Raw genomic sequence first — 125,357 nt, 5'->3', positions numbered from 1 at the left:
CTGAGGTACCGGGCGGCGGCCCGCGCGCCTCCCCCTTCCCGGCGGAGAAAATTGCCTATTGCCTGAAAATATTGTTGTTATTATTTATTATTTTGGTCCGGTGCTTTATCAGGCCAGCTGTCCCGCCAGTTAATGGCTTTTCTCCCTGTGAGCTGCAGCCGCCGAGTCAGCAGGCTTCAGAGGTCTTGGCTGCAGCGTTTGCAGTCCGTAGCCTTCCAGACAGCTTCGCCGTGCGGTGTTTTTCCTTTTCCCCCCCACTTAACTAAGTCTGAGGGAGGCTCAGCACCCCGCGAGTCGCGGCCGCCCGAGGGACAAAAGCGCTTTTGTCGTGCGGAACCGGCCTTTGTTTGTCGTGCAGACGAGCTGCGCGCTGCGCTGCGCTGCGCTGCTGGGGCGAACGTCCCCGAGCTTCCTCGCCAGTGTCCCTTTGGGTCAGGCCTGCCTAACCCCCCCCCGACCGCCCGCGTTATTAGGCAAGCCGGCGTGTGTCTCGGGGGGGAATGAATTGCTCTGGGATGTGAAAAGCAGTAGGCGTTAAGGGGAAAAGAATGGTCAAATAAGAAAAGTGGAAATTCCTAAGATTGCTTTTGCAACCGTGCTGAAGGGGAATGCTTAGCTTTGGCTTTAGAGCTGGCATCCTCCCCCCGCCCCCCCCCCCCGCACAAAATAATGCTTGTGTGTTTTTATAGCTATAGATATCGCATCTTATCAAAAAACAAAGGAATAAAAGAACCAAGAATAAAATGTATATCGGTCACATATAATCTGGTGACACGTGGAGTTTTCTTAAACTCACTGAGCTTCTCTTGACTAGAAACTATTGAATAATCAAATCGGGCTTATTTTTTTTATTTTAGATGTCTCTTTTCTTTGTAGGGTTCTGTAATTTTTGATTGCCAAGACCCGTTACAATTGAGAAACATTTCTGCTAGAAAACCAGATCTGGACCTATAACTTTTTTTTTTTTTAATCTTTCTGCTTTTGCATGGATTTACACTTGCAATGTATATATATAACGTGTCCACAGGCATTTGTAGTGTAGCAGCAATTGCAAGCCTTCAAGGGAGCGTAGGAGCTTCTCTTCCTTGATAAAACTGTGTGTCTTGTTTCGGCACACTGAGAACACTTTGTAATTTTTCCTGCGTGAGTGGGCTGCTGAGTCCTGTATTCCTAGATTTTCTTGTAATATGGTGCCCCACGGTCTGAGGAGGCTTGTAGGCCCTGTTGACCAAATCCAGTTCTCTGCTGCTGTGGTTAACTATGTTATGGGATACTGCTCAAAAAGACGAGAGCAAATCTGCAGGTGATTTCTTGTCTTCCAGAACAGCTTCCCGGTGGAAGAAGTGAAGCTGGTTGCTCTGGCGTCTCCCTGATTTCTTACGCCACTTGGTGCCCATTCGTGCCTTGGTGGCCCTTTGTTCTTGAGCAAATTATTAAAAGCAGCTCTCTCTGTCCTACTTTTTTTTTTAAGCAAGATGAACTCTTTCAGGCTCCTTTGGTTGGGTTGTTTATGTCCTTGTTTGCGCTAACAGCATTTACCTGCACTGCTTTTGTCTTTCTAGACGATGGGTGAGCAGGACCGGGTGCGTTGGTCCACCTCGGGCACGTTGTTCTACCTCAGCAGCTCCGTGTTCAAAGGCGCCTGCCCGTGCTAACTGGGATTTCTGTGATTTTCTAAAAGTTACAACATCTAAAATTAGCTCAGGAAGAATAAACTCAGTTAGACGTGTCATGGTTGTAGCTTTTGCAAGGCTTTGAAGTGCTGCTTATTTTAGCCCCTGCCTTGCGAGGGCTTTGAGGAGGAGCACGAGAGAATTGTGCCTGCAGGTAGCCACTGCGAAGACAGCGCTTTTGAACCTGGCGAGATTAGTAAAATGAAGGTGACTCTTCCAAATGAAGCCAGAATCGTAGACGAGAGAGATGTCCGTTTTTATTAATAGCTACCACTTACCTCGTGTGGTCTTCTGTGAAAGCTTTTGTCTGGAGTGGGTTGCACTAAGGCTACTCTTAGGTTCTGCTGGCAGCTTGCTTCAAGTCCTATGAATCACACAGTGCACTACAAACATTAACATTAACAATAAATGGCAAAATATGCTGCAGTGAAAGTTGTTCTGAGAGACTAGGACAAGTTGTTTATTGACTTAGAGTGGAAGTGACAGACAAATATTAAACTTCCTGCAATTAAACTTTGCTTCCCTCCCCCTCTCCACTTCAGTTAACTGATTTTTTTTTTTCCCCCAGAGCTGGAATTTGATAATTCTAATGATTTTTCTTTGCCCTCTATCCCCTGAGGGGCTGCAGTGAAGATTGGTAACGTTTTTTCTGAAAACTGGCCAGAGGGCAAGTACGAATTTTGCGTCGCCTGTACGTGAGTGTCATTGGAAACCGATGAATTGGAAGAGAGAGAGGCAAGAAATAAAATACGAGGGACCTCTTCAGGTATAGGAGAGGGGAGGAAGAGCATGAGGATGAGGAACCTCCCCCCCTTGGTGATGGGAAGGGGGGTGATTGATTCCCATAGCTGGTCAACAGGAAAAAAAATGAATTAGGCATAGTTAAATTGGATATGTGATGTGGGAAAACATGTGGGGCTAACCTTATTTGGAAGGGTAGTTGTATCTGCTTATAGTTTAAAGATATTTGTGTATGACCCTCTAAATAGGATACTAATTTCCGAGAGCAGGGCTTTTCTCAAAGGACATTGAAACATCAAGAACACTTCCATAAACTTCAGATGGCTCACCACAGCAACTTGATACGAAAAACGTCTGACCGTAAAGGTTGACGCAAAAATTTAACACAAATAAGGAAAAAAGAAAATCTTCTTATAGAGGAAAAGCAAGGGACAGTTGATAATTTGTTAGGCAGTAGGTTAATTTGCAAAAAATCAACTCTGTCTCTGATTTCACAAGATCGTGTGCATTTAGAGGGCTGTTGAAATTCTGTTCGGCTGATCTAGGTTGTTCAGTGTCCCAGTTTGGTTTCAAAACCACCTTCTTTATCTTGCATTAGTTCACAGTAGAATCTAGGAGGCAAGAAATAAGTATGTGGTTGCTTTTTCCCTTGGCTGTTAAATACTTAACTTTAGAAGGATAAGGAGTCTTAATTTTACTCTGAGATACAATCCGCTGTGTTGTTGAGCAGGTAGATACAAAAATTTTAACCGGAATAACAACTTTGCTTAAATTGCAGTATTTGATTTTAATGTGGTTCTTGTCACTTGGCCATTTGCATTACTTGATTGCTATTTTGTGCGTGCTCTTTCTGATGGGGTGGAGGAGATGCAACATGCATTTCCTTTGGGTATTGCTGTGTATAAACTTGTGTTCTTCTGTGCATATATTACAAATGTCTATATGTTAAAAAAAAAAAAAAAAAAGGACTGAGTAAGGAAGTGAAGCATCTTTATCAAATGATGGCATATGACCCTCTACGTTCGACTGTGCTGTTCTGAACATGCAAAATTCCTGTTGGTGGCACATCCTCATCTTGGGATTGTCGGAAACCCTCCGGGTTTGTATACTAGAAGCAGAATTAAAAAAATTGGTTTGGTTTCTGGAGATAGATTGTGGTGAGGGAGTCCTGGAGGTTGGCCAGGCTGTCCAAGGATGAGGGATCACGGGAGAGCTGCCTTGTCCACCTTGGCGTGGGGACTTGGGGTTATCTAACTCCCCTTGCGTTGCAGACAGTATATAAAGTAAGGGAGGGTTAAGTGCTGTATAAAGGGAAAATTGAGCAGAACTCTTAATCTCATATAACTCTTAATCTCTGTAATTCCAAGCTGTAAATTGGCAGCTCTTCTAGCTCCTCTTCTGCTTGCTTCTTGATGGACGTGCTGGTTGCGAAGGGATGTGGACCACAGACACTAAGGAGACTCTGCAGTTCTTGTCTGTGTGAAGCGGGATGAGGTTTCGGCACTGATCATCAGAAAAAGGGACGGGGATAGCTAAGTTTGCAGGAATAAGTGGCCTGAATACTTCTGTGCCATTGGGAAAAGACTAAACTCCATAGTATTTTTTTTTTGTAGGAATATTTTTTTATCTAACATATTTCTTTTTCTTTTTTTTTCTTTTATCAGTTCACATCCTCAGAGCAAAATTGCTTACATTTCTTCAAAGGATGCTGGAAATCTTGAGACACTGACTTTTTAAACACTGTCATTTAAATGAATGCTTCCTCCCCCCTGTTTGCAGTGAGTGTTTGCAGTGTTTTGTTAAGAAAGCTTCAGTTCAGAAAGATTTTTTTTTGTTCACTTTTTAGTATTTGAAAGTCCTCAAAACTGTCCATTTTGTTTTAGACTTGACCTTTTTTTTTTTTTTATCGGCTAATGAGTGAAATTAAGCCTTGATAATTACACAGCAGCTGTAAGGAAGAAAACAAAAACCTTTATTTGCTCTGCTGAGTCTTACCGGTATTGTTCAGAAGGCTACAGTGAGGTACAGAAGAACTCAAGTAATTGCTCTGTGTGCTTTTGTTTGCAGTCCTGTCGTTACGCTGTTAACATCTGCCATCCGGGCCAGCGTAAAACGCCCTCGATTTTTCCTTAGCTCTGAACGTGTAGGTGTGCTTGTGCACCAAGTGCCCCTGCGTAACTGGTATTAGACAGCAGCCACTGTTGACCGTCTGAAATAAGAAAATACCAAAAATTTTTTGCTGCCTTGAATTTTAGTTTGTGAACTGGAATTTTAGATTGTGAACGAGGACAAAAGTGCTTTCAGACTAGTGCAGCACTAAAGTGTTGTATGCGTAAATACTGCGTAATAGTGTGTGGGGGGCTATGGTATTACGTAAAAGTGGAGTGTTTAAGATCGTGGGAACTGGCAGTATTCCTCCTTGGGTGTGCAGAATATCTTCTCTCTTAATGCTATAAAATGTCTTTAAAGAGGAAAAACGCTCTTTCAGCCAACCTGGCACCTAGTCAGAATGGCAACTGCAATTGGATTGGGATTGGTAAATAATTCCTGTGGTTTCTAATATACGTTTGCAGGCTAAAGAGCTGTGCACGGAGCCATCGCAGTAACAGGTTAGGCTTGCCCGATCTGCTGTATGCAAAGGGAGTTTTGCTAGTTTTTGTACTTTATTTGCAGGAGTTTGCATAAAAATATACATTAGATGCCAGGCTTCGACACTTGACTGCTTGGCAGTGGGAGGAAACGTCCCTCTTGCACGTTGTCATTGTGGTGCTGATCTGCTTTGCTGTCGGCAACAGGACAGGGCGCTGGCATCGCCCGTGGAGCAGCTCTTAAGAGGGTTACAGGTTTCTGAGCAGCGGCTCTCGGTTTTGCAAAATGCAATTTTGTTCCCGCGTAGCAGCTCAGCTTTGCCGTTACGTTACCAAAAGGCAAACGCGCCCTGGGAAGCCTAAATTTACCTGGCTCACCCAGGGGAAAAAAAAATTTTTTTTTTTTTGCAGTGAATTTTTTAAAAATACGTCTGTCCTTGCTAATCTGCTCTTTCTTTTCTGGTGGCATTTCTATGCGAGATAGCTGTGCAAGATCTGTGCGAGTAACTTGTTGGGGTGGGACGTTGTGTGGACCCAACCTCTGGGAACATCGGGAGGCGGCAGTGCTTCGTGCACCGGTTTAGTTATGATTTCCAGCGTAACGCTGAGGCTTCGTCTTTTGGAGCCGATTGACTCCTTTTCCGTCGAGGAATTGAGGAAATCGATGTGAACATGGGTTGCGTACGTAATCGTATATATATAATTAATCCCCTTAGAAATGTGGGGTGGGGGAAGCTGCTGCTATCTTTGGGCCACCTTAATATCTTCTTTCTTTCTAGGCAGTTCCTTGTAGCTGCGATAGATTCAAACAAGGTATCCGCAGTCTTGTACTGCTAAAAATGTTAGAAAGCCTTGTCATTTGAAAGGAATGCCTTCAAGGTTTTCAGATTATAGATATAAATCCTCTAACTTGGTAAGGTGGCGTTGGTGATTAAAATCTCTGCCTTTGATTTAATTGTGTTTCCGTACGTATATCTGCGTATCAGATGATCGTGGCTGATTGCCTAGAACATTTGTGCTTTATTCCTTTTTCTACCCAAGAAATGAGCTCTATTTCAAGAACGATGCTTGTGTTGATAATAGTGAAGGAGAAATACTAAATAGCGCGGTCCTTCTCATACTGTTTTATATATTAAGCTGCCACCTTTGTTTCACTCAAAACCAAGAAAAGGTTGAACAGCGGTGAAGTCTTGTCTCAAAAATTGGCCCTTAAAAATTGGCTAAAAATTGTGTTGCTTAAAAAATGATTGAAAAATCGTGTACACCTTGCAGTTTCCTTTCAATACAAGCACTGAACCGAGGTACATAGAGGCATAATACATCAGCATCCTTTTTTTTTTTTTTTTTTGGTGCTGTTTTTGTATGTCTTAAACATGGATGCAAACACATAGGTTTCTTGTCTTCTGTCTGGGTATAGCTTAATGTGTCCAGAGTTGCACTGCTGCCACTGACTTGCCTTTCTAAAACTCGACACAGCGTAAAAATTGCGGTTAGGTCCACTGAAACCCCCCTGCAAGAGCGTAAATCCCGGTGCATGGTCTGCTTGAGCAGTCGCTTCCGCTGAGAGCGCGCGGCTTGTCATCTCCTGCTGCACTAAAGCCTGGGCTTATGGTCGTGCTGAATTCTTGTTTTTTCTCTTCCAGTGTGTATGACCAATTGCCCCACGCTGATCGTCATGGTGGGGCTCCCAGCGAGAGGGAAAACCTACATCTCGAAGAAGCTGACGCGCTACCTGAACTGGATCGGCGTGCCTACAAAAGGTGAGGGGTTTGCTCCGTTTACTCCAGACAGACGGGTGTTAGGCGTTCCCTAGCCCGAATTCCCGGGAATTCTGTCGCCCAGTTCACCTGCGTAGGGTCTTTCCGCTTTGGTGATTTTTTTCTTAAGCGATGGGGCACGCTCTGTTCCGCTTAGAGGTTTATTAATCAAATTCTGGTGACTCTTCATTTACCTCCTTATTCTGCCAGACACCTGAATAAACTGTTTGCCCTTATTTCTGACACTTTGGTTCTTCGGTTGCCTTTATTTTTTCCCTTTTTACAAGGGGACGAGCGGTCGGCGCGGCTCGGTTAAAGTTCTGCCTGCGCCACCGTCGTCTCGCTGCGACCTTTGCACAACACACAACTTCTCTGGGCGACTCTGCGTTTAACTGCGTTTTTAGTGTCCAGTGCAGTAGCAGCAGCTGTGTAGTTATGACTAGTTAATCATTTAAATAACATTAAACATGTTAGATCATGCTAAAGGGTTGACTTTTGGCTGAATATTCAAAGATGTGTTTTCTAGCAGCTGTAAGAAGTCAAAGTGAAAAGAGTTCTGGCCTCTATTTAAATTGCCTTTGAACTCTAGGGTATAGCTTTGGGAATTAGTATTTTTTTAAGCTCCAAGAAACATGTTTAACATGTTTTGCTTAGGTGAGACATTATAGAGGGTACTCGATACTGTTTCAGTATGAAAATTTGCAGGATACTGATTATCACTTCTAACAGGTTTTGACTCTTTTCACACCGGATCACCCTTCTGATGAGCAATAGGAGGTACTTAGGGACTTTAGTTTAATCCAGTAGACTGACATGGAATAACTATCAAAATAGTTGAGCCTGTATCCAGTCCAATTAGAACGTGTGTGCTATAACTAGGTATGGATGTTAGATGTATACGTTATGCATAGATGTCATTTTGTTGAGGGTGTTACTGCTTGAACTTTGAAAACGCAGAAATCCAGCACTGGACAAAACCCAAGATATTTTCCACATCTGAATCATGCTTGATTGAATATATCCTGAATACAGTAAAATAAGCAGGGGTTTATGCTTGAATTATAGGAGAAATTCCACAGGCTACTCTAAAAGGCATGTCAAAAAATATATGTGTCTGTGCTTAATAAAAAGTAGTTAGAACACTTCTGTCTAATTTTTACACATCAAGTTGGTATAAGAGCTTCTGTTAGAGCTTGCTGGTTATTATTCGTCTTTGTTAGAAAGGGTGACTGGGGATTTTCTTGGAAAACCATTTTTCCTGTGTTTGATGCAAACAGTTTGTTGCAGTGATGCAATTTTGTTGAAGCTAAAGTCAGTTTAAAATACCTTGACTGATTGAATAGATGACACGTTGCCTAATGCTTCCACTTACTTGGGATTGAATGAGTGATATGTGATAAGTATTCATTATTTCCAACATCTGTTACCCTTTGGCTATTAATGTCTTAAAATTAGTGTGTGCTTAATATGGTAAGTGTTTTTATTCTCTGGGACAGATGGTTAAAATTATTAGGTTACGTAAAACAGAGAAAAAATAAATGCCATCTTTTAATGTATCATACATTAAGCACATTGGAGAGTTCAAGAACATGGAGGTAAGGCCCAGGCTGGATGTTATTTCAAATATTTAAACCATCAGGTTTGTATCTGCTTTTGTTCCTTCCAAAATTCCCTGTCATTTAGAGTTGGAAATGGTTAAAAAGACAAGAGGCTTCTGTCTGGGCCTTTTGGAGGAAAGGAGGTCAATTAGATGCCTGAACAGAATTGTATTTGAATGTGGTGTGTAGACACGAAGCTTTGTGAAGCTTTTTGGAATAGTTTTGCCCATTTGGTAGTGGTGAAGCCAGTTAGCGTTATGCGACTTCTCCCCCGAGGTAGATGCTAATCCTAAGGGAGAGCGACTGTCCCACTAGACAGCGCTTCTTCCTTTGCTCTGCATAACGCTGCCGTGCTCGCAGGGACTTCTTTTTTATGACCTCTTGGGTTGCTTTCAAAAGAGGCGCTGCCTGCCATCGCTGGTGCTCTGAACCTCTTCTCCCTTCTGTTTTTTAATATAAGCTGGCCACATTTTCGGGTAGGTGGTGTGGCCTGCGCTTGTTAAACCTGCCCCAGTATAAACTGGGTTATCCTATAATCGAGGCCATGCAGCTGACCACAAAGAGTTACATCAGCGGTACTGAATTGAAACAAAACCCAGCTTTTTGGGGGGTTAAAATACCATTCCTTTCCTTATCTTCCTTCCCCAGCCCAGCACCAATCAATGTATTTTTTGTCAGGAAAATGTGTGCTCGAGCCCTTTGGTCATATGTTTCTTTTAGTCCTCATTACACCGCAGTAATTACATCCATTATTTCTTTTCCTCTTTTACAAATGAGGTCTGGCAAGTGGTGATGCCTTGGCAGCTTGCAAAACAGAATACTTCAATTTCATCTAATATGCTGTAAAGTTCAGCAGGGAAAGCCTATAGGTCACAAAAGGAGTTAAATATTAATTGCACTTTGGAGACCTCCTTTCAGAGCTGTTGACTGCAGTTAATTAGGGTACAGTGTCATTGCCTGCTGCGTGGCAAAACAGAGCTGCCTTGCCCTAATCCCGGGTCTGATATCGTGGCAGATCGGCTGGTGCAAACCTTTGCCCAGCTATAGAATGGTTTTTCCTTGACCGCTGTTAACAGGTCATAGTAAGATTATGTTCAATGCTTATACTGTTTTTTTCTTTCTTTTTTTTTTTTCCAACTTAAGCATTTTCTTAAATAAAGGGAACAGAGGGTTGCAAAGCAATATATTCTGATTCGGAAGGAATAGAAATATTTGAGCAGGGTTCTTAAAAAAGATTTTTTAAAAAAGATGTTTGCACAAGATGAATTTTAAGCGTTGTTTAGCAAAAGCTAGATTGGCTAGTCCTATCTGAAACCCTTCCTCGCCTGAATGAGAGTTTAAAGCCTTGGGAGGTGCTGTCATAACATTATTTCACTCTACATATACACAGAGGGAAAAACTAGATTATTAGAAGCCCTTTGCCGACACTACTGAAATACATTGCCAACCACCCCCGCGAAGCCAGAAAAGCGTTTCCTATTTTGTTCAGGCAAACCGGCGGGCAGAGGCGTAGCCATATGGGCAAATAACTCCACCGGAACTGCCTGCGTCCCCAATGTCCTTATGCCATTTCCACGATTTATTGCTGAGTTATCTTCGTATTAAAAAAGACAAGAAGGTGCATGCTATGGTGGCTTGGTACATGCTAAATTCTTTTATCCTTGAAGGTGGTTTCAAAAGCTGTTGTAACATTTATCCCTTTTAGGCGGGCACTTTGCGAGACTGTTGGCCCCCACTAATACTGATTTCTCCTTGGCAGAATTCAATGTTGGTCAGTATCGTCGAGATTTGGTGAAAAAGTATAAATCCTTTGAATTCTTCCTGCCTGACAATGAAGAAGGCTTGAAAATCAGGAAGTAAGTTTTGGACGTGCGCGGCTGCGCAAGGCTAACTGTGGTAACGCGGTGCCCTGCGCACTTTGCTCTTAGACGCTGCTTTAAGTTTGCTTTCTGCGTGCTCATGCAAACCCTTAAGAGACTGCGGTAGGAAATGACAAGGGAAAGAAATTTTGGAGGAGGTGGAAAAGTGATTGGTCCAGACTGCTTCAAATTGGGGGTATTTTGTTGTTAATTGCTTCACTTCAAGCACCAAAAACATGGAGAAGGTAAAAACTTGATTACTTTTGACCTTTTGGTAGGCTGTGGCTGCCGTTTTTCCCTCTTGCAGGTATTGCAGGAGATTTTCCCTCGAAACGGAAGTGAGGGGTTGTATTTTTCCTTCCTTTTTGGGAAGGTGCCAGCTAGCAGACTTGACCTTTCTCCTGTCTCGTTCCTCAAACGCCATTTCAGAGCTTTTGTGGGGGTCATAAAAAAGAGAAAACCCATATAACCGCGTTTCTTCCAGTTTCTCATGCTGGAGTTCCTCACCTGAAGCACTTTGACCCTATTTCTCATCGTGCCCTTTTGCTTAGAGGTAGGGGAAAAACTTTAATGCACCCCTGTGACACCTGCTAGACTAAAGGCTGGCGAATATGATGTGAAATGGGCTGTGTGAGCTGATCTGCCCCGTTAGCGAGGAGGAAAGAAGGGTTATATTTGTTCAGCACAGCCCCGAGTGATCAGTCTCGGTCCCTGACGTCTATTAACCATGCTAATGTGGAAATACTGCCAGGATTGGAAAGCCTGCATTTTTCTCGGAAGACAAAGCTGCGCACGCAGAATGTGTTTTATGAAGGGAGCGCGATGCATTTCAGCCTGCAAGTCAAAGCAGGAGAGTAATGCACAGAAGGGCCATTGAACCGGGCAGCTCTTCCTGTTGGTGCTCCCGAAAGCCCGCAGTTAATTTGAAATAAGTGGGCTTTTGTCCTGTCGACAAGTAAATCGGGCGCCACAGACAGTGTTATTGTCTATTACGGACTGGGAATTACAGTGCCCTTAAGATATTAGTGACGCTGGGGAAATAGGAAAGTTGCAGCCAAATTTATTTTTGGCCAGATGTAACCAAAGCGGAAAGGGCATGTGAGGTTTCTCCTGTGTTCCCCCCCGCCCATCTCCAGCACTGACCGTGTTGGGCTGGTGGTTGCAATGGGATGCTTCGTTACCTCTAACGAACCCATTTTGTTACTCTCTAACTTTGTTTTACTCTCGGCTTCAACACGTTTTTTGACATAAGGAATTTTGGCGCGATAGTTGACAGGAGAACGAGCAGAGTACTGAGAAACGCTTGCCAAGTCTGTAGGTTCAACAAGCATTAACTTCAGACTACAGGAGAAAACACCGAAGCTGATTTTTTTTGGAAATTAAGACTCGACCCCCCGTGAATAGGTGACTGTGAAAGAGTACATTGGAGGGATGAGTCTGTAACGCTGCTATGGATCAGCTAAAGCCCATCCTGGCCAGCAAAGGTGACGGCTATGTGGTGGTGGCACATAGTTGATGGGGATTTTTTAGGCAGATGGCCATGACCATGTTCCCTTAGTAGCTTCCTTCGCCTCTGTTGGCTTTCTCCTGTTTAATGGGGCACTGATCAGCAATATGCGTTTTTGAGAGCAAGCATCTCGCTAATGCTCGCAGGGCGCGTTAATCGCGGTAGGTAAATGCATTAATAAAATGACTTCAGCTAGCGTTTGAGTTTTGTTCTCTTTTGTTTCTAAGACAGTGTGCCTTAACAGCGCTGAATGATGTCCGACAGTACCTCAGTGAAGAAAATGGGCATGTGGCCGTAAGTTTCTTTTTGAAGACAAATTCGTGACATGTTTCTCTACAAAACAGTGCATCTGTGCCGGATAATGCACAATCTTAATCATTCCGATATATCTTAAGTATATCAGATTTTTTTATTTTTTTCTGTTATACCTCCACACTAGATCTGCCTGGTTGCTGCAGTGGAGGGAGCATTTAACTTCATGGTGATGATGATATATAGTGAATCATCTTTGGAGTTTGGGGGGTTAACTGGGGAGAGGACGACACAAAGGAAAATGGGAAAATGTCCCCTTCCAGCGCACATCATATGACGTATACATCTGTTGCTTTGGTTGCACTTGTATTGCTATTTGGTGGTCCAATGTCCCATCCTAAATACCGCCTGACAGTAGAGTTATTGACTCTACCGAAATCTTGGAAGAGAGAAGGAGAAACTTGGAGTAAATTGCTGCATATCTGAGTATTCAATGACAGGATGCAAAACATCGGCTGTCCAACTAATGAAATTTTACGTTGCGTGTTGACATTATTAATATTTTATGCGTAACGTTTTTGAAGCTGTACTGACATGCAACTTTTATGCAGTGTTTTAATGAACTCATCGGGAAAACCATTAGCCCTAATTGTGAGTTCTACTAAGGGGTTTGAGGCAAGCTTTTGCACTTTGGTAAAATGCTGGTAGGTACTATTCTTAACCCTAAGCTCTTAGAAAAATGGCTCCATGTTTCCTTGTAATTCAGAGGTACGATTTGCAGATTTTCCAGGTCTTCTGTCTGGAAAGTAAATGCTATTTTTGCTGAAGGTTTCAGCGCAAGCTGGTTATTGTCCATGTCGCATAAATCGCTGTGAGGGCTGCTCTTTATTTGGTTGTTTGCTTCTCCCTTTCTCTGAGCACGCTCATGTTGCTGTTAAGGTATTTCTATTTAAGTTAAAAATTAAAAAAAAAAAAAGAAATTGTCTCCTGTATGCTGTGCATGTGCCATATTCTTCCTGCAAATGTGAATTTACAAGGGAACAGATAGGCACCTGCTGACCGCTCTGAGACAGCTCCTCCTGGGCTCTGCTTTTACGCCTCGGAGGTGCTGAATCAAGGCCCCTTTCAAGAGTCACAACCTTTACACCTAACGCTATGTGACTGCAAATTCAAGGGCATCTTTCTATTTATCAGGGTAAGAGGCTGCCATAGAAACATAACCTAACGTCACTTTGGGAGCTTCTCTGATCAGGGTGAGATATCTCAGCAGAGCCTGGCCTTGAACCAGATAGTAAACTTATTTTCATGCTTGTTTAGATATTTTTCTGGCGATAGCAGTCTCCTGACGTAGTAAAGGGCAGTGGGGTAGAGGAAAGCAGAAGGGTTTCCTTCACATTGAGGGACTTTGAAGCCTTATTTTTGTTGTTGCTAACACGGTGCTTCTCACAGGGGTTTTTAATGATGCTTTTTGAATTCCCTCCTCTCTCTTTCTCCTAGGTCTTTGATGCCACAAACACGACTCGAGAACGTAGAGAAACTATTTACAAATTTGGCGAAGAAAATGGATATAAGGTGAGTCGAAAGCAAAGGTTTTCTGAGCTAATACTTGGAAAAGCAGCACAGTGATAGTTTTGCCCCTTAGCCCTGTCTGTTTTTGGAGGGACGCGCTAGCACGGGCCACATCCTTGTGTCTATACGATGCATCCATAGATAGTTTTGTGCTTTAGAGCGTTGTTTATATGATGAACAGAGTCACTGCACCTTCCTTTCTCTTGTGTTTAAAGTCTATACAGTTTGGAGTTGATCTCTTTTCTGCCGTGGCTTCACTTGGATCATCCTGAACCTATAATTCTAAGTGTGATGTTAGCAATAACTATTTAAAGTGCGGTTCTCGGTGCAGTTTGGGTCTTCCCTGCCGAAGCACATAGGGAAATTTATGTTAGCTCTGTACGCACCAAAGATTTTATGTGGCTTTCTGCCTCGTGTCCCGGATTGTTTTGCATTTAGCAAAAAATAGTAGTCTTCCCTTTGCTCTACTCTTGCTTCTATACACCTTTGAGGGAGCAAAACACAAACCTCTTCTGCTCCATTAGTTGAAGGAGTCCTACGTTATTTATTCCAGAAACATTAGTTACTGTTTGCATGGCTGAATTTGCGTTCTCCCCGTTTATTTCTCTCTTTTCTCCGTCCTAAGTATTTCTCGCCTCAAAACTGTCCCGCTTTTAAGCATCATTGGGGAAAATAGTGTAGAGCATAACGCTTTGGAGAATGGCGAGCCATGGACTTCTGATGGGAGCATGTGGAGGGAAAGGAGGCTTTCTGAGTACGCAGAGGGAAGTTTAAGGCATGGCCCTGCTCAAAAGGGGTTAACAGAAAAACAGACGTGTGGTTGTGTGTGTTAGTCCCCAGAGGCGTTTTCATGCATCTTCTTCCTTCCTTCCTTCTGTCCGCATGACTTCCTGTTTGGATTGAAGACTTTTTTTGTTGAGTCAGTGTGCGTAGATCCAGAGGTCATAGCCGCAAACATTGTGGTGAGTACTGGAAAGTTTGCTTTAACTGCTTTTAGTCTGGAGGCTTTTAAGTCAGGAGCTTAAAGTAGGTCAGTGTTTTTAAAGCTACGTTAGAAGAACTTCCGATAGGAAAAATCATTAGCTCCCATTAATGGAGCATTTTTCCTTTTCATGTATTTTCGCATCCGTGTATATGCTAATGCAAAAGTTCAGTTCTGTGAAGAATAGGTGTTTTTGCTCTATGTGTATTTTTATTAACTTTCAGAAAATAAGTTTGTGTGTTCTGTTTTTTTTTTATCACAACTCCTGTTTYTTTWAACTTCTCTTAAAAAAAAAAAAAAAAAAGAAAAGAAACTCATGTACTCCCCTGGGTTTATTTTAAATAGCAAGTGAAACTGGGTAGTCCGGACTATGTTGATTGTAGTAATGATGAAGCAACGGAAGATTTCATGAAGAGAATAGAGTGCTACAAGAACTCATACGAGACTCTAGATGAAACTCTTGACAAGTAAGTGGTGGAATAGTACTGCGGTCACAACTACATTATCTTAAGATGTTTCATTAGGGGATGGAGCATCCCTTTGGGTACTAGTGTTTTCAAATCATGCTTTTTTGATGGTTTGAGCTTTCTTATCTCTGGCAAATTAGAGTAGATTATGGAGGTATAGCCTGGAAACTTGGTTGTCTGAGGAAAATTGGCTAATAAGTCTACTCTGGGACAATACTCTTTCCTGTTTTCCAACTTGGAGGATGGTGTGGTTCTTCTGGAATAGAGCCTGCGCTTAGAAATGATTCCAGACTAGCTGTGGTGACTGCTTGTTATTTTTTTATTAGTGTGTAGAGCAGACCTGAGTGATTTGGAAACATAACTTCAATTTGTTAATGTGGCTGAGATGAATTTTGAACACACCAGCCTTACAAAATGTCATTTCCAAATTTATTTATTTGCCCGGGCAAATAATCCTGCAAGCTCAGGGCTGTGAGAAATGTTCATAGTTAGATTATTTGCCCTTCTCCCAAAGCATTCAACTGTTTTTCATCCACATTCAACACCTGAAAGTAAGGTAGAGATGAATCGTGTTGTTCTTGGTACAGCCTGGGTCTTGCAGAATGAGAACTTGAGCTGCGCTCATGCCAGGGATGTCCCTCTCCTGGCTCGTTGCAGGACCGGGGCTATAGAGAAGGCCGAGGTGCGTTTTAATGTAATTGAGTGTAAGTGATGTGAAGCTGGTTCAGTCAGATCAGCTCATGCATGTGCTCTCTCTGATGGACCAAACGGTTGTGCCTGTGTGAATCAGTAATGATTAACTCCGGAGAATGGCATCAGAGATAAAGTGGTGATGCTTGTTTCTTAACACCTTCGTGTGTTCTTATTATAAATTTTCTTATTTTCTTATGGTGTGACATCCGAAATGCATCTCTAGACACCAGCCGCGCTTTATTTTAGGCTTATTAGTTTTGACTTTTTTCCCGCTTTAAACTGGATGCTACTCAAAAATTAATAACTCGGATAGGAAAGGATAAGGATGAATAAGTGAAATTATAATCTGTGTGGTGCTGGGAGAAGGTAGTGGTGGGTGAATTATAGTACTGTTGATATATAGTTGTTAGTAGAGTGGTTGAAAAAATGTCTTGCTTCAGGGTAGCCCTTCTGATGCTGCAGTTTTACTGGAAGGATTCACTGAGACGGGTAAATAGTGACGGCGCCTTTTGGCCCTGGCGCACGATCAGACACACACGTGCTGTGGGAAGTGTGTTTGTAACCCGGAGAACAACATCTTGGTTTTATGATGAGTGAGAGGGTGGGAGGATCCTGGGAGACGCTAATAAAAAACACGTGGAATCTTACGTATGTTTTTGTTTGCTCGCGAAAGGGACCTTTCTTACATTAAAATTATGGATGTTGGAAGGAGCTACCTTGTGAACAGAGTCATGGATCACATCCAGAGCCGGATTGTCTACTACCTCATGAATATCCACGTGACTCCTCGGTCAATCTACCTCTGTCGGCACGGGGAAAGCGAGCTCAACCTGAAAGGGAGAATAGGAGGAGATCCTGGGCTGTCCGTCAGGGGCAAAGAAGTACGTGCCTCCTCTGCCGCTGGGACTTTGGATTTTGCCTGCATCTGTGCATATATACGCGTGTTGTGTTGTGCAGTTGCACTTTCTCCCCCTACCCTCTTTTCATCTTAACGCAGAAAGGGTTTCTTAGTTATGTTTGTGGGCTGGATGCAGCTGGATGGGCACACTTTGGGTGTCGCAGTTTGGTGGGTGCTCTTTTATCTGCATTTCATTCTATTCCTCGAAACTTGTGTTTATCCTAGAGCACAAAGCAGTTGCAAAAGAGGCGTTATTTTTTACTGTCCAGTTTTTAATCCTGATGTGTGTTGGATAATCGGGAGGGTTCACAAGTTAAAGGTGAAAGGAGAATTCCTGGAGATAACGTTAGGACCTGCAGTAGGTTCGTGTCTTTCTTGTACTCCTTCCTTCCCCTCTTCCCCTTGGCTTAACAGAAAGTGTTGCATTTCTAGCAAAAGCCTTGACGGAGCCTTTTTGAAAAGCTGTAATGAGTTTTTAGGGAGGCCCAGAGCCTGCGGCTTCCAAACTGAGCGCAGGAGGTTGGCTCTGAGCCCTCATTCAGTGCCTCGTGTTTTTTCTTTCAGTTTGCCAAAAGCTTGGCACAGTTTATTAATGAGCAAAATATCAAAGACCTGAAGGTTTGGACCAGTCAGATGAAAAGGACAATCCAGACGGCTGAAGCCTTGGGAGTGCCTTACGAGCAGTGGAAGGTTTTGAACGAGATAGATGCAGTAAGTTCTTCTTTTCTGAATGTCTAATAAGCGGCTTTGTTTGCTAGGGGAGAAGGAAGTACTTTGTTTTGCAATAGCAAGGCTTTCGTGGGATGGAAGGTCATTAAAGCGGCAGTTCTAGAGGCTGGAAAGTTTGTGATTAATTCCTCTTAACAAGGCTATATATTTTCTGAAAGTTGCCTTAATTGATTTAGATTTGGATTGTCTTTTCCCATTAAAACACTTCCCAGGCAAAGTCGTGATGCTGAGTAATTTTTGGTAGATGGGGATTAGAAAGCAAAAAGCATCGCTGGCATCTGACATTTTCCAGCTGCACGCGTAAGGTCTGTAAGCAGTTGCAATAGATAAAAATGTAACCTTGCTCATATAGTGATGTCACTTGTGCATATATGTAAGCTCACTCATATGGTGATTTAATGCTCCATTCTAGCCAAGTCTGGGTCCAGCTGAATGCCCGGTTCATTTTGTGCGAAGATTTTGGTTTTGGGCATCAAAGAGCAATAAAATACATTTGATAAAGGACATTTATGTTTGATTTTATTATAAGAGTGATATCTGCTTTTTGTGCTGTTGGAAATGTGTGCTTTTTAATTATTTTTATTACCTGTAGGGAGTATGTGAAGAAATGACATATGAAGAAATACAGGAAAATTATCCGCTCGAGTTTGCACTGAGAGACCAAGACAAATACAGATACAGATACCCTAAGGGAGAGGTATGCTGTTTTTTCCTCTCTTAAGGTGAAGGACTTCTGTATCTTCTTAAGTACATGCATGCTAGCTGTCAGAAAGAAAAAATCCACTTCTGACTAAATAAAAAGGTCATTCCTTTCTCCAAATGAAAGCACATAGGAACTTGCAAGTATTGAGCCCAGACCATTTAGCTTTGAGGCAGGGCTTGAAAAATAACAGTAAGTGTAAAAAAACAAATAAAAAAACCAAACAAAAAATCCACAATTGAGAGATTTGATTTTGTCAGCATCATTTTTATGCTGGTCCCTCAGCAGGAAAAATGATGGCAAGGCTTCAACTTACTGCACGTGCAAACATACCGGCCTTACGGGGAAGAGAGAAGCTTTCAGCGGGTCCTTCCCTGGCCATAACTACGTGTCCGAGGTGTGAGGACACTTAATGTGCATCAGGGCAAGGGGTGCGTAGTCGCTGCGGTGCAGCCTCCCTTGTGCCCTGCGCTTGCAGACTTTGCATGCGTGGGACGCCCCTCTGAAGCTGACGTATGGAAAAACAGAGTCCTTAAATCAACCTGCGCGTTGGCAGCAGCCCTGACTTAAATTCTGGGGATTGCTGTGGGAATTCTTGAGCGCGGTGACTAATTTAATGCGGCTTTTCCACGAAGGAGGCACGCTCTTGCATAGCCTGCAGGAGCTAGACTGTGTTTTTAAGTTACGGAAAACTAATTACTACAGTATTTGTCTGCGTATTAACAAAACATTTGGAAGATGACTAATATGAAATGAATACCCACCATATATAGATTTGCTTTTCCCCTTTTCATGTGCTGTGTGTTTCTCTCCCTGCCAGTCCTATGAAGATCTTGTCCAGAGGCTGGAGCCAGTCATTATGGAGCTTGAAAGGCAGGAGAACGTGCTTGTCATATGTCACCAAGCTGTCATGCGCTGTTTGCTTGCCTATTTTCTTGACAAGCCTGCAGGTAAATCTTCTCCCATGTGCTAGAAAGAGTCTATTTTTCCCTGCTGAGACATCTTCAAAATTTACCAACCGAGGTGCCAAACACCAAATTCTGACCATTTGCTTTATCATCAGAGTGCATTTGTGCGAGGGAAGTAAGCAAAGAGACTTTCTCATGTTTGACCCACTCATGTTACTTGATAAGTGCTTTTTTTGAGCTACTTATTTGAAATGCCACAGTGTTGCTTTTTCTCCTCTGTTTTAATTGCATGCTAGGAAAGAAAATAGATACACTGCCAGTTAAGGAACTTTTAAAGGGTTGGCCTGTAACGCTTCAGAAAAGATAAAATGTTCTTGCAATCTGTACTTCATACGTAATTTCTTGTTCAAATTTTCAGAACAACTGCCTTACCTCAAGTGCCCGCTGCATACTGTCTTAAAGCTAACCCCGGTGGCTTATGGTAAGTAGTATTTCAAACAACTTTAAATACACCATTAGTAGATACTATTGTCCATGTCACCAGTAAAGTTTGAAGTATTTTAATTAAAGCACATTTAAAATTTATCTTGCTGTGAACCCCAGTGGGACTATTAGGTTTGACTTCATGTGTCTGCCTGTACAGCTTTGCTGAAATTGGTGAATCCTTTGGGTTTGATCTGCTTTGCATTATGCCAGAAACTGCGCATGTGTTAGTGGAGGCCTGGGGCTGCCAGAGAAGCTTCGAGAGATGACAGGCAAAGTTAAATTAGGTAGCTTCAACATCTTATCAAGGGTGTTCCTCTGCTACCCTTAAATAACTTGGATTTGTTTTCCTCAAGGATTTGTCCGTGGACCTTCACACTAGCAGGAGGGCTTATCTCGCCTTGTTGCTGTTGGCATGCGTTGGTCAGCAGTTGTTATCTGTGCTGAGCTCAGGGGATTCGGAAGTTTGGGAGAAGGTACCAGTTTTAGGCCGATGGCTAGTTAAGTTTTGTGTCTGCTGCTGATGATTTTCTTAAAATGATGGCTCGAGCGTGTGCTCCGATATCTAATCATGCTTCAGAAAATAATTTATAGACGGGAAGAAATGTCTGCTTGACTTAGCAGGAGACAGAGTGCCAAAAATGGTAGTGGGGTTTTGAGCGAGTCATGGAAAAAGCAAAGCTGTGCTTGATTATTGGCTTTGAAAAACAGCAGTCGTGAGCCATAGTTTGTGTTTTGTTGTGCTGCAGATAAGACAAGCAAAACAGCTCTTCGGTTGTGCAATCTGCCTGAAGAAATAGTTGTGAGCTGAACTGCGGGGGTGGCCCGCAGTGACTGAGAACCGCCCGCGCCCTGGGGGTGCCTGGCGCTCCTGGGCTCGCACACCACCCTTGGGCTGTGTTATAGAGAAGTTTGGGGGTTATTTTCTTTTAGGGGAAGAGCCAGGTGACTTTGCATATAAATTGCAAGGGCGCTTGAATGTTTTCAGTGTTACACTGTCACGCCAAATGAGGAAGGAGAAGTGGCCATGTGAAATGCTACCCTTGCCCTTTGGACTTCAGTGAAGGAAATGCTGTGGTTTCCATTTTAAAGTGTTGGGTGCCTATGTCTGATTAGGAAGGACGCTTCAGTCCACCTGCTTTTTGGAACATGACTGTCTGGAGGGGGGGAAAAAAAGGGCTTTGTAAAACTTCCTAGATGCTAATAGTTCCATAAAACCATCTCAGACTGGTCGGTGAGTTGGATCCAGCGAGAGAGGACGCGTGATCAGACATGGTACCTTGAGTCCCTGCTGGCTAATCCGTGCTGGGACCCCCCTCCCGTGGGGCTTGCTCTCCCCGGCGCTTGGCCTGCAGCAGGAGCCCCTCTGTCGTGGGCCGCGGGGGAATGAGACCTTTACCCAGCCATCCCGCATGGTGTAACGTGGTTATAGGGATGCCCAGGGGCGGGCGGGCGGCCTGGGAACGCCCGAGAAGGAGAGACGGTGTCTTGCTGTCGGTAGGAACTTGCACCTCCATGGTTAAATTGAGTTATGAATATGCCCAGTGGTGATTAACAATGGAGTAACTGATGTGCCTTTATTTTATATTTAAAATATATTTATTTATATTTTATATTTAAAGCTTAGCATAGGATAACTTTTTTCAGGAGCTGGACTCGGTCAATAGTAAGGACTGAGAAGTCTCTGCGGAAGCAGGTCTGGTGTGCAAGCAGTCCTTAGCAATGGCCAGTATCGGGGATCAGAGCTTGCTTTTGCTTCTTCTCAGGGATCTCAATGTGTCTATGGACAGAAAGATTATGAGGGTGTTCTTCTAGTGGTAGACGTGTACTTTTTCCCCTTAAAATCTGTTTTTTTGTGGAATCCTTCCCTGAGTGGTGGCCCTCCTGCAGTGTTTGCTCACCACAGCAAATGGGGTTCCTCAGAAGAGACTTCTCCAAGGAAGCAGGTAGTTGTCTTATTAATTTATATTAGGTTTCTTTTTTGAAAGTACAGTGGCTTCTAAGGAAAGGCTAAAATTTTCCCAGTATGTAGTAGTTCTATGAAATGTGTAGTTATCCTAGGAAGGCAGTGAACAGAAAAATCTGAAAACCTCGTCTGTCATTTGTGGCAGGACATGGACTCTGTTAGGTGTGGTATGTCAGAGGAATTTGGCTATTTGTGAATGTTGTGTAGTTTATAAAAAATTACGTTAATGATGTAAAAAGCGTCTTAAGGTCTGATTGTGTTTGGCAATTTAAAGTTGTTGAAAACAGTATGGCCACAGATTATATTGGGTAATTACAATTCTCTAGGTGGGTCAGCTTATCCTAACTAAATCATGTTTGTCTCTTCTGACTGGATGATTTTTCTTTTTTTTTTCTTTTTGGAGTTTTCTGTCTTTGGGCTAAGAGGAACGTCCCTTTTCAGAAGTCAGCCTCGAAGTCCCGTTTAGCTGGTGGAGTTAATACTCTTGTTTTCTGTGCATAGAGGACCGGGGTTGCTAGCAACTCCTGATCATTCTCAAGTTTTAAAAAATGAGAGCAGTATTTAAATTGTGTATTACAATGAAATTATAACGAGACTAGGATGTTTAAAAACAAAACTACAAGTAGGAACTTTCTCATGGAATGTTGTTTGTGTATGTTTAAAAAATGCATATTTGTGTTTCATTTTTCAAAACAATATTAAAGCTAAGGTGGGAATATGAGAGGGGTTATCAGATCGGGCACAATATTTGTTCTCGTGGAGTTGATTCACTTTCAGGCTAAAGCTCTTCAGAATTTAGGAAATCCTGGTATAAATCACAAGAGAAAAGGGATTAACCTTCACCAGTTTAAAATTAGATTGCATCTTTACAGTGACTTTGTTTTTAAAGCAGACTGATTCTAAAAATGTGTTTTCTCTCCGCAGGATGTAAAGTGGAATCAATATTCCTCAACGTGGAAGCTGTAAACACGCATAGAGATAAACCTGAGGTAAGACTATCTTCCACCTCGGAGAACTCGGTGTGATGTACCATCTGAGCTGATTCCTGTTGTCCTCGTGTTTAGAAATGATTTTTATAACTCTGCTGAACGTACTTGATTTTACATATCCAGCTTTGCTGCCAGCTTGTTGAGAAAGCAAATCTTTTTTTATTGAGCAAATAGGCCTTACCTATATGCTAGGGGGAGTTGTTTTGTATCTTCCAAAAAGATGCAGTGTATGTGTGTATATGTGTGTGTGTATATATATGTATATCTACATACATACCTATATACATATACACACACACAAATAGAGTATGAGGATACATTATCAATCTGGAAACTGTACAATTCTTCCAGTCTCTGTGAGCCAGCGTCAGTAAATAGAGTGCAGTCAGAAATACGTTGTTAATGCCACACTTACTTTGGGGAGCATAAATAATGAAAGCATCGGCTTTTTCATCACTGCGATGGTTGCTGCTTGCTTAGAAAAGCAGCGCTGAGGAAGGCTGGGTCTCGGCATGCAGCAAAGCAACTGGGAAAAGGGAACTGAGCCTGTCTGTAAAATAGAAGCAGCGATGGGGTGTCAGGCTGCGGTGAAGCATTGCAAAAAGGTGAGCATTGCAAAAGTTATGCAAAACGGGCAGTGACTGAAATGTCTGGCTCCCTTGCGGCTCCCCACGCTCGTGCTGCTAGGTACGGCACTGACCCCTTGCTGCGGTTGCCCCGGGGAGTTAAAAATGAGCAGTGTCCCCTGGTGAATTAAAAGCCAATTTGGTAGCGGGAGGAAAAAGGGCTCTTTGTGGTGCCTGGCAGAACAATAGCTTAGGGTGAAAAGGAGTATAAAGATAAAGGAGTTTGTATCTGTGTATGCAATTAGGCACATGCCATAAAATACCTTACTTATGTGAGGGTATGCATTTGTGGCGGTTGTGTGTAAACCATGCCAGAGGGATCTGCAAAGAAGTTTTATTTCAATGGCTTGGGTGTTCTGAGTTCTGAAAATACTGACTTTTGGTCGTTTGTAGTCAAGACCTTTTCCATCAAATAGCTGGGCTGTTTTATTTCCGCTCCATCCCCTTCTCCCCTGCACCTTTGTGCTTTCCCACTCCTGTGTCTTAGCGTGGTCTGCTAGGTTTAGGAAGCCCACTGTGTTTTCATGGTGCCTGAAAGGTGTTGGATGAGTGTGGTGAAAATAAATTCAGATGTCTGAAAGCAGGTGTTGTGATATCCATGATGAAGTGTTAAGTGATTTAGATGGATTGAGCATTTTTTAGTTTGCCTGGTAAAACACCACAGCTGAATTTACACCTTGCTAAGATTTTGGGGGAGTTGCTGTTGGAAATAGCAGTCAGCTAACTGAAGATGTGAATTTTGAGGATTAAGCTCTACCTCAATCTCCAAACGTGTCTTGCAAAACTTAGATGCTGATGGTGGCATTGGTGCGGGGAAGTTGTGTTTCAGGTGTACATAAGGGATCACGCAGACGGTTGCACTGCCGTGGACACACAGCTGTTTATTTAGAAGAGAAATAGATTGATTTCTATGAATTAAAAAAAAAGAGCAGAGACTCTTTCATCAAAAACCCCCAAATGACCTTCCCGCTCTCCCCAAGAAACCCAAAGCAGGAAAATATGGGCCATGTCACCTTATTAAGTAAAGCTGGATGAAGGACTGCGTTGATTCTCTGCCGCTCAGCGCACTATAAATATTTCAAAAGCTTTCATTTACAAAACCTATGAAAATGTTAATTACTACCATCAAATCAAATTTTCAAATACTCTCTTGAAGCCAAAGCATTTAATTAAATATAGCTTTGCAGGTAGTAACACTGTTAAGCAGAGAAGCTATTTGATTAGGACCTGCCCAGTGTGCTGCTCTGTGCCCACACAAGTCATTTGTGGTCCCTGGCAGATCAAGTATTTCAGAGCAGTGCAGTCCTTGTCTGCTTTAGCTGAAAATACATATTTTCACGTTGCAGAAATGCAGGCGAAGTACTAGATTATTAGTTTATAGTACGTGTAAACTTCATTATATAACGATGATTTGTCTGAAACAGATTTAACACGAGCGCTTGTCAGCATTGTAGTGGTTTAAGTTCTTGTCCTTTTCCATTGAAGGAGTCTAGTCTTTTTATGGAAAATAATTCAGTGGAATTGCTTTAGCTGTTGCTTGGGTCCTCTCTTTGGGCCAGAAAAGAAGCAGTGGGGTAAAATGTCTACTTTGCACCTCCGTCTTGGTCAGTGAATGACAAATAGGGAGGTGTCAAGAAAACCAACCCCAAGCCCCCTTTTTCCTTTCAGAGGGAAGGGGGAGAGGTTATGGAAAGCTGAGGTTGCTTCCCCCAGGGTGTGACAAACAGACTCACGAAGCTCGAAGAGTGGATTACGAGAATTGGCAGTATTTTGGCCTAAATCAGGCCAAATCTTAGATCAAGATCTTAAATAGGAGTTGTCATGGTTTGTATTCTTGGTAGTAGACCCATTTAGCAGTCGCTTGAGATTTAAATGAGGTGATACCATGGTAGGCCTGATGATGGGCCATGGTGTGAGGCCATGGTAGGCCTGATTCCCAAGACTTGTTCGGTGCAGCTGCAGTCCAAACTCTGCTTCCCAGCCTGAGTATTTGGCTGTGCTCTACTTTTGGCTTTGTTTGGAGCAATTTGCTGCCTTGAACGTGATCATTTTTTTCCTACACCCTCTGCAAAATCAGGCGAGACCTAGTCAGTGTGATCAGTTGTGCGCTGGTAAGGTGTCTGGGAAGAGATTTTTTTATTTTCTCAAGTGTAGGATTTGTACTTTCATATTACCTGTAATACAAACAAATGGAAAATCTTCCCTTGGAGAATAAGTGTATGACATAGTTCAGGAAAGCAATGAAAGTTCTTGGAACTCAAGTGCTTATTTTGAATAGAAGTATATGTACTTAAGTACGTGTTTAAGTGGATTCCTGCTTGGGCCTCTAAAAGACTTCCTCCTAAATATGAATGAACTGACTTTTTGGTAAGATTATCAGCATGGGATCAGTGATTACTGTAAATATGTTTTCCTGCTGTCTAGTCCAGGGACACCAAGCAGCTCTCAGTCTGCTGCACTGTCTGGGGAGGGGGGGGAAATCTCTGCTTTTAACTGAATGCAGCTGTGTACTTGTGAAGGAAGCTGGGATTTTTGTTGCTCTTACTGCTGCATGATAAATATTCTCCTCTGTATTTTTATTATTACACAGAATGTAGACATTTCCAGACCTCCTGAGGACGCTCTTGTAACAGTCCCTGCTCATCAGTGAATCCTGTGTCCTGATCAACTCTCGAACTGAGGGTGCTGTTTTCATCCTACTACTTCAAAATAAATTGAAAAACTAATCATTCCAATCACTTTGAAATAAAAATAAATAAATAAAAGGAAAAAAAATGAACAACTCAACCCCCAAACTGAATATTTGTATAGCGCATGGCTTGAAAAAAAAAAAATCAAAGCACAATAAAGCTGTATTGCGTTGGTTAATGTATGTGGGTGAGTTGCTGAACGTTAATTGGCTCTCACTGGAATGCTGTTTTTCTCGATTGCTGTAACCTAATGATCGTGCAGCATTGATTTGAAGACTACTGGAACAGCCAGCAGTCATTTGCTGTTAGCTGAAGTGTGTTTATTCATGAAAGCCACAAAGTCGAACATCCTGTGTAAGACGAGAAAAAGTTTGCAGTGTGTTTTCTGGATGCCGGTATTACCTATTTCAGTGCCCCTGGGAGTGATTGGACTGCTCTGTAGCATAAAATAACAATTCATAGTTACGGTAAAGTTTTAGTCCTGCTGAGCCATAGCACTAGTCCTCTAGATGTGCTAATTAACGTTGTGCTGTTTGGAAGAGGGTGGCGAATTCCCATGTAGCTCCAGAACAGTTTTTCAAGGTATAGGAATGTGTGTAAATATTTTTAATGTCAAACTCATCTTAACAGCTGTTTTGCATTAAGTAGGCTTTAGCGTTTGCCAATCAGCTTGCTGGTCCTGGAGAAGAAGATGAGTTCCCCTGGCTTGAGCTAGACCGTTTGCTGCCCGGGGAGCCTGGACTTCCCTGAAATGTGGTCCCTTTGGTGGCTGGCAGCAGCCAGGCCTGGTTTATCTGCTAAACCCAGAGCTTGGAGCTGAGACGCATTTTCTTTCCCAAGGGTCTGCCTCATGCTCTGTGGTCCGGCGTGCAGCCGGGGCGCTGCGCTCAAGTGCCACTTCTCGTAAGGACGTGGGTGACTGCCGAGTGTTTGCAGCTCTGCTTCATATGTTTGGCACCCAGATTTTTTCCTAGGCTACAGTAAGAGGTGATGAACATCTCAGAAAATGGGAGCAGAGTTATGCCGATTGTTTTGTGGGTTGACTTGCCTTGAAAGGGATTGAAATAGGAGGCTTTGCCCTCCCTGCAGTAGGTGCATCCTCTCAAAAGAGCTGCTGGGATGCGAATCCTGAAGTTTATTCCAACAAAATCTTTTACGTGATGGAGAGACCACAGTCCATGTGAGGTGCGGTGTTGTGCCCCGGTGCCCTCCTTTGTGGCATTGTGGGTGGGCAAAATGAGACAGTCCAGAAGCATCTCTGCAGCTGAGGCAGCCTCATTTGTGTAGCATCGAATCCGGGAAAGGTAGTAAATGGCCGATTCCTTGAACTGCTTTCCGAGGGGCTTCTTTTCATCTTAAAAGTAAGCAAGAATGGCATGTCGTGTAAAGCTTTTATCTGTTAGGGAAGTTTCTCAGATGGCCCACTTTTCCAAAATCAGGGTTTTGGAAAAAAACATTTGCCCTTCTAAAATTACACTGCAGTCTGCAGAGGTTTATAGCATTCAGGAATGCTATATAATAATGTAATGCCTAAATATCATAATGCCTAAATATCTTAATACCTAAATATCTAAACAACCTGCTGGCCAGAGAGACTCCCACTATATACCACTCGACATCTAATTAAAGCGTTGTCCTAGGCTTGGAATAGGAGAACCTGAATTATTTTCCTCTCTCTTTCGTGAACTCGGTGTGACTTGTATGTCACTTTTTTGAGTTGTAGTTGCCCCAACTTCTTCCAATGTGCTGTAGGGGGAAAAAACACCATAGAGGAACTTGCTTGCACAGTTAATTAGCGAGTCCAGTTGCTTCTCTCTACCCGGCAGTGGGGCAACATCCCTGCGAGGTGTGCAGGGACGTTGGCCCCAGGCGGGTGCTGAGAGCCGTATTGGGATGACTTTGAATGCTTTCATCTACGTGGTTCCTGACTAAGGAAATACTGTGCAATTTGAAACTAAATTTCCAATGGAGCTAAAATCTTTCAAAGACTTCTGTTGTGGGAAAACCTCGCCAGCCGCTGCCCGCCTGCTTTCCTGGGGCTGTGCCCGCCGTTGGCGCTGAAGCTGCTTGTTGTCCTTGCCGCACGCAGCGCTCGCTGTGCAGGTGTTTATAGCGGAGCGGATGCTTAAAGGCGGTTTTGCACTTTAAGCGGGCTCCTATTATGGCAGCGGAGCAGATTGCTTAATAGTCCTTTCTAGGCTGTTTTCTTAGCGGAGAAAAGGCCTGGTGCTGGGTGGGAAGCGGCGGCGACAGTTCCCCACGAAGCTGGCTGATAAGAGCACTTTACGTCGGGCTGCTTACGCCTCTGTTCTGCGTTGTTCTTTAGGTACAGCTGCCCCTTACAAACTTTATCGCTTAGAGCTTTCTTCGTGGCTCCTTGCATTTTAGAGCCTCCTTTCCTGGAGGAGCCTTTATCCTAAAGCTCCCAGTTTTGTTGCTGAGATTGCACAGAGTTAATAAAAGTGAGAGTAAAATGCCAGATTTTGGCGTGTTACGAAACGCACGGCACTTTGTGGTGGTAGGAGGCCGCGTTCGGTAGAAAATAACGCACAAAGCGGAGATGAGTATAACGAAGACAGGAAGATGGCCGGGTCGCCGCGGGACGAGGCCGAAACCTTTGCGGTGAGCAGCTGGGGTGGTGCGGCAGCGCGGGAGCGTGCGCTGCCACCGGCCGAGGCTGAGTGCGGCAGCGTGCCCCGGCCAGGGCGCAGCGAGCAGCAGCGAGGCTGTACCTAAGCTGCCTCCTGTGTCTTACCTGGTCAAATCGAGTGTTTAGTCCATTTACGAATATTTTGGGGTTTTTCTGGTCTAAGAAAACCTGGCTTTTTGAATTTAAAATGACACGTGCCTGCTGGCTCTGGTTAACTCGATGCTCCAAAGAATTTGTGTGCCTTGGTTGTGTGTGCTGCGGAGAGCCCAAAAGCATGGGTAGAAATACTGTTCCAAAAAAATACTTTTTTTGTTTATTTTTATTCCCACTCCTGTCTTTTCCGAGCTCTCCAGAACATGCTGGTGTTGATGCATCGCAGTAGTAATTTTGGGGTTTTCCTGGAGTGGTAATTTTGGGCAGGTGTGTTGAGTATGGGCTGGCTGAGCAGCTGCAGGGAGACCTTTTGCTTCCAAAGATTCCTCCACGTTGGAAAGCCTTTACCATTAAAAGGGCTGTTAGTCCCTTTCTAAGCCTCGCTCCATCTGCTCTTGCAGTTAGGTATCTTGAATGCACGTCTAAGATGACCCAGGAGCCCTAGGCAGAGTTTAGTTTTTTCGGTGTGACGGTTCAGTATGCTTCTGTTCTGCCTCCTTTTCCCCAACTCGGATTGAAGGACTTCTTGCTCTCAGCTTTCTTGATTGCATATTTTTCCTCCTGAGTCTGTCTCAGCTGCCAGGATGCTGCTTTCATCTGATACAGCTTAAGGCAACGAAAGGTGTCTTCTGCCTTGTCTTGACCCCATCATTTCTATTTATATCTCTCTAGTTCTTGCTGCTTGTGGATTCATTTCTGGTACCTCTGGCTTCCTGGGGTACCTCATGCTCCGTTTCATTGCTTTTGAATCAACAGCAGATGCTCCGCTTAAAAGATTTCTGCCAATATTCTTGGATTGCCTGTGGAGACACTCACGTGGTCACAGTCCCAAGGAATTACTGCATGTGTTAACTGTGCTCCAAGTGTTGCGTCAGATGTTAAGAAAAATATAGACAAATGAAAGAAATGCCAGCATGGTTGTGTTTTTGTTTTTTCCCCTGTGGTGGTCATGCGGAGTTTGACTTGTTTTGCCAGGTTCTTGGACAGATGGCGACACCGTTTCTGTGTCCTGGGTTGCAAAAGGGGTGCTGCCTGTAGAAGCTCCTTTCTGAAATAGGACTTACTCAATCTTTTTTTTTCTTTTTTTTTTTTTCTTCAAAGTGAGAGGTTAGAGCGGGGTGGGAGGTGTGCTGGGGGGTGAGGAGAATCGCAGAACTTGGCCAACTCGGCCCCACGGCAGTCGTGTAGGTGTCCTAAAAATCTTTGTGTTTTCAGGGTGGGAAATAGGCTGATTTGCCCAAGAGCTTAAAAGCTGATTTGAAGGAAAAGAATTGATGTTAACGTAGGAGAATTGGTGAGGACGAAAAAGGTGTAGGCACGTTTCAACCCCAGATCAAATCTAGTAGTGCTTCTTATCTCCTGTATTGAGAAGAAACGGCTGAAAATCCTAGAAATATGGGGATATTGGGAAGGGGAGCGACTTGCTTTTCAAGCTGATGCATTTTGACGATGGAGTGGTGTACGCGGTCTGATTCGGCCTCCCTGTGTGCTAGTGAGTCTCCTTTTCCTTGAGTTGGATGTGCACCGAAGAGACTTGCCTTGAAAGTAAAAGCTACGAAATGCGGTTGCAAAACCACTGAAACTGGTTATCTGATGCCAATGAGATGTCTGCCGACGGGCCCACGCATCCTGAAATGAATTTAGACTTTGCATTACCAGATCTTTAGGAAGCCCTTCCAATGAGTTAACTGCTTGCAAACAAGACCAGAATTAACTTTCCAGTTGCTGTTAAATAGTTTTCTTCCTGGGGTTTGCTCTAAACAAAGGAGAAACGGGTTTCCAAATTTGGTCAGTTATTTTTGTTGTCTGGTTTATGACTTTTGCCATGTGTTTTTTTTTTCCTCTTATGCTGTAAGTGTGTCTGAACCACTAGAAGAGATAGTGCTTAAAAAAAAACAACCCTTAAAGCATAGCAATGTCACCTGCGTATAGTGTGCAGGGGCACCGAATGTCCTACCAAACCCAGTGAGATACGTGTCTCTTGCGATGCTTTTTTTTGGCAGCTCAGGCACCGTGGGGAACGTAGTGGCTGGGATGAAGGTTGAGCATGGCTTCTGAATTATGTTTCTAAGCTGGGACCTTTCGTTTTGTTCCTCAAGACATTTTGAGGCAATAAGTGTTAAAACCTGCTCATCTTTTGCCCGCATCGTAGTTGCGTGTTAAGCAGGACGCCCGCGAGACCCTCGCTTTAAGACCTTTTTGTCTTTCTTTGGCAGAATGTCGGCGTGGATCGGTCCAGAGAAGAAGCGTTGCGGACGGTACCCAACCACCTATAGCTCCAGCTCCCGGCGGCGACAACCCTTCCCCATCCCAAGAGTGTTAGGGAATAGCTCAGGTCCGCGGGGACGGAGAAGGCAGCACCGACCGTCAACCAAGCTGGAAGCAAGGCGCCTCCCCTACACTTTAAGACATTTTGAATGTGGCTCTGCTTCTTTGGAGAAAACCCGTCGTCCTGGATAACTCCCAGGGCCGAAAGGTGTCGGTGAGGACTAAGAATATTTCTGGGGAGCAGAGTATAGTTGGTTTTAAATTTTCATACATAAATTTGTGCAGTTTCAGTGCTTTTTAGTGTTCATCTGTGGATACTGCAAGGCAGTTAATTACCTGTGTCGATTTTACTGTCAGGTTTTAACTAGACTTCACTTTCTTTTTTAAGTGTTTTTCTAAGAGTCCTTTTGTTTTTACTGTGAATGATTGCCTAGAATTAGATGGAGGGCTTTTTTCGATGGCATATTTAATATATGTGAAATTCTGCATTTTGGGCATTGGAGGCTCCATGTTGTAAAACTACTTCAGATTGGAAAGCTTCTCGGCTGTGTTATCTTCTGCGCTTTGAGCTGAGCCTGGGTTTGCCAACTGAAACCTAAACTTTTTGGAAATGGGGAGATTTTCCCTGCGTTGTGACAATGCAACTGTTAGAACTCGATTTCCCTTCCAAAAGCTTCTGCTATTTTAGCAAGGTTTTAACGTTTTCCGGAGGCCGACTGCATTTCGGACTGCAGCGGAGAGACAGTATTAAATAACCCGTTTGGGGGGACATGGGTGTAAGTATAGACAGCAGACTTGTATAATAAATCTAAAGAGAGAGAAAAGCCCTTTCTGCTGCCGCTACGGTGCAGGACGAGCAGCTTCTCTGAGACTTGGAGGGAAATGCCGCAGCCCAGCAAAGGCTCAAGATACTGCCTGTATCTCGTTCAGTGCTGTGATTTTTAGGCAATTTTTGGAATGAATTTCAACACAAACTATACGTTTTTCTTTACAGCCACATTCAGTGCATAGGTAAGGAAAGAGTCAAGAAAGGTTTAGTGGAGTTTAACCCTTCTAACAACTCACGCAAGAAAAAAACGGAGTAAATTCTGATTTTTTTTTTTTTTTTTAAATGGCACACCTAACTTTTTAATTTGTTTTTGAGCAACTCCAGTGCTAAAAATGGCATTTGTTGTGTCTGTCGAGGCCAACACCGGGTAGCTGTACCATGTCGATGTATCGTGTGCATTACTAGACAACTGCAGCAAGCTGCAACACGGTCGCTGGCTCTTAGTCCGGGAAATGAGGAGAACGACCGTGGGAATGTGCTTTTTTTCCTTTAAATGACTTTTCATTTAATGGAACTGTTACCATGTATGCCGATGATTTATTTGCTCGTGTCCTGTGTGATATGCCGGGCCCCGCTAACGTTGCTTTGCGGGCAAGGGCTAAATGTGTTTTGTTTGTGCAGGGTTTATAAAATAACATGCTGCTGTTGTGATTTGTCGTCATAAGCTGATTTCAGCAATATATTCCGCTCCGGAAGCAAGCCATATAACTAGACTCCATTTCAGAAGAGGAAAGTATTGGATGCTAAATGACCAGAAGCACTCGCTTCAAGCTGTACTGTCTTTTTGTACGTGATCCATGCGTTCAGTAATGTGCATTTAAGGTCTTTATTAATTTAGCTGTGTTTGTAGTTGCTGTCTGAGGAGAGGGACCACGCAGCGCGCGGCTCGGAGCACTTTATTGATGCGTTGCAGCCGAGGCTGCGCCGGGGGCAAAGCTGTGCAAATAGTTTTCCCCCTCGGCTTTCCCATGTTTCGTATGGGAGAGCGCGGCTACGCCGCAGCCAGCCCCCGTGCGACCCTGCGCCATCCCGCCCTGACGAGGAGCTCACAGCTTTTAAACGGAGGAAATCAGAGTTCAGCCTCAGTTAGAGAAAGCAAACCCCAGAAGGCGGTATTTTCCTGCTGAGCTTAGCCAAGCAGGTGGCTCCGCGCCTCCTGAGCATGCGGACCCGGCTGGAGAAAGGTGGCGGCAGGAAAGGTTTCCCGTGGGGGCAGCGGAGCCCACGCGCCCCGTTTCCTCCCAGGAGAGCGTGGAGTGTCCTCGTCCTCGAATGTGGCTGGCCAGGGTAGCTTGCGCTGCGTCCCCCCTCCCTTCCCCTTCTTCGTTTTACCTCTCCAACCCTTCAGAGGTGCTGTAAAATTCTTTAAGGCTAAATGTTTTATGTATAGTAGGGATTTTTATAGGCGGCTTTGGAATATACTGTGATGAGTGTTTTATGAAGCGGGCGTTCAGTAAAAAGAATTGTATACAGGTGTAAATAAACTGTATGTTGATACTTGAAGAGAAAAAAAAAAGTATGAAGTTGTCTGTTCTACTTTAGGAGCTTAACTAAATCGTTGGCTGCATCTGATCCTTGCTCGCCGGCGAGAGCAAACAGCAGCGGACAAAGAATGTAAATTGTGAGCGAGTGGTCGGGTCTCCCCGGGGCAGTTACCTTTCTGGAAACACACTGTAAAAACTGCCTGGTACCTTCATGGTCCGAAAGGCGTATCCATCCTCCCGCGCTGTCCCTGGCCACCCGTACAGAGTGACCTGGCATTGACAGGGGAGGCGAAAGCCCGTTCCTGCCCTTGTATGTTTTACCCCTTTTTATTTTACTCTATTTTGACTGTTAATGCACTTGCTCGGTCAGATGCAGCCTTCTGATGGGATTAAACTCTCTTTTCGTACCTAGTTGGCCTTCATCTTAATCTTCTAGACAAATGTAATCCTGTGACCTTTGATCCAAGTAATAAAGATCGAGTGCTGGAATGTGCGCGGGTCCGTGCCTCTTTCCTTGTCCGTTTGCAGCAGCCAAAGTGCTGATGAGATAGTCCTGCAGGTCAGCAGCCTGCCACGGCTTTCAAAGCTGCAAGAACCATAGCCTGTTGAGAAGAGGTGGTACAGAAACGAGCACAAGAATTAAGTTAAAATTACTCCATGGGTTGCTATACGCTGCCAGGCACAACCATGAACCTCCCTAGCGTTTAAGCAGCAGAAACTCGGTAACGGAAGGAAAAGCTCGGCGGGTCTTTCAGATTCGCACGAGTCAAGATTTGCACAAAAGGGCGGAGAAAGGTAAGATTTATGAATTTTCATTTAAGCTATCCATTGGTGTTTTGAGGTGTTTAAGAGCTGATTTGCGCTTGTAAAGCCACCGCATTGCAATGCAGCCTTCCAAATGCTGCTGCTTTTTGGAGAGCGCTGAACACCACCAGAGAACGCTGCTGCCCTGGACCTGTTTGCCCGTGCTGATTAGGGAGAGCGCGCTGAAGCTGATGCTGCAGGTGTCCTGCTTGTCTTGCCGGTCTGAAGGGTAAGAGCAAAATTAATTAATACTTGGCGATTCGAGAGCCATGAGTCTAAATTTTAATATTGATCTTGTTCATTAGCTTATACTTGTGGATAGCATTCACGGGGGATAGTGTATATCTTTTATGACCTATTCAGAGTGATTTTTGGGGGTTTTTTTGGTCTTGTTTCAAATATGTGGTAGTGTGTCCTTATTTTTTTTTTAGCTCTACTATGTAGTTATGTGTTGGTGTGAGGCTTTTTTGTTTAAGGAAAGTTTTAAGGCTTTGGACATTAAGCTTTAAGCTCTGGACATTAAAAAGGGTTATCATCATCTCTGGAATGCCTTCATCCCAGTGTGCTTTGAGGACTTGGCGGTGATGCTGCTGGAGCTGCTCGGTCTGTTGCCTGTCCAGCAGGTGGCCCTCGGCACAGCGATCCGGCAGGCCGAGTCCCCAGAGCCGCAGGACGCGCGGGGCTGTGCTTTCTGGGGGCTGGTGACCTGAGCGAGCTATCCAAAATTGCCGCCTACGGTCTCACGGTCCAGTCTGCTGTCTGGTTGTATGATAGCCAAGTCTCCCTGGAGTTAGCTGGATTGTAACAATAAGGTAGAGCTGTTCATTAGAGGAAAAACAGAGAAATCACTCTGGGTTGTTTTTTTTTTTTTTGAGTCTACAGCAAGTTTTATTGAGAAAGAAGGGAGATCGATAGCTTTCTCCTGCTTTTACAGCAGAATTAAGGCTGAAGCTACCCACAAGCTTGGACGGGCTGGTTTGTGTAACTGCCGGACAAACTGATACGCAGCAGATGACTTTGCCTGCCTGCTCAGTGGGTGACAAACTGAAGCCTTTGCAATGGGGTTAGCGGGTGCGGAAAGCTTCTGAGCGAAGTCGGAGGGACTGTAGCATGGTGTCTTCCCTCAGGCTCTATTTTGCTAGCTAGGTGCAAGCAGAAGAGTTTCTGACCGAGCTCTGCAGTAATTGCATCTTAGTTTGTTCCTTCTCATTTGTGTGCAGAAATAGTTAAAAAATCAAAATTCAGAAGTGGCTGTAGCAAAGCAGATTTTGTTTTAAACCCTTTTTACAGCAAGTATTAAACAATCGAGCAAATAAAGGTGGGGAAGGAAGGCTCTGTGCTTGGCAGTTCAACACGGTGCGCCCTTTGCAGCAGGCGACACAAGTGGTCCTAATGCTCTACACGACAACTGAATTGAGTTGTTTTTCCTTCTGGTAAGGCACTGTGATCATATGGTTTATTTCTATTAAAAGGAAGTAGAATTTAGCAGTGGAAGCTTGTTTTCCCCAGCAGTATGCTGCTGCTGCTGGATACTTAGGCCAAAATGTCTTATGCCTATACTTCCTCGGAATAAATATTTGGACTAATCAGTGCAGCCAGGCACCTGGGAGAAGGGGAGAATTGTCACAGCAGATCTGGCACTTGCGAACACCTTCCCGCGGTGCTGCACAAGTCAGATTTGACTGCAGCTAGTGTAGCATGCGAATTAAAAAAAAAAAAAGCTTTTTGTAGGAAGGAAAAAGTTTGCTTCTTATTTTTTCCTTAATTTTCCATTTGTAATGCTGTAACTTGAGGTTTTATTAATTATAATAGCTAATGGTGTATCCCCAAGGGTAGTCCTGCCTCTGTTTGTTTAGCACTGGATGCTTTGGTGAGAGGGACTTTGCATTTAGAAAAAAGTAGTAAGAGTGGTGCTGAGCTAACTCTTTCCAACAGCAGCTAGTGTCTTAGGACTGTTTATTCTGTGGATCCTTTTGCCTAATTCTTCATATTATTATTCTTTTTTTAAATCATGAGGGCTTACGAATTATTATGTTTTACTCCCATTTAAAGATAAGATAACTGGAGTTTAATTGAATGTTTCTAGGAAAAAATATCATAAAGCCAAGAATGAAAGTTTAATGTAACTTTCTTTTAATTGAAGACAAATAAAAGAACCAAGGGCTCAAACACTTTTTAAAAAGACATCATCTGTTCCCTGATGTCTTCTCTCGAGCAAAATATACAGCATATTTATATAACATAACTACATTCAAGTAACCAAACAGAATTTACATTTTCCCAAATAGAGAAAATAATGCACATGATTCACATACCTTAAACCCAACCATGCATAAAAGAACACTGCCAATAAATCAGCAGTTACACATAAGTAATCACACTACTGTGTATTATTCTGAAATATTGACAACATCGCTGGACTGTGTAACACTTAACACTTGAAGTTCTCTGTTTTTAAACTTAACCCCGCTTTAAAGTCCGACTTGAGCAGAGACTATTTGTCTAGGATCTGGTCAAATTTGGGGTTAATGAAAGAGAATCCATCAAATGCAGACTGATCCATGGACTCAATCAGGTTTTTGTCACTGTAAGATAATCTTGGCTTCTCATTCAGAAATTCTCTATCAAAGTTGTTGTAGTCGCTTGCTGACTTCTGTGTTAAACAAAGAAGAGGGAAGATAGTTTGAGGCAGTGGCAGCAAACTTTTTTTTCCCTCCCCCCTTCCAAAACTAACTAACTGCTAAATACAATACCTTAGCAAATGGTATCTTGAACTATTTAAAAAAAAAAAATAGCTCCTCTATCTCTATGCCTGTTGCAACAACAGTATAAAATTACAGCTTGGCAATTATTTATTGTTAGCTGAAAACAAATAGCATTGACTAGCTTTGGAAAAGAACCACCTGGATTTGTGATAAAGTTTCATTGAATTACCCAAAGATTCTGTGGGGACAAAAGCAAATCATTTACATTTAAGCTGAAGACTTCTTGGTATTAACCAGTATTTTTTTAAACTCTGGAAAGCATTTTAAGTTCTGTGCTTGTTCAGAAAAAAACTCAGATGCATTATGACAGCTGCTTGGTGTCTGGATAAAACGTAACATTTGTGACTGTTACATGAGAATTCGCATTACTAAAGATGACCAAGTTTTCCATTCCAAACCTCCAAAGCTTACGCTTGCAGGGTCCTCACGTTTCCCGAGTGCGTGGGAACATACTACGTGAACCTCCTATTCTTGACTGGAGCAACTCTCCTGCGTCGAGTACGTGAGCACGTTTTAAAGAGACTGTGTTACCTCCAGATCACTTTATCTGTACCAGCATGGGACGGAGGAAAACCGTTTTGGATTTTTAACTAATTGAAGATGAGGTGAAGCAGCAGCTGCCCATGTTGACGCAGAATATCACAGTAGTGTCTGCTCTGTTCTTTATATGCTTTTCAGGTAACATTAGCCGCATGTGCTACAAAGAGTTCTTGTATGTTCAGTAGTAGTTTACAGAATGCATCTTTTTGCCCTGGTGGAGACTCTAGGCCAAGTTTGAAAAAGCACAGATTTAATGCTTATACAGAGAAAATACCAGCTGAGTAGCTCAAAGGTATTGGTCCTTCTCCAGCATGGCAATACAGGAGAAAAAAAATCCAGGAAACTATCAACAGTGCTAACTTCTTAAGGCATACAAAATGTTGCATTTCTCCAATGATTTAAATATTTAAGAAGGACAGATATCAACTGTTATTTGATATCAACTAAATTGATTTGCCTGAAGATGATATTAGTGAAGAGGTTCCTTGGGGTTGTATAGGGAGACAGTCTAAATACTACAGTAGGAAGATTTTTGGGGCAGTCAAAGGTGTGTCATTTCATAACTGGACTCTCCAAGAGCAGTGGGGTTTGGGATAGACATGTGTTTGGTTTATAAAAGTGAGAAAGAACTGCAACAGGATAGTTTAGGTAAGTAACAGTTAGAAAAACACACACACACACACACCCCCAACCACTCCAAGACTGACATCTGCAATACTGCTGCAGGAACAAAGAATAAAGCACGTACCACTTTTGGCCTGAAAGGAGGGTCTACCTCCCTTTTCTCTAGTGCTGCCCAATTGATGGTTTTGAAGAACGAATGGTCTCTGATGTTCCCGGTGACCCCTAGTCGTCTTGTTGGATCCCTTTCAAATAGCTGCAAAACAAGATACTCAGTAAAGCTTTTACGTTTACTCAAACAGTAGGTGGCACTAGAAGAAATAACGGGTATACTGCTAAACAGAACAAAAAAAGTTGCTCGCAGTAGCCCAACCATTAGCATTATAGTTCATTTGGCTTTCCACTTTTAAGAATTTGCTTCCTGATAAACAGCATCTTTTACAAGTCTAGCTATTTTTGCCAGACTCCGTCCCTAGGACAAACACAGTACCGCGATCCCATGAGTGATCACCAGTCCTACCTTTTCTAATATGTCTTTTGATTCCTTAGTAATCCAGCGTGGGTAATGAGGTGTGTCCACTCGGATTGACTCAAACAACTCATCTTCATCGTCCCCATGGAAAGGAGATTGTCCAATAAGCATCTCATACAGCAAGACCCCAAATGACCACCAGTCCACGGAGAACGTGTACCTCAAGCCTTGCAGGATCTTTTTCCGCAGAAGGAAAGGAGCAGAGCGAGAAAGGCAGGTAATCAGTAAAAGGCAGCTTCCCCATGATGGATGTATTTCAGGCTTTTCAAAAACCTGATAATATTGTATGTCATACACGCCAGAAAAAAAGTTATTTTAGGAGGAAATAACTAACTAGGATTTTTAGGGAAAAGAAGAAAAATAATCCACCTGTCCGGCATGGTTGTTGACACTGATGTACATCCGTAGTTTTATTCTTGGCTACTGTTTGTGCAGATGTGGACAACTCAAACTCTTTGCTCTCACTGACAGATTTTATCCGCTAATTTTAAACACCCTGTACTTGGAAATCATCTTTCTCTAGTTTCTTTACAAGATGATAAAGCAAGGAAAGGGAAGGGGGGAAGAAGTAGTGATGAAAGCAAGTTAGTAGCAAACAGACTTTGATGCCATTTAGAACCTAACTGACTTATTTGGACTATTTTGCAAGTCATATATTTTTTAAAACAACTCTGAGCACAAGGACTTTAATTTAATGAGATGCTCCGTACAAGCTGCTTTTTCTTTGTATTTTGGCTGCTGGCAGCAACACATGCCTCTTCTTTATCTGAAGTACTAATATATTCATTTTGAGGGAGCCCCTCGTGTACACTCAGTGTAAAGGCAGAAGGGAAGATTAATTTTTGAAACACAAACTTTTATCATTTCAAAAACACGTTTTTGAAGCTTGCCATAAATACTGCAGACAGAGCTTATTTACAAATATTAAGTACCTTCTACAGAGAACACAGAGATTTAATGTTTTTACATGCTAATTATCTTCTTTAAATTTATGAAGTATTAGCCTACAAAGGAAGATTAACAACAGCTGCTGCTCTAACATCATTGTATTAAATCTGCCCTGAACAGCATGTGGCAGTGTCATACTGACCTCAGGAGCAATGTAGTCTGGGGTGCCGCAGAAAGTGCTTGCCTTGTTCTCGCCGACGACATTTTCTTTGCACATTCCAAAATCAGCTATTTTGATGTGGCCTTCTTTATCGAGCATCACGTTGTCCAGTTTTAGGTCTCTACAAAAAGTGCGAAAAAAAAGAACCAAACTTGCTTTAAGAACAAGTGAATACTTTTTATTTTCAGATGCATGCAGCTTCTTATTAAAATTAAAATGAACCTACCTGCACCATACGAAGAGGCTTTTCAAGAAAATAATCGTCAATCAGCACAACAGAGACAAAATTATTACTTTGTATTTTGTGTAAGGGTAAGGACAAGGAAAGAATTATGTCTCTCTTGTCTGAGTAACTAAAGAGGCTGATGTATAGTGGGTGACTTTATAACTGGCACCATTTGCTTTCAAATCTAACAGGGCGCCCGGCGCCGCTGTTGCTGCTGGAACGAGGCACGGGTTAATGTGTGCTACGCTGCCTAATGTAAAGCAAAGGCAGCATTGCTGGCGTCCAAGGGCGTTTGGCACGAGAGTGAATGCTCCAAGCCTGCCCAGCTTTAGTGCTTGCTCCTAGTTACGGCACTGGGGAGCTCCGGGCTTGCAGTCGCAGTGAAGGGGTCTGTGAAGTGCCCTATTCATGCCTTTTTCAGAATAATACGCCTCCCTCAAGTACAAGCTTTTTAATGGCATTTTCCAAAAGCTGCATTCCCTCGCTTTCACAGCAATGCATTTTTTTTGGTCCATCTGGCTGCAGAAGCACATACCAAGGAGAGCAGGCTGAAGGGAAACTCAACAGCCCTGCTGCTTACCAAGAAAAACTTGAATAGGGCAGGCAATTTTACATGAGAACAGTACAGTCTTTTCTCCTCGGTAACTTAAGCTTCCAGTATCAGCCAGGCAGATTGCCAAGTAGGTGAGGTGCTGCTCAGACCAAGATTCCCCAGGCTAAGGCAGCACACCATTAATCCTTCCTCTCTGTTTGGACATCAGCTGCTGTTTGCCTGAGCAAACAATAAACTTCTGAGAGGGGCAAATGCATTGCAACTTGTTCAAATGACAGCTAGAACAAGTTCTAAAATACATCTCCATTATGCTAATACCTGCAAAGACATTGCTCTGTTTCTTTTATGCAGTGATGTTTGTTTGTATGAATCCAAGGGATTCATTTACGTGCAAAGTCTACCTGCAACCACACCAGTCAGTTTGTGTGATTACACCAGCAAACTTTCATTATTCTGGTTGCCAAGGGGAAAAAAAAAGATAAAATGGGTCTCAAGCATGTTAATGCCCTTGGAATAACACCAAATCTCTTAACAAAAAGCTGTTACTAGTTGCATTAATCAGTAGTTCTGAGATAGATACACCCGGTGTTATGACAGTTCATAGGTCCCACACTGGAACTAATAGGTACTCACCTGTAAATAATGCCTTTGCTGTGAAGAAACTGTAACCCACATAAAATTTCAGCTCCGTAAAACCTGAAAAGACCAACACATCCTTTAAATTGGCTTGCTCAGTTAAGACACAGTCAGTGCAGCTGGCCAGAAGAGCTGCCATAAGTTTGTCTTTATGGAGTGAGACGTATTGTACATGTCTTTCAATACTAGGAAAGATAAATGCCATATTTAATAGTACACCTGTATTTGTACAGCTTGTCGCACTGGATGTTACAGTCTGCAAGTTAATCTCTTTACTGCACATCTGTGGTATCTAATGCCAAACATTCAAGGGGTCAGCAGCTGCCTTAATGTTTCATTCCACTTCCATTTGAGACAGCGTCCCTTTTCTACTCTTTAGTAGTCTATGTACGTGTTTGCAGAGAGCTATATGCATGTGCCTTTTTGAAAGCCAGCTATCAGGAGCTCAGCACTCATGGGATTGCTGTAGGAGGGGACGGGGCATTAATGGCTGAACTAGAAACAGGCCTCAATTATCTTCTTCTGCACCTGCCCAGTTGTAGAAGGCAGCCTAAAAGTAGCCTTGCTTCAGGGCAGTCTCCTCAAAACGGAGGTGATAATCCAGAGCATACGAGGGAAGACACTAAAGGAATGCTTTCCCCTCCACCTGAAATGCATTAAAAGATTTTTTTTTGTTTTGTTTTTTTTAAACAAATACAAAACTATTATTTCCATTTCTGTATAGCAGATAGACCTGAATGTTGACCCAAAACTTCAAAAATGTGTGCTGAGGATGCAAGAAGATGTTGAATGGAGGTGAGGCAGAGGGGCTTTATCCAGATTTTTGCTGGGGACAGTGGGAATGGAGCTAGTCCTGACCTGTAACACCGGCTACTGCCCAGTCACTATTTATTTCAGACTCCTTGATCCAATCCAATCCCCTATTCCTTAGTACGGCACACAGTAACACAAGTCTAGTCTATTCCTAGTCTGTTTATACAACCATCACTGATGCTCAGGAGTGGATCCAGTATCCTACACTGTTACCTTTAAGATCTTGCCTATTCAATTATTTTAACTAAAACCTTCATGCTTCTGAGTGAGGGAGGTAGAAAATACTGTCATAAAACTAGCAAAATATGATAGATATAATAATAATAATACACTCTAAGTCTTCAGCTCCAGTGATTGCTAAAGTCATAGGTAACTGCAGCAAAATTACACCTGCTAAAAATCAAGTACTTTTTCCTACTGAATAGACACCTTTTTCTTTGGCCTTCCCAGCCCTTTATTAGTATCTTGCAGGAATTGCAGGTTCCAGCATTTCTGCACTATCCTATCAAATTAACAACAAGAGTAAATAATATAGGGATTTTTTTTTCCATGCTGTTTTCTTAGGAATTTAATTATTTCATCAATAATGAAATATTCAGCAATAATCAATAATGAAATATCCTAAGAGGCACTGAAGTGGTACCTTGTGCTTTTCATTGCTGGTCATGTTGTGGTTTACCAGGCATCCCTAGGTACTTAAACTGCTAAATATATTAAGGTATACTGCTAAGTAAATTAAGAAAACCTAACCCCATACATCATTAAATGAGCTTCTTTCATTGTATCAAACCCCTGCCTAGGAATACCCTTAGAATCATCAGCCACTGAAACTTGAGCAGAAGATTGCAGGTAAGGGGTGTAGAATTAGTAGCAGTAAAACCACAAAGATGATGTTTGTTCAGGCAGATAGGGACGGAAGGGTTTTGGACTTACGTTGCTCTGTAGAGATCAAAACGCCCCTTGTCCTGTATGTGGAACATCAGGTCTCCCCCATTCAGGAACTCCATAACAAAGAACAGATGATCCTGTTTGCAAATCAGCAGAATGAAAAAATTACTGATGTTATTGCAGCCACAGCGTGGAATATATGAAGCAGTGATGTGGCTATTGGGGACCAAGCAGTCACTTTCCTCCTATGCAGAGATATTTCTCCACTACGTACACATCTAAGATTGTATGAAATTGCTATAGATTTGCGTATCCTGGTCTTGTATTGTAAGGCTAAATATCTCATCTTGTATTCTGTGGACTTCTAGACTTAATATAAATACACATTTAAGTAAACTTACTGACTCCTACCTGTGACAATCTTTACCCTCACCAAGAATAAATCTAAGGTCAAGGATTTAAATTCAGTTGCCTCTTACTCTAGATTGCATAGATGTTGTTTGGGTCTTGTTCTGTTCTTATCAACCTATATTGGGGCAGCACTCATATTTACTTTCCACAAGGCCTGTGAACTATTTCAGAGTGCAAGAAAAGAAAATTTACTTTTTTGATCACTAACTTATTTTCACTTGACTGCTGGTAACAGCATCCATTGAAGGGTTAAATCTGTTGTGGTGGTGTCATTTTTTAATTTATTTTTCCCCTTACCTTTGTCTGAAACGTGCAGTAAAGGTGCGTGAGAAATGGATTTTCCCATGCAAGTGCTAGGACCCGCTTTTCCACCATGGTACATTCCACATCATCATCGATTAGCACCACATCCTTTTTCAGTGCTTTGATAGCAAAGAATTCATTCTTCCCTTTCAGCTCAGCAAGCAGAACCTGCCAAATAAATACAAACAATGAGATTAGAGCACGCGTATGAAAGACCAACTTTGTCGCTGATGGCAGCAGCAGGAGGAAGTCAAAGGTGACTATAGCAGATGCCACGGCAACAAAAAAATGATTTAAGCAGGAAAGGCAGGTGAGATTTGAGAAGGTGAGGGTGCTGGGTGTAGAGATGAGGGGACAGAGAGGATGTGAGAACCACATAACGCAGGCAGGGCAGAGTCCAGGGCAATTTTTCTGTCCGTGTCTTGTGAGTTTGGCAAGCATGGCTATAGTCTGTTCTCTTAAAGGTTATCTGCCCAACCGGCTGCAACTGAGAGACCTTTCTGGTTAATGAAAATAGCCCGTAACATTGCAAAGATCCAGCAAGGCAGCTGCCTTAAGACTGCAAGTTTGCTACATACCTTCCCAAAACTTCCTTTCCCTAGTACTTTATGGAAGACAAAGCTGTCTATGTTGAATTTTCTCCTGCTTGCAATCCGCGACGCTGTCTTGGCTGTGCTTCCCTCCCAGAGCTTGTCGTACTCTCTGTTATCTGCTAATTGAAACAGGGAGTTTAAAGTTCAATATATGCAAAAATGTTGCATGACAGATCCTCTGTTAGGAGTTCAGTACTGACATGCTGTTTCAGGGCACCTGCTGCTGGGATCCTGGCAGATCTAAACAAGAGAGGCAAATCAGGTATTTTATAACAAAGTTTCTATTATTCAAGTGTACTTGATACTGTTGAATTTGAATCTGTGATTCTTTCTGATGCTGGCTTTAAGCAATACTTACGACAGGAATTATAAAATCAAAAGCCCTAACTTTTCCCAGTGACTAAGATACAGAGCGTAGTTTGGAGAAAAGAATATTTCACTAGGCCTGCTTTTAAACAAATTATTTATCTTCTGTTAAGCAGAGCAGGCTAGTCCCTCAGCCTAAGCAGGGAGGCCATGAAAGATCTGATTTATGCCTGCTGCTGGCCCATGATTCCAGCTGAGAAGCGTGAATATGCTCGTTAATCCCAATTATATCCTAAAATTATTAACTTTTTCTTTTGATCCCAGCTGCCTAGGATCTGCTGGATCAACAACACAACCCTCTGATGGCGGCTGTGCTGCCTGGTAGCTGCACCCTTAGTATTCAGACAAACTACCTTTGTAAAACTACCTTATTGCCCTGTTCTGGCAAGCCAGATAAGGTGTGATAATTATATCAAAAGTAATTTTCTTACTGGACATGTAAATAGAACTAGCTCAATATATGGATGAATAACTGTATCACTCCAAAAAGACCAGTTATCTCTTTCTGAGCATAGAGATTTCTATCTGGTATAAAGTGACTTTTACAGTTGTTTTTTATTGCATAAATTATCATAGGCTAGCAGTTATTAAAATAAGGCTTATACAATGCTACAATTCTTTAGCCACAATAAAAAAGTGCAGAACCTTATATTGAACGTAAATAATCAGGATTCCAGGTGGTACTGAAACTATCTTGGCTATTAGTAGTATTTTATAGTAGTATTTTGGCTAGTTAAATTCTAACATTGATAGTATTTGCCATTGCACAGGGGTTTCTAATATTTGGTGAACAAATCAAGGTAGTTAATAATGTGCGTGGCAGATTTCAGTTCCAGGAGGGAAAGAGGCATGTTGTACTCAGATTAGCAAGGTTTTTCTCCAGCTCCACCATGGAGAGCTGTGCCGCAATGAGTAAAGCAAGCATTTGCAGAAAGGTGGATATGCTCATGGAATAAAGAACCGTAGGCATTTGTCAAAAGTTATGTAAGCATTGTGTGTGGCCAGGAGACTGTGAAAAAGAAATATATACTTATATTTTTAAACAGCCCTTATTGTTTAAAAAAATGCCTAACACAAGGCAAGAATGAATAACTGCTTAAGTTGTCAGTTTGTGTAGTCTGGTAGGTAAACAGCTAAAAGAAAATAATGCAGCTTTTCTCACCTGTTGTATCTCCTGGACCTCTAGGTTTCTTGTCAAAATCTTGATAAATACCAACACTTTCTACAGATCCAGAATCAGATCTTCGAGTAGATTTCTGAGGAGGAGGAAAGCACTTGAAATTATATTTGCACTGTTAGTTTAGAAATATTCATTTTAACAACACTAGTTGTTAAATACAACATGATGGCAGTATAAATTTTTCTTTTTAATTATCAACTCAGATCACATATCTTCTTTTGTCCAGAAGTTTGGTTCACAGACTATTTAAGCCACACTCTACAGCTTCAGATCACCCAATGTACTTTCTACCCTTTGGGAAAGTACATTATTAAATTTTATAAACAGTCTATGTAGTGTTATTCATTGAAAATTATTAAAGGTACAATGGTTTGAACCCATAATGAGAAGAATTTACACTGTGGGAAAACTTCCCTCTCGGGCATGTGTTTATTTCTTGGCCCGGGAGATGGGAACCACAGTCATACTAGACACACTGAAGTCACACATTCTTGGTCTTCAGCACATGCAAACAACTTTTATTTATGGAAGATCCCCGGTATCAAGTTTCAGTAATGAAAAGATTGAAAACAGTGAGGGCTGTCGCAGCAGTTCTTTCACTACACAGAAAAACTCAAAGTATCTGGTGAATGTTTAGGAAAGCTAAGCTTAGAGGAAATACTATCAGCTTGCATGATACATTTTCCTGTTGTTTTATTTCAGAGCTTGCGTCTGAGTCTTTATTTGCAAGTCAGAAGTCCGCAGCAGCCTGTGCGCAAGGGACCAGTCACGCTGCAGCAGGAGACAAATAATGTAAACCATGGGGCCAGTGTGAATTCCAGTGGGGGTTCCTATGTGCATATCTCAGGTTAATAAAAATTGAAAATATCATCTGGTATGTTTCTCCCTATTTTTTTTTTTTAATTTTGGTGTTCAAGGTGAATTCAAAGTTGAAGCATGGAAAAACTGACTCTACCTTTATGCTACCACTGTTTAAACACTATTCAAGAAAAGGGGAGAGAATAACCTTGGCTTCATAAAGGAACTAAGTTGTATTTCAGGACAACGTGTCTGTTCCTTTTAAGAATTCTGTTAGATGGGATTTTTCCACCCCAATTTGAACTTTAGCCTATCAACATTTTTGTTAATCCTTTTATGAGTCAAATTAAGAAGAGAAAGCCATCTGCATTTCCTCAGTTTCAAACTTCCAGTCCCAATAAAAGTGATATGGAAAAGATTAAGCAAAAAACCAAACATGCTCCGAGAGCAACTATTTACATGGCAAACAGCAGGACAGCATACCTGGCTAACTTGATTTAAAGCTTCAGCTAGCAGCTTCTGGTTTATTCCACACAAGTTTGCCACCTTCTTTTGGCATTTATGATGCACGTTCATTCCACATTCTTAAAAAAAACCCAAAAACAACAACAAAAAAAAACATTTAAGGACAGTTATACAAATGTCATGAAAACATTGTCCAGCATTACACCAAAACCCACCTATCTTTCTGTGTAGTTCAGAAACCTTGTTATAGACCTAGATAGGACATGAATACATTATTAAAACTGCAATTTTAATCTTTAATTTAATGAAGGCTACAAATCTGTTCAAAATGGAACAAACTTCAGGCAGCTTTAGTTTCTCCTCAAAAATCCATTATGATAAAGATCAGCTTACCTTTGCGTAGGAGAATTATAAAAAAATAGGCATTTACAGCAACACTTTGACTACACTTTCAGATACTGCCTTGAGTCAGACTTGCTGAATTTCAGCTCTTGCCGTGCAAAGGGGTCGGACTGGTTACACAGTGCGAGGGGGGCGCGCAGCACCCCAGCCCATTCCCTGACTGCGTGAGAAGCTAGCGCAAAAGCTTTTTAAACAAGGTGTGGATGAGCTGAGTGCCGTATTGCAGACATATATAAATACATGATTCATAGCGGTAGCTGATGTCTCGCGGGGGGCAGCGCGACGAGGTCCCGGCCAGCCTCCGGCCCTACCTTCGCATTTGAGCCCCTGCTTGACGAGGCCCCAGAGCAGACTGCCGCAGTGGTCGCAGAAGGTCGGGCTCATGTAATTGTAAACCTTGAAGCGATGGGGCATGTCGATGTTGAAGCGCTCCTTCTGAAACTGAGAGCAGTGACAGCGTTGAGCCACCTTAGCCTGAGCAGGACCAGCTTCTTATAGAAAATAGCCGGGATATTATAAACCTACAGTTTATGTTTCCTCCCCCCGCGACTACTCCAGTCTTAACATCCTGCATATAAGGCAGCGATACACCTCCAAGCCTAACTAGACACCTAGCGAACACCACAAAGCACTTGTCCACATCTCTTTACACCTCACCATTTAAATGTCTCTTAGCAGTGACCGTGATGCTACTTGCATAAAGTGCTTGGCTTTTAAAAAAATATTTGAGCCTTTTTTTTTTTGTGAGATTTAGGGGTCCTGATAATAGTGAGCTCACACTTTCAAGTGGCAGTGCTGTGATGAAAGATAGGAGAATGCCTACAGAATATGCCCAGAACCACAAGAAAATACGTCAATTTATCCTCCCATACACCATTAGAAATATCAATACACCATGCCACAAAACACACCCAAACAGGAGGGAAAAAAAAAAAATCAGCATTTTTGGATTTTTGAAGCCAGCCAAAATCCTTCTTGCTCCATACATAGGTCCCTCATCTAGAGGGGAAAGAAACAACCCATCATTACTATCCAACTCCTTGCAAGGGGTTTTCTTTTTTTTTTTTTTTTGCTTGAAAATTTCTTTCAGCACCCATTGTATATAATCTTCAAGAGAAGACAGTAACTTGGTTGTGCAGCCAAGTACCTCCCAAACGCACTTGGCTGTTTCTGCGCAAGGTGTTGTCAGCTCAGGAGTGTTCAATTACATATTTATGCTCTCTGTATTATAACCATATTGTTTCACCTCTTACCATTGTGTCCCTGCTGTTGGCTGCAGTACCGGTACACCTCCCAATGATTTTATCAATACATTTCTTATGAATAGCAGCATTGCATTCTTCAAGACATGCACAAGAAAAAAAGGATTCCTTCAGATGATAAATACATGGCATGAGGTGTTTGCATTTCAAAGAGAACAACGTGAAATTCCTTTCCATCATACTAGACACACCAAAACCATTCCCCCCCCCCGTTAAGATGATCGTCTTTTTAAAACAACTTCCTCCCATTTCTTATTATCATTATTTGTATTTCTAGACTAAATCTGCCTCCATTAGGCAACGCCGCTAGTACTTGATAACAGGAAGATAATATTTTGTTTTTGAGTTTTACCCTTTGATATCCACCCTACTGTATTGGGTAATGTACAGAGATCAATCCTAAGTCAAAAGTGCTGATCAGTTCAGCTGTAAACCCCAACAATATTTGCAATCCTTTTTAGAACAGCTTTCACAACTGTTCAATGTTTTGTTAACAAAACCTGCTGTGATAAAAGAGTGCAACTTCTCAGCTGCATTATGTGCTTACAAGAAGAAACATTAAGTCTAAATTTTGATACTAAAATTCAGATAAAATGGAGTTGATCGTAACTAGAGTGCCTTGGGTCGTCATGCAAAACTTGTGTTTAACATTCACTTATAAAAAATATATATATATATATATATATGTGTATGTATATGTATATATAAATAAAATGGTGACCATGCACTTTGCCATACATATTTACAGAGGTTTTTTTCCAACAGTAACTATTAGAACTATAGATTAGTGCAGAAAGTAGTACAAGAAAAAGGTAAAAATCAACTTACGCCTACATTTGTAGCCTTGCTTGTTGAGTCCCCTGGGGGGAAAGAAAAAAAGACAAAGAAAGAACTCATGAAAGCATACGTTTGTTGGACTGAAAAAATTTTTTTGAAGTTGTTTTTACCATGTCAGCCAATCAAGCCTTTATCTGTTGGAATATTTATTCTAATTAATAAACTGGACTAAGTTCTGCTATACAGAATTGTCTGTCTGAGGAAGGCAAGGTTCAAAGAAAAGGTAGCATGTTTTGTTAGACCAACAGATTATGAAGACAAAACAGAAAAGAGGTGGTTTCAATCACATGGGAAGTCCTTCTTCTGATATGACTTACTATGAAAATGGTCTAAAGGGATACAGCTTCTTGCCCTCGATGGGTCTTTACTCTGATCATCCTATCAGCCACTTCACATCTCAAAGTCTGAGCGTTATTTTCTCAGGTCCACACAAAGGAAAGCAGTAATCAATCACACTCTTCCGTGAAAGCGCCGTTGTTGATTACATGCCAGACCTCGCTTTTGGCTCTAATTTTTGCCAATTATTTCAATGGCAAAAATGTTCAAGTTTTTTAATGTGAAAGAAATGACTATAGCTCTTGGGCAAGACAATACTACTAGTAAATATATTTTTTCATCTCGCACCACAGATGAAATTATATGTTACATTTTGTCTCAAAGTACCCGAAGCAAATTTTACAATTATTTAGCCTTTGGGTGTGGGGGGAGCTTAGCATTTCCTTCTTACCATACAAAATCCTTGCAGACAGAGCAAAACGTAGGTTGTCCAAAGAAGGTAGCAATGAATTCATGATTTTTGATGTAGTGGATTTTGGCTTGCTTGATAGCTCCTCTCCTGTTCATAGTTACTGTCCCCTCTTCTTCCCTCATTGACTGTTTGCAATCTGGGGGGATGGTGGGGAGAAAAGAAGACACACTTTTAACACTGAAGTTATTAGCAAGATTAACATTTGCTTTCCAAAAATGCTCAGTCTGTCTTTGTTTCAAACTTGTATTTTTATTTATTTTATGTCTGTATACCGCAGACTTTCAGTCCAATAAGGGTGGAGGATAGGCATGCGCGAGTTCTAGAGCCTCCCTGCGACCGTGTTTGCAAGCACTTCACACCACTGCTTATTCCTAGGAAGTCTTCAGCAGATGAGCTGAGAGGAAGGAGCAGGAAATGGAAGTACTATCCTGCTAGAGAAACGACAACCGCAGCTGTTTCTTGACGAATTATATACTCCTATATGTTATATGATTTATGTATAAGAGAAATAATGTTCTACTGGAAGCATGAAGGTCTTCAGCAGCAGCAGCCTTTCCATGCTGCAGCTGCATGTGCTCTCCTGAACCAGAGCTACAGAATTTCAGTAAAACGAACATGAAGTGATGCAGGACCCTCTGAACCATCACTGGACCATGCCAGTGTTTCCTTTTGACAGAAAGGTGATAAAGACCAATCTTCCAGTCTCCAGGGTCATAAAATAGTGAGGACGAATGAGATTTCCAATTAGGCATTCCCATTAGGCTCTCTTATAACAACTCCTGATGTCTGTCAACGTGTCCCAGCCCTAATCCCCTCTCCCCTTCCAGTCCCCAGGGCATCCCCTTGAATTTTCATGTAGTATTAACCAAGAAAACAACAACATTCTTGGGATCTGCATCCCATTGGCACATACAGCTCTTTCATTACAGGGTGTAACTATTTCCACTCATTTTCCAAGGAAGCATTCGAGTGGCTCTTACAGAAATGAGCCTCCTGCATTGCGGTCTTTCAGCCGCAACTCACACTCTATGGTCTTACTTTTAAATTTTGAAAGTGATAGGAGGAGGTTGTAATGGAGATACACTCTTTAAGGTGCAAGTGTCAAAAGAGACAGGGATGACTGGCAATTTAACCCTAGGACGTGTTTCTTCTGGACAGAGAGCAGCTGTTGAAGTACACGCTTTCAATGTCATCGGGGCTTTGCTTTTTATGCAGATAGGAACAGATCTGTTTTCTTCACCAAGTCACCTTAACTGCAGTGCTCGAGCTTGCTGCAAGATCATCCAGGACCTCTGTTTTTCTTGCTGCTAGCTGTGCTTCTCTTTTAGTAGCTGGCTGCCAGCACAGCTGTGCTAACAGACTGCCCAACTTGGGAAGCAAAGGCCAAAGTCAGCTGAGAGGTTAAGGAAAGATTAGGCAATTTACTGTAAAGAAAGGTCCAAAAGGTCCCTGGGTCCTACCACAAGATAGCAATGCAACTTCTCTGAGAAGCTGGCCATTGGTTCAGAAAAAAATGATGTTTCATCCCATTTTTCCCCCGAAAAAGAGTTCACAAAACACACTATGAAATCTGGACACCACGTACATCACTAAGCTGCCTCTTCCCACCCGGAAGGGGCTTCATTTCTTCTGCTCAAGCAGCTGACTGGGCTCACCGCACACAACCTCCCACCGACAGCTACGTTTCGGCTTGTAGATGCCTGCAGACAACACCGTCCTTTTGTTCAGTACTGCCGCACAAATGTTCAGCCCTCACCCCCTGCTCCTCCAATAGATCCAGGGAACCCGGCACTGCATTGCGCGGGAAGGAAAACAACGTTGGTGGGAGCTGGTGCTATTTTGCACGGGCTGCTGGGTGCACAGGGTGTCTGCAGAAGTGTGATTTAATCAGTAACAGCAAAGTAGAGAAAGATTTGTCATTTTTTTCACATGTATTCTCAAGGAATTCCCTGCAGAGGAGCAGTTTAAGGGACAAAAACCCTCCCTAAAGTTTGTGGGAAACCACGTGGCTAAGTGTGAGATGAGCAGGATTCACCGGGTGAGCAGGATATGGCTTCTCCTCACCCTGTAGCAATCTAATACTGCTGATATTGCATGCAAAATTCCCAGAGAAAACTTCTAACCAGTATCAGGGAAACTGTGGTGCATCTTCCCTATTTGGAAAACAGACATTGAACTTGTCTGGCATCTATTTTTAGAGGGTAGTTAAACAGGGCTGTATCATTTGCAATTTGTACAAGAAAAAAAAAATTCATTTCCCTTAAACATATTTTAACCATGAGGAATCCTTGAGCCCAGCAGAACTTCCAAATCAGCTGGGAGAACACACTGTCTTCACCACAAACCACCTTATTCAATACCTTTGCTCAAAGCAACCAATATGCCAAAGCACAGTTGAAAATGTTTTCTCCTGCATGCTCAGGAAGAGCAGAGAGCTCTGGGTGGCAGCTACGGGTCAAGCACATTAAGCGAGTTTGCATGGACACTACGGTTCTCCAGATGGGCTGTATCCATGTGTTGCACATGGGACTTAATTTCGGTGCCAGCCCTTCGGAATATTTCCATCCTTACAACCAATAACATCTCGTGCAACCAATAGTCTGGACAACGTTTGCTGAGCTACCCAAAACAGTATTGCTACAATTGTGCTGCACTCTAATAAACCCCAAGGTGACATGTCTAATTGTCTCCATTTATCCTCCCTAAGTTCAAGGACAAGAGAAAACAACCTCCAAAATAACACTATTAGAGTTAAAAAAAAAAAAAAAAAAGGAAAAATATTTACCGTCTTCAGAGTTCATCTTTCATTTTAAGTCACTCATTTTGTGGCGTTGTTTATAAGCTGAGGAGAGGAAAGATAAACCGGGACTTTGCTTCAAATGGGGATAGGCAAAGCCTTCCCTGAGCTAAATGGCTGATCAAATTGGAAGAGACTTGTCTCAAACTTTGCAATATATTATAAAGTTTACTAACGTTCCTGTTCAGCATAACTGTAAACCTTCTGTTGCCTTGCAATTGGCTTTGTTTGAAAGTGAATTGTGCCCTCCGGGTCAAGAAAATATTAATCTAAGAGCACCATCGTTAAAAGGAAAAGTTATATTTCTCACAAAGGAGACTCTGCTGGTACAAACTGCTTAAGAAGAAAACTGCTTTTTAATTTGGTCCTGGAGAGGGTCACTGTACAGGCATTTATGTATGCATAGGTCACCTGTATATAAAACATTCACAAAACACAACAGTTGCCCAAAAGTCTACATTTCTGTGACTTAATTTTGCTACGCCAAATCATTTGGGTTTTTGGAATCAGCACAACGTTTCATTTACAGGCAGAGTACGAGTAGGTGACGTCTCTCAGTCCAAAAAAAAAAAAAAAAACAAACCAGAAAAATCCCCCAAACTCCTCCCTTCTCAATCTTGTTGATTTTACGCTGCTGACACTGAAGTTGCAATAGCAATTTGAAATGCACGAGCCGATTCCATCTCCTCTCGAAGCTGGCACGCAACAGCAAATTCCCTCTCCTGGCGCCGAGCAGTTGTAACTACAGGCTTCAATATGGGTGGTCAAAAGCGGTGGTTGCAAACACTTAGTAGCATCTTTATTAAAGACATTCACATGTGTTGTAGTTTATGTAGATACATGGATAAAGTAACCCCACCGAGACTGAAGGACCCCTTCCTTCCGGGGTGGGCTGGCAGCTCTACGCAGACACCCGATCCCCTTCTTCGTGTGCATGTGCACGTCAATGCATGCATGTGCATGGTCAGGGGCAAACGGGACAAGCCCATTTTTTCCAAGTGCAAAAAGTCACAGGGAAACTAACCTTTAAAAATACATCATGAGGTCTGTGATGTTTCCCGCAAACAGATTCCACCTAGTTTGCTCTGCTCGACGCAGCTCCTGTTAGCTCCCTGCCCAACCAAATACACAGCCAGCTTTGCGTTTAGGAGGGTACCGTGCCTGTGAACGCTCGCTTGTCTTACCACAAACAGAAAAAGCCAAACCCACACACCTAAATGCGAAGATGGTTTCCATTAAATGTGTGCAATCACACTGCTAGATGCAGACTAATGCAGGTGTGCAAGGTACTGCTGAATTAATATTAAATCTGTCAAATTTTTAGAAAGAGAATTTTCTCTGCTAAATGATTAAATCACACCAGCTTCCCCATTTACAACTATAAGGCCCAGTTCTGGCTTTTCAGCCCTCATTATATTTTACTGATAATGTGAAAACCCTCCCCCAGCATGCCTCATCCACAGAGAAACTTGCTTCAAATCTTAATTTAGACCCGTGCAATATGCAGACTGTGTGAGCAGAGCATCTGCAAATCTGTTATTTACCCCATTATTTTTCGCAGATGCCTCTGAAAAGTCTCAGCTCTCGTGCTTGCTCCACACTCATCTCTACAAGCACAGAGAAAACCACCACATTTATAACGTATACGCACCCCTCTGTTCCATATTCCTCTCCCAGGAGCCAGCTACTTTATCAAAGTTCACATGCAAATTATTTGCCTTCTGATGCATCTAACAGTGTTTTAAGGAAAGAATTCACTAACCCTTTCTCCAGAGAGCTGAAGACAGCAAAATGGCAATTCGGAATTCAAAAACGAGGCAAAAAGCGTATTTCAAAAGCCTCCAAAGTGGCTAGCGCAGAGCAAGACACTCAGCAGTCCAGAGAGCTGTCTCTGCGATGCCGCGTTTTCTTACTCGATAAGGTCATTAACTTCACTTGGATAAACAAGATCAAGCAAAGCATTAAGCGTATTGCAACTCAAAGCTATTAAAATTAAAGCTGCTTTACAGAAGCATCACCTATTTTCAACACTAAAATAAGAGGATATGCAGCAGAAAGAATATTATATTATAAAATGAAAATGGGGGTCAACACACTATTCCCTTGCTTTATTTCCAATTTCTCATGCCAGAAGAAAAACTTACAGATTTCCAGCCCAAACTTATTTTCAGCTTGTACGATGGAAGGCAGAAAAGTTGCTAGACAGCTCTAAGTCAGGGCTCTGCAGTCCTATTTTATACAGTCTGGAAGGAAAACACCTCTAAGACTGGCAAGACTTTTCCTACCTACCTCCAAATTAACTGACCAGGCCTCAGTCTGCAAAAAGGACATACAAATGAAACGGCTCAGTGTAGCCCATCGTGGAGCACATTTTAATACCAGTTTACTCCAAGAAAATTATTTGCTAGCAGTAAATCTGACAGTGGAGCAATAACATGCTTACTTCTCAATACAGCTGCCTATGGGTTGAAGTAAAAAGAAAAAAAAAAACCCAATTTTCCCTAAAGATGGAAGGATGTTTGCTGCTTAGAAGGAGGGGTTGGGAATCAAAGGATTTAGTCTGCAAAGCAAGCCAAAGAAAGAACTGGGCCCCTTTGCAAAGAGCTTGGAGATTTTCAAACGAAAGGTACCGTCTGTAAATCAAAGATATTGGCAGTAGCGATACCTTCAAATAATCTGGGGAACAACTGAAATACTAGTTTCAGAAAAAAGCTTTTTTGCATCTATTTTAGAAACACAGCTAACGTACAGTTCTTTATGGAAAAGCACGTCAGAGAGAGAACAAAATAATGTGTGTATAGGGAGGAATCTGAACTGTCTCTAAGCTTTCAACTGCTAACTAAAGGCTTTAGCGATGTAAAGAATGGAAGTTAATACAAACATTCTTGTAATGCAATAACAAACTTCTCTGCTCTAGCACTGATAAATGGTAATTTAACAAGGGGAAACATTTACAGTAGTGATCGTGAGCCAAGATCATTGTAACATTTGCCCATTTAGCAATACTCAGTGACATAAGGAAAATTGTAATTTTTAGGAAGGTTAACATGTTAAAAAATAATAATTGCACTAAGTGTTCGATGTGAACATTGCAAGGATCAGATTAAGTCTTTCCTTCACAAAACATGCAAGCATAAATATGTCTCAAAAAGGAGACTCCACTGCCTCTGCGGGTTGGTTACCAAAAAGGTCCATAAAATAGAAGGACCCTCCACCTTGCAATAATTTTCTATTTACCTAACAAGAACATTAACACGTGAATCTTAGCTTGCCAATGAACACCTGGCTGTATGATTTAACGATCCATTCAGTGTTTAGACTTCATCCACTATCATCTGCAATCCTTAACTATGGCCTAATAATAAAGATGATGATAAAAAAACCTGCAAGAACATTATGCCTATTTTTAATTTATTTTGATAAGTAACTAAGTACAATTATCTTTGTATTTATTGCACGCAAGTGTATTACGTTCATAATAACAGCTAATAACTATTTACAGAAGGTTTTCACTTATGCCATCTCTACTGTTTTTCATGTCTATGCAGAGGGAAGGACACATGCTTCAGCCTTATTAAATGAGCAATAGAAAATAATGAAGTTAATTTTGTGCATTTTGGCTGAGAAACATTTAAGCCTCTGGATAGCTGGATTTCCGCATATTTTTAAATAGATATATTCTCATAATACTACTGCCACATAAAGCTGCTTTGCACACAAAAGCCATGAAGACCACGGAGATTAAGGTTTTCTAACATGAAGGTTCACAACAGTTTGAACCCAAACCAGAATATTACTGATGTATAAACAGAGCGCTTTTGAGCTTCAGAGAAATGCTCTTATTTAGGGGCTCTTCAAAATCATGCTTTTTTGTTTGTTTGTTTTAAAGAGTTACCTTTTCATAAAAGAGACCAAAGTAATGAGTGTTTTTGCTGTTGCGTTGCCACCACAAGGATAAAATGTCAACTCTGAAATGTCACCTACTGCACATCACATTATTTTTAGTAGCTTTTCCAATAACTGCTATGAAGATGGCACATATGGTACAAAAAATGTTCACAATTAACTTGTTTCATGAGAGCAGAAGTGTGTTCCCTGTATATGTCAGAAAAAAAAATTCTTTTCAACTTACATGCTTATTCCTTCCCCTGATTATTTAAAAACACATGGTATGAAATGACGGAAGACTGATAGGTTAAAATGACAGAAAATCCACTTAATACCCAAGAAATACAAGTTTCAAGACTTTTGGGAGAGGAAAGTTTTAAGCACTAACAGAGCAAGTCATAGGGTTTATATCACTGTCTTTAGGAAAGAATTGCACAGATAAACACATCCCCATCAAAATATTTATTCTTGTTACTGTACCTAAAGCTTCCACACTCATAATTAACTGCATCCATCTTACCTCTTAGTTTCTTTTTCAAAAAGCATGCGCAGATTTCTAATGTATACAGGATGTTCACTTTATAAATTGAAAGGGCAGGACACTGGCTTGATTTGCATTTGCATTGATTTGCACTTAATCATTCACTCATTGCTACAATCAGCCTCAGGGATTAGCAAAAATCCCAGGAAACCCAGAGCCCATCCCCCAGTCCACAAAACAGTTTCCCATGTAAGCTAGAACAACAAGATATATAACTTTGCGTCTTAAAAGGAACAGATTATATTTTTCTATCACATCAAAACATGAGAACAGAGAGATTAAAGACCCTAAAGTGGCTAAATGCAACAGCAATATAGGCATAAAAGCATTTAAAAATGCAGCACCCATGACTGTCTCAAAAAACCAAACCAAACCAACCCAACCTCACCCAAAAGAAAACAAAACATCAAAACCCCCCACAATCCTACAAAACAAATCAATGAAACCAGAAAACTCTACTCAGTGCATTAAGTGATTTTTTTTAAGCTACATCTTGTGTTCTACAAATGAAACTGGGAAAAAAGTTACATTTGTACATAACTGACTGAAAAAAAATGAAGAGTTGACATTACCTGCATCTTCTAAAAAATACTGCACAGCCATCAGCACCTTCCCCTGAGGTTGCAGGTCAAGCTACGAAAGAAAGATATCAACAGTGAAGTCTGCGGCCGACTGAAGTTCTCAGGCATTTAAACAGCTCTTTCTAGGGAAACAAATATATTATTYAAGCACTGTTGGACTGCGACTTTGTTCCATGGCACTGCCGCGGCTAAACCAGGTGCTTTCCTTCCTTCGCCTGCTTTGCCGGTGTGCTGCGTTGCTTTGATGCCTACCCGAAAGCTCAGCGCAGTCATAGCTCACATCATCTTTGTGTGCCTTCTTCTGCAAGCCAGTTTGGTGGCTTCTGTTTTCATTTCTAATAATTTCAGTTTGCACAGGAACCCAGTTTTAAAACGTCTGTACAGTGCTTTAAATGTTTACTGCAAGCGCAAGCCATAGAGATATCAAATACTGTTGTCTGTCATCAGAACAATAATGGTATGAACAAATTTGATGGTGCTTGTCTCCCCAAACCGTGACAGACGGGTTTTGTGGCAAACCCCAGAGGCCAGAGTAATTGCAAAGCTCCCCGCTGCAAAGGGGAATGCCTCTGAGCTGAGAGAGGGAGGGAGCCAGCTCCCGGGCTTGCAGAGTAACCACAAATCCTTAAATTGCCGCCTTCATAAAAAGTAGGAAGATATTACGCATGAGAGAGTCTGATTCAGTCTTCACTTCAGAAGAGAGCAAAATATCAATGGATTAATATCACATAAGTAAAAATAACTTATAGATAGATAGATAGATAAAGAATATAAAATATATATATAAATAAACCCAATTAGAAACACCCATTAAGGTACCCCACCAATCCCACTACTCTAGCGGGCTAGGGGCTAAGCTTTTATCTCTAAGGCATTCTGTCTGACAACCATCAAAACTTTTGCTTTCCACAGCTTACAGACAGCTAAGTCTTCTGCTAGAGCTACTACTGGTTGGCAGCGTCTGCATGCACAAAAATAACCATATAGGCAGAACCTGAATACTAGTAGGTGCTCTGCTAGCATTAGCACCTACCAAGACATCCACACTTCTCTCTCCAGCTGTATTTACGAGTCTTTATTTTAATTCTCCGACCTGCTTACCTTGAGTTGAGAAAGACCAGACTAAGCCTTAGAGGTTTCTCTTTTTCTGCAAACAGAAGAAAGAGATATCCCTGCACACGAGAGGCATTTCAGACCAGTACAGGGGAACAACTGATTACCGGCTGTCCCCCTTCCAACCGGAAAACGCTCTGCTGTGCGATAGAGATTTTGTTGATTTTCCTTTGCACTAACCATACTCTGAATACAGAGATGGGCAGTTCCTGTATTACCAAATACATGTATTTTCTGTACAGCTGCCTACAGTACAGCTTCAAGGGCAACTGGATAATTGGCAAGACTACTTACAGCTTTACCCAGAGCACCTATCCACCAAGCCAGAGAGCTCTCACCCAACTTACAGGAAATCCCAATATTCCTCTCTGCATTTTATTTCTCCATTTGCAGAAATGTTGAATATTTAGGACACTTAGAGTCACTTCCAAATTTTATATAAAGTGCCTTATCACATTCTCAACCCCCTTTTTGTCCAACCAAGATGCGGTCAACTTTATTCAAGTGAGAAAAAGGAAGAAATCATATTTATTTAAACCTATTCAGCTGGGTTTGAAAGTAGAGAAAGAAGCTAGAGAACAGGATTTTATAAAGATGATATCATTGAAATCTCAATTCATTGGAAATTCATTACAACTCATCAATTGAATGAAAGCAACAATATGCTCAATATTTCAGATTTCTGGACTCCAGGTTTTGATCTACTCTGCCTCCTTCTCTGTCTCTTTCCCCTCTCTCTAGACATACAAAATCAAAAAAAAAAAATTTGTTTCTAATCTTTTTTATTTGAGTTTATTTCAGTTCTAATTGAAAGTCATTCACATATAACTATTTCAAAGTTGTACTTTGGGTTTATGTAGTTTGACAACTAACAACAAGTGCTGGCAGTCAGAGGAAATGCCTATTTCTTAATTTAAAACCACATTAAACTCTAACTTCTCCTCTGTTATACTTCTGAGCTTGACTCACAGATGTGTACCCAGTATGACACAGGTGCAAATGACAGATACCATCTGGGGAGATGTCATTCCCCTTGACTTCACACACAAAAAATTGTCTGTGTCATGGGACACAAGGGCAAGAAAAGATACTGGGAAAACAGAAACGGGGATCAAAGGATCCCCATTATTGCAGCATCAAGCCCAGTAATTTTTTTTTTTGTAAATATAAATAAACAAAATAAAAATCCTAAAGAGAAACGCCCTGGAATCAGCTTCTTTTTTCTTCATCCCTGAATTAATTACAATGATCGGATCCTATTTAAACATCTGCTAATTGTTATAACGACTGTTAAGCTTTTGAAGTAGGCCCTTAGTGTGATATACCATTACTTCACACACTAAAGCCACAGCTTTTATTGTCAGTTCCTTGAACTTTGACAGTAAATCACATGCTTCAATAAAATTGCTAAAAATAATTGTTTTACAAGTCCTGCCACACATTAAAAGGAATTGAACACTCACTTTAAAAAAGCATAATGTGTCTGTCCAGCTTGGAAGAAACCAGGTCAGTGAATTTAAGGAATGAATCTTCTCCCTTACCCAGAATTCTGCTTTGCCGTTGCCTTTCTTGCACCGCTCTGCCAGGACGGATACACCTACAGTCACTTCAGATAGTGGCTCTTCTGCTGCTTTCATGAGAACGATCTGAATCACCCGCCCTTCGTAAATGTGGGCATCAAAAGTTGATTTCCATTCTGGGTACATGGTGGGTTTCTTCTGAACCAGCGTCTTCCCTCTCTCTGAAAGCCACACGCAAAAGAGAAACTGTAAAATCAAATTATGCAGAACTAGCAGTTGAATCTGCCACAATAAAACAAAAAAGACAATCCTCGTTGTAAAATCAGAAGCAGAAAAGAACTTGCTACTTTTTGTGCTGTGGTTGGTAATAATGGTAAGGGTCAAGCCAAGTTTAAACACTGAGTTCAACCATTCTGGACTTGGAGGGCAAAGCTCACCCTGACGTCCAGCCCACGCGAAGGCAGGGAAAGCGTTAACAGGCAGCCCAAGAGCTGCAGGGACAAATCCCATTTTGGAGCTCAGAAGCTCGTTCAGTGAGTTGCATCTTGACAGGGAGTATTTGCACGGCTGCTTTTTGGCATCAATCTCCACGACACATTGTCTGATCAGAGTGAATACCTACTGCTAGAAGATAAATTAAGCTATGTCTTATGCTGACCTAGTTTAAATTGAAACTGGTGGCTGAGAGATGAAAAGCTCCACATTTCATTAATCCAACTCTAAGTTATCACGACATCTCACTTCTATTCATAAGGCAGCCACTCTCATTAGCACTGTACTTTCTCTGCCACAATCATTACTTTTTAAAGGATATTACAAGGTCTTATTTTTCCTCTCTAGCACACGCAGACCTTTCATAGTCAAAGAATAAGGAAAGGACCTCAAAAAAAAAAAAACCCAAAAACTTGTTGAACAGCCATTCTTTGGCAAGTGTTTTTCTAACTTTTACTCAGCCTCCCATAATAGTGTCTCGACAAATTCCTTCGAGTCTTTCCGTGCTTTCCTATTCTTATTAAACATTTTTTTTCCCCTAATACACAACTTTAGTCTCTCTTCTTACCTGTTAAGCTAATTTCTTCTTTTCTTTACCTTAGGAATAGGAAACAGCTGATCGTTGTGCTCTTTATAACAAGCTTCAGTGTATTTCTAGACCTGGGTTTCTTCTTAGCACATCCAAAATGACACTGCCTCCTCATCAACCACATCCAATTTTTCACTGCGTTTCTAGTATATGATGCCCCCTCTGCAGTGTTTCTCTGGGATGTTGCTTCCTAGCCAATTATTACCCATTTGCACTCAGGTAACTGAAAATCTTTTGGTACATTATGCACAGTTTCTACTGCTTATCAAGATCATTTGCTGCAGTAAAAGTGCTAAGTGCTTCCCCAGCTTTGAATGATCCATTTTCCCCCCTAAGCATGTAATCTGCTCCTGAGCTATCAAGGCAGTAGCAAAGCTGATTAAAGAGCTGTTCCCTGCCCCAAGAAGCTACACAGAGTGACCCATCTCTTAAAATCAGCAGGAGAATTTGTGTTGACTCCAATGAAGGAAGAATTAGATGCTGATTATCTAAGTATCTTCCTGGAAGTGGAATGCAAAGCTTGCGTTCAGTCGGTAATAACTTGTTTGATGCACTCCGCTCATCGTGCTGAGCTGTCCAAACAGTAAAGAATAGCGTCCTTGTACTACTTTATTAAGGAATGCCTGCCAACAACAACATCACAAATTACACAGCTTGGATGAGCGGGCACAAGTCTGCTTGCCAAAAAGTGTTCTGAAAGGCTCACAAGCAGCCACCTGAGGACCTCCTCCATTTCACAGCAAACTTTAGTGTTTCTTCTCTGCTCTGTCAAAAGCTTTTAACCTGAATTTGGAGAAGCTGGCAGGCAGAAAAACTTAAATTCCTATCTGTCCAAATCTACTCCCAGAACTTTGTACTCGGTATTCATAACTGTGGAAAACTTTGGATATATTACAGTGAAAATATACGCGGAAAGCTCAAACAAAAGACAATTCAGAGATTATTATGACTGACAATAAGTGAGGGGGGAAATTAAATCCAGGCTGTCTGCACAGCAAGGCTTTTTTGCTAGCCTATTTTTTGGATTGCTAAAACCAGACCCCTTCATCAGTGAGGCACACTTTAGGAGGCATCTTTTGGAAAACGAGAAATCGCAGCTATATGTAGAACCTTTGACAGTGATTCAAGGTTTGCAGCAGCAGCAGCAGCAGCAGCTCACAGAGGAGTTGATAATACTCTTTGTAAGGTTTTTAGAGTGGGAGAAAACTATTCCCACACATTCACAGGACTCTCCCTATTCCCATGTCCCAATACTAACTATTTTGATTTGTTACTATAAGCATTTTTCCCCTATGTAGGGCTGAAGGAAGTCATCTGCATTACTGGCAACAATTTGCAGCCTGGCTGTGCTGCTTCAGTAACTAAAATCGTACTCATCAAGACCCATCGCAGATCACACTATCTGTCTGCAAGTTAACACACAAGCGTCAGCAAAGAACAGCCTTTAAGAAGAATACTGTTCTTATCCCTCCTGGATTCAGGCCTCCATTGTCTGCTAATCCTATTGCCTTCAAAACGCTTTGCATGTTTGCAAATTGGCTTAATCCCTAATCATTAGGCAAATGATTTTCTTCCTCCTATACAATAAGCTTTTTCTCAGTCATGATTCAACATGCAAATCCAACAAAAGTTATTCGAGATCCTGTCAAGCTGATAACGGGAGTGAGTTTCTTTTCCTAGGTGCCCCAATCAATCACTGCTCTGAGATCGACAGCACAGCACTCTTCTCCCCCATTTTTCCGTACTTCAAATACACATGCAAGCAGGAAGGGGAAAAGCTGGGATAATTCTACTGTCAACAGGAGACGAAAGCTGGAAAAAAATGAAGTGGATGTATTCAGACCACTTCCACCTCTCCACACACATTCTGGCAGCTACGACACTTCAAAACCCATTTCTTCAGTGGTTCTCCCAAGAGACTAGGAAATTGCTTCTCTGGAACTTAACACAATTGCTTGATGGCCACATTTTCTGGAAGGGTCCTGTGCCTCATGCTTCGAGTCTCAGTGCAGCCTTTACCTCAAAGAAAAGGGGAAAGCGCAGGCATGCTGTGAGCAAGACAAAAATTCACCTCATTCCTGCATTCGTTGGTGTTTTGTGAAGCCCTGGAGACGGAACGCAGGATTAGACAGTCCTGGTCTAATCCAGTACAGCAATTCCTAGGCTCATCCTTCTCAGCTACAGTGATGTTTTCTAGCTGAACATCAGAGACTGTATTAAATGTTTCAAGTAGTTTCTGTGAAGCAGCGTTCTTTGAAGACTGAGAGGCCTCCAGAACAGCCACGTGGCAACAAGACCCAGAGTGCAAGCCATTCCAAGCAAATAACTCTACCAAAATGCTCCAGCTACAACAAAAATCTACATTTCTCATTAATAATTATCTCCTAAGCCAAAAAAGGTCATTTATTATCCTGTGTTTGAGAACTGAGCCTGCTCAAGTATTCTCAAACCTGCCGCAGAGGGCACCCCACCACAGCGTTCCCCACAAGGTCTTCTGCAAATGCCCTCTGTCCCCTGCACAGCTGGAGAGAACAGCGCTTGACAACTTGCAAACCTCTGTCATGCAAAACTCACTCCTCACCATAACGACCCATGCAAAAGGCACATTTCAACTGCTTCCCCAAGTATTTTGGGAATAGTTGGGTATGGGTGGTGAAGTAGAAGGTTAAAAAACTTAAGACTTCATCCTACCAACCAGTGAGCACCCTAGCCGCAGGACAGGAATGCATGAATAAAGAAGCCTCATTTCAAGGTGGGATTACAGATAAAAATCATTATTTCTCCCATTCTAAAAGAAAAGCTTATGTGGAGGTGTTTGTCATGGCAGAAACAGCAGGACTCATCACCATTCACAGACTAAGAGTGATTGCAGCATTTCTCAACAGCTTAGTCACGTCCAGCAAAGCCTCACCATTTGTAACCTCACCTGTGGTCAATGACTCCTTCATCTTGATAGCGCAGAAAGGCTGTAGCTGTTCCCCTTGGTTCTGCACGGGTCCCAGTTCAAAGGAGTTGAAGGATATCCGTAAGAAGGGGGCCATTGCTTACAGCAGTGCTGATGCACACCTGAGTGGAAAGAGGTGAAACACAAATCCTACAATAAAAAGCCTGGTCTTAGACACGTAAGAAAACAATACACAGTTCTCAGTCATCATTGCCCACACAATCCACCGTCTTAAGTTTGCAAGTCTTGCACGTAATTTTGAGACCGTGAGCTTGAAGTAAAAATGGCATGTACTGCAACCAAGAACATTACATGTACAATCAAGGACTGAGTCCAAGACACCCCTTTAACTGTGTCCTGTTAACTGTAAGTAGTGGTTGTGCATTCAACTTAAACATCAGTCAATTTTTAATCAAGACACCATTCATTAAAAAATACCACAAATACCTAAACCTTCTTACTAAACAAGCAGTTCACGAATTATGAGACAGATCACAACTCAAGTGGACAGACTACATACATCTTTTAACACACTGATGATCCTTTGATTTCTTAAATGTATTTTTTTTAAACAACAAAAAATTATTAGTCACTTGTACAACCAAATAGAATGGGTATAATTAGGTATCATTTGATACGTCAGATCTTAGAACTATATAACAACAGGGCTTTTATTTTTGAGGCAAAACTTAATTTTTCAAAGGGTAAGAGAAAACAGCCACTTGTTAGCAAGGGAATGCAGCTGCAATCTGTCAGAGAATGAGGGATGCAGGGAAGAATGGATTAGGAGAAAACAAGTTAGCAAGGTCATAGGAAGAGATGACAGAAAAAGAATTAAAACCAGGCTAGCTGGCCTTTTTACTGTAAATTGTTAAGAAACCTCAGTTGAGCAGCCCTGCGCATCTGTGCATTTTTGGTTATATAGTGCCATTAACACTGAAAGCAATCAGCATTCCTCTTAGATCTCTCAAGGTTCAGCACCGTTATTTAGATAAAAGATTGTGAAATCCGAGTTTTTGCCAGAAGACGGAGTATAGCTTCCGACACCATTATTTGCACACCATACACACTCTCCCTCTGCGGAGACCATTCTTAATAAATGGAAAAGTGTTATGATTCCCTAAAATTGAATGAGTTGGTTTTTATTAACTGATTGTTTCCCTCCTTTCTTTTCTCTAGAGCAAGACAAAGTTAAAAAGCAGGTTTAGGATTATTTGGCACCATTGTTTATCCCACTGAACAGCTGAAAATCTCTCCTATAATTCAAATTTCCGCAGTCTGCCATGCAGACAAAAAACAAGGTCACAACCTTTCGTACTAATCTGTTAGTTAATGGAGCCTGGAGCTCCATTTCATGGGTTTAGGGACTGTGATGACCTCGCAAGGAAAGAAAAACACACAATTTTTACAAAAATTAACAAATACCATCTGATATCTCAACGCCCTACTTTGACAAATGCAACATAAACAGAACGCTCATCAAGAGCTTTAATGAGGAACATATTTTAACCGCTCAAGAGACCTCGTGCTCACGACACTCAAAAGGGACTAGCTAGATAATTTGCCAACACTGGATCGCGTAGAGTTACCGCTCAATACGGATGTAAAGAAAGCCAGATTTCATAAACTTTCACCTCTAGGGAAATAGGTTGAAGACCCAGTTAGGTCATAGGTAGAAACAAGCTGGGAAGACCAACATCTAGCTCCCACTGGAAAGCTCATTTGACAGCATCACAGGATAACTCAGGTTGGGAGGGACAGCCCAGCTAGCAAGCACAATTTCCAGTAAATCTGGGACTACCCTAACAAAAAATTGGAAAGCACTGACAAGGCTAAACTCATGTTTGCACCAATTTCACCCAGACTGTCTGATACAAGCCTGCACTAGTCCTGAGACAGAATACAAGGCTTGTTATTTGACGTTTACTTTTTTATCTCCAAACAGAGATAAAATAAAAATAGGTACAAAAAGTATGCATTTTGAATAATCCCATGGTGTTCCTTATTTCCAATGGCCGAGTACAAAAGCTGCTTTGAAGGCCTCATTTCCAACTCTGTGTCTCAAAACACTGCTCTCTGGTTTTGAGTAGGGTTCTTTGTTTTAGTTTTCTTAGTACTGTGCTTCGCTGCAATCTCAAACTCGCACACAGAAATGCAGGGCTAAACACAAGCAATTAGGGGGGGTTCAGAAAAAAACAGCAAAATCCCAGAATTTCTGACTATGGTCAAAGGAGCTCAGTCAGTTCAAGGTCACCGTCAAAACTAGAAGATACCTTTTTGCTTTTCCATGTAACAAAAATCTCCACACCTTACTTTCACAGAACAAACTACCCCCTTCCTGCCAACTTTTTCTACCCTTATACATGATGCTTTTTTCCAGAAAGGTTGAGATTTTAAGTGGCTGGGTGCAAACTCTCACTACAGTCGCTAGACTTTATTGGGATGCAAGGAGGTGAGAAAGGCGGGTTTGGATTCGCTCCGCAGGTATGCTTTCCAAGCCTTGGCTCTGCTAGGATATGACAGCGAGATAGCTGACATGGATTGGCTATACTGCTGCAAGCAGCAAAAACCTACCCCACTAAAACTGGTTTTGGCAGCGGAAACTGCAGACGCAGAGATTCACTTGAATTCAACAGAGTTTCTCAAAATCCCTGCTGGATGCAGTCACCCAAAGTTGTGTCACATCCAAAATGCAAAAGCATCCAATGCAATATGTTTTTACAATGCAATACATTTTTTTTTTTTAACATTTACTCTTTGCATTTTAGACAGCAGAAATCCCTCTCGTCTCCTTGACTTTACTTCAGAAGTGACAGAACAAGGGCTGACTCTAATTTTAGGAGCTTCACGTGTAAAGAACTGAAACTGCTATAAAACACCAGCTACGAAATGAAGCACAGTTTACAATCTACTCACACGATCTGCATCACTGCTATGAAATATTAAAGCCAAACTGCTTTCCCTAAAGGGTTTGAGTTTATCCAGACCAAACGGTGGAAAAATTGAGATGCAAACTCCAAAAATACTGCAAATCTAAGTTACAAGTTCAGTATCTCAAACAGGTTTAAAGTCATGCACAATCTGAGAAAAACAGCTAGGGGAAAACCCTTTTAGCACCATTACTCTGTAGGAAGCACACAGTGATGGCCACGTACTGCAGACACTCTTGGATGCCGTCCATCCTAACATTCGTTTCATCACAAACCCCTAACTTGCCCTATTGCAAGCGAAAGCTAAATTTGACAGTATCTGGAAAACATTCTGAAAAATCCACAATAGCTTCCATTAAGTTTTAAATCTGGGAGCTTTTGTCTGTATTTAATACAAGGAGAAAATCAACCGTGTTGCCACTGACTATAATAATCGTGGAGAGGGAAGGAAAAACCTGAAAAAGCATCATGCAATCAATGTCAACATCTACTCAGTGAACGTGTTTTCAGTTTTTACACGGATTTTTTTGCAGCGCATACTTTTATGAAAATCCTCAAAATAACTTCAAATATCAAATATTCCAAGCAGAACGTTCAAAGGATTTGCCAGCACAAAATTCACTTGAGACTAAAAAAAAAAAAATCACAAGGGACAAAGGGTAAATCCTGCAGTTTCGCACAGCAGAGATCCGTGGCTCACATAGTGATGGAAGAAGCCACTCGTTCAGGCTCCTCTGTTAACTATAACTCTGCTTCGTTATAGACAGCGAGAGCCTCCGATCTCCTTGTCGCCATCTGAAAAGCGACCAAGCACCTGTGTTTTACAGACGGGTGTAAAGCTGCACACGCAAAAAGGGTCACCTCCTCTCCGTGCTGTCCCACAGCAACCCTCGCGACTGCATGAAACGATTGCTTTCTGCCAACGAAATGGACTGCTGTTCCCTCAGCTCCTCGCCGAGGCTGAGCTATGGTCCTGATCCTGGTGGGCAGCATGACGCAGAGCCCACCTATTGGGGTTTTTCCCCTGAAAACCTTCAGCAATAACTTCTTTTTATTAAAGATGCAAATATAGGAGTTGTTTCCAGCTTGCAGATATCTTTTTTATACAAGGGTTTCCTGTCCTCCATTCTGGTGATGGACAAGGGGGTTCGAGAAAGGCAGCAATCTGTCCTCCACCTTCCCATGCTCCCACGGCACTTTGGCAGACGCCAACAAGGACCTCCCTCCACTTCGTGCTCTTCCTACAAAAACGCTCACGCAACTCATGGTGATAACACATGAAAGCCTACAAGTTGCTGGCCCTGGCCTCTATTTGATATTCTGCAGGAAGGAGCCAATCTAAAAGCGAAAAAGGGACTTAATATATTTGCTGTGCTCGATGCCAAGAAAACCTGCTGCAGCGTTCTTTATCAGCCGGACTTCCCTAGGCACTACTGGCTATCGCACTCTTGCTGTCCCACTAAAGGCTGGAAAAGGTGTTTACAACCAGTACTGAATCACTGTACAACACGATGCCAAAAATTCAGAGCGATCACAAAAAGCATTAGCTGCACATGCTGCTATGAAGGTTTAAAAAGCCATGGAGGAACTGAAAAGGTTTCTCCAAGAGAGAAGACTAAGCTCACATGATGTATGTAGGTCCCTGCAGGAAAAGAAGAATTTCTTTCTACAGACCCCCCAAAATATTCTCTTCTGCTCCTGTACCAGCATCACCTTCTCCTTGATCTAGGTTCAGCCATTTGTCATCAACAGTCTAATTTCACCAACAAAGATGAAGTGACATGATCAACATGAGGCGAAGGTGCCAATAAAATTCACGCGGCCACATCCCTACGTTTTCCCAGCTTTGAACCCCACCACAAGTCCAAGGAAACTACCAGAGCTCACAGAGGGCTCTGTGGACACACGTAGAAACTGTGAGGTCCAACTCCAAGAGGTCTGGCCCTATTGACTGACTTGCACTGAGCAACAGGACCATAGCTATAAATTTAATGAAATCTCTGTATGTGCTGGAAAAGACTGAAGAGCTAAAGGCTGGGCCTATAAAATACATGGACCAAAATATTCAACGTTTTCAACAGTGCTGTAGAAGTTTGCCCACAGGGATTTTCCTATTTTAATTGCTGCTGTTCCTGCTTAGATTAGGATCATTTTTTTATTATTATTATTAAAGCATAATCACATTTTTTGCCTTTCATTTTGACCTCATATAGAGCACTTCTCCCCCCAAACTGCTTTTGACAGCAAGTTTTGGTTTTGCATTTCTTCACATCTGCCAACGCATCAGGCCACAACATGTTTCAGCGTGAAGTGACTGGTATAGGAGAAAGCCTCAAGGAATTCTGCATTTTCTGTAAATACTTCGAATTACTCCTCAGTTCGCAAAATTGCTTCCAGTTTTCCAAACCGGAAACCTTCATAACAGGTTTTGCATTGGGGGCGTGGGGGATACGGAGGGAAATCAGGATGAGAAGTATGTTTGAATTTAAAGTATCATACTGCTACATATTCTTCCTAGTTAATGGGACACTTGCACAATTACATCACTGGAAAAATAGACTTTCACACAACTTCAGCAGCACATGTTACTACCTTCTTGAATTTAATGTATCTTTTTCAGATTTCTCTTCATTACCTCTTTTGCCTACTTTCCTAAACCCTTCTCCCTGTTCCCAGCCTGTTAACCACAGATTGCTTCTGCTTGAATAAAACCTATTAAGTATTGAAATCATAACTAAATTTTGTACTAATTATGCATAATAGGCTACCCCTCAATTACAGCACTGAAATGTAGTACTCTCATAGCATGCAAGATTCTTTAACAGAAGTGTTACCCAAATTGCAAAAAGACTCTGAAAGTCAAATTACACTTTTATGAGAAACTTGCTCCATCTAGATAAGATGTCGTCCTGCAACTTCCCTTTGCTTTGAAACATATTTCACTCCATAGGCAACTGAGAACCTGGGCTTCATAACTCACATCTTACAAAGCGCATGAATCCCAGTTTATAATCCTAAAAGCAGCCTAAGGCCATGAAACGAACACTCTTGCCCTCTCCTTTACACGGGTAGTATATATTCATTTCCACTTAAATTATACTCCTAATATACAACCAACCTCCAAAAAGAAAGAAAATACAGCTCTGTTATTTTAGCTATAAGAAAGCAGGCCAGTATTTATCAAGTAATAGAACACAGTGTGTAGTTTTTTGTCTTTTGTTTTTTTTTTAAGAAAGCTTGTTTTCTCCAATTACACTGAAAAACACACCTCTCGGCATGCATCTGCTGGAGATGCTGCTTCTATTAGCTTGTTGCTCAGCAGGAAACAAATAACAAATAAACAAAACAAAAAATCCCCTGACCTTAAGCTGCAAATATTAATTTGTCACCAAAGCACAGTTAAAAGTGTGTAAAATTAAGTAGTAGTGAAGCAGGGAAGACTCCAAGAGTGATAATTAGAAACATTAAGTTTCGCAGCATTTGTTTTGATTAAAAAAAAAAACCTTATGGAGAAGATTTTACCAACAAAATAAAAATTAATTTTAAAATCGGAACTGCTGGATTATACCTATGAAAGCAAAATACATCCATTAGGAAGTATTTTTAAAATGCAATTTCATTCACAAAATCAAACATGGAAAGAACGTCTTTAAAACTGCACCTCAGGACATGAATTTTCTGCCTATCACCTACAATTTCTGCAGTAGTATTTCAAAAAGAGTGCATCTTCATTAAAAAAATAATAATAATTACATAAGTGAGAAAAGACAAGAAATATAACGCCACATTTTATTCAGTGTTAACTTAATTGCCAAATGTATATGATACTTGATAATTTAAAAAATGAGAATTCTCTACACTAAATTGTAGTGTAAAGGATATATCTTAAGTTTTTGCTTTTTATTGTTTTTAAACAGTGCGTGTAGAACAGTTCACAAGGTCCTTTAAACCTAGCTGGAAAAGCAGCATAGTTACCGTTTCCTTCTTCCCAGCCAGTATTTTCGTTCAGATACTTCTGCTCTTGGTGGTTGAGGACAAGACCAGAAACAGAAAGGATGACGTGATACCTCTCGTTATTTATGTTGCAATAGCACAGAGAAAATCCATCGACATGTAAGTCATGAAAGAAGAGACGATTCTTCCTTTTACCCTGCACTCCTACCTATTTCTTGGTTGGCCGGAAGCAATTTGGAGAGTTTCCATGCCTGTTTTGTATGTCCAACAGGTCCCCCAAGCTGCCTGGATTTATGGCTGCCTTATAAATTGTTGATGCTTCCCCACCATTCTCATGGCCAGGAAAATTACTGATGATTTTCCTGTGATTATTATGAGAAACTGCTCAAAATATGAGCATCAGAAACCTTGTTCTAAACAGACAGGCCAATATTTTAAATTTTGGGAGACCCAACTGCTGGAAAGCTTCAGCAAAAGGCAGTTAGCAAGCAAGTAAAAAAAAGATCTTGAGCAGACTTTTTTTTTTTTTTTAAGATATGCAGCCCAATTTATTTGGGCATATGATTAAACCCGTAACAACGGTTGTCTTTTCTTAAAGTGCTTGCTTTATATATGTCGAACAAGACAAATCTGGACCGTATATTAAAAGACCAGCAAGCTGAGGAAATTTTGGAATCTTTGAAATAGCAGGATGGGCTGTTGCGTAACATATGCTCCAAGAGTTTAAAACAAAAAAAATTTAAAAAAGCATTTACGCTGAATGCCCTTTTTTTAGGAAATGGAAAGGGAACATTTGGAATGCTCAAGCTGGCTTTTTGGATATTTCACAACTATTACTTGAGGAGTGGTGCAGGATGGAATATATATATAAAATATGTATATGTATATACATATATTAAAATATATATATAAAAATATAATTCCTGAGGTCTCTTTTCTCTTTGAATGCACAGGACTAAACAGCAGATGAAAAGCGCTGTAGGCTATTTTTCACCTTTACCAAAAATCACATCTGAAACAAAAGGGCAAGAGAACTCTCTCCATTAAAACAAGCAAGAGAAGAAAAGCCGCCTGCAATCCAATGACTCGGCTCATGATTTTCGACAGCGCAAGCCGATACCAGCTAAGCAGCAACTGCAACAACACGGAAAGGTTAATACAACATTAACGAAGCTCTAGGCAAGGGAACAATTCATTAGGAATAAATCACATTCTGAAATACGAGGATCTCCAGACACATTTGGGAGGTGAACCATGCTCTCTCTAGGCATGCACGACTTAAGACTAACTAGGAACTTTCTTTTTTTGATGAGGAAAGTGGAGCAAGTTGAGGGTTTTTTGGCAGCTACACAACAGAGCCGCCTCCACGTGAGAGGGGAATCGTACCAGAGGAAAGGGATGAAGCGACACCTCTTCTTCCCTGCCTTAATACACTCCGGATCCAAGCTGTCCTCCAGTTCGGGCTGCGTCCCTCAGCAGTCCTGGACACCTGCAGGTGTTTTAAGCTCCGACAAGCTCTTGCCTCGCGCTTCCTCTCCGGGGTTCAAGGAATACGTCAGTATTTAGTCAGCACAACCAAACTGCAAAACTACGTCAAGCTTATCATGGGAACGCTGGTTTTCCAAAGAAAGTGTAGTTCTGCAAGAGAGTTTATCGACTTTTTTGAAACAGCCAGGAAACTCTGGGAAAGCTGAGCAGAATCCATTCTTCTGTACAGTATTCCTAAGTATCACCATAACAGAAAAACAACCTCTTTCACGTTCAGCTTTTAGGACCAGCGCTGCTGTCCTCCCAAGCACAGTAATTACACAAAAAGCTATTAGCTCACTGTCTATACGAGTAATCAGGTATCTTCACACCACGTGGCCTCCAGGCTCGCGCTCCAGTGGTTTCTGAAGAACTCATTTTGCTCCTGTCCCACCTCTGTAAAAAGCCTCGGAACCAGGCTATTCAAAAAGAAAAAGATAGCACTGGCGAGTAATGCAGGTATTATGATTAAAAACATTATACAGAGCTTTTAAGCCCATTCTCTTCAGTAGGTTATTCAAAATACCGTAATAAGCATAAATAAGTAGGTCTGCTGTGTATTCTCCTATTCTGCTCTTCTTTGTAGTAAGTGAGATAACATGGGGCTATTCATTGATTCGAGATGTCTCAATTTTAGTAACCCCTCAGTTCTTGCACTGCAAATCGTCCCTTGCCAGCTGCCCACCTTCCCCTGCCCGGCGGTGGCCATGCACGCAGTGGGCCGAGCAGCAAACGCTCCTGTGAATTTGCAAAAATAGGCCTCCTCCCGGCAGGCCGGTGGGCTCTCAGAGGCGGCTCTGTCCTAAGACAGCGCATTAAACTGGGGTCACTTCTCAGACCAGCAAAGCAAGAGCCAGGCGGGAAAGCAGCAGCGCGGATGAAGGCAGGGATCCATATCCAGGCATTCGCCGTTAGCATCTTTTAACGGAGGGGTTACGACCAAGCCCATCCTCCAGCTCCATCCACGCTCGCACCGCGCGTTTTGCTCTAGGATTCAGTAAAACGTTCTAGATGTTTTTTTCTGATAGATAAGTGCACGCACAGAGCTTCAGATTTTCTTCGTGGACCATAAATTTGCTAGAGATTGCAATATATCTCCCAGGCAGAATAACACAAAATGCCTACAACTGCAGCTAAACTTTTACAACCCAATATACCTCACCCCTTTCTCTCCAAAACACTGTACTTTTTTTACTTTTCATCGAGACGAAAAGCTCCGTCTTTCTTCTTCACACTGAAAAAAGCCAAATACCATAGAGACAGCACATTAATTACCTCTAAAAAAATCTGGAAATTTGTCTTATTTCAAACATACCAGGTTAACATTTCTATATGAGCAATGAAGAAGCAAAAATGGAGAGAGAGAAACTGGGCTTTCAAAGGATTTTTTTTTTTTAAAAAAAAAAGCCTTCTAAAATGTTCCAATTACAGAACAATTTTACTTTGCACTTCCAAAAAAAAATAAAAAAATCAGTAGATTGTGCAGTGTAAGTGCCTCTTGCAGAGTATATGCCAGAAATGCAGACTACTGCCAACACTATGATCTAACCCTCCAAGTATCTGGAAAGCCACAACGTTTATTAGCTGCAAGAACTGTATCATCATTCATACATGCTGGAAATCTCCTACTCAGATAACCCCAGCAGATGAAATCCATATTCACTGCTTGGATGCATGATTTTAATCAAGGCTTTCAAGGCAAAAGGACGCAGGATTTGGGAACCAAAAATTGCGTTTGCTAGTTGGGTACTGAGTTGTAGGAACAGATGCAGCTCTCCCTCCTCATTGCATTTGGCATTACTAGGGTTTTTTTGTTTTGTTTTTTTGAGACGCTGTGTTTTCCCGGAGGGCCACAAACATATTTAGGCTGTTTCCACTGGACAGCAAGACAGGCCAGTTCTGCCTTGCTGAGCTCTGTGCTCCTTCCCCTTGATCCTTTTGGGTACTTAAAGGCTGCCCAGGGTAGGAATCCTCCTTTTACCACCCTTTTCTATGCCTGGAACGCAAAGGCCAAAAAAACCCCACCTCAGAAATAGAAGTAATAGAAATAAAGAAATAAATGAAGACTTTCTCAATGGTTTAATAACTGAAAATAAACAGAGAAGCTATGGAAGGACACCAGGCATTGCTGACTGTGAAAGCATGTCTCACCTTGGTAATAAAAAGGTGAAATAAGTGCAACTAAATGACAGCGATGGATGTATATGATGGTGCTAAATAATGAATGGCTACAGGGACTGAAAAGGAAAATCGGAAAGAAGTGAACGTAACTGAAATTTATATCTAATTAAAAGCATTTGTCCCTGCTTTAATTTCCAAGCTCAGGCTGAGATTTCCAAAGCCAGCCAGGAAAACAGAGCAACAAACGCTTTTTACTCCCTGCCCGCTCCCAAATCCTTTTCTAGGGGAAATGAACATTTAAATCTCTGCAGTAGCCCTGTAACTCCCAGCCAAAATACATACACAAAATTTAGAAGAAATGGACACAGCTCATTAGCAGCAAGTTGAATTAAAGCGTAAAGGGAAGTTAACAGAGATTTGATTTATTTAAAGGAAGCACTGAGCTCACAGTGCAATTTGTAAGATAAACTCAGGGTGAGATGTATTATTTAATACCACTTTTAATTCTTTGCTCTTTAATCCACTGGAGAAGAAGTTAAGAGTAACCCTTTATTCTTGACCTTTTCTTGAATTCTGTGGTTTAAACATACAAACCCCCCCACACTGTGATGGCAGGGATGCTGCCTTTATTTAAGTACTCTGATATGTGTCTGCTAATAGCCACATTAAATGATCTCCCACTAAATAAATAAAAAGCATCATTTTAATACCCTTACTGGGAAGAAAACCCTTAAGTACTGACATATCTGAGGCCAAATGCAATAAATAAAGAAGAATAAGCTAAAGAAAAAATCGTGGCGCTTCAGATGAGCCAGAACCTTGGCTGTAGAGATAACCGTTGCAATACATGCTCAACTATTTTGAGTTTTGAGAGAGTAAGAAATCTTGAGGCCTGGGTGCTGTCAAGAATTCCCTCTGGCCACTTTCTGGAAATGTTGCTCCTACTACTAGAAAGCCAAAGACCCAAACATTTGGAGAGTGGGCGCAGAGCAAATTATCAGATGCTACGGTCTTTCGTAACTTCTTCCAGCTTGTGCTCCAGGGCTTACTCTATTTAAAACTGGGGAACCATTTAAAAATGAGATGTTTGGTTTGTGTACGGAAAACACTTTATATTGGTACACATATGCACATACATATTCATATGTACATACACACACAGAGAAATATTAAACACCGTGTACCCAAGAACTTCACTTGACAGTACTGCAAGTCAGGATCCGTTTTGTTACTTTATTGGGTCCCTGCACTAAGGTACTGAAAAAGAAAACATAAACTTCAGTATTTGTATAAAACTTATTTGCAGAACAGAAAGACGTATGCAACTCACTTGCAAGAGCACCTGTAGATTATCCAGAAAAGTAACTGAACACAAACTCTTTGACTGCAGTTCTGCTCCCATGTCCCAGTCAGCCCTTGGGAGCAACAGAGTATTTAATGGCTTTGCTACAGACAAGCTTCTCCAGCTCATTTGTCCTATCATTTCATCCTTCAATGAACGGATAAATGAATTAAAAGCTTGGTTACTTTCCAAGAAACTTCCAAGTATTTCCATCTTTTCTGCTGTAAATGTGATAAAAGCATTCCTTTCTGATAATTGCAACAGGCATCTTTTATATTTCTTATTAAATCACAAACTGATATCAGATACTGTCTGCTGCATCATGCCACGGCTAGGAATAGTACCATTAAAATGTGTCATTTTTGTTAGATATTTAAGTTAAAAAGGATGAGGGATGGTCACTACTGACACAGAAAAAACTCGAGAGGAAAACCAACCAGCTGCCAACCAAGGCACAGCTAAGGCAATGGGCTGTATCCTGCCATCTGGCTGAGCACTAGAGCCCTGGAGGGTGCAAGGGAAAGTGATGTTTCTGCGTTTTCTGTGCTTTGCATTTTCAGAACTTGAATAATAAGGTGTCTAGTGTCAGCACCCCGATCCCAGTGCACATTGCGCTCTGCCTTCTCAACTGATTTCACCGATTATGCAAGGATTTTTCACCTCTTTGCTTGTGCTATTCACAGTTAAAACACTGAAGGCTTAAACCCATTTGTTCTCTTACATCTCAGGTCAGACTCATCCAGTTGAGCAAAAAAGCTCTTCTTCCTTCCGTTGATATCGGTTTTGCTTAAATACCCTTACAAGCATCCCTTTACCCTCCTCATCGCACATACAGTGCTCTTCCCAAACTTTGCAGTGCTATCGTACTCTTAAAAGGACAGGAAGGGTAATGGGAGGAAAGCAAGTGAGGGTCTGTGAAGCACACAGGAATCAAATTGGTCTTAATGTTTCCAAATGAAATGTTCCCACCCAAACTGTATCCCAGTTATTCCACAACCATGTAAAGAAGATCCTTTCCTTAACTCTGTGCAGGGGAAGACTGTGACCCCAGGCAGCAGAGCAGGACACTGCTTCTGCACGGTGTAATTTGAGTAGACCTGGGCTCGGTGGTCTGCCCAGTTCTGCTGCCTCCTGGTCTTCCCTCCATTTGGGCATTTAGCTCTGTCCCTACTGCCTTGATTCCTGCTCTCCTTGGAGGTTCTCCCGCCATTCACAAGCGGCCACATCATCAGCACAACTTACCCCAAAAGACTCCTCTCTGCCATGTGGTTTGCAGCGTGCAGTGGTCCCCAGGCCGCAGGATGCTGGCTTTCCCCCACGGCTCTGGAGGTTTGCTTGCACTAGGCCACTTCAAGTACATAAATACCGTTCTAATAGTGCTCTTCCATGTTAGCAATTACTCTCGTGCCCACAGACATGCTGGGGAACCAGGCCTGGGAGGCGATTCGCACAGCTCAAAGCGGGTAGCTAGCTGCCTGCAAGCTGCCGCTTAGGCAAAGCTGGTTCGCGTCGGGAATAATTTGAGAATCTCCTGTACTGAGTAAACAAAAGGGAACTAAACTTTGCTCCAGTGAAACCAAACTCTGTGGGAAAGGGCAACGGAAAGCTGCGATTGCCAGCTTTCCATGCACAACCCCACTCAGTGTCTGTGGGAACATGCTAAAAAATAAACATTTACTCTGACCTGCAACATGGCTAGGTTGACAAGTGTATGTGCTGGTGATGTAAAAAGCTTTAATGAAAAAAAGCACTTTTGCAAAGGTGATATTTATGCTCGCGTAACATCTCCTTGTCCAAGATACACTTTTCTAATCAGAGCATTAGTAGTTAAGAGTTTTCTTAGCTGTTCTAAAATTAAATTCCACTCTAAAAATAAAGCTATGAAACGTATTTCTGACAGAAAACACCAGAACTATAAAAAACGGAGCTTAAAATTCATCTGATGAGATGTGACAGGGGAAGAAGAACCTCATGTGATTCTCTTGTTGCTATAGCTGCCCTGAGCTCATCTAAGACGCGTACCGAAAATACTGCCTATTGGTAAAATACGCAAGTGTGTATCACGTGCACCAAGGTCAGAAATGCTGAGGCAGAAGGCTCACTTCATAATTATCTGCCCACACTAATGCTTTGTCCTACTGAAGGTCTAGAGTTTTTTCAGTTTTAAAAAGTTGGAATAAAACATAAGAACATTAAGACGTTCCTGATATTCAACATATATTCCTTGAGATTATATTGAATTTTTGAACATGTTCAACTACCAAACATATGCAAACATGTTTAATAGCTCCCTGGACCAAAGGGAAAACCGAACATCTGCATCTATTGTATAAGTGAAATGGAGAAAAAGGCTTTAACTATTACTGATGGAAATACTGTACTTCATACACGCTTGTATTTGCTCAGTAGTTTTATGCAACTATTCCCCTAATTTTTTTTTAGTATTTTGGTTTATAGTGGGGTGGAAAAAAATTGCAAACAATGACTGCATCTGTCCTGCCCTTCATTCTAGGGCAAAAGAATACACAGAAAAGAAAGCAAATATTTTTCAAGAAAGAAATAGGTCAAAATAATGACTATAGATTCTTTCCTGTCATTGCAAATAGTCTTAATGCATTTTTCCAGCAATTGCATTCCTTTAAAATGGAGCAAAGATAGACAGAAAATGCCTAACTAGCACAAGCAAATTGAAAGAAATTGAAAACGGCTCCTTAAAAAAAAAAAAAATCCAGCCATATTCTCAAAGGTCCCACTAACACAATGTGTTAGTCATATATGTATACTGACCTTTCTCAAAACGCATGACAGATTAACTAAAAGGATCAGTGCCAAATAGATAAACATAATTAGACCTCTATACATTAGGTCATTAGGGATTGCAAGAGTTTAAATCCTTAGTTATTCCAGACTTTGTTAAAATTTCCCAAGGTCTTTACCTCTGAAGGACTCAAATACCACAAGTATACAGTACAGTTCTGTAGCAATGATGCACAGTTTAGGTACTGCCCAAGAAATGGATCCTCTGCCCAACTTAAAAGCAGATTTGAGAGGTTCCAGAGTTTTATTGCGAGTCTTATGAACAAAGAAGGGGAATAAAAGCATTTTAAGCATCTTGTACTGTTGCAGGATACAAATGCAGCTCAGGAGAGCCAAACACCCAGTTCTAGGGTAGAAATGTTTCTGCAGTCACTGTTTACACCTTCCAACACCGTGTTGAAAACTTAGGACAAGCGAGTACAATAAAGCTCTTGCCTACAGAAGAGCAAATACTGTTTTAGGTTTGTTTTTCTTCTTAACAAATATTTCAGGGCTCTTGGCAAAATACACCTTCTACGTGCTATGCAGCAATCAGCTCCGCTCTCCCTACAACCCCAGGGAAGCGTTCCCCTTCCCAATACACTAACATGGAAAAAGAGGCCAGACCAGGGAAGCAGGTGCTTTTTCATTTTCTTTAAATCTGCTTCCAGGGACAGGAATCATCATCTATGACTATGAAGATATTCCTGGAAAGCAGTGAGATTCTCCAAGTACAGTGCAGAAGCAAGGCAGAAGACAGAGTTACATTTCTTCTCCCTTTAGGTCCTCAAAGAAGCCAAACAAGAATGACACAAGGAAATAGTCACAAAGTCAACGCAATACTTTTAGAGAGACACCAGAAGGGCCAGTTGCAGGTTCCTAACTCCTTGCCACAGCGAGTTACTGGATCCACATTCAGCAACTTTCATCCCGTTTCCTATGGATGAGTTACTGGATCCACATTCAGAAACCTTCATCCCGTTTCCTACGGAAAGGGGAATCAACAATCTTTCAGCAACTTTGGGAAGCTCCATTACGCAGGCAGGTTAGTTAGTCTGCTCCCACGATCAGAGAGGCGGGAGGAGTAAGAGCATTCCCCCCGGGGATTAGTCATTTTTGGGGAAACTCCCGCCTTCCTTCCTTACTCGTGAGCCAGGGACCGAGAGTGCTGACTAAGCACGGGTTACAATTGTAGGGACAGGTAATCACTAACTAGATGTACTTATTAAAAGAAAAAAAAAGCAAAAAAGCTTCCGGATGCACAAGCCCTTTTTCAGATCTGAAACAAAATCAGCAAACTTTGAGCTAAGAACGAGTTGAAAACAACTGGTCTGAATTCCCAAGCAGCATCTCAAGCAGTTTGGAGAATGTCTACTCACCTTTGAGCTACATACTTATAAAATTATAAACAAGAATAATAGACTTGTTTTGCAAAAGCTGTTCCTTTCAAGGGCCCTGGAACAAGTTTGTTCCAACTGACCTGAAAACCAGAAGGGACTTTGTGATTATGGCAAAAATAAAATTTTTTCTACCAAGTAAAGAGCTCTTAGGCTATTTAGAGCCAATTCCATACCTTAAGGATTATTTAAAACTCTATAGCAGCCAACATAAATACCAAGAATTACTGTAATATTATTTTTAAGATGGTATCATACTGAATGCACATGCTGTGCCCTCTTCAATACCTTTCATAGATTTTAATAGCAAGTCCATGAAAAGCACTTTGTAGTACTATTGCTGGGAACTACTGAGGCTCTATATGTTTCCTAAGAAAGATCATGAAAAATGTCCTACGAAGCCTAGAGCAATTGAAATGAGCTGTATGCGGGCTTGGTGGGTGGCTGGATGTTGGAACCAAAAGGAAGATTTTTCTGAATATCTAAAAAGCACATAAACGTAACCGCATGTTATTTTTGGATGCCAAGAATACATGCCAGGCTTGATGTAGGTGTTAATAGCACCTTAATTGACAAGTCCCTAATTTATACCATGCACAATGTTACATAAAACCTATTTCCTCTATAAAGCTGCTATCACTCAAAACCCCCAGCTTCCTCTACCAGTACCTTCACAATAAATAATCCTAAGTAAAAATAGCTAAATCTAATAACTGATGGAGTATGGAAGTACCAAGTGGAAAAAGAACTTTAGAAAATTATTTTCCTGCCATCACGCTTCATACAGCCCCTATCATTTCTTGGTTTAACCACCCCATTTGGCAAAACAGAGAAAAATATTCCCACCCAAGCAAGCCAGTGGAGTACATGGGAACATGCAGTTTATTAGGAAAACATAACAGAGAACAGAGAAGAACAACATCATGAGTGGATTCATACGATACTGAAAATATTCACCTGATAATTCCTAGTTCCAAGACCTAGGCCACTAAGTCTGGAAAAGAAAAAATCCTTGTGCTACAACTCAGCATTCAAACACTCAACAATTTAAGGGAATAAATATCACATGTGTAAGTGATTTGACCGTAAGATATCACTAACTTCATTTCTCCTGCTTCTCGGAGGTGGTGACATCCCTTTCAGGATGCAGTCCAAGGACCACCATTAGCAGCCTCCCTGCAGCTCCTAAAGACATATATGCCCTCTTAGGAGGAGGTGTATGCCAAAACATATGTCTGATCTGTTATACCACCAGTAGAATAAGAGAAGATCAGGACAGCTACTGCGATCCCATATACCTTGTAATCAGGCCAACTCCACAGTGCTCTGATGCAGGCTCTGTAGGCACCAAAACCATGTCGATGCTAACACCCCTAGCAGCCTGCTGCCCCAGGCAACTACCAACAGTGCAGCCTTCAAGCCTGGCAGCTACAGAAATAGAGGAAGTATGTTGTCTGTTTTGTTCTTCATCTTTGTCCAAAGGCACGAGTGCAGAAGTTCATCTTTACCCATCATCGCTTATCTTCCTGGCTGCAAAGGGCTGTTCATCGGATTCCACCCGTCCCAGCCATGCAGTCCAGGGTCTTCTCTCCAGCTCCAAAACCTCCATCCGTTGCTTCTAGAAGCTCTTCTAGGTAGCAAAGAATCAAACCAACAGATCCCTTTTGCTGTGGACCAAAGACTTCTAGAAAGACTTGACACGTCTGGAGTTTGAAGCTGATTTAACACGCTTCAGCTGACCTTAGCTTTATGCTGAATGCATTTTATATGTAACCCATAAGGACTAGATTTTTTAAAATAAACGATTCAAAGATTCACAGCATTCCCATGGAAAAGCGTGCCATTTGCTAAGGCAAGAGCAGGATTATATTGGGGGGGGGAGCATTTTGATGTCTCACAATGCTGGGCCCATGAAAAACATATTTCTGGAAGAAAAGTTGTTAGAATCAAACTCAGTAACATTCAGGGTTTTTGTGGAGAACATCAGAAACATCATGGACAGAGCTAAAAATCATTCCAGTTACTTTTGTTGTCTCTTGGTCATGCAAGAACTCAGCATGGACAAGCTAATTACAGCAGCAGCTCCTTCAGCTGTGCATTTCCTTCCATAAATCCTCTGTTTCAAGAATTGCCATTTTTTTCTGCACCTTTTTTGAGGCATGGCAGCAAGGGGATATGCTTTTTTTTTTTTTCCTTCAGAAGAAGCAACAACAAAAAAAGTAGCAAACCAGGTATGACCTGATTTTTGAATCTTCCCCTTGGTGCTGATCATTACTTGGGCTACGATATTTCATTACATGAATCTCTGGCTCATTTCCAAATGATAGTTCCTCTTTTGGCAGGAAACGGAGGGACGGCACTTTCTGAGAAAACACTGAGCAACTTTTCTGGTAGCTGACACTTGATCCTGCCCATTTCACAAGTCTTACTTTAATATCATGTAATATTTCAGTGTGGCACCAAATAGATAGAAATCTATGAGAATACATAGAATTTAACCTATGCAAGCATATAGTTCTTGCAGACTGCTTCTCTCCCTTTAAAAATACATTTCTGAATGATGAGACAGTAAAAAGATATTACAGTGCAGAAGTTGTTAATAGAGCATTCACATGTTCTGAACACTTTATATATATAATTACAGATTAGGTTAAAACATCTCCTGCCCAACTAATTAATTCAAAATAGTAATAATAGCCTATGACTGCTCAAATATTATAGGTATGACTGCTAGGGAACTCCATCAAAGTTGCTTAGCGCCTCTGATTAGTAGATTAGTAGACTTGTTTTCAGTTATTTACAACTACGTCTAATTTTAATCACCACGTTGAAGTTTCGGACTGGTGTTTTGCCTCAAGGGGACAGGGCTGTTTTTAAAGTTTCAGCCAAAACATCTCAGCTGTTTCTGAGGACAGGACTAAGAAATCATCTGGGATGTGCTCTGAAGAGGCAGGTATAGGTAAAAACAAAACAGCAGACTAGGTATCAAAAAAGAGATGAGAATCTTACTTTTCCTATAACAGTTGCCTGCCTTTAAATGAGGATAATTCCATCTCTTCCTGGCATTGTGAAACTTCTTTACAAAACTCTGAGTCACAATAATCACAAGTGCGATAGAGAAGACAAGGAAATAACTCATTCCATCTTCAGAGCAGTTTCAACGGAGAAAAATAAAACTAAGGCAGAATTCCTACAAAATTAAAGGACAACAACAACAACAACAAATGCCCAGCTAGCACCAGCCTTTATGCACTAAGGAAGGAAGCTAACTCATAATAAGAGACTGCACCATTGAAATATTCAGAGGCTGGCCCAGTTGTAGTTTACATATTAATCTTCCTTTGGGCATTTCCCAGCACTTTATGAACTCTTTTTTCTAGGGAGCAGTGGGAGAGGTAACCAATACACATCCAGTGTCTGGAATCAGCCACAGGTTTGGCCCAGGGGGGCTTTCCTACCTGCCACAAAATAAAAGGCCCTGTTTCTATCAAAGGACAGAAGGACACAGTTTCTATCGTATCGTATGCCTTGATCCCAGGGACTTCGTCAGGCAATTATTTTCCTTTATACGTGGAAAGCTGGAGGCTTGCCGCTTCAGATAGCTGCATAATAACTGGAATTGTCTGTGTGCCAAGAGTACTCACCCATCATACCTGTCCTTCCTACCTGGCAAGGATTTTGTTCCGTCTTCTCCAAGTCTTGGCTATAACTACATTTAGGCAACACAGAAACAGTCACACCATCATCAGATTATCTTTGCTTTTTCCTTGAATACACAAGGTAGTAAGTGGTAAACGCACTAACCCAACGAGTCACAAGGTTTGTCCTTCTCAGGAAGCCCAGCCCGACAGTTTACCCTTCCTAAACCAGACCCTGTTTCTGGTGCAGCCCAACTACAAGACTTCAACTCTATTAATGTAATTCCAGTGACAACACAATACAAAGTTTGAAGACTCACTGTTTACTTCTCTTTTTCTGTTTTTTCCTTCGGTAGCATCTTCCCAGACATATAAGTTTTGGTTTTGATCGCCTACAACTTTTAAGACACAGGCTGCAATGAATTTAAGTCGCAGGGAACCCTTTAGGTGCAAGGAACTCACAACTCGGTGAAACCAAGAAGAATCCACATAAATGAGGCCCATAGCTTCAAAACTTTTCCTGCTTTTCCAGGTAAACTGGGCACAGCTGAGGGTGGTGAGCGTCCCGCATTCTAATGGGAACGGCAATCAAGCTGGACTGCATGATCCTCGTCCCTTGAGCACTCATGCTGAAGTCAACACCAATTATTTCAAACAGTACATATGTTTCTTGCCAAAGTGACACGAGCTTCATGCAACTGCTGTAACTTTATTGTACCAAATATCTCAAACTAAAAGAATAATCGGAATAAGAACAACAGAAAGCAAGTAGGAGGGTAAACAAAATAGGAACCTTTACGTTTTGTATGTAACAGCATCAGAAATCTTTTGATCAGCCACAGAAAGAGCCACCTCTGAGGCAGAATGCAAAATTATTAAAACTCTGCCTTGGATCAGGACATTAGGAACATATTAGAGGGGCCAGCCAAAATGTAAGCCAGGGCGCAATAAAGACAACGGTGTCATATTTTTGCTGTTTTATATCAATCCGATCTGCAGGATACAAGATTGAATGGTACCCAAGAATCTGCACAAGGGTTCCCAAGTGCTTTTCCTAACTGAAAATCGCAAAGCAAACCTCACTGGTATAAACCAAATACAACATGCAGCACTGCTGGCCTGGGAAATATATCCTCAGGCACTTACTATAAGGATATGCATTATTTAAGAAACTGATATTCTAATGGCATCTTTACACTTGTAACCATGAACAGAGAACTGAAACATTAAATATGTATCTTTCCATTCATTGCAAAACTGCTGATTTTTCTTCATGGTGTCTCTGTGCCCCATAAATCTTGGGTTCCCCAGTGCGAAAGGAATTCCTGCTGAGCATGCCCTAGGCCTCAGCTCAGAAGGGTTGCAGAGAGGAGTTAGGAGGCAGCAACAGATATTAGATATCCTCGCAAAAGGAAGTAAAGTATGTTATGGCTATGCTTGCACTACTCTAACAGAGACCTTTTTCTATTTGATTCCATAAAAAGTTATGTTATCCCCCGAGGATGGTCAGGGATTTGAATGTTTCCACAGGCACTGGAAAAAATACCCTTATAACAACAACAACAAAAAGTTCAAAGTGCAGGGTAAAGTTTCAGCTATCAAACTCTGGAGTCATAACAAAGGCTTTATCATCTAAAAAAGATTAAATGGTTGCTATTGTAGAGCGCTTCTGTGAGCGAGAGATAAACGAGAGCATGTTAAAGGTCCAGCACACATCAGCTGAATAAAACCCAATCTGTTATGTTTTCCAGGATGGCATTCTGCTCCGTGAGCTTTATTAGAAAAGGCATGTTGAGTCTGGCCAGTTTTTCCTTCAGCAGGAAAACCTCAGCCCTGTATATCAATGGCAAGAAGAGACAAGGACCCTTTCAAGCACAGAAAAGTCCAGCTATGAAGGACTGAGAGAGAACCAAAGCTTAAGTTGGGGTGTTATAGGAATACGCCTCTTTATTGGTGCATCCTTACACTTTGCACAGTCATAATATCAGTTCTTTTCATTTATTTCCATAAATAAATTTCAGCTGTGACCAATGCAAAGTAAGGAACCTTACACATTTGCAGAACTGTTCAATTGTAATACAGTTGTTCAGAATTTTATTCCATATATCCATATCTCTGTTGACTTTACAAAGCATGCTGAAAAGGAAAAAACTCAGTATATCGGCAGCTTCAGCATGCTGGCTCACCATGATACCTCCTGTGCTATTAGCTATTGAACACACATCACTTGGGCAGGTTAATATAAAACTTCGGCAATTAAGTTGCTCTTTTGAAGGGATTCATGCAAACAAACCAATTATTGTGACACATTCTGGAAATATCCAATTCCAAACTGCAGAGGGACTTTACAATAGCACACCACAGAGTCTGTTCAGAATAAAAAAAGTAAATAAAAACAAAGCAAAACAAAAATCCCAAACAGATAACACCCCCACCTCCCAGATCTCCATGCTTTCAAGCTTCCAGAGAGATTTAATTTGGGGCAAAAGATAACATTTTGCCACATCAGGTTTATTTTCCAGAGTTATATCAGCCATTCCTGAATAAATTAGATACTAAAATTAAAGATAAATCTTTAAAGACTGCAAACTTGGATTTTCTCCAGTTAGGACACCTGTGCAACCAGCAGTTCCTATATAGCAAATTAAAGATACAGCAAGATGACATACTTAATGACTGATCTCAGAAATTCCTTAAATTGCAGTGTACTGCTTCCTGCTAGTATTTCCATTGGAATTGGTTCTTTGTTTTAGTAATGGCCTCTCTGTGGAAATGTTAAGTTTCTTAGGAACACAGTGTGTGCAGGAAAGAAATAAAGCACGCGCACAGTGTGTGCCTGTATCATACACCCAGGCTGAATTACCATCAGTCTCAAGCGGGGGGGGGGGGAAGCCAAAGTAACTCAGTAAAGTTTCTTAAAATCATTTTTTGACTGTTTGCTATTTAGGTGTCCTATGTGTCACAGAAACCAAGGATCAAAAAGAGGGAGAACTTTGATCAAAAAAAAAGAGCTTTGTTTTCCTGGGCAACAGGAAAACAAAGCTGTTTTGGGTTTCTTGATTTAAGGTTTCAGTGCAAATCTTTGTATGGAAAGTCATTTAAAGACAGAAGTATTGAACTAAAGTTCTGGAGCTGGCTCTTCAGCAAAGCACAGGAATAAAAGCCATAGTATAAGAAAACAGCACGCAGGAATAAAAAAAGGAAATGAAAGAAGGGTTTGAAACAATTCTGTGAAATAGTATCTTTAAGATTGATGTGCACATATGTTACCTGAAAATCAGATCTGAAGAAGTATCAAATTTGAGAGTCCAGAGGTCTGCAGACTAGTCCCTTATGAAAACGGTATCAAAATTGTGTTTTGCTCTTTTTAGTTCTCTTTTTGCTCTTTAATCTTAACAGCAAAGGGTTTTTCCTTTTGACATACAACCCTTATCAGGTGCAATGCTGCTGGTCAAAGCAACTGCAACAGAAGGAACAAAAACATTAGCGCTTCGTCAAGAAGAAAGACCCACTGAAATCAAACAGGCTGTCTGGCTAAAACCAGGGAAACCTCATTCTTGAAACGGAGAAGCTTGCAGCATGGAGTATGAGCACGAGAGTTTATTATGTCTATGCCAATGATGGTACTACTACATCAGCTAAAATACACCCATATTGAGATCTTAGTGAGCACCTCTACACTATCTGAAAAACAGGTTTAACTGTTTTCAATGTGATTTACTCAAATATTGTTCAAAGACTGGTGAACTCAAGTCCAACTACTCATGTTATTATCTAGCTCTTTCCTGGTATGCTGGGCTATATGGTATTTGAGTATGTGTAGGCAAGCCAAAGCATAACAACAATAGATAAATTTGGTTGTCTTTGCAACAGAAAATGGCTCTGAGGCAAAGCGTTAGTACAGAGGTTTCTGGCTTTTGTTTGGGCTACAAAGTAAAATAGCATTTTGCTTTGCCTTCTGGGTTACTTACTTCTAGTACTATTAGGACTGGGTGTTACTAACAGGACAAAATTCACCTGTGACCCTCTCTCAGGCCCCCTGATCTCCCATCCATGCTGCTGCATGCCCCTTACCCTGCTGCAGTGCCGGGGAAGTAACACGCTGGCCATATTCCTGCTACCGGTTCGGCCCTTTCTGCTGACCTATAAAGGATGCAATGTTTTGTTTTGCACAGTAGGAACACACAACCAAACACTTTAAAAACTGTTTCAAAGCCAGAGCTTACATTCTTTTTAGTAGTTAACAGCACCTGAAAACACACAGCCTGCCCAGATTGCAAATGCTGTGCTCCAAAACGCCAGCTCAGGGCTTACTTGGACAACTTCAATACATAAATGACTTGGAAGCCAGCTCAGAAATGCATTTATCTACTGTCAAAGTCAACTAGCCTCTAGATCCTAGGACCCACATAAAAGGACTGGAAGCAACCAGCTTACTCCTTCCTCATACATTGCTTGTTAGGAACATAATTACCCACTTGTAGCTGTTCTTGTCACTCAGGTATAAAAAATGTTCATTTTCACCACTGGCATATTTATGAATGTCCTCTGCATCTGATGTCACATTTTGCTACACATTTGCAAAAAAGAAAACAATTCTAGCGTCTGAGCTTGTGGGAAGATGCAACTACGGACACGTGGTGCAAAGGATCTTATTCTTTAGCCTACTCCCTGCATCTCCAGCTACCCAACCCAGGTTGCGAACACAAATTACAAGGGTGCTAACTCTATACAGCAAGGGAACATTCAGAAAAGATTAACAAAAAACACTGCTGCAGATGAAGCCTGCTGAACAGACCAGGCTAACACATCACAAGAATCCCAAACACACAATTCTCTGATCTACGTACAACCTGTGACTCCAGCCTGGGGCTCCACCAGACACACAGCAGGGACTGCCCACAACCACGTATTCTTCTCCTCCTCTCTGAGGGGCAAGGCTTCTCTTCACCGATACCTAGAACTTGCCTTCCAGTTTTTCAGTTTACCAGAACGAGCACTCAGAAGTTGTGAAAGGAGAAATGCTGCTGAGCTGAGAGCAAAGACTTGCAAGCTCAACCAACCACAAGCTCAGGTAAATATGAGGATGACGTGAAGTTGCTAATCTGGTTTGTGATGGTGGCTCCCAGCAGAGAGAAGCACTCAGGCTATCAGAGCAGGGGTCCAAGCGATACCAAGCAAGTGTCTAACTGGAATCTGCAGAAGGATGAAATAAAATGGAAAAAAAAAAATTCCCAAACATCCTTTTCCTGCTTCTTCCCCAAAATGACTGAAAACCTCTATCTCAGTTACTGCTCTCATTTTCCTCTTACCAACACACCTGCACGGGTATACAAGATGTGAATTCTTGATGTAAAGTGCAACTGCAAGGGAAAAAAAGTTTCTCGGGAACTTCATAATACATCATAAAGCAGCAAAAAGTCCCAGAGATTGCGCCAGAAAACCCACAAAGTCTCAAGACTGTTTGTCTTTCCCTGAGATTTTGGCAGAAACATTTACCTCCTCCTTGTTCCAGCCCTGACACAGACCTGAGCAATGCTAATTACACAGAGATTGCTCAGGTTTCCGACAGAGAGAGGCCCCGGCTGTGCAAGGCTGGAGGCGGAAATGATCCAAGGGGGCTTTCCAAAATAAGACCCTGATCAGAAGAGCCTAAGCACACTCTTCTTCATCTACTCACTGCAACTGGAGCTCCAGTTAAGTACTAGTGGACCATGGAAAAAACGACAAAAGCATGGAGAAATAGGCATGTTTTTAAGTTGGACCTACTTTAACTTTTGCTCATTAGGCAATAGGATGCTATTAGAAAGGCAAAACTGAAGGCAATGGAATAAGGATACATTTTCCCATCCTCTGTCTGCCTAGGACACCTACCTATAGGAAACATTTTTGATTACATGAATCCAACGTCTTTATTTGTGCTTTTAAGAAGATAAAACTCTCAAATATGGCTCTTTCCTCTGCAGAGTTTGGATGCTCATACTACTGCCTCAGCACAGTGTCTGCAAACGGTCAAGCATATAACCTAGCCTGGAGAGCTCTTAATTCAAACCAGAACCGTATAGCCTCCATGGTTTGTTTAAAGCAAACAAACAAAACACCCCTCTGCTAAGCTCACTCAAAAATTTTTTTTAGTATTAGGATTAACTTACTTACTGGAAAGCAGCACCAAGTAGAAGTAGTAAGGAAATCAGACTTATGGAAAAAAAAAGACCAGAAATGTAATACAAGTAGAGATTTTTTTTTATCTAGACTAGAAACAACACACAAAGCCTTCCCTAGCCTCCACTTGTTTGTTGATAGCATCAAGCCTTCGAGAAAATAAAAAAAATCAAGAATCCAAGTATGCCATTACCATACGTATGTGTGTGTGCGTATCAAAACCTTTTAAAAGGATTTAGAGGCTTTTCCTGAGTTTCCATGGAGGTGTACACCACTTTTTTTCCAGTAAATGGCGATCTAACAACTGGGTAACTGACAGGCCTTACAAAGTTACAGAACTGGAAATAAATAAATGGGTTTTCTTCCCCACTGACTGACTTACACTACAGACATCACAGATATTGTAGCAGTTATAAAGCCTTGCAGGAAAAGGAAAAGAGCCATTTTCTGTCTGACTGTGTCTCTTTCACAAAACTGAATACCCGCTATGTCACGGCTTTCAGAGTATTTTTAGCTTAAAAAACAAGATTTCCATTTTCGGTCAACCAGAGAGTACTGCTGATAAGCAGAATCAGTTTTGGTATCACGTAGATGAAGCTCAGCTCCTGGATGCTCTGCTGTAATTTCTCCTAATTTCTTTGATGGGGCCAGGAGGGGTAGAAAGATTCCTTCCTGGATATTTTCCCCCTTAGAGTCCTAAAGGATTTTACAATTTTCATCTGTCGATCAGGCTGAACTTTGGTCCAACAGCAGCAGAGTTTTGTATCCATGGAAGGGACAAATCTGCGTATAACTACTTATAATGACTGTGTTAGCACAAGCTTTTGTGTTTGACTGCATCAATGTTAAAACTGGCTTCAAGTGGAGTGCCACACACGCTTAGACAAGGTTTAGCTGAGATAAGCTCACTCAATTTGGGCAAGGTAAAGCTGTTGAAATGTATTTATAATAATTATCCAATTTAACTAGCTTCGTCAAATACCTGTATAATCTCATTTTGTGCTGGAAGATGACAGAGATTCATTGGTAAATTCGCTATAATCAAATATTACAGAAGAAGGACTGCCAGTTCCTCCTAGAAAAAGAATTATTCATAAAAATAAAAGACTTCTCCAGGTTTTTATGTGGAATTAAGTATTTACCCAATGTGTAAAGCAATGGAAAGTGCTGGAAGGCACTATCATAATTTTAATAACTTGGAAAGAAAAAAAAAAAGAAACGTAGTTATTCCTAAATTAAATCAAATTATGCTCCTCCATCCAAGCACAATTCCCAACCTGACTTTTGGTTTCAGCTTTGACATACATACTTCATCCAGAATTTTTTTCAAATAGATTTAATCTAATTTATAATAGATGCAGAAAAGTATTAATTTTCACATTAAAATATATATTTATATTGACTAAATATGTATTTTGCCTATGCTTTACTTCTAATTATATATTCACTAAATGCACTAATGTGTACTTTAGTCAAGCAGCACTTGGAATCTAGAACGGTATTTTAATAATAAATACTTGAAACTCGGCTGTGAGTAAGCTATACACTAACTCCATGCAAGAAATGTGTGTGAAAAAGCTTCTCGGTCACAACTCAGTACTTCAGGGAAATAGGTATCGGGGTTTTAGTACATAGTACATTTCTAAGGATCAGTATTGGATACTTGTGGTCATGATTTGCTTATTAAAATGAGAAAGGATCCCCCTCCCTGCTGGTTGGCAGCACTTTCAAAAGCCACACAGGAACCTTTGCCAAAAAAAAGAAAAAAGCTCGTTTCGTCACAAACACTATTTTGTGAACGTACCGAGCGCTCTGGTGACAAAGGCAGTGGGATGCAGCACATGCAATGCCTCTGAGCGTCCAGACGAAAGCAAGCACGTACTGCAAGGGCAGCCTGGCCGAGCCTGCTGCATCATCGCTCACGCTGCAAACAGCGAGCGCCTAACGCAACGCAGTTCAGAACTTTCTTCCGCCTTGAGTTCAGCAAGAAACGGCAATAAATGCTACTACTTACCATGTTCAAAATCTAAATACAGATCTGAGAAGCCAAACGTGCAACTGCAAAGGGTTAGGCGCCCCTGCTTCGGAGGTTGGCCATTAGGCTTACCCGAGGTGAAGCTCTACGGACGGAAAGACTGGGCTCCCAGCTACTAACCACTAGGAGAACAAAGAAAATCAGCAACAGAACAAAACACACAAAGTAGATGCAACTGAAACTACAAGTAGATTTTGGTCACAAGAAGTCCACATCTGATTTGTCCTTCTCCTCAGCCAGGAGACGTAATTAGCGAAGAGAATCCAGCAGAAGGAGAGGCAAAAGCCATGAAGTTCTGGCCTACCTTGGCTTCTCGTCCCATTCCTTAAATCCTTATCACTATAAACTTCCAAGCAAATAAACATTTCTCTTTGCCTCAACTGCCACCCACTGGAAAAGGAAAGTAACATTAATTCCAAATTGCAACATTCAAAATAGGTCAGAAAACCAATCTGGCAGATACCAGCACAGATTACATCAAAGCTCTGTGATTGCCTTGGAAAACCTAGCAGCACTGCTGGAAATAAGAGAATTTGCAAATTAAACTCAGGCAGAAACCGGAGAACAACAACAAGCAGGAGCTCAATGTCCTCCTCCGCCGCCCCAAGCCCGGCCGGCTGGTGCTCGGGTTGTGTTACGAAGGTTTTGGAGACGAGCTGGCGTTGGCAGAGCTGGAGTTGGAGCACAGCGGGGCTGGCGGCACCCCATGATGACCGCAGTGCAGCGAGGATGAGCGGGGTGACGCAGCCCGGCAGCCCCGACCGCTCCGGCTGTGCTGCACCAGCCCAGTCCTGGCTTTCCCACCCTCTCTCGGGGGCTGCTCTCGCAGGACCTAAGTCATTGGGGGATGCTGGGGTCTCCTTTGGCAGCTGAGAGAATAGGAGAAGACAGGTCCAAGTGCTGATGACTCACCATTCAGGCCAAAGCAACGCTGGACAAATTTTAAGGTGAAAGTTTGGCTCAACTCTTAAATTATCCAGAATGGTAGACCTGCGTACTAAGAGGCTCCTGCCCCCAAAGCACTGCTTCTTAGGGAAGCCAGGATAAGCTCGTCAAACAGTAATTACAAGTGTCAGCTCCAGTAACTGAGGAAAACAAGCAAACATAACATGAGAGAGCTCTCCCAGTTTCCAGACAGATGGATCTGCTCTGGGTATTTGGCAACAGGCGCCCCTGGGCACCGTGGCATTCCTAAGCCCTTAGTAGGAATATCCGAGTTCATTGGAGGCAACAGTCCTTGGTCAACGGGTATAGAACAAAACAGCTAAACTCTTACTGAGCAACTCAAAGTTCAACACGGACACAGTGCTAATGGAGCAGCACACCGGATGTGAAAAAATGTAATCATTATCATCACACAGTGACTGTAAGAAATGATATATTAAAAAAAAAAAAGTATTTTTTTTCAAAACAGATGTCTTGCAGCCTTTGAAAAGATATCTATCAATACTGAAAGTATATATAATCAAACCTACACCTGCACATGCAGAGATACTTGTATGACTCTGAGGGTTTCAGATCTTACTGCAAGATTTTTTTCTCTTATCTATAAAGGGAACAGAGCTCCTCAACAAAAACAAAGATCCTGAGAGCACCCTACTTGATATAAGACATAACTATCTGTACCGTCTCTTACAGGCAAATACATTAGGCACAATTTTTAAAATAAGGAACAATAAATCATACTTTTGCAAGAGCAGTAAATTGTTCGGACACACGGTTGGGCTCTTCAGCAAGCACAGCAGTGAATTCTCCAGTGCAACAGGCACTAACAAAATCAGTGGGGTACAAAACATTCCTTGTTTTGGTTACATAGCTGGGCCAGCAAAATGCAAAGTCAGCCACAGGCATTACCAAATATATCTTGAGAATCTTGAGATAAAATGTTCAGAGCAGTCCGTGTCACACTACTGACATGACAGTCTTTCAAAGTTATTGCCCAATGTCCCTCTCCGTCTTAGTTTTCTCCTGAGAACACAAGTCAAAAGCATGCAATGGGCCCTACTTGCTACTGTCTGGACTGTATTTCCTAAATTCTTACCAAGTTTTCATAGAGAGGGTTTTTTGGGAAGGAGGGATTGTTTCTTCTAAGGAGTAGTGCAAGATTCCTCCTTTGGTCAAGCAATATCCAGTGCACTCTTCTCCTAGAAAGCGTAGTTGAGACACACCAAACTGTGTTAGCAATAGCTTATCTAAACCGCCTTTGTACTCAGAGCCTATTTTCTCAGAAAAAGGTGACCTGTGGAAGCCAAGTGTAACCTTGAGCTTGGCAGCCAGGCATTTTTGATCATCTTGTTGAGCATCTATCTAGATCTTCAAGCATCTAAATCCAGCTTTAAAAAAATCTGGCTATAAGTTAAAAAAACTAAACTATCAGAAAGACAAATCTGATCTCACAACCAAAAATACTTCTTCCCTGAAGCTATGCCTGTATTGAACGTGGACACACCAGATACACTGAAATAAATTAGATGTCATTGGCAGGATGAAGAACAAAGCAGTACTGACTAAAAACTTGGGTTTAACAGGTCCCTTGGACAGAAAAAAAAACATGGCAAAGCTTAAAATGCACCTCCTCAAGAAAACAGTGAATACGATGAAGAGTAAAACTCAACATACACATAAAAGGCTTTTCATAGATCTCCAGTAAGTAGGTGTTGATGAAAAATGAGGTTTTCAATAGCTCCAAAGGTAACTTGACACTTAGAGTGCTAAAAAAAAAAAAAAAAAAAAAAAAAAAGCATGCAATTTTCTCTGTTTGTCATCTCATCGTTATAAAACTCTCACACAACAACCAACTGGGCTGAACCAACCCAGGCCTAGGCTTTCAGCTCCAAATTAGCAACATGCATGACTTCATAGCTTAGGGATGGGGAACAAACGGGGGCAGAGGTTTAGATCTACTGTATATGTTTTAAGATACACTGTATATATTACAGGTGGCCAAGATTAAATCAAGTCCATGAATATTTAAATCACTTCTGAGACTACAGAAGACTAAACATATTGCAAATTAAAGCCACCCATTCACAAACATGCATGACATTTCAAAGGTTTTCAGCCATCCAGGAGATGAGAAACAGGATACTGTTTTGGACATCTCGAACAACTCTTCTGAGCCCAGTGAAGCAGAAAGGTCTTCAGACCACTTACACTTCTTCTAAAAAGAGGGGCACCCTTCCTAAGCTGTTTGGGAAGGGCTGTTTTAGTTGGGTCTCTGCCATAGATACATATAACACCTAGCGCAATGATATCTTGACCTAGTGCCTAGACTCCTTGAAGCTATTCCAACTCCACTCTGGCCACCAAAGGGTAAAAGTGACACCACTTGGTTACATTTCAACCAACTAAGACCATATTCTGCACACAGCTCTGAGGAAAAGTACTAGAAATAACAGGACAGGAATTTATGTTGCATATCTGCTTTGTTCTCAAAAGGCAGCGCCTTGGAATTCAAAATAATCCTGTTCTGGGGCATACAGAGAGGTGCTACTTTTTTTTTTCTTTTCTTTTTAAAGATATATCTGTTGTTTGCCTCATCAAAGGGCAGGAGATAGCAAGCACACATCCTCCCCCCTCAGAATTTAGGCAAGTATCATACAAGGCTTTAAAAGCTTAAACTACGTCATGTTTATGAAGTTTTCTCTGACAGTTGTTCCAAGAATTTATGGATCAGTTATTAGCATATAAACACCAACTGAATGCTTTTAAGTATCCTTAAATAAACTTTTCTAGATAGTGCATTACACTGAAAGGAAAAGATATTTCCTGCAAAAAACATAAATTTCAATACTGGGATACCATAATAAGCGTTCTGCAGTTTTACACACTTTCTCTCTTAGTTTAAGAAGTATTTTTAATGAATTTATTTTATGGCCTGCCTCTTCAGTTTGCAGCTATTGATCTCTAACTCCTTCTTTTAGTCAGAAACTATCAAATCTATCAACCAGGAAAGAGCAACAGCTAATTTAACAGGTTCAAAATGTAACTCACTTCATTGATGAGGGAAACCTTTCTGTCACTGAAAGGTAGATATAATGCTCCAGTTAAATGAATTTTCATTTAAGAAACAAGCCAAAAAAGCAAAACCGGAAAATAACTTGAAATACATATCTGCACATCAAATTTCCATTCTCTAGATCAGCATTACTTCTAATGACAGAGGCTGGTCTAGATCCGACCACAAATGAATTTTGCACCACTCTTGCCAAGGACGGATTTGCCATGTCCCCTGTGCTCCTCTGCCAGCTCTCTTATTTCCTTACATATCTGGGTATCTGGAAAGAGTAAGAGCATAGTGTTGCAGGTCCAGTCACAAAGGCAGTGTGTACAATTTAGGTGGCCCTATGGAGCTAGAGGCAGCGCGCTGCTTGCCACAGAGCAGAGCTTTGCAAAACTACCCAGGGTATACCACAAAAGTTAATTGGGTGGCTCTGGCTTGGAGAGGTAATGCCTCTCCAAGAAAATGCCAAAGCACTATCCATACAGTTAGAAATACAGCCTTTTTAATGGGAATATAACAGAGACCATTTCAGCATTATTTTACCAAGCCTGTAAAGACAATGCTTGCCAAGGCCCAGTTCAGTTAAGCCTACCTTTGCCAAGCATGACCAGATAGAGGCAAATGGCCAAATAGAGGTGAAACCACCACTTTTTCTGTGCTGCCCCCCGAGTGCTGAACAGGCACATGTAGTTTCCCCCTTCCCATGTTGCTGCCCCATGTCCTTCGGCTTCACGTGGAGCTCCACAGGACCAAATCAGGCGCTCGCATTATGCCGGTCAAGGAAGCTTCAGAGGAAGCCGAGAGGTTTTCTCATGGAGCAAGGGAGACAGTTAAACACAAACAGGTTCAGCACCTACTAGGTGCCTTTTGGGCAGGACCTGACGTCCAGGATGGAGCAGCGCGCTTAATGCGGGGGCAACAACCGGGTAAAATCCCGCTGCCTTCCTTAGCAGTGAATGCTACCAGAGGCCTCGGTTCTCCGCAAAGTCAGCCAGCCCCCAGACTCCGCTGGCAAATCCCTTCTTGTCCTCTTTTACATTCGGCTCTGACTCATCTCCAAGAAACATTTCAATCCCTTGCCTACTCCTTTTTCCCTCCATTCTTTCCATGGTGAGTTAAATATCTACTTCATATATTTAATGAAGGGGATGGAGGACTGTAGACACACAACGAATGTGGCATGAAGAGACACACCTGAGTTAGCTTTAGGGCACTTAAATACCTCGGTCAGTGAACCTAAAACTGGCACGCGCTCTCCTCGCCTTAGCCAGCACTGAGGTATTTACATGCACAGACTTAGGCTTATGACACTGCAGCTTCACCGTAGGTGCTACTAGCCAGCCTGAAGGTAGCTTGGATGCATCTGTCCGCACTTGCTGCGATCACAGCTTCGGCTGCGCAGTGAATCGCAGCGAAGGGAGGCTCCTCTTTCCAAGGCAGAGGCCAGGGCTGAGCTCCAGCCTGCGACCGGCACCAAGGCCCCGGGGCAGAGGAGCAAGGCGCAGAGCCCAGTGTCGGACGCCAAAGTCCCTCACACAGAAACAAGGACGCATGGGTCCTTGTTAGGCCCCCAAGCACTCAATTTGAGATTAAGTTTAATTCTGATGACTGCAGCTTTCAGACATGAAAATAGACTCAGAGGCCTGAAAGCGTGCATGTTTTTCCCAGGAAATCAGTTATTTTCATAAGAGACGTCACCTTTCCAGGTTTGAATGGTATTTCCTTAACCCATCTATTCAGCAAATAGCCAAGTTTTCTTTGAAAGATCTGCCTAAAGTTTTCTCTTTATAAAAGGAGTAGCTATAGAACTTCATAAATTGTCTAGTTTAGAAATAGTTTCTAGTTTAAAAATAATTCCTTCCTTACAGAGGATCTTTTCGGCTATGTTGTGTGGTTAAAAAGCTAAATTTATTATATCGCTATATACACTATTTCACTTTCCCATTCAATAATAGATTATGACCCTGCTCTATAACTATGCCCAAGGAAAAGATGGCTTATAATTTATGAAATACAAAGTGTGTGTGTGGGGGAATAAAAAGGTTTGAGAATGAGTTACTGTTCAGAGCAATATGAGCATCTTCCTGGACAACTACATCACGCAGACTCATCAGAGAGAATTACCTTAATGATGTGCTCAATAACTGCGCGTACATCCTGGCAGTGTAACAGATTATAGTTTTCTATACTTTTGTGTCAGCCACTGAGTGGCAGCAATTCCCTCATATCCAAATCTGAATTACTAGATTTAGGATGAAATGTTGGAGGTATTGCTAACTCTTAATTTTGTTATGTTTAGCTTCATATACAACCATAAAAAAAAACAATGCTTAATAAAATATCTAGTAATGTGTTTCAAATTTAAGATTGTCACAGTTTCAAAAGTTATGCACTTTATTCTGATGATCATACCTCAGCTTCTTCAGAAGTTCACTATATTCAATTTTACAAAGAGGTAATTTTGAAAATGATAGGAAAATGTTATAGTCAAATAACCTGGGTCAAGAAAATTATTACAAAAATGCTAGTACTTAATCATTTCTTAAAGTAGAGCACAGAGCCGTATTTTTTTAAAAACAGATTTTTACCTTTTAAACATGATACCCAAAGTGAGGGAATAAAACTAAAAAAAATACCCCAAACTCTCTAAGCTATGCATTGCAACATATTATGTTTGTCTCTTCCCTCAGTATTTGTAGGTTCCCCACAGTAGTGGGGGCAACTGAAAATCTATCAGTTAGAAGACTAAATATCAACTCTAGTTTATTTATTTATTTTTAAAACAGCCATTTTCAGGAACTGAATTAAACAGGAAATGCTGCATATACACTTTTTTAGATGTTTATGAATTATTGCTAAACCACTTAAGAAGCATTTCCCAGTCGCTCATTCAGAAAGCTATACTAGTTTTACTCGGTTACATCTTCCAGTTTGACCAGGATGCATGACATTGCTTTATTTGATGGACAGGAGGCCCGGACAGGTTATTTGCTGGCTTATTACAGAGCTAACAGACTGACAACTGCACAAGGCCAAGGCCCAAATACGATTTGAAAGAAACTGGACAAATAACAAGAGTATCCAGAATTTTGACACAGGACATTCGGAGAGATGTTAAATATTATACTTTGGGCTTTAAATTAATTCTTGAAATGAGGGTAAGGTCTAACATAAGGAGCGGTTACTCCACGCCTGTCTCGTCCAGAGTTTCCCTTCTCTCCTCTGATGCAGCCGACACTAACCGCTGCCCAGAGACAGGCTACGGACCAGACTATCCTCGCCCTTAAATCCAGCGCGGCGATTCCCGCGTCCAGATCAACGCTACCGACTCTGCACCGGTTGGACAACTCGGAAGCGAACGGGCACAACAGCCAGAGCCCAGCTCACTCATTCAGGAGCTCACACGCCGCTGCGAAGGGGAATTCTCTGGCGACGAACGAAGGCGGGTCCGTTACGGGGCGCACGGCTGGCGGCCCGCGGCAGGTACGCGCTCCCGCTCTTCGGCTTCCCATCGCCCTCCGGCAGCCTGGCGGGGGTCACCCCGCCGCAGAGCCGGTGTCTGAGGCAGCGCGCCGGTCACCCGCCTCCAGCTCGCTCTTGTGCTAGAGGCAGAAACGGCGCATTGATAAAACTAGGCGGGGAAAAAAGTTGCTCTACTCAAACTTCGCGTTTCTGCGAGGAGCGAACTCCATGTTTCTGCTACGGGACCAGACCATACGGATCTCATTATCTCGTCGCACGGCGCCGTTTCTTCCCGGCGCCGCTAGCACAGCAGCCGCCTTTCCCCTCCGCCCCCCGCCGCCGCCGCCGCGGAGTTTCCCCGCCGCCGGCGGGTTTCACGCATGACCGCGGCCACGGCCCCGCCGCGCCCCGGAACTCGGCCCGGCCGCGGCACCCGCCGCCGCTCCGGGCCAAAGTCCGCCGGAGGGAGGCGGCCGCCCCCCGCCGGGCCGCGGAGCCCAACATGGAGGCGCGTCCGCCGGCGGAGCCCCGCGGCCCGGCCGCCGCCGCCCGCAGCGCTGCCCGCCGGCCCCGGGCGGCTCAGCCGCGCCGCTGCTCGCCCCGGCGGCGCCGCAGGCGAAGCCCGCGTCGCTTCCTCCTTCGCCCGGCGCCAGGCGGGGCGGGAACCGCCGAGCCGAGGCAGCTGCCCCGCCGCGGCAGGTATCGGCGCTCACTCACCCGCTTCCCGCGGAGCCGCCAACGGCGCGGGGCTGCGGCCGGCGCCGAGTTCCGGGCGCCGTCCCGGGCGAGAGCGAGCGAGGCACTGAGAAAGGGAAGGAGGCAGCGAGCGAGCGCCCGCCGCCGCCCGGCCCGGCCCCGCGCTCCGCCCCCGGGCGCAGCCGCGGCCCCGGCGCTCACCTGCCGCCGCCGCCCCCGCGCCCGGCTCCGCCCCGCGGGCGCCCGGGGAGGCGCCGCGCCCGCCCGAGCCGCCGGCTCCGCTCCGGCTGCGGCTGCGGCTCCTTCCCGCTCGCCGCCCCCAGCGCCTCCGCGGAGAAACCCCTCGGCGGCGCCGGGCCGGGCCGGGCTGCGGGGCCTCGTGTGAGGCGAGTGTGGGGCCGGGCCGGAGCTCGGCGCCCGCCGCTTCCTCCAGGCGTTCAACGGCAGATATTTTGGGGCGGTTTAAAAGCCCCGAGCGTTGTTCTAGTAACGGGGCCAAAGGCCGGGTAGGCCCCAAGGCGCTGCCGTGGCCCCGCAGCCTCGCCGGGCAGGTGCCCTTGCGCGAGGGGGCTGCCGGCGTCCCCGAAGGCCGCGGCGTTGGAGGGCGTGCAGGGTCCCGCCTGTGCTCCGCTCCGAATAACGGGGCTCAGCTTTGCTTCGGGCTTCTGGTGCCCCTGTCACCAGGGCCCAGATGAGATGTTTCAGGGGCAGAGCACAGCGCGGGAACGCATGTCGAGCCTGAAACGCGAGTAGCAGAGAAAACCCCACCAAGCTCCTACAGGAATGCAAGGAACGCCTTTGTCATCCGTTTTTTTCCCCCTCATACAGGTAATCTTATTACCAAGTCAGGTGTAATTGCCCTCACATTTTCATCTAGAACGATCTCATTCTTCCCTAGCTGAAAACAGCAAGGAAACTCCCAAAGTTTTCCTTTTGAGCCTCTGCCGTAGCTGTGGGGGACAGGGGTGTTTGCCGGCCTGGTGCCCAGTCGGTGGAGCGTTGCTGGAGGCCGTGACCCTGCCCGCAGCCTGCTGCAGGCTCGTCTCTGAAAAGCCAAGTCCCCCCAGTTCGGTGGCCGGCTTCTTCCTGAGGCGTTTCCCGTGCGCCTTTCTAGCGCTTCCCAAAATATTCCTAACATAACTTGGAAGTTCCTTAGATGGTCTGGCTGATGTCAGAACTGAAAGGCTGTAAAATACATATAAATCAGCCTTGTTAGTAGTTAATTATATGGAGAGTTCAAAGTAGTTTGTTTTAAAACAAAACTGCCAACAACTGAGCGCTCTGGGAGATACAATGATGATCACAGTTGGGGTGAAAGCAACAGAACGGAGGAATCTTTGGTCACTTCCTTTTTACTCCTGCTAAAACTTAAGCTATATAGTACTCTATACAGAAACATGCTCTTATGCCTGTTGTACTGTGCTCTTTTTAAACTGAAAAAAACCAACAATCTTGCTTTGGCACAGAATATTGTCTAATAGACTGTAATGCTGAAAAATTGCACGAGGACCCGCATTTAAAATTATGTTCACTGCTGTAACACGGAAATCTGATGCAGTTTGCAAAATGGAACTTTATATGCATGAGCAATTCTTGAATGTTGTGTTATAAAAGCAAAACTAAAACTAGTCGGAGAGAGAAAAAGCAGAAACTGACTGCAGCCAAGCAATTTTCCTCATTTCAATACTTCCAGTGAAGTTCAGCAAAACGGAAAGTGCTTTATAATGTATTTCATTTAATTTCACGTTCTTTGGGTTTTTAATGGCATGTAAGTGGCCAGACAGAGCCCATTTGGGTTTGTGACCTTACTGCATAATGTTGCACCAAGCCACCTGTTAACTGTCATTGCATTTCAATAATTTAGAATATCACTTGAATGCAAGTCTTTCTGAAACGGATAGACATTTACATTTTGGACTGTGAAAACTGTTCAAGGCCTGGACAGATTTGAGCCTCATTTCTTTGTTCAGCGAGTCAGTGGGGAATTAGGACTTGAATCAGGACTAAGTAAAAATGTAAAAAAATTGGTCCGTAGGATATAAAATGGAGAGTCTTCTTTACGAATTCAGAGGTGTGGCTTTAGCGACTCGAGGTGTTTCCTGGTATTGAAACTCTGCTGGCAACTGATGATTTTCTGTAATTTTGCTCTAAATCTCTGCAAAATATATGGTAATGCTTTTACAGTTAGAAATCATCTTTCATCAGAATAGCTCTTAATGCAGCTCCGAAGGCTTTATTAGCACATTTTGCAGGCAGTGGAGTCGAGAAGGGATGAAAACCAGTTTCAGTTGAACATCATTTAGCAGTGTTCCCTGTCATCTGCTGAGTAAATGGTAAAGCATGCTGGATTTCACTGAGATTTTTCTTTTTCAGTTGTCTTAAGTACTATCCTTTTTAGTTTTACATTTCCTTTCTCAGGTAGCTGAATAGCCAGCACGATACCTTCCAAACCCATGCTAAGGCACTGGTTCGTTACAAAAGTGTGGGGAGAGAAGTGCTATCTAATGAGCTGCTAGTGCCTCCTGCAGCTGGATTTTCTCTGGAATTCTCCCATCAAAAATACTTGCTTTGCCTGAGGCTACTCGATCTGTGGCATATGGCATGATGACGTTAAAGGGCGATATGACTGCAAGCCATTTTGTGAGTGTATATTAAAAAGAAAAGTGAGCAATTAAACTTTCTGCAGCAAAACATAAGTGAAAAATTGATAGTGGAGGGTAAAAATTAGTTCCCTGAAGATTTCAGAGCTAGATTGGCATGAAACAGTTTCCCAAAACTGTGTAATCACCTTTTGTGAGTTAAACCACTGTATCTGCAGTGCCTGTTACATTGAACAAGTGAGCCTGACTTTGATGCTAGCAGCAGATACTTGATTTATACAAAGAGGATTATTTATGCAGGAGCATCATTTCAGAACAGAAAACAAGCACAGCAGTTATTGCCGACCTCTATTTCACCGAGCCCCGCTGCGTAACAGGACTTCATTGGTCTCTTTCCCAAGCCTAACCACGAAATGCCGGCTCTCATTTCCTCTTTTCTAGCAGTCGTGGGGGTGTGAAAAGACAGGTCTGGCAGCGATCTAAAAGTGATGGGGGTTTCCACCCAGCACCTTCTGCACGAGTCTGTGGTCTACTGTGCAGATTCTCTTTCTGAAGTATTTTGATCATTACATATTGTCATTTACTTACTTATTTATTTTTAAGGTTGAGGTCAAAAGGTTCTTTGTTTTCTGTATAATGCTTTTCCTCCAGTTTTCATACTTTTCTTCTTCAAGGACGTGAGCTTTTTGTGGGTTGGCAATGACAAGGATGGGTACTGAATTTGGTCCTGCGAAGGTCCAGCTGCTGTATGCATTTGGACTAATGTCCAAGTGAAACAGGAATTGGCTGTCCTTTCCTGAAGTCTTGAAACCGTGGAGGTTCTTTCCATAGTGATATATATTAATCACTATTGCTTATCTTTGCAGATTATTTTAGTTCTGGTATTGACTACGGAAAGGTTTCTTCTTTGTATTAGTCAGCACACCGTTTATTGTGATCTGCAGCTGGTCTTTCCTTCTTTTTAAGAGTTTGCTTCTGTGTGTGTTGCACTTGAGCAAGCTCCTGTGCCTGCACAGAGCTGTAATTGGGTCAGGAAGACTATCTGCAGGTGGGACGATATGTTCAGGCGTGACATCTAGGAGGAGCTATAATCTCTGCATTTAAATTTATTTAGTTCCAGAACGTGCAGTTGCATAACATTCAATGCATAGTAGAATTTAAATAAAACACTGGATTTGTTTTGTTTTGTTTTGTTTTTTCCCCGAAGGGTGAGCTGCATAAGCCAGCTGAGGGTTCTAGTGCAAATTCTGATGTCAGATGCAAGCATGCAAATTGCTCCATATTTGTATAAGCAACTTATTGCAGAACAGTTTTGGTTATCAGATGTGAGTCTAAGTATTTCAGATTAAAAATGAGATATGCTTTACATCTCAACCACCTTGCAGTTTTGCACATTTGAAGGAACTGGTGTATGCGATTCACTTACAAACAAGGCAAGAAAGTAGTTTCCTAACACTTTTAAACCAGTTTTGCTGAGACACCAACCTAGACCGTTGCCAATTCTTATGGTGTTTGATGTTGTTAAAATCTTGATCCCTTAGGAAAGTAATGACACAAAAAGCTCAGACTTATTAAAAAAAAAAAGGGAAGGAGCAAAATGTCCATTCCACATGTTTGTATAGAGTATATTCAAATGTGATCTAGGAGTTCCCAAAAGATTGAAAATCTGGGCTACAAATAAAAAGAATCCCCAAATCTTTTAAGGTCTTACTAATACCCTTCCTCGCTGCCGCCTTCTCATGTGGGGGTGTGGACCCAACTGAGACATTTTGAACATATTGGTCTGTAGTAGTAACCTTATGTTTAATCCATTTTGGGGGAAGAATTTACATTAAAAAAAAGACTTTATGGTATTTACTGCACACACACCCTTACATGGGGTTTCAACATGCCAGCTGCCAGTGTTGATTTTGAGCAACGTAAGCGTGCTACTTCCCCTTGAGACAGCTTTACTTTGCAAAGCGAATGTGATGGTGAAACAAGGAAGTTTATGCGTTGATGCAATTTTCCTGCTGACCACAATCCTATTCCTAGTTGGTTGTGACTACTGAAGAAAGAACTGCGCTGCGAAGGAACACAGACCTTGATTTCTGATTTCTTGCTTTCTTTTTAAGCTCCCTTTTGAAATAACTCTGGATTTTGTGGTGTTCAGGTAAGCTTCAGGAAATTGAAATCCTGTTTGTTCACGGAACAGAGAGTAAATATATAGAGCCAATTCACATTTCTGTGAATTTGTTCTGTATATGGTGGCTTCATAAGTCGGTTGTTCCCCAAATCCCTTTTTGGCTTGCAGCTGAGGTTGTCAGTGCTCAATCATTAATCAATAAGAACAAGCTGGAGGCCATCAAGTCAATGAATTTAGGCTGTCACATAACTTCAGCTGGTAGTACCTTCTGCTTTTGCTGCTCACCTGAGAGGAATTAGAGTCTCTACAACTACCGTGCAATCAGCTGAGACACTTAGTTCTGCTAAACATGGCTTTCAGTGGAAGGTGGTGGTTCAAGGGCTTTTGTCAGGGGCTCTAGTGGTTGGAAGTCCTAGCAAAGGGCAGTATCCGATGCAATGGTAAGATGTCAGGATATCATACATGGGTATTACACTCCTGGAGCTACTGCGCAGGGCACGCGAGGCAAAGCAGTAAGTGCTGGAGCACCTGGACCTCCCTGCCCTGGGACAGAGGGCCAGTGTTATTTTTCAGATAACTAAACTTTGGGGGCCTTTTTTTTCCCCCCCTAGTTGATGCAAACAGTTATTTATCCAAAAATCTAAACAGCAAAGGCATTAGTAATTTTTTTTTGGTCAGCTTAAAATGCTTTAGCTGTACTATCAGAATGTACAAATATAATGGATCATTCCCAAACTGTAATTGGAATAAGGCTTTATTTGCAAAGAGAAAAACGTGTCTCGTTGTGACCTGGCATGCAGCACGTTGCAGAGGCTGTGGGAGCGCCTGAATCCTAATTTCATTGACCACTGTGTAATATTAACAAGCAATTCGATCAGTCCAAATGAACAGCTTGTTTTGGCAAGTTAATGTTTCTAACTAACATTTAATTCTCAAGTCTTAATTCTTTTTCGCTTGGGCATTTTTCCTTGTTGAATTTATGAGTAATGTTCTTCCTTGTTTTCATGTCTTCCAGGCCATCTCGCTTCATCCTTTCACTTGTGTGTGCTCAGGCATATGCTATTTAGAGGGTTATTTTGTTTTGATAGCTGTTTAGTAGGATTTATTTTTATTGGTATGGTCTGCGTTGGTATCAAAAGCTGAACATAGTATTGGTGAAACGAGCCAGCATGTGCAATAAGTGCTAGTAAACCTGTAAAACGAAAGCAAACAGCAGTAATGAAACTACGTGGTGTGTATATTTGCATAGGAGGGTGGACTGGAAGATCGAAACAGCCTGCCCTAAGTATGCCACAGGTTTGTTGTCCCAAAGAGGTGAAATCCAGCGTAGGGGTGGCTTTATAATGCCTGGGGTCATAGCACGAGTGTCGAGCCGGCGGCTCTGGCGGGATGTTGACCTGCTTCTTTTCCCCACGTAGCATGGTGGTGGGAGAGCTGGTTGGGGGGACGGAGTGGTAGTTCTGCTCTGAGCTTACCAAGTACCGGGCGAGCCAAACTCCTCTTACTTGTTTGCTGCTATTGGTAGCTGGGTGAAGGGCAGGATTTGACACTGCAATTCAAAACCTGATAAGAGAATAAAGGCACAGGGAGAAAACTTAGTTTTTAGGAAGCGGCTACAAATTGATCCTTTTCCTAAGGACTTAACTGTGCATAAAAATAAACTGGGGTTGATAGCAAAGCTGAAGATGAAAACTTGCCTGCAGCAGAGCTACTTTGCCAACATGTTTGTGTGGCTCTAGTGTGTCTAACAATATAGCCCATTTCCTGAAAAAACTCTGCTGCGTATCTGATGCCTTTACGACTGCGTTGGTGTAATTCAGTGGTCTCCGTTATGTCTCTAGTTGAAACAGTTAATTTGGGGGGTTGCACTCCATGCATTTGAAAGAGGCTGTAGATTAGCTGCCTTCTTAATGCAAGTGTGGCGTCTTGTGCCAGCTGAACGCTAGTGTGAGGCCTCTCACTTCCACACTTCAAAAGGATTTGTGAAGTTGCACCCATGTTTCTGGTTGTTGTTGATCTGACCTCATACCTCTTCCAAGGTAAAGTCCACTTCAAGTACGCTTACTTGTGAATGTTCCCAAGTTAGTGGTAGTCCAGGCTGCCTTTTGCTTTTGGAAACCTATTATTTTTTGCACTTTTTAATTAAATATTCTATGATTTGCAAAATAATACATGAATGCATTTATTTTGATACTTTTTTAGTAGGCATACTCTCCTAGACCACTACAATTTGTTTTTCCAGCCTGATGTTAAATATGATTTCCCACCAGTCATACTCATGATAAAAGGGGGCCTGTGTTTTTTCATCACAGAAAGGGAAATGGAAGAACAGCTCAGCTGTTCAAATGTTACTAGTGTGTTTTTTCTCATGCTGTCAGGACAGCAAACGTTACCGTATTGCTAAGGACAAATGTGTTCAGAGGCAAGACTTCTTACATGTCTTTACTTTTGGCTGAAGGAAAGCACATATATTTGGTGTACAGATTTGGAACTGCAGGGAAGATTTTACTAGCTGGTTATAGGGAGGAGGCCAGTGATATAAATCCTTTAGAGGAGGAAGAGGTGAGAGATCTCTTATGTTTATCCAAACATGCTGGTTTTGGGTAGGCCTGGAGTGGAAGAGAAAAAGTTGTTCCTGGTCTAGCTGAGTAGGTTTTTCTTTGCATTAACTGTTTAGGAAAAAACACAGGTTCAGAGCAACTGAGGGGCTTCAGAACCATTGCTTAAGTTTGTTCTCCATGCTAATTATTTTGCATCTTCGTCCTCAAGGATGGATACTTTAAAGCCCTAGACATGATTCATGTTGACCGGTATCTTCATATGGCCTTATTCTGTGTTTAAATGTAGATTAATGCACTCTACAGTAAAGCAGTAAGTACCACTATTTGGGATATTTTGTGAAACGGAACAAATCAGATTAGTGGTGTTGCTGCATCAAACCCCTGTATTGACAGCTGTCATTTAGAGAAGTGGAGATCAAAATCCAGATGTACTGCTCTAGTTCGTTTACATCCGGGGGGGAAAAAACCTGAATTACAAAGAGAAAATGTATGTTTCTTCAGTAATTTCCTTTTCAAGTTGTATGGGATTGTACTGCCTAAGCAGGCAGATATTGCTTAGTTAATCTAGAATATTATTGTGGGCCTTTTCTTTCATTGTAAGTTCATCATAAAGCACAATTATTTAAAAACATATCTTTGTTTTCATGCATCACTTTACAGCTTGTTTGTAGTAGGCCTAGAAGCAAATGTTCTAAAAAGTTGCTTAAAGGTAGTTGTGGTGAGGTTCCCACTTCACTTGGCCTTCTAAGGATCATCAGGTAAACACCACATTTTTGGAGCACTTCCCTGAACTTGGCATGCCCTCAAAACCACTGCGTTTGGCTTTTTACTGAGAAAATAATTACAGCCTCAGTGTAAGCAGAAAGAAACATAATTTTTTTTTTGAGTTGTTGCAGTTGAATTCTCCTGGATAAAATCTATATTCTCCTTGTGAGATTTCATTTGTTTTTCTTATCTAGAGAAGTAAGAGGGTAAGCATGGATGCAGGTACTTTATGTCTTACTTTTTGGGATGTGAACTTCTCTTGCATTTCTTAGTTATAATAAATTGTAGGCTTTGTTTTTCTGCTTTATAAAAGCAGGAGGGAAATGCTTGCCTTATAGGCATCCAATAACCATACAAAAGACAAAGTTTCATCTGTGTGTGACTTCATGGGTGGACACAGCTAAAAAGCAATTACTTTACACTTGAGATTTAATGGCATTCCTAGGCTGCACTTCATTTATGTTTGTAAAAAGTACAAAGTTTTAAATGCTTTTTCAGGTACCTAAGGAATTGAGATGATAGCAGTACTGACATTGCCTAGGAGCTTTGCAAAAATCATTAAAATTCTTTGTGTTTTTAGATACTTATACTACATACATGCATGTGGTATTCTGGTTTTTAATTTTAGAAATGAACAGGACTGACTGAATTTTTGGTGGTGCAAATGATTTCATGCCGGAAAAGAACTGCAGGGATATATTCAATTTTAGGTAGCTTTTTTTTTTTTTTTTAGCTGGTTATTACTCCTGGGCTTCTTTAGAAAGCAAGGTTCCTCCACCAGCAATTCAGAGCACCTGGCCTAGGTCCCTGTTCTGAATTGCCCTGTGGAGGACCTCATCTCTTCCCATTAACTAGAGACAGAATACTTTGCTTAAAGCAAATGGTGAGAATACCTTCTTAAGTCTCTCTGGGGAAAAAAATAAATAAATCTCTAACTATATGAAGAAAAAATTGAATTGTTTGATAGGAAAGATGCATAAAATCCATTTCATTTGACTTGATTGGGAATAGCCAGAAAGCATGAGCAGAGCTGAAAAGCTATTGCTGTGTACACAAGTACTTCGTACATAAAACTTCCACCAGTGAAGGTGAGATGATTTTTACCTTGTGTAGATGCAGATCTCTGTTGTGGATACTTAAACATCTTGAGCATGACTTAACTGGTTGGGTGCTTTTGAGAAGTATGAGAAACTGCTAAATATCTGCCTACTGTCAGCATGGTTTCTTAACACAGGGTGAATAGACTTAACAGCTCACTACTGCTGAACTGAGGAGTTGGATCCTGCCCCCAGCTCCTTGTTCCTGTCTTCCTGCTTACTTGTTCTCGCTAGGTACCTTGTGCCAGCTTTGAGGCTTGCTGGAGCACTCCGTGCACGGATTGAACTCGTTAAAATGTCAGCAAACCCTCCCAGCAAAAAACATGGTCAACTTTCTGCCTGGTTATTGAATTGTGGAGGCTTGACGAAGGGTTTCTGTGCTTTAGAGGTGTAGGATGAGTGGAGCACAGAGTAGGTGGAAGGCAGCAAAACTTCTCCCTTTTGTCAGCTGGGAGCTATTATGTTGATTCTGGCAGGCAAGAAACTGCCTAACTTGAAATGATTTCATTAAATTAGATTGCAGTTGCATGTTGGCTTGAAGTGGTTCAATTTACATTTGGTATGTGTCTTTTTGGCCCATGTGCAACCAAGTATGGCATATAAGTATACTGTATGTAAGTATTTACTAAGGTGCAACCATGCATGTAGTCACATAGACTGCAATGGGACCATTTGCTTCTTTGAAGTTAAGTGTATTTGTAAGTGTGTGTGTAGGTGAGGTTCTCCAAGCTGATCAAAGGGCTGAGTGCCCTATTCCACTGATCCAGCTGTAGGTACCAAAATTCAAGTAGTAAATGTTTTCAGGATCAGGCTTGCTCTTTTCATGAACTGAGTTCTGACTCTAGATGTGTGCAAATGGGAGGAATAAAGAATTTACAGATGCTCTTCCCATTCAGAAACTTAAGTCTGGAATAAAAAAATACTAATTTAGAAAATGAGGGTCACATCTACCTTGTATCTCATGTTGAAAAGATTTCGTTCCTAGAGTCCTAAATCATGGGTCAAGGTTTGCAGGTGGCTTTACTCCCATCTGATAGTAGGTTTAGCTCTGGACTCACTCCTAGGGGTAGTGGCTCTAGGTGAGGGCTGATGGGTGTTACCAGGATGCTGTGGCAGGGGTCTTGTATGGCTCTTTTTCAGGTTGCGTTACTCTGTGGGAAGAAAATTTATATCTCAACTTGATGCCTTTCAGGAGAAACAAAATCTGAGAAGATCTTGTGTTACCTTCGTTACTTTGTTAATCCATAAACCATAATTAGTCAAGATCTGTGCTTATGGCCAAGGTGGGAGGCCTGTTTTGACCTAGCTGGACTAATCCATGCTATGTGCTCTCCAACAAGGTTTGGATGAATTTATTTTTAATCAGTAAATACAAATTGTCAGTTTTCCTTGCCTCCATAGCAAAAATGAAAATGAAATGTCAAGATGCTCGGAGAGGAAATGTTTTGTGTGCTTCAGGGCTTTTAAACATAAATATATTGGTTATGCAAGTTGCTCTTGCAAATGATTTAATATTGTGATGCTTGAATTATAAAATTTTATCATAAAGTTGTGATTTTAATTCTTAATCCTTTTTGATATCCTCAGGAAAGGTCTACAAATAATTATTAATTTACAAAAGAACCTAGCAAAGATAGAAACCTGTCAGTATAGTCATCGTGAACTAAAAAAGTAAGCCTATGACCGATTCTTCTGAAATTAACTCCTTTTAGGTGCTTATCAAGTTTTAGAAAATGTATAGTTTCCAAGTTGAAATGCCTTAGTAAGAAACAAATTAAATACTTGCAGTGAACAAATGTGTAGGCACAACAGAAACTTGATGGTGTAGTAGGTGGTAAAGATTAATTTATGATAGGTTATAATGGATTTCCCCGGGAGCATGTATTCCACCCACTTCAATGCGCATTAATTCAAAAGTTTTGTAGTATGCAGCAAATACCAAGACATAAAAAAACTGCAGTTTATTATGAAGCATTGGACTAAGTATATGACTGAGCCACTATCTGTAACTAGCTTGTGTAGTTTTGGTGTATATTGGTGTATATTGTGGTCATATATATGTTGTAATTCTACTGTTTACCTCTTGTCTGATAGTGTTCATTTAAGTGTTTAATTGTCCAGAAGACGTAGCCCATGTAGATTTTGGTCCAGAGTAGGGGGTCTACTCATAAGGGGAAATGCTACACATCCTTCTAGAGATTGCTAAATCAAATTTGTTATACTTAATATGTTGAGGTGCTTGAGTGACATTTTGAAAGTCACTTTTTCTATTTCTGTCTATTTTTACATAGCGGGCAGAAATTTTGGAAACTTCCTATGTGACTGCAATTTTGGAGGAGCAGGAAGAGAGGGATGGTTGGTTAGGGCCACTTTAAACATTCTCCATTTTAGTGGAGTTTTAGTACAGTATTCCATGTGGATATTGAGAATATTTGGTATGTTTTTTACCTGTGTTTACCTGATAGAAACTAAGGAGGGAAAAACATGTAAAATGTGGTTGCAGGTTGCTAAAATTTTGCAGGGGCTTATTACTTATCTCTTCAGGATATTACATCTACTATGTGGAAATCGAGTTTTGGATAACAGGGCTTTTACGGTCAATGGGGCACAATTTGTCAATTTACCTAAGTTGTTAGCAACGGACTTGGTATTTCAGCACAGAGCTTGTCAACAGAAATAACTTCATGCACTTTCAGGAATACTTAAAAGGTTTCCTTTCATGGTGGTAATAGCGCATTAGCTGCAGTGGCCTAAGAAAGCCACATAGAAGGAAAATCAGTTTGTTCCATTACACTGAGCTAAATTGAAGGGAAGTGATAACAGTATCTGCTAGGATGACCTAATTTGCTTCATTATATATAAAAAAAGAAAGAAATGGTTTAAGAGTAAACTTAGAGAGAACTCTTTGACAGCTTAAATTCTTTTGACAAATCTTGGTGTTTTTGATCTACTCAAGACTTGCTTAAGGAGCTTTAAGGGAGCTCATGCAGTTGTGCCATGTGGCCCAGAAATCCATATGTAGTAATACTGGGGGGGGGGGGGATCTTGATTTCTCCCTCCCTTCCCCCCCGGCAAAAATTACGCACTAATGAATTTAAGCAGGTGGACTGGAGTGTTGTCCTGCTCAGGGCAATGTGAGTGATTGCCCTCTGGTCTATTAACTGTCTCTGAAGACTGAGGTATGCTTCTTTGGGTGTTAGAAATGATTATAAATTGAATTTATTATTATTATTTTTTAATACTAGTAATATTCTGATTTTGGCAAATGCATCACATGGATTTTAGTTACAGCAACTGAAAAACCTCAGTAAATTGAGTCCTTCCAGGTAGTGATTTGTTGCCAGGAAAAGTACTCTGCTTTTTAGTTTATTGCTTCGTTAGAAGAAAGTTACGAAAATATTTAATTAAAGATGTTGCAAAAACATCAACAAAAACAATAAAGAAACCCTTGGCTAAAACTCTTCACTCTACACCATGGAATTATAATTTTGCACCTTAAGTTGTGCCATGATTGACCAAGAGTCTTTCCAAAGATTTTTTTTCTCACACTTGACATGAGTACAAAGCTGGTGTTCAGAGCCTGACAACATGATGTGGGCTACGAGTCTTAGCTCAGGTTTCAGTAATAAGCATATTTTCTGAGAAGCTAGATAAATCACTGATACTGAAATAGGTGAGGTAGATGTTAATACAGATCTAATAAGCTGCATTAAAACTATGATAAACTGTTATTGTGAAGAGAAAAGCTCATATAGACTGCTAAATCCATACTTTGTGGAGAAGCTTCAAGTCATTAAGTACTTAGCATGCCATGGCATGATGGCATCCTAATGTAATTACGAAAGAGCACTATTGATGGGGCATTGTTTACATATGTGTATATTTTAACCTGTACATCATTTTCCTCGGTTTCAAGCTTTACTCTGCAAGCTGCTAAAAATTCTAGCTGTGATCCAGAAAAGCACATAAACTACTTACCGAAGGTTCAAAAAAGTTGTGAACTGAGCACCAGTTTGTTTTGTTTTATAATATTAGTTAACTTGCGTAGCCAGACAGTGTAGTAGGTAATTGGGTATCATTAGCTTAGGCATAAGTTGATGGAAGGAAATCCCTCCTCTTTGAGTTGTCGCATGCAGTAGATGCAGAAGGTTGGGCTCACCTTTTCTTAGCTCTCCAGCTAAATACGTGGTTACCACAGTAGTAAGGAAGTGGTCCAGTCTGGTAAAGGTGGTGACTGCTTTTGTCTAAGCGCTTATTAGTGCACATATGTATATCTGAGAGGGAGGTCGCTTTGTGGAAGCGATGGGAGAGCGACATTGATGTGAGTGGTGCTATGCTGAAGAGTGGCTTGTACTACCCAGTTATCACTGTTTTCTCCTGGGACTGCTTGCGGTTAGCTAATATACCCACGCTAAGGTCTCAACCATCTCTTTAACAGACTGTTTTCACCTCAGGATAAGACCGATATATCTAGATTTGTGTATTTCAAACCATCCTGACTTGAACAGTTAGAAAAGTTGAAGATGCTGAATTTGGTAGGACTATTAAGCCTCTGTTAGGAAGCAGCTCAGTAGGTGTTCGTGTGCTGATTTCGTATAACTTCATGTCGTTATTGTTTAGTAGAAATTTTCAGTACTTCAGAACATATTTAAGAGAAGTATACTGTTCTTTATTTGGGGTTCTGATTCATGTCTCGTTTAACACTGCAAATGAGGAAATAGTGGTTGCACTGATGTTGCAATTGATTTGGGGGTATTTGTCTTCTGTGAGCCCAATAGGATGCAGTGTGTTTTGGTGGATAAGGTATCTGGAAACCAGAAGAGCTGCTATGTGATCATTTTGTTTCCCTAAGATGAAAATAATACCAGTTACCTATTGTTTTAAGTGCATTGCTGTCTCTAGAGGAAATCTTTCCTTACTGTTATATATTAATAGATTAAGTTCAGCTGCAGGGCAAGCAGAATGAACTGCAAAGATAACAGAGAAACCACACCTGTGTCTGCAGTGGTTGAATTTGCTCAAGTGTTACTGCTTTGGAGCCACTGCTGTTCTGGAGGGTTCACCCACAGAGCATGGTGGTTGCAGAGCATGCTGTGTCTACTTGCTGATCAACTTGCGTTTCAGAATAGCTTGCTACGTATTAAGGACTTTTGCTTGTATACCATGAAGAAATGTGTTGTTTTCGGATTACTATTGAAAGGATTGTAATTTGTTTTTATTGGTGAAAACTGTTAAGTGTAGAGGGCAAGAATGGAATGTGTGCTCCGTTCTCCATGCTCTCTAGTGGCCTTGCTCTCTGCTTCTCACTGGTATATGGTCTGTTGTTTATAACCTTGGTAGTTTAAAACTCTGCTCTGGACCACTGCTTTGTCCAAAGCAAATCATGATGAAATTCAGCCAGTGTCAAGGGGGGTCCTGAAATAACAGGGTTTCCAGGCTTTAATTCTGGGAGCCACAGCATGCAGCAGAGGGTCGGAAAAGTACTCCTCTAAGGAAAGGATTTTAATATTAGGTCTGTATTTAAATACAGTTCTAGGTGACATTGCTTTGCAGTGTGAAACATTGGATGAAGTGCTTGATCAAGTTAACCGTTCAGAATCTTTATTCCTCATGTCCTGCATTGAGGAAAACACTGCAAAGAGCAGTTAGCATGGACATGGCCATATCAAAGTACTGGAATCTGGAGTAACTGCAAGTCTAGACTAAAGTTACTCTAGATTAACAACTACTGTTGTGTTGTGCTAGGCAGATCAGACATGCACAAGGCACGTGCAGGGAATGTCAGGTCCCAAATCAGCCGTGTATGCAGTCCCTTGGGGACATGGGCAATTGCAGGTCCTGGTGAAGGCAGACAACCCTCTTTAGACAGAAGGCCATGCATTAGTGACCTTCTCTTGTTGTCTGTTTGCATAAAAAGTGAAACGGCTAAAATGCTCTGAACGAAATTGTGTAGGACAGTGGTATGCGAGTGTGTATGAACAGCATTAAAATGCCTTTAGTACTTTTTTTTATCCATGAGGAAGACTGAAATCAAATGGTAATATAGTACAGAGTTCATGTCTGTGGGTCTTGAAGCTTGTTTTCTCTGTCAAGGTCTGATTATCTAAGGTGTCAAGTTTCATTGCTTGGCTCTATCTCCCTGCAAATCATCAATTTCAAAATTGGAATGATTTCCCTCATGAAGCAGAAGCTGCTCATCTTTGTCTCAAGGAATGACTAAGGCTTACAATTCTGCCTCATCCCTTTAGGGAAAACTGTCTTGTACAGTTGTTGCGTGTATAGCTATAGGCGGGGGAAAAATCAGGTTTGACTTTGACAGCAGCAATGTAATAGAAGGAATTGTATTTATGTCCCTCTTTATGAAGGTAATTAGACATCTTGAAATAAACTGTACTTGAGAGGTGGATACCTTGATGAATCAGGATACTGAATCTCAAATATGAAAATTCTTTTTGCATCTATAGCACTGTGCTTCCTTTCCTTGTCCTATGCCCTTTCGAAGCTTTCCTTTTATTTCAGCCTTTTGTTAGGGCTTTTCCTCATACAGAGAGTTTTTGTTCAAATCTTGGCAGAGATGTAGACAAGCAAAGATTGCCAATTTTGGTCTGAACCTTGCCTTCTAATGTTGATTCTCTCTGTTACTGTGTGAGTTTTAGTTGTCAAATAAGGTTTTGGGGAATGGAATGAAAAACTTATCTTCCTTTAGTGAGTCCACAACAATTACTCTTTTCCTTTTGATAGCACACAGAAAAAAGTGAAGGGATCTGTCATCCTTGCGATTAAGGCCCATTTGACGTGTGCTTGTGTTTCATGCCTTTGCTGGTGATCAGCTGCTGTTCCATAAGATGCTTTCCTGATTTTTTCAAGTAAACCCCAAAACACGCAAAAAAGGAGCAAGTGATTGTGTAACAAGGAACGCTACTGTTTTCCTAAATCCTATTATGTTCTTTGCAAAGTGCACTTGGCTTCCTAACTACTCATGTGCACCCTTTTATGTTCTGTTTACACTTTATTATAAAGCAGAAGAAATAGGTTTGAAAGGGCAGAGGAAAAAAATGGGGATGTTGCATTTTAACCTGGGGAACATTTGCAGAGGTGTGGGAGAATATAATTTCATCATGTGATTCTTCCTTACGGTATTTGCTGCCACAGTCATTGCCAAATGACTGCCAAACCTCAGCTTGAAACAGCCACAGCATCACAGCTGGCGATATTGCTGTTCTGTTCATGAGGAACCAAAACTGGAAGAAGAAAAGATTAAAAATATGAAAATGTGAAAAGCAGACATTTATTTATTTGCTTTCTGAACCCCTTATGTCTGTTCAGGTGGTAGCTTCATGCTGCTTTAATGCAGCTATGGTAGGTAAAAACTTCTTTTCAATGACAACCTGAATTTGTCACACAGGTTTTCAAGAGAAGAATGTTCTATTAATGTTGATGATGGTTGTGCCTGGAGCAATCCTTTTTGCCCAACCTTGTATAAATGCAGAAAATTCATAATTCGAAAAGACAAAAGAGGGGGGAGGAAAGAGGAGAATGTTTGGCTGCATGCCATAGGTGATGGCACTGAGTGGGCATGTTAGTAGTATTAGCTGCTTAATTTGGGATATAAGTTTATTTAGGAGGGGTTTGGGTAAATGAAAAGGAAAGGAGACCAGCTGGTAAGGGGACAGGTGAGGTGGAGTAATGGGTGAGGAGTGAGGTTGCTAAGGGTGGGGAGAGGTCTGGAATAAATAAACCTACAGAATTAGGGCAAAGAACTTTCTTAGACTGTCCTTAGCATCCTCCTTTAACTGTCTGTGCTGGCTGGAGTTTTGGGATGCTTTGCCCTAGGCAAGAAAGCCATTTCCTTCAGGGAGAAAAATCATAAAGCCCTGAATATCTTGCAGTAAAATCACGGACTGTAACAGCACTGATGCAGATTGTTGGGTCTCTTTCATAGGAACGCTTTTAAAAGGAACTAGATGGTAACTGCTTTTTGTTTCTTTACATTGCCTGTGATCTGTCTGTTTGTTTATTTCAGGCTTGTTAGTACTAGAAGTGCTGGCTCTAGGGTTCTTAAAGAATACATTGGGTGTTGATGGTGGTTATTTCTCATACTTTCGTTTAAAGGACAAAGGTTCAAAGTAACAAGAGCTTCCTTAAATGTTTTACAAATATCTGGAGCAAGTCACTAAAAATCTCATCTTCTTGATTATACGCTTTTGGAAAGACTCTTGAGATCTTATCATTTTTGTAGTCCTTCACTTGCCACAGAGTCTACCAGAAAAGACTGATTAGGCCAGAGATTAAAAAAAAAAAAGTGTTTCCACCTGGTTTCTATGTCCTACTGAAGCAGCAGTCGATAGGGAAAATGCTTATTCTGTCCTTTCAGCATTTAGGATTGGTGGTAATGCTTTATGAACCTCAATCATACTAAAACCCAAGAACTATATTTTCTTTCTCCTGTCTGCACAAATCATCACGAAAGCTTTATACTGCTTTCTGATTCTGTTTGTTGACACACTTGTTTTTTTGAAAAGGATTAATGTGCTTGATTAGGAATACTGAGTTTGAACAAAACAAACTCAGTAGCACTGAAAATTATTTTTAATTGGTGCCAGTAAAACCTGGTAGCAAAATCTCATGACCAAGGTTGCCAGAGATTGGGCTCTAGATTTAAAGAACAAGGGAGCCGAAGCTTTCCTTGGGGAGAAAATGGAGGAGTTTTGGTGAAGCTGGTGACAGTTCCTTCCTTTGATTTTTGTGGCACAGACTAGCTGCATTTAGAAAGCACGATGGACGTAGAGAGGTTGAGTGCTGAGCCAAAAGGATGACGTGCCGAGCTGCAGGGCAACGAAAATCACCGCAGTTTAGCGTGGATTACGGTTAGTCTAACCTGTAGAGGATATGCATCTTTGCCTGAAGCAAAGACTGACAAATTCAGCTGTAACTATGGCAATTCAGAGTAGACTCCTCTGATGTATTCGTAATATAGAATAGTATGAAGTGTAATGCAAGTTATATGGCCGCAGCATATAACAGCCGACTACACGGTGTTACTGTCCTGATTTTCTTTTCTTGTGGTTTCACCAGAGTGGCTCCTTCTGTCTCCACCTTCAATACTTGCGCAATGCTGCTGTTTGGTAGGCAGGCCACGTGCTGTCCTTCACGCCACCAGCCATTCGCGTTTTACTCAATGTGCAGTTGAGACTTTTTAGGGTGAAAGTCAATATGCCTTAAGCAGTTAAATTACTATTATCTGAATTTAAGTTTTGCTTTAGCATGCACTTTGGAGAAATGTTGGAGTGCTATAATCTGAACAAGCAAATAATGTGATAACATGGCTACTAATCAAACTGTCAGAGCTACATTTGTTCCTCAGCGCACCCAATTTTAATATCAAATAAATAGATACTGAAGAGTATTTCTGTCACTGTGTATTTCAATAGTCAAGTGCCTGGATTTAGAGGATATGATGGCAGTATACTACTATAAATATAATATGTAGCTTTGAAAAAGATTTAAAGTTTCAGAAGAGGGTATTGCGCAGTGTTCCTTTAATTGATTTCTGCAACAAAAAAAATCTAAAATCCCTCAAGTGAATACGATGGAGGAAAGTCCCCATCGGAATACCTGTCATGCAGCGTTTCCCAACTTCCTTGTTTGTCCGACGGTGACTCAGGCTGCCTGCTGGTGCTGACTCAGGTGTAACTTTTTTTTTTTTTTTAATGTTCCTGTTTTCATGCAGATACTGTTATTGGTGGGCCGGCTCACCTGGTAGTGGATTTCCATCCTGTGACTCAGGTGTACTGCAAGCTACATGACAGTTATAGGAAAACAGCTCTTAGTATCAGGTATGTTGGCATTTATATTTTGTTTGTGCCTTCAGCTGAGAATTTCAGAGGCTTTCACAAATATTAAGCAAGTCTTAAAGCCTCCTTGCACCTGAGGAATAGTCGCTCTGTATTAAATGGAGGACATCTATCTGAGAAGTATTCAGACACCTTATGTGGGTTAAAGAAAATGTGTAACCTGCTGTTCATAGTGTCTGGGCAGTAAGTGCAGCTGGACCTGAAAGCAGTCTTGTACCTGCAGCATTTCTCTCCCCCTCATTGGCCCCAGCTGCTTGCTTCATGTATGGTGGTGTAGCCATGCGTGGGGAGGACATGTCCTTGGAGCAGAAAAAGCAGCCACAGCCCCACTGTCTTTGTGGTACAAACAACTTAAGTCACTGTAAGGCTTCTCCGTTATGCCCCAATCTCCCTTCCACCCTGCAATAAATGCTGCTTTTTCTGTTGTTGCTCCTGGCTGATTTGAGCAGCTGCTGACACCTCCAGGTGTGCTGCAGTGGTTCTCACTGTTAGCCAAAAAAGTGGCCTCCAGATAGAAATGTTTCCCCCCCACCTTATTTAGTACTTCACTGAAGAACTCTTGACCAGCTCTGCTGCGTACCTTGTTTGCTGCTCAAGTCTGCTTGATTTTCTTAAGGTTTTGTATGAAATTACTTACACTGCTTTAAACAAGATCTGCAAGTCAGGGTCTTTCTTGGCCTTACCTGAATCCAACTCATCCACTATTTCCCTAATTAAGGAGGAGGCAGACACCAAAGGGAGTCCCCAATTCCTCAGGAAATTATTTCCTCCCGTTTTCATTTGTTTTGCTCAATGAGTTAATTTATTTTCCTTTGTATGCCCAACAGAGAGGAGGTCTCACCTCTCCATTTGCATCCTTGTGCTTCTCTGTGTTGAATCATTGTCAGAGAGCAGTTGCAGCCGGTGCCCTGGCCGATGCTGGCGACCGGCCGCTCTGTGGTGGAGGAGAAGCCTGCACCACGCTGCTGTCCTGGAGCCGAGTCAAACTAACCGCGGCTGCTTTGTAATTTGAATGCTAAAACTGAGATCTGCCGAAGGGTTTGCAAGCAAGAGCCAGGAGGTAGAAAAACAGAAAACCAAACCAGCCTTTTAAGCAGTGTCAAAAGGTTTTATAAAATTTGCCACAAGCAAAATCTGACTTCTTCATTTACAAGATGTTTGGCTTTTCTATGACGTTGGAGGTTGGAGTATTCTGCCTTTCGTTTTTCTGGGAAACAGAAGGAGGCTTTACATATGATGGCTTCAGAAAATTGAGAACTAAACATTTTGCTGTCCTGGCTAAACCTGGCATCAAAAATGTGTTTGTACAGCTGTCACCTTTGTCCCTGAAGCTATTCTGCTCTGTGGTCAGTGGGTGTTTCTCGTGCGTCTGTCAGATGACAGCCCAGGAAGGGACACACCTTGTGGGAAAAGGCTCTTTAAGTCTGTGCCCTTTTGACACTGTCTTGAATGGAGCAATGTCCAGAAAAACTTTCTGAGATGCTGCTTTGCAAAATAGAAGCTATTTTTCCTCAGAGAGCATCTAAGATTGAAGGAAAAAAAAAGTGCATGAAAGACATTTGATTAAAATGAAAAAAGAATTGGTTTTGTCTACGTAGGTGAATGCTGAAAATGGATTCAAAAAGAGATGTTTTATCTCTTCTAGACCATTGCGAACGCTCAAAATTCAGGCCAACCACCATCCATTTAGACTGTTTTATGAAGATAAATGCCTGCAGCTGGATTCTTAAGCCTTCTTTATAAGTAATCTCAACTTCCTCCATCAGCCGTAAAAATACAAACTGGTGATGTTAAGTGGTTTGGCTGCTGCATAATAAAATCAGAACTAATTCCCAGAATGGAAAAGGTTTGGCTCATTTATATTCTTATTCTGTTTCCCCTTCAAGTGACTTGTCAGAAAATTCATTTAGGATACTAATTAGGTACCTTTCTAGTGTTTTATCATCCTATTCTGCTCTTTTTTGTACAACAGAGGTTAAACACAGACCTCTCTATCTTGGGGATTTCTGCAAAGATACTCTTTTTAAAGACAGCCAGCAATGCCCAGGAAAATAATTTGCATGTTTTGGGGTGATTTTTAGTTAAATTATCCACTTTGTCATTCTACAGTCCTGGTCTGAAGCTGTTCTGCAGTAACACTTTATGTGGAAGTAGTAGTATGGTAAACAGAGGAGGAAAAATGACTTATTCCTAAGTGTCTCTAATACTACTGCTGCAAATGACAGACTTTTCTTTTAGTTCTACTTTCATATTTTTCTAGATAAGCAAAAGAAAAAATTGAGCATGCCACAGAAATAGCTGGTGAGCCTGGGCTGTGTCTTCTTCTCTCCTCTCCCACCCTGGTCTTAGATGCTCTTTATCCATTGGCCCATAAATGGAAGAAGCGGAGGTAATCGGAAGAGGGTGCAGGATGCTTATCCTCGAGGCGATTTGGGGCAGCTGAAATTACAGTTAATTGCAGCTGGACAGTGGAACCTCTGATCTTGCCAGGAGTTTTATTTGTGGTGTGTAAAGTTTTACAAGAGTTGAGATCTGTGCTCTGTTTCCCACTAATGAAGAAGAAAATGAGTGTTGTGAGGGGATTAAATGGAATTGCTCTCTCTTACCTGTTCTTTTGGCAAATGTGCCAGCTATGATTTATTGGAAACCTCGTCTTGGTGCACCCTTTTCAAAGAACTGTGGAAACCCCAGATTAATGCAGTCTGTGCTGTGAAAAAAATGAAGTTCTTGATAAGCTTTATGAAAAGGCTTAAAAACTGGGATTGAGGGGTCTTGCTAGGTGTTTTTTGTTTGTTTGTTTGTTTTGTTTTGCCCTTTGATTCTGCTAAAACCTGGTTTGCCAAATCATTCCCTGTAAAACTCGGGATAAATTGCCCTTCTAAGGTTAGGTTGGGAACTTTGTTTTTTCTTTTTCACCAGGTGCTTAACCAGCTTCCATTTATTTGAAGTAAAACTTAAGTTTCACTTTCTTTTTGAAGAGAACAGAGACCTTTTCTGCTGCTTGAGCTGCATGAATGTCAGCACGTAGAATTAAGCGATCCAAACGGGCATGGCTCCTCTGCTGTGACTTGTGTTGTGCAGCAAAAGCATAAAGCTGAGCTCACCTCTGTCTTCTCCTTTAGAGTTTGCTTTGCATCAAGCACTGTGTGTCGGAGGGGCTAAGAAGGCAGTTTTGTCAGCTGCTTTTGTCAACCCTTGTTTCGAGTCAAGGGTTATACAGATTAATCATGTAATCATTAGCTCTGCTCAAGGCAAGGAGCGCAGGAGATAGCGTCAGGCAGATATTGATGGGTAAATAATTGCAGGGAAACTGTGGGCTGGTAAAGTTGCTCTGCCCTTGAGCAGCACTACATGCCTGGCGAAAGCTGGTGCAGGAGTGCTCGAGCGCCTATTTTTAGCCCTGGGAGAGGGTGTGTCCATAATCGCGCACTGGTGACGAAGCTTTCTGGAGCGCTTTGTGGGGCTATAAATACAGAGCGCGCTATTTTGGGGGCAGTACCTGTGCGATGGGTCCGAGAGAGAGAGAAGGAAAAGTTTGCTGCCAGTAAGAGTGCTCTGCCAGCCCGACATCTGCTTTGAGGTCGCCGGCATCCCTTGCGTGCCGTGGTACTGAGCTGCGTTTATGTGCAGTTGAATCCCACAGAGATGACCAACATCGTTACTTCTAAGGCAAATGTTAGCCAGTGGGAGTTTCTGAAGGACTTCAGCACAATCTGAGGGTAGACTGTGTCCAAAGATTTTTTTATTTATTATTTTCAAATAAAACAGCCCAGCAATGAAGCACATTATTGTACTTTGCACTGTAGATATGCAAATTGCTCTTTGCAAACAAGTTTTGCTTTTTTGTTGTTCTTTTTTCTTTTTTTAGATGCCATTGGAGTGTCCCACCAGGTTGTTGGGCAAGCATTACAGATTAGACTAACGCTATTTAAGTTAATGCGCAGGGAAAACACTCTATAGCAATGGTGGGTAACTTGTGATCCTTTTTTTAATTCAGTTGAAGTAGCTACATGGAAAAGAATTTAGATGTCTCTTGCTTGCTGTCTTTTATTTTTTAGTATGAGCCCCCCTGTTTTAAATTTAGCCTATCTATATTCACTATCTATATTCATATTCTTAACCTAAACTGACCTCTTCTTTTTAGTAGACTGCCTGCATATGCAGGCAGAGAATGGAGCAGAAGGCAGGGCCAGGGGAGCTGGACTACAGGGCTGTTTTGTCTTGGCATCCTCATCAGAGATGTATGGTCTTATTATAGGGTGAAGCCTGCAAGGCTGTTCTGTGATTACCAGGATAAACCTGCTTAATGTTGCCAGGGGAACAAAGGCAAATGGTGTGTTTCTAGGTGCTGAGCTGAGCTTTGTTCTGATGCTCTCAGCCCTGTGAGGAACTTCTAAAAGCCCCCAAAATAGATCCATGGGAGCACCCTCTAATTTTAAGGCATTTGCACCTATCTGCTGCTTTGAACACCTTTGACAGCTTATGGATCCTGAAAGAGGAAAAGGTTCATGTTTTTGCCTTGGTCACGGTGCTGCGTTGGGTTCCTTTGGGCACTCTTGTAGAGCAAGAGCTATAGCCACTGCAAGATGGGAGAATCCTTAAGAGTCTTTAAGGCAGGGGTTACGTCTGCGTGGCCTTCTGGGAGCCAACATGAGGATTCAACGATTGCTCTTAAAGGAGTGTGAACGGCGGGACACTCGAGGGAAGGGTTGAGCAACTGGTGGGAATGGCATCATAGCGAGTGCAGCTGCGAAAACATGAAGCTATTTCTCCCTACAGATTTTGAGGGGAGGAAAAAAAAAGGTGTTTCCTTTCACAGCAAATCTTGGGATGTGTAAATGGAAAAGAGCAGGACAAGGGAGCCTTTCCCCTGCCCACCAATATTTTGGAAGGCAGTTTGTTGAAGCCTGTGAGTCATACTGTGTTATCAGGCTTTCTTTTTTCTTGTCTTCACATCCATTTTGACAGCTTAAGTTTGGGTGGGAGAATTTTTCTCTCCGGCTCCCACCCTTTCTCGTGTTCCACAGTAGCTGAACCAAAACATTTAAAAATTTCCATGTTCTAATACGTGAAAGAAAGGCTTCCTCTGTCATCTCTGCTAAAAGCCTGTACTTCATGATGCCCCCCCCCAAGCTATTTCTGTGTTGTCATTGCCTTTAAGATCCTTGGTGTCCTCTTCTCCAGGGCTGTGCATTTGTCTGGAGATCCCTACTGTGGTACAGAAGCTTGCTGCAGTTTGCCATTGTAACACAGCTGCTTTCAGTCTTACCCTATTCATAATTTAATAGCAAAGCACTGTATCAGGCATGCACAGTAAATGGGGTGTGAATTAGTTCTGCATGGGGGGAAAAAAAAGTTTCAGAGAAGTGGATGGCTTTAATTCAGGGCCCTAAGCTCTCCTTTCTGTCACTTTTGGCCCTAAACTTTTTGGAATAACAAAATGAAGGCAGTTTTTGGTTCTGTTTTCCACAGAATCCATTCCTAGGGAAGGCAAAATAATGAAAAACACAAGCATGTTTTCAAATTATAGCTTTTTGAGGTAAAGTGCCAGTGTCACTAACCACACTCAACAATGTTATTAGCTGGAGCAACAGGCAAAAAGCAAAATAAAAGGGAGGCATTATGCCTTTTGCCCCTCAGACCACAGAATTATTGAAATGGTTAGTTTGGGGCATTTTAAAGCTAGGAATTAAGAAATTATTGGAGTGTTGGTAACTTCCCATAACACCAAAGTCGCAAGGGATGGTTTGTCAGTGAGAAAGATGGAGCCTATCATTTTCAGAGGTCTAATCTCAGAACATGGGGATGAGCTGGTGGTTTTTATCTTATTCTCTTCTGAGAATATTGTCTACTTCATAAAACCAAACATCCAGCAAGTCTAGTACTTTCTATGCGAGTAAGGCTGCAACTTGGACAG

General features: G+C 41.9%; 2 protein-coding genes across 4 annotated transcripts; one reads left to right on the top strand and one right to left on the bottom strand.

The window, feature by feature from the left end:
• The first annotated feature begins 4,350 nt into the window (after positions 1-4,350).
• LOC112972978 (6-phosphofructo-2-kinase/fructose-2,6-bisphosphatase 4) lies at positions 4,351-33,539 on the top strand. Of its 2 annotated transcripts, none has more exons than XM_026080273.1 (14): positions 4,351-4,436; positions 6,646-6,762; positions 10,117-10,213; positions 11,951-12,017; positions 13,473-13,547; positions 14,450-14,506; positions 14,872-14,993; positions 16,360-16,567; positions 17,149-17,295; positions 17,906-18,010; positions 18,834-18,963; positions 19,340-19,402; positions 22,295-22,359; positions 30,695-33,539. In XM_026080273.1, exons 2-14 carry the CDS (start codon positions 6,651-6,653, stop codon positions 30,752-30,754), a joined length of 1,308 nt encoding a protein of 435 aa, XP_025936058.1. In that variant the 5' UTR covers positions 4,351-4,436; positions 6,646-6,650; the 3' UTR covers positions 30,755-33,539. The 2 variants fall into 2 exon arrangements, with proteins under 2 accessions (XP_025936058.1, XP_025936057.1); XM_026080272.1 differs by lacking the exon at positions 30,695-33,539 and adding an exon at positions 25,576-25,857.
• Positions 33,540-35,973: 2,434 nt separating this feature from the next.
• Positions 35,974-100,543, bottom strand: PRKCD (protein kinase C delta). 2 transcript variants are annotated; one of them, XM_026080275.1, is made up of 18 exons: positions 100,460-100,543; positions 64,358-64,497; positions 60,372-60,571; positions 57,709-57,769; positions 49,890-50,046; positions 49,154-49,185; positions 48,317-48,402; positions 47,375-47,504; positions 46,680-46,780; positions 45,381-45,474; positions 43,838-43,971; positions 43,254-43,427; positions 42,591-42,682; positions 40,842-40,904; positions 39,412-39,550; positions 38,310-38,498; positions 37,917-38,045; positions 35,974-36,516 (listed from the first exon to the last, which is right to left on the bottom strand). In XM_026080275.1, the coding sequence occupies exons 2-18, from the start codon at positions 64,470-64,472 to the stop codon at positions 36,358-36,360; spliced, it is 2,055 nt and encodes a 684-aa protein (XP_025936060.1). In that variant the 5' UTR covers positions 64,473-64,497; positions 100,460-100,543; the 3' UTR covers positions 35,974-36,357. The 2 variants fall into 2 exon arrangements, with proteins under 2 accessions (XP_025936060.1, XP_025936062.1); XM_026080277.1 differs by having other exon boundaries at positions 43,838-43,968.
• Positions 100,544-125,357: the final 24,814 nt, after the last annotated feature.

The sequence above is a fragment of the Apteryx rowi genome, unplaced genomic scaffold, assembly GCF_003343035.1.
Source record: "Apteryx rowi isolate R43461 unplaced genomic scaffold, aptRow1 scaffold_513, whole genome shotgun sequence".
Taxonomy (NCBI): Eukaryota; Metazoa; Chordata; class Aves; order Apterygiformes; family Apterygidae; genus Apteryx; species Apteryx rowi.
Note: the sequence above shows the minus strand (reverse complement) of the source record. Positions and strands in the feature narration are given on the sequence as shown.

Excerpts from the sequence above, each read along its gene's own strand:
- LOC112972978 (XM_026080273.1), top strand. The coding sequence starts at position 6,651 with ATGACCAATTGCCCCACGCTGATCGTCATGGTGGGGCTCCCAGCGAGA. Across the intron at positions 18,964-19,339 it reads TTTTCTTGACAAGCCTGCAG|AACAACTGCCTTACCTCAAG; the intron begins GTAAATCTTCTC and ends TCAAATTTTCAG. Across the intron at positions 22,360-30,694 it reads CGCATAGAGATAAACCTGAG|AATGTCGGCGTGGATCGGTC; the intron begins GTAAGACTATCT and ends TTTCTTTGGCAG.
- PRKCD (XM_026080275.1), bottom strand. The coding sequence starts at position 64,472 with ATGGCCCCCTTCTTACGGATATCCTTCAACTCCTTTGAACTGGGACCC. Across the intron at positions 43,428-43,837 it reads GGAAAGGAAGTTTTGGGAAG|GTTCTGCTTGCTGAGCTGAA; the intron begins GTATGTAGCAAA and ends TTTATTTGGCAG. Across the intron at positions 38,046-38,309 it reads CAAAAGACATATTAGAAAAG|CTATTTGAAAGGGATCCAAC; the intron begins GTAGGACTGGTG and ends CTTGTTTTGCAG.